At 43.8% G+C, this 144,179-nt stretch overlaps 1 protein-coding gene and 3 long non-coding RNA genes across 5 annotated transcripts; 2 read left to right on the top strand and 2 right to left on the bottom strand.

Annotated features, from left to right (window-relative positions):
- Positions 1-23,768: 23,768 nt before the first annotated feature.
- On the bottom strand, positions 23,769-134,331 carry HS3ST2 (heparan sulfate-glucosamine 3-sulfotransferase 2). The gene is made up of 2 exons (XM_070461032.1): positions 133,847-134,331; positions 23,769-25,180 (listed from the first exon to the last, which is right to left on the bottom strand). The coding sequence occupies exons 1-2, from the start codon at positions 134,329-134,331 to the stop codon at positions 24,562-24,564; spliced, it is 1,104 nt and encodes a 367-aa protein (XP_070317133.1). The 3' UTR covers positions 23,769-24,561.
- On the top strand, positions 102,144-104,880 carry LOC110142370 (uncharacterized). 2 transcript variants are annotated; one of them, XR_011485460.1, is made up of 3 exons: positions 102,144-102,340; positions 104,090-104,166; positions 104,674-104,880. It is a non-coding gene; the product is annotated as an uncharacterized lncRNA (long non-coding RNA). The 2 variants fall into 2 exon arrangements; XR_002315303.2 differs by having other exon boundaries at positions 104,090-104,880.
- On the bottom strand, positions 104,457-109,408 carry LOC110142369 (uncharacterized). The gene is made up of 2 exons (XR_002315299.2): positions 109,166-109,408; positions 104,457-104,717 (listed from the first exon to the last, which is right to left on the bottom strand). It is a non-coding gene; the product is annotated as an uncharacterized lncRNA (long non-coding RNA).
- Positions 119,826-123,414, top strand: LOC110142371 (uncharacterized). The gene is made up of 3 exons (XR_002315304.2): positions 119,826-120,299; positions 120,957-121,064; positions 122,957-123,414. It is a non-coding gene; the product is annotated as an uncharacterized lncRNA (long non-coding RNA).
- Positions 134,332-144,179: the final 9,848 nt, after the last annotated feature.

Below are 144,179 nucleotides of genomic sequence, written 5' to 3'. Positions count from 1 at the left end.
AGCCCGAAGGTGTGTTTGCCTATAATTAGGTGCTGCTACATAAACAGAAACTACTCTGCCTGATGCCATGCCCACACTCAAACCCTTCCCTTCCCAGGCCCACATTCCTACCTCCCACAGGGTGCTTCTGAGAGCGTCACTGGTAAATGACTTTCATGTGAATCCTTGTTTCAAGGTCTGCTTCTAAGACACCCAGTCTAGGGCAACCACCATCACTGGCAAATCCTGGAACCAGTCAGACTCCAAGTCAGTTCAACCTCAGAACTCAGCAGTGCCCTTCTCCCTGCTGGGCACACACTCATCCATAATAGCTAACACTTGTGCCAGACACTACACCAGCTACTTGATGTATATTAACTCAGTGCTCACGTAACTCTATAAGGTAGATACTCTTGCATTTCCAGATGAAGAAACAGAACCAGAGAGGTCAAGCAACTTGCCCAAGGTCCCACATACAGTACATAGCACAGTGAATTCAAACCTAGGCAATTTGACCCTCGTGTGTGTATATGCTTAGTCGCTCGGTCATGTCTGACTCTTTGCAACCCCATGGACTGTAGCCCGCCCAGCTCCTCTGTCCATGAGGATTCTCCAGGCAAGAATACTGGAGTGGGATCCCATGTCCTCCTCTAGGGGATCTTCCCAACTCAGGGATCAAACCCAGGTCTCCTGCATAGCAGGTGGATAGTTTGGCTTTGAACAGTACACTCTGTAGCCTGTCGCTACAAAGCACCTGGGAGAATTCAGCAACTAAAAGGTAGGAGTTATTTATTAAACAACAGATCAGTTGGAAAGTGAATTATCCATGGCTTATAAAATAATTTGTTTGGAAATCAACCAAAATATCCTTAAGAAGAAATTTTGAATAAGATCAGGCAAAAAATAAAATACAATGAAACTGGGGGGTTTTGAACAGTGAGTTTATGTATAATGTTTTTCTGGGGTCTTGCTGGCCCTTGATTGGGGTCATCTCTGACCTCTGGACATCCTGGCTCTGGGATCATGTAACCTAAATGAGAAATAATTCCTTTTAGGGCCTCCTGCCTAAAGATCTAGGTGACAGGTGAGAGAGCAAAGATGTGTATGTGTAGCATCATCATCATCATATCACACACACATACACACACACACTTGGGGGTGTCATCTTTAGAAAACTAAAGGGGCCTGAGCTGTTTCCATGAGGCCTCTGTTGTCTGCATGTCTCCTCACAGTAGCTGGGGTCATCTCATCTAGGTGGTGGTCAAGAAAGATGGTGTTGTGGAGGTCACTCGAAGCTTGAGCTAAGGTGAGGGAGACAGGCATAGGATGCAAGGCAGTGGACTGGAATGTTCATGATGGCATCTTCATTCACATTTTGATGCTGAGGTGGCTGAAACGTCTGGGTGGTGGGCAGCACCCGCCTCTCTCTGACTCTCTGTCTTTCTTTTCATGTGACATCTCTTCATGCCAGTTTTGGCTTCCTCACAGCATGGCAAATTCAGAGAAATCTGACTCCTTACATGATATCAGGCCTCCACACAAAAGTACAAGCAGAGACTGTAAAACCTCTTTAAAGGCTGCACCTTGAACTGGCATAGCCTCACTTCTGCCAAATTCCACTGGTCAAATCAATCATAAAGCCCAGTTCAGATTTGAATTAAGGAGAAAATTCCCCAGCTTTCAACTGGAGGAGTGGCAAAGAATTTGCCCTGCCACAATTACAATGTTGAAAAGACATAAAGTTTTATCATTAAGCTACTGGACTGTCCGGGTTGTTTATTACAGCAGCAGGCTTATACTGACTAATACACTCTGCCATAAATCAGGTGTAGGAGCTCACTTACTTATTCCCTAAAAAAGGAGTCCCTTCTCCAAAGATCATCTAGTAAATGAAGCAAAAATGAGAGAAAAGGGAAGATACTGCACAAGGAATCATCTCTGATTCTTGTTAAGACATTTATTTTCTAAATTTCCAACTCTTTTTGCATTAAAGGAAAATACATTCGAGCAAGAGATATATGGATTTTTCTGTTTGGTTTAAAGATAGCTTTTCTTAGGGAAAAAAGCTAGTAGTCAAAATGATCTATATCTATGATCGAATAGACTGTCTTGGAAGTAATGTTTCCCGTTACCTAAAGGCAATTGAGCAGAAGCTGGTATCACTGGGATGGTGGGTGGGGAATGCAGTCAACACTTCCACCTCCTAGACTAGCTTTACTCAGATCCAGTGAGAACCCAGTTTGGTGGAATCTTTGCCCTCCCAAGAGACCTGTTAAAAATCTAAGCTCTAACTCACCCCGAGAAGACAGCTAAGGAGTGTGGACATTCATCTTTCTAGAAAGTTCCTACACCAGGCAATAGAAATTGGTCCTTGGCATTTGATAGGAATAATGCTGGTCTACAGTGTGGTGGCTTTATTCTTTGGAGGAGTCTCTGTAATGCAAGAGAGAATGATGTGGGAAACAAGCTGCAGGATGAGGTCAGCCTGTGGTCCTGCCCAACTCTGTTTGAGCTTCCGAAGAATCTACCACCTGCCTCCTCCCTGGACCACCTCACACACTCCAGCACCGACAACCTGATCCAGTAGCGGGTGGGCGAGTGACTATCTTCAAGTCTTAGTTAAAACAAGCTGTCAACACTCAGAGTGTCTAGGTGTGTTCCCAAAAGGACAGATTGCCCAAGAGGATAGAACATGTAGTCAGAGATTCTTAAATGGCTTTGGATGTCTTTGGATGACTTCCCAAGAGGCACTAGTGGTAAAAAAAAAACCCACCTGCCAATGCAGGAGACATAAGAGACGTGGGTTTGATCCCTGGGTTGGGAAGATCCTCTAGAGAAGGGCATGACAAGCCACTCCAGTATTGGAGAATCCCATGGACAGGAGCCTGGCGGATTATGGTCCAGAAGGTTGCAGAGTCAAACATGACTAAAGTGACTTCATACAATGTTTGCATAATACTGTGGACAAGTATTTGCATTTTCTCCCTTTTCTTTCCTCCCATGCAGGCAGGTGGCAGGTTTGGTATTTGGTTGCCTCGAGGGAGGAATGTGTCAGGGCTGAAGGCCAAGTATCCCGAGATTTCTGCCATTGTTCTGAAAACCTAAACAAGTTAAGGATGGGTTTGTGGGAGGAGGTAGAGTGGCTTGAGAGGCTCAGGAAAGACAGGGAATTTTCCTTAGATTAAGAAAAAAAGATATCCCCCAGGCTGGAGTATGAGAATGGCCAGTGGGCCTGTGGAGCAGTGGGAAGACAGAATGACCCCAGGGAGAAATGGTTACATAGTATGTCCAAGGAAATAAGACAAAAGGGACCTGGGCTCCAAGCCTTGCCAGAGGCCCCTGTGTCCCACTCCTGGGGAGAAAGCAGCAAGGAAAACTCCCTGCTGAAGGCACCATATAGATGGAAAGAGAGGGCTCTCAGGGGTGACTGGTGATGGAAGATCCTGTACCCCCAGCCTTGGCACTGTGTCCGACATCAGATCCTTGACAGCATAGCCTGGCGTGAGCTGGGGGAGGGCTGAGGATCAGAGATGACGGTCCCTTCCTGAACCATGAAGCTCAGAATGGGGGATATATCTGAGCCTTATTAAGGCTTATTAAACCTTACTAAGGTTTTTTTTAATAGGAGAAAATTAAACTAAAATTTAATAACATGTATACATAGGAGAGATCCAGGAAAATGAATAACTCACCCAAACAGCTGAAACTCTCACCCTAAATTACTGTCTTCAGCTAAAGACAAAAGAGGATGTTGGGAGTAGTAGTTTGGGATTTTAAAGGGGAGGAAGGCAAGTCACATGAAGATGGAAAAGCAAAAGTCTGGTAAACAAATGTTTACTGGGATATACAGAGATAATGGAACACCGAGAACTTCTCTGTCTATCCCACCTAGTTCACACTATGGTTATCTATGGTGACAGGATCCTTCCTGGAACAGCTCCTTCATCTAAATTCTTTTAGGCAGTTAAGGAAAGGTCAAAGTTTCTTCCTGAATCGTCTTTTGGGATAAAACAATCAAATGACCTGCATGCCAAAGAGACTTTGGGGATGGCAAAATTTGCTCCCCCTACAGCTTTTTCATGCCCTCCTCATTAAGGGATGTTAGTGAGCCTGCAGCCTTCGCACAAGAAGCAAACACTATCTAAATTCAGGTGCTCTAAACTCTAAGAGATGTCTAGTGCCCAGAGAGTTAGTGCAAAATGAAAATGCAGGACGTCTTGTTAAAAAAATTATGAAGAACATCCACAGCTACAGCTGAGTATTAAACCAAGTTTCTTCTGAGCACTGGGCACTGTTGGGACTATACAGGTAACAAATTGACTACACTAGCCGTGCCAGTAAGGATGATTATTAAAAATAGAAAGGTGTGACCCTTCTTGCACTCCCAACTTTTGATTTAGAGATCTGTATACAACTCTATTGTTATTGGAGAGTGAAGAACTTAGTGGTGGTGGGGGTTGGGGGGAGAGGAATGATTAAGGGGGTGATGAGGGCATTTCCTGTTGACTTGGGGGCTACAAAGTCTATGCCTGGCTTCCCTGGTGTCCTTGAGGACTTCTAGAGTGGTTGCCTCCCCTGGGCTTCTGTATTCACAGTTAAGGAAGTAATCCATGCCTAATGATGCCATAAGCACCATCACACCTTCTTTTGTGTAAATAATGTCTGATAAAATGAGGTGTGAGCCTGCTGTTGCAAAGCACACTTAGCTGTTAAATGCTTTTCTTTCCACTCCATTGACTTTCCCTATTTATAGCTATTCCAGCAGAGCGTTTGTGTCATATTCATTTCCTGCCAGCTGCTGGTTTCCTCATCTTAGTTCTGAAGGGAAACCCACAGAGACCACCCTAGGACCACCCACTCCCCACAGCACCGATCTCTGCTTGGGTCAGGAGTCAAGAGAGGAAATGTTGGGTGAGGTCTCTTCTCTCTCCTTCTCTGGACTTGGCCCTGGAGCTCCTTTGCCAAGTGAGACAGAAACAGTTCCTTGACCTGGGTTGACCTGAAAGGAGGGTATTAAAGAGCCTGGGGTGGGAGGAAGTTTTTGTCTTGCAGAGAAGACAAAGGGTGAGGGAGTAACGACTGATGTAAAGACTGATGTAAAGACGTGGGTGACTTCTAAGGAGGATGGTGACAGACTAATACTGATGCTAATATTAACAGTTATAGTAACACTGTCCATTAATCTTTATTGAGTTGTTTGCTATGTACTGAGTACCATAGTGAGCACCTAAATGCATTATCCATTTAACCCCAACCCCATGAGGCAGGTCTTGAGTAGGCAGTATTGATCAGAGGGGAATCTGCTTATAGGAGGAGATAAGATATTGTGGCTGTTGAGTAGAAGTAAAATGAATTATATTTTGTGCATTTCGGAGAAACCATAGAGGTCAGCTAAGTTCTGTCTGGACAGAGACAAAATCAAGGAATAAGACATGTGAAACTGGGATGTTTTTTGTTCTTTGACCTCAAGAGTGATTTTAATCAAGTAGAGTTTAGGTTTCAGTCAAGACTGAATCCACACAGGCAACACTTCTGGTTGCCCAGGTAATAAGACTCACACATTAGGATATTAACATTATAATGGGGAAAGTGCAAAAGAAATAAGCAGTAATTTGGGAAGGAGCTGTGTGTGGCCCAGTTAAGACCACCTGGGTGGGGGGGGAATAGACAGTAGTTGAGGGCAGCAGGGAAACATTTGTGTGTGTACCAAAGTTACCTTGAGAGAACGAGACTTGGAGCACACTTCTGGTTTCTCCCCCAGACCTTGGTGAAAATGGACTGGATGGTAAATCATGCACTTGCTTGTCCACATTGACTTCCTTTTTGATCATTGGCATAGCTTCCTGGAGAACCATTTTCTTGGGAAATAGTGAAAGGCCACCCTCTTGATGACTGTGGCTCTATATTTGGCTCTGGACACGGAAGCCATGGCTGACCTGGGATCTGAGAAGGACAGCATAGAGTCAATGCTTGCCCCTGTAGGGCAGGCAGGCTCAGGGCCACAACCACAAGTGATTTTGACAATCTGCTACTTAGATTTTTCTTCCTGTTCTTAGTAACGGAGGGTTGGGGATGCCCGCAAAGAGTCAGGGGAATAGACTAAGGGTCAACAGTTCTTGCTGTTGACATCATTGTGTAGATGAGGAAACAGAGGTTTAGAAAGGCTAATACAAGATGTAGAACCCAAATGTTTCTCCCTAGTCCAAGCATATCATTCTTTCTAGTCTCTTATCCACCTTCTCAAAAGCAAAGAGACTGAAGAAGGGCCAAAAGGTATAGTGGATTTATTACCAAAAGTGGTCCCAGTCCTTCTCTTCTCTGGATTCTTTCCCCTTACAAGATGACTCTGAAGTTCTTCCTATCAAGAGGCAGAATTTATGTCCCTGCTCTGGAAACTGGGCTGGCCTTGTTACTCACTATGGAAGTGATCATGTGTCAGGTCTGAGCCCAGGGCTCAGGGGCTCCTGTGGGCTTCCATTCATCTCTTGCAAGCCTGCCACGGCCATGTGAAGTAGCCCAGGCTAGCCTTCTAGAGGGTGAGAAGCCTCACAGAGTAGAACTGAGGATCCCAGCCGACTGCAGACACATCAGATCATGTGTTATCTGATGACCCAGATGAACGGATGGGCTCAGCCAAGTCAGGGACTCATGAGCAACAATAAACTCTTATTGCTGTACACCCCTGAAGCTTTATGGTTGTGTGTTATGCAGCCCTGCTGTGGCATTAGATGTCTAATACAGGAAGCTATGGAGCCTCCACCCTGAAATGATGCACAATAGAAAGCTAGGCAGCAGGATGGTGAAGCAGATTCGGTGAGTCACAAGGACTCTAGGAATCTGAAACCCTCTGAGGATTCTGCACTCTGTGATGGATAGAATGGAAAGATATTGTCTAGTGCTGGCCTCAGAGACATTGCCCTTGGAGAAAGAAAAAGGAAACCGACATTCTGTGCCAGGTAGTTTTTAGAGTGGCTTTTTTTCATTTTTTCCTCACGCTATTTCACAGCAGAGTGAGGGCAGGGGGCCTGTCCGCGGTCACACAGCTGAGATGTGGCAGAGCAGGATTCTCATCCAGGTCTGATGGACTCAAAGACCACCTTCTTTTTAATTGACTTCATGTTCCACCTAGTCATTGAGCAAACACATATGACGCTGGACCCTCTGCTGAAGTTGGGATTTCCTAGTTGAATGGTAGACAACCTCTGTCCCCAGAGAATTATGGTGTTGGGGATCTCTGAGACAAATCTATTCAGAGTACAATTCCCTCTCAGTAGAGAATTGCTAGATCAGAGAGCTCTAGATTCAGGAATGTTTAATGGATGATGGTTTCCAATAATGTGATGTCTTTGACTCCCCGTCTTATTCCTCATCCAGCCATGTACTTGGAATTTGGGCTTCCCTGGTGGCTCAGAGGGTAAAGCGTCTGCCTGCAAGGCGGGAGACCTCGGTTCAATCCCTGGGTGGGGAAGATCCCCTGGAGAAGGAAATGGCAACCCACTCCAGTACTCTTGCCTGGAGAATCCTGTGGACTGAGGAGTCTGGTAGACTAAAGCCCACGGGGTCGCAAAGAGTAGGACATGACTGAGCGATTTCATACTTTCACACTATGGACTTTCAGCAGGACTGAATTCAGGGCTACTGTTCCAGAGGGTTTGGCAGTGCTCAGGAATGGATTATGGAGAGGGCTCTAGGGTTATCCTTGGATTAGACCTCGGTTGTGTCTGAATTGCCCTGGAAATTGTTGGGTCCTCACCTGGCTATCCAAGCCAGGTGAGGCTAGCCTTGGAACTAAATTTGTGCTCCGTGAAGCTCTATATACTTGGCTTTGAACATGGGGTTCTTGACTGAGCTGAATCTGAGATGGACAAGGCAGGTGGGCTCAGGGTCACGCCACATAGTGACATCCTGGCCTGCCCCACTGTGGTTGTCCTTTCCTTCTCTTGCTCAAGCAGCCCCTAACATCTCATCTCTAGGGTGGTCTTCCTCACACTGACTAGAAGGTGGCCACACTTCCCCCTCACCCAGGAGCAGATAGAGAAAAGCCTGTTTTGCATTCCTCAATCAATTTGCCACTGCCCCAAACAACTATACCACTTCCCTGACACTTGCTATTGGTGACTCCGGATTAATCTGTGTCCTCGAATCTGGAGCGGAGAACTCTAAGGACAGATTCTGATGGCAAAATGCCAAGGCGGTCCATTCCAAGAGCCTGTGCCCCTGGGTTGAAGGAGCCAGGTACTGCCCATGGCTTTCTTCTGGATGGCTAGGGCTGCCAGGCCAAGTACTGTGGGCTTCAGTGTGTACAAAGCAAGATGAGCAAACCTGAGGACTTGGGATACTTTCTTAGATGGGTTTGCGTTTGTGGGAAGGTTCCCAATCAGAAAAGTTGGCAGTTGACCTATTTCTGTAGGGTCCAGGCTTTCTACCCACGCTCAGTATAAAGAGACAGATCCACAAACAGGTTTAGCTTGAAGGAAGTGTCAAGACTCTGGGCTGGAGAAGACAGCACGGGTAAAGACAGGGCCACAGCTGGAAGCCACATTGAGAGAAGATAGAAGAGCAAGGAGATGGGAAATTTAATAATCACATTAAAAAATTAAACACCAGGCCCCAGTGGTTGTCGCTTTCCATCCGCTGAGATTCACAACACTTGACATCCAATTATAATTGTGGGTTCCTATAAAACAGCCCATTAACTGCAACTATAAATTACTACAGCTTGTGTGAAGTAGGCTGCTGGCTTAGTAGCTGATACTGAGGATTATGGAAATTATTAACAATCAACAGTATCTCTCGGAGTCCTCCTGCTCTGGGGAAGATGTACAGACCCTGGAGGAAGGAAGACAGCTGCTGAGGAATCTGGAATGACACGTTCTGGCACAAAGGACAGCTGCCGTTGTCTTTGATGGAGAGAGGGCATCTCTCTCTACTGCTCCTCAAGTTGCCATCTTATTCCCTCCTGAGGACCAGGGATGCAAAGACAGGGATGTACACCCCCATACTCACATTCACATCCCCTTCCCACGCGCACACACACACACACACACACACACACACATTGTGAAACTCCTGCCAACAGCTCCTCCCGCTAAAGGAGAAATCAACATACACCGTGGATCCAAAGTACTTTAAAATTCTTCAAGAGCTTATTTCATTCTTTATTAGAGTGGGCAATCCTCCCCCGCTTTTCCATTCTTCCCTGTCCTCTCAGGCAGCACTACTTTCTGTGAGGAGCGGGCCAGCCAAGGCGCCTTGGGTGAGCTGTCTGGCCTCGTCCGCAAAGTGGACAGGACATGCTCAGCCCTGATGGAGTTTTCTGTCAGTCTATCTGCATCCACTTACTATCTTGCAGGGACTCCCCAGAACTTCTTGCCTATTCTTTCTTTTCTAAGGTTACTACTGTGATTCTTACTATTTACCACTTCAGTGAAATTTGGTGAAGGAATAGAGAGATAAACATGTAGCTTAAATCCACCCTCTGGAAACTAGAAGTTGTTCATTGCATTTTAAAATTAGATAAGTTTTTTTTTTTTAAAGAATATGTAATATGAGTGACTGTTTTGCCAAATGTTTGACATATATTAATCTTTGACATTAATCTTCCTGAGAATTCTGTGAGGTGAGGACTACCATTAACAGCCCTTTCTATAGATGAGGAAACTAAGTCTTTTGGCTAAAACCAGTGTTTCTTTATTACCTTTTTTTTTTCTAAATAAAATGTAGTGCCTTTTACATACAACCTTTGTTGTATGTAATTCAATACAAAGATTGAAGGTGGGAGGAGAAGAGGACGAGAGAGGATGAGATGTTTGGATGGCATCACTGACTCAATGGACATGAGTTTGAGTAAACCCTGGGAGTTGATGATGGACAGGGAGGCCTGGCGTGCTGCAGTCCATGAGGTCGCAGAGTCAGACACGATTGAGCAACTGAACTGAACTGACTGAATGCCTTTTAAAATCACAAGAAAATATGAAATAAGAATAATTCTTTATTCTTGGCTTACATCTCAGCACAATCTTGATTTAAAGTCCTGAATCTTAGTTTTTTTCTTCCCCCCCCCTGTAATTTTGTTCTCCTTACGCATCTTTAGAGAGAGAAAGATCTTGTCCATTCCTGGGTTTTAAACAAAATAGATTCTGGCAGTGAGCCCACAAGATCCTTGTTTGATCTGTTTGTCTGAGACAAACGGGAGATGGGGAAGCTTGTATTTCTGTAGTTTTCCTTTGCTAGTTTGGGGCTTTGGTTGCCTGTGGTGAGTAGGAAGTGAATTTCTGGGAGTCAGCATTGCAGGAGAGAAGTTTCCTGCTGGGCAAAGCAGTTTCCTTTCTGAGTTTATTTTGGCAGCAGAAGTCAGTGGGGCACCGCCCTCTCCTCTAAGTGCCCTCATTAGGAGCTCAGGCTTGGCCTGCTCCCCGGGCCTGCGTCCTGCCCTGCCCCCATCACCCTGAGCTGGGGTTCTATGTAGAAATCCCACATTATGCTTGCTGCTTGGCAAGATTCCTCTTTCCTGGGACTGACCACCACCACCACCCCCAACCCACACATTTTTATTTATTTGCCTGTGATCATTTCAGTTGAAATTTCTGAAGGAGTTAAAAGCATGTGCTTAACTAATTATAATAAAAAATGCAAATCTTAAATTTTCTTTTGAACAAGAAAGGGAACCGAAAGGATACAACCCCAAATGTATATCTGGGCGGTGGAGTTTTGGATGATTTTTAGTTTTTTCCTTGGCAATTTTTCTGATCTCAGCTGGGAATCTATTATTTTCACTTAATATATTTTTAATCTTTCAATTTGAAAATTTCAAACATATAAAAAATAGCATAACAGATATTCATGCACCTGCCGTAGAAATTTAACAAATGTTAACATTTGCCCTATTTGCTGTAGATCTTTCTTTTTTACATTTCTTTCTTTTATAATCAAAGGCTTCACTTTAACAATCCAAGAAAGCTAACTCAGGCACTCTCTAAAGTTTTTTTGGAAATAACTTTTTTCTTGAAAGTGGAGCGGCAGCAAACACCATCAATGGGAGACCTGGTACCTGGCTGTCCAGGGACCCACATAAGATTCTGGCGTACTGCTGCTATTGCCGGAGGTCCCAAGAGGGCAGCTGGGGGAGCAGACACAACTTTGATGCCTGGAAAGTTTTCTCCCAGTTCCAGAGTCTAGGGACCTCCATGCCTGCCTTACAGAGAGCCTGACCACTCAGGTGGGTTCTGCAGACTAATATCCCCTGGTGGTGCTTTTGCTTTCGTTGTTGTTGTTGTTTGGGGGAGGTAGAAAATCCTTAGTACTGTCTCTCTTTTTTAAAATTGTTTTTATTGAGATACAACTGTATTACAAAACCTGCACGTGTTTAATTTACACAGTTTGATGAGTTTGGACATACGCATGTACCTGTGACACCAGTCCCACCATCAAGGTGATAAACATATTCATCATCACCTCCAAAAGTTTCTTTGTGTCCCTTTGTGATCTACTATTATATTATTGTGGTATGAACACTTACCATGAGATTTATCCATATAACAAAATTTAAAGTGCACAGTACCAGAGTGTTTACCAAATGCACTGTTATAGAGCACATCTCTAGACTTGTTCATCTTGCATAACTGAAACTTCATACCTGATGAGCAGTAACACCTTATTTCTCCCTTCCCCACTGGCAGAGTTTTAGAAGTGAAGAAATGCACTGTACTTCTCATATGTTCATGTACATAGGAGTCACCTGAAGATCGTGTTAACTGTGGATTCTGACCCAGCAGGTCTGAAGTGGGGCCTGAGAGCCTGCATTTCTGAGAGTTCCCAGGGAATGCTGATGGTTCTGGTCTGCAGAACTCACTCTGGGTAGCAGACCCTCCAAGAACTTGGGGTAGTCCCCAGACTGAAGGAGGCCATCCTGGTTATACACAGCTGGAATCTGTTCTCGTTGGTCACAGCCAACGTTGTGCAGGTCTTTTTAACCATTTGACTATCACCCTGCTCCTGAAGAAAATATCTGACCACAAGAATACCTTAGGTTTTGCTCTCAGTTTTGAGAGTCCCAAGTATTACAAATGATTATCATTAACTTTTTGAATAGAATCTGTCAAGGTAAATGCAAAGTGTAATCTATTCTAGCTGGAAAACCAAGATAAATTTCTCTGTCTCAAATCATTGTCCATTATTAGCATATCCCAAAGTGAGACGAATGCCTCATTGTTGGTATGTGAGAGAATTGTAGGTAGCACAGTGATAATTTTTCTTAATTTAAAATATTTGTTAGGATTTGAGGGAGCTAATAAAGTACAACCCTACTCTTTCCACCTGAATTCTTTTTCATTTTTTAGTTGAAGTATAGTTGGTTTATAATGTTTTGTTAGTCTCAGGTGTATAGCAAAGTGATTCAGTGTATGTATGTATTCAAAGTGTGTATATGTATATATATATATACACACATACATATTATTGTCCAGATTCTTTTCCCTTAGAGGTCATTATAAAATATTTAGTATAGTTTCCTTCACTATACAGTAGGTCCTTGTTGGTTGTCTGTTTTATATATTGTAATGTATATATATGTAATGTATATATAATGTAATTATATATTGTAATATATCGAAATTTATCCCTCTCCTCCTTTCCTCTCTGGTAACCATAAGCTTGTTTTCTATGTCTGCAGGTCTATTTCTATTTTGTAAATAGGTTCATTTGTATCACTTTTATAGATTCCACATATAAGTGATATCCTATGATATTTGTCTTTCTCTGTCTGGCTTACTTCACTTAGTATAATAATGGATCCATCCATTCACTTGAATTCTGAGCCAACTGAGAAAAAAGATAAAGCACAAGGCAGATGAGAGATTACAATGACATTTTATTATGACAAAGGCTAAGCTGAAACCTGGTTTTGTTAGCTTCAAGCATCCTTAATAATGCCCTCCCCACCTCGCTGGCATTGTGGGAAGCCTACCTCAGAGAAAGTGAGTCTACCCAGATCACTGCCTGACTCCTGTTTGGGTGGAGAGGGGAGGAGAAAGAGACAAAAACTAGGATTTTTGATAAATTAGCTCCACTTACCCAACCAAGAAATGTGGACTGTACTCACCCGCCAGGTAAATTCTCACCCCTCTGGGGAGAGGAGAAAGGATAGACAAGAATCTAGGAGTGTTTTGTATAAATTCCTTCTCTTTGAAATCAGAGAAATGGGGAAAAGACAATCGCTCATAGTAATGATTGTGCTTTTGTATTTTAATTAGAATTAGTGGAGCTGATTCTCCATGTATGATAAAAACATAAGATTTCCTTTGAAAATAAATTTAAATGAACAAAAAGAAGATGATTAAAAGAGAAAGATTAAGATAATAATAGTACAGGTAATATGCAGCTATAGAAAAAACTGTATGGATGATGCTCAAATGTCTAAAATTTGGGAAACATTGGTCCAATTAATATTCCCTGAAATCTCAGTGCCACATTTCATCTTCAAAAACTGCAGATCAGGGTCTCCCATTCTAATGTTCTCCTAAGGCAGCTTTAACTCAGTTATTTGATCATTGATCACAGTTTGACTCTGTTTCACTCAATAGAGAGTAGTTAGAACAAATAAACTAAGACCCTTGATATATTATTGACTTTGATTTCATATATATAAATCATTTATGGGTCAAGTCATATGATCTTAATAGTATTGATCCAAGGCTTTTAATTCTCTCTCCTCCTTCCTCCCTCCTTGTCTTCTCCTCTTTCATTTTTTCCCCCTAAATTCACTGTGAGATAGAATAGCAAATTCTTATTTTTTTAATGGCATAAAATAAGACTGTGTCCTTCCATAATTTGATGCAGTTTCTAGGTGAATTAGAAACATGGCCTATGGCCATAGGAAATAAGACCAGTATACTTTCGTCCCCCTAGATGTCCAGGTTATAGTCACAGGTCCCAGGAGACAAGAGGAAACAGTCAAACCTGTAGGCTAAATGGTAACAGGTAGAATGAGCTAAATGTGAATTATGCCAAAAACAAAACCTGCATTTGGCAAAAAAAAAAAAAAAAGAAAAGAAAAAAAAATCTTGGCATCCAAATGGGAAATATTAAATTATCCTACTCAAAATGTTTATTCACTGAGTTACCTGGGGGCCATTCTGCTGCTGAATTTTCCCAAAAGATTAATTGCTATACACTTGTACTCAAAATTGAAAGTAGTCTACAAATATGTTTATATGAGGGGTGACAGCTCCTCCCACTAAAAAGTCTCTCTGCGAAGATGGGTCATCTTATATTTGAGTCCTTATTATGTATCCAATTTAAAGGACGTTCTCTAACAGGATACCTGAAGTGAGCTGATTCAATGCTAATTTAGGATATCGTATAGACCATTGGGTGGCCTTGGTAACAGAAAAGATAAAGAAATTTAACACTGATTCAATCATTATTTCTTGAGATGTGAACTCACAGTGCAAGTGTTAGATGCAAACAAGATTATCTTAAATGAAATGTTGAGTGATCATGATGACAGGCTCATGACTCCATGTGTCCTGGGAATGGGTGCATGGGACTGGGAGACCACCATGGCAGAGAAGTGTTAGATTAATTCAAGTGAGGTCTTGATGCCAAAAATTAATGAGAAGAACTTAAATAATATCATTTCATGAAGATACGAGAAGGGGAACAAAGCAGTATTTTGAATCCTTATAACTGTCCAGATAATGTGATTTTAAATACATCTGAGGAAGTAAAATAATTGAGACATTACAAGTAGCTGGCTCACTATTTCCTCTAAATTTCTACAAATCTCTATTAGGTCGAACCATGTAAGACTGCCATTTTTGCTGGTGAATGTTGGCATTTTCACATGGTTCAACTTCACAAACTGAAGTTGGTAATACATATGAAAACACATTATTGGGAACATGATGGGCCACCCAAACTGTGGGATCACTTTATATGCAGGTATGTACCCTTCAAGGTGGAAGAGGGACTTTGGAATTTTTTTAACTGTGGAATCTTTAAGGTTAGGGCCATGACAATATTTTGGAGATTTACTGAATTTTTAATTAACCGAGGACCATTTAGGAAGACAAACTGTTGGCTTTGTCAGTAGTTATTTCAATAACACTTCATTTTTTAGAATAATACAAATTTTAGTTGTTTTTGTTATAAATGATCACTGTTGTTCACCATTTGCCCAGTTTTTTTAATAGGAGTCTACTTTCACTTGAAGTCATAGAATACTTGTCTTGCGTAGGCTCACTGGTGACATCAGTGGTGCATCATTTGCCTGCAGCCAATGCCACAAGCAGGTGACGGTTGCTCTAGGAAGAATAAAGTCATAATTTTTCCCTCTCAGGATTCGCCAGGCTTTATCCGTCTATTCATTGACACTAGCTATCATTTGCATCAATGGAACCTTGATCCCCCACAGACTCCCCTTAATAGACTTGTCATTCTTACTGTTTTGTGTTTACATCACTTTATGTAAGAAAGTGGCTTCCCTGGTGGCTCAGAGGGTAAAGAATATGCCTGCAATGTGGGAGACCTGGGTTCGATCCCTTGGTCAGGAAGATGCCCTAGAGAATGAAATGGCAATCCACTCCAATATTCTTGCCTGGAGAATTCCATGGACAAAGGAGCTTGGTGGACTACAGTCCATGGAGCAGCAAAGAGTCAGATATGACTGAGTGACTAACACATACTATCTAAGACAAATATGGGGATATTCCAGGAGTTACTGTAAAAACAGTTATCAAGAATATGTTCTGTTGACCACTAGCTCTCCCCCAGGAAATTGATTCTTTCTCCCTTGAGCTCACAACATTAGCTCATACAAAGTACATCACCCATCCGTTGTTCTCTTTGCCTTGACTGTTCAGAAACTCAGAGCCATGTTTGAGCTCAATCATCATGGAACATTTATCACAAACATTTCTTGATATGATTCTATCTTTCTCATGATAATTTAACTTCTGACCTGGAATTTTATGTTGATCCTTGCAGCAACTTGACTCTCCAAAGTTAGTTTAATTTCCAAGGGAAGGCTTGGGTCAAATCCCAAGCCTTTGTTGCCACAGACAAAACACCCAGACTTAACGCCAATCTTATCTTCATTTCTCAGATATTATTTTCCTGCACTTAAAGAATGTTAGCTAAAAGCCACCACATGTCTTTTCTTCATCCCCAGGTCCAACAGCCTTTGTTGATGTCAAGTTCTTCCTAAAAGACGATTTAAATTTTCATACTGCAGCATAAGTCTCTTCCTCACAAAGAGGGAATTGGAGTGAGAATTATAGATTTGAGTCCTGGCTGTAAGACCCTCGACAACTAGCTTAAAAAAATCTTTGGGTGTCAATTTCTTCCCTCTGCAAAGCAGGAATACAAATCTTAGTTATTATAAAGAGAAAATTATATAAAGTATATGAAAGGACTTTGTGCCCTTAAACAAGTTTATAAGTCAGGTTAATATCATTCAAAGGCAGGAGAAAGATGAAGTCCTGTATAAATATCTTTGTCTCCCTGGATATTTTGCCTCTGCCATTTTATCTTCGTGTCTCCATGTTGCCTAGAGTCCCTTGCTGGACCTTTGCCCAAGGGCTCCAAGTGGCTACAGCCTCTGGAAAGAGGGTTCAAGACTCTGAAGGTGGCGTAAGGTGCCTTGAAAAGCCCTTTGAGGAGCCTAGAATGGACCCCACTGGGACCAGGTTCATCTGGGTAGCGTGAACTACAGGGCTTATACTGGGCCCTGATAGAGCCAGATGCCCAGCATGGGAGGCCGGCCAGGTCAGGGGCTGAGGAGCTGCTGCAGCCACGCTGCAAATGCATCCTTTGTTTCAGGCTTAGCGGGGAAAACAGCCCCTATCCAGAAGCCCAAGGGCAGGACTGCAGGCAAGAAGCCAGCTCCACTGCAGGGCTAAGCTTGCGTCAATCAGACTGGTGCTCCGCAGACAAGCTCCGGGCTGAGGTGTGCTGGGCGGGCCATGCCCACAAAGCATGTGTCAGTCAGCTGTGATCCAATTAGCCATGTGTCATCAATCATGTTGTGGTTAGACGTGGATCAGCCTGACACGTGTCAGTCACACAGACTCGTCTCCTATCCTTCAAGGGACATAGGAGTGCAATAAGTGTCAGTCACACACATGCCCACTGGGTGTGCTTCTGCCAAACCCTCTGCAGAGTGAGGGAGGGGCCCAACCATGTGGCCCTAGCAGGAGGAAGGTGGATGCAGGAATGGAATAACTGCCGGCAACTCTCCCATCCTCACCTGCTTTTCTTTTGCCACCTTTCACTCATGGTCTTGTCCCTTCTCAGGCAGCCTGAGTGTGTGTGTGTGTGTGTGTGTGTGTGTGTGTGTGTGTGTGTGTAGTGTGTATGCGTAGCATGCAGGGGTTGGATGCCAAGTGGGAAAGGCAACTAAAAGGAGTTGCCTCTTACTCAGAGAGTGGGTTCTAAAGTTAACAAAGGCAAGGAAGCCAAATTGCCTGCAGAAATTTCCCCAGTCTAACACTACCACTTTTATCTTCCATCATTGCTCTGGATTTGTTTATTTATCCACTTGGGCAATTAAGACAGTAGTTGACTTGTTTTTAGGGACCATGGAGGGTGAGGAATAAATAATAATATACATTAGCATCACAATCAGAGAGGCAAAATGCTCACACGTGGTGATGGGCATGGAGGGGGATGGAGGGGACGGAAAATCCCAGCATCCTCTCATGGTCACTGTCATGAAGCAAGATGACAGATAGAATTGCTCACACTGTTTAAATCGCCCTTCCTCATCTCTCTCTGACAAAATATAATTGAATTTAGGTCAATTAAATATTTGTATGACGTGACTGCCTCACATCATCAGATAAAGTGCAATCTGACTTGTTTTAGAGGTGTTGAAAATATCACAGTCCAGTGTCCCAAGCTCAGGTTTCATCCAGGCAGTGGTGCATAACAAGAATCCAGGGCCCCTCATTTATTTTCTCAAGTGCTTCCTGGTTGGGAAGGCAGGGAATTAGAGATTTTATGGTGGTGGCATGCCAGAGCTAAGTGGGCAACCCCTGGAGAGACGGTTCAGGACTGCATTGAATGATGCCACATCAGTAGCTTATAATTGCCTCTGGTGGGTGCATTTACACCAGGGAAATTGGCAAATTCTACAAAGCAGATACTCTCCTCACTGCCTACCATGCTCCCTTCAGAGAACTGATCTCCTAGCTGGAGATGCAGGCTGGGAGAAGTTGGTTCTGGAGACATTTGCCTTGAGAGGTCAAGTGCAAGAGATAGGGAGACAAACAGAAGGTCTCAAAGTGGGAGGTACTGGAAGATGGTTGTGGGAGATTTTCAAGACTTGTTGGAATATATCAGTAATCTAAGAGCAGATTTTTCAAATTATTGGAGTCTATTGTTACAAAGACTGTTAATTGCCTTCTCAGTATCCATTCTCTTATTTTTCCTTAGTGTCAAAATCCTGGGTTGTCAGGGAGGCAATATGTTTAGCTAACAGACTACATTTTCTAGGCTATTTTTCAGCTAACAGTAGTCCATGAGATGTAAGTATAAGTTCAGTTCAGTTCAGTCACTCAGTCGTGTCCAACTCTTTGTGACCCCATGAATTGCAGCACGCCAGGCCTCCCTGACCATCACTAACTCCCGGAGTTTACTCAAACGCATGTCGATCGAGTCAGTGATGGGTAGAATATTTAGGAAATCTCCTGCTGCTGCTGCTGCTAAGTCACTTCAGTTGTGTCCGACTCTGTGCGACCCCATCCCTGGGATTCTCCAGGCAAGAACACTGGAGTGGGTTGCCATTTCCTTCTCCAATGCATGAAAGTGAAAAGTGAAAGGGAAGTTGCTCAGTCGTGTCCAACTCTTAGCGACCCCATGGACTGCAGCCTACCAGGCTCCTCTGTCCATGGGATTTTGCAGGCAAGAGTACTGGAGTGGGGTGCCATTGCCTTCTCCGAGGAAATCTCCTCAGATGGGGTTGAATTGATTAGCAGGAGTGTTTTTCTAACTTTCTTTTCCCCTTCTTTCTGATTGAAACAGAGATGCGGTGGCTGGAGCACCAGCATCCCTCTTGGACTATGAGGATGCAGGCCAATGGACTAAGGGTGATGTATTAGACAGAAGCCATCTGAATCCCTGTTAACAGAGATGCTGTACCAGGACCGGACTGTCCAACTCCAGACTTCTTTAATTTGAGAAAATAAATCCCTAATTTATTTAAGCTACTGTTGTCAATAAAAAGCAGTCAGGCATATAGTTCCTAAATGGCATGGTCGTATTTCCATTTCATTCTAAGCTGTTTTGGAGGCTGAGGTATATGTCTTCTTCCTTCCCTCCTTCCTCCCTCTCCCTTTCTTTCCTTCCTTCTTTTCTTGTTTCTCCCAAATGATAAAAGCAGTATGCTCTCCTTATTTATCAGGAAGCCAATTTTATCAAGAACCAAATTCATTGCTCAACTGTGAGAGGCCCCTTGGGGCATCTATTTATCCACCTGAATTGGTTCTTTGGCTCTCCAGGGCTGGGCAATGGGAGGTGGAGTGAGAGGAAGAGAGGACGTTTTGTCTCCCATAGAAGGCATCCAAGAAGACGAGTGGCTCATCTTATTCTGGAAAAAGAGTGGCTTTTCACTTGTGCCCTTAGTATTGGGTAGGGAGGTGTGAGGTCCACTCTGAATTTGTGGAAAAACTGAGACTAGCCCTTGAACTGGGATGTGCTGTGGATAGGCCTAGGGTCCAATCCAGTGACTGGAATTTAGCCCAGTGCCCTTAATCCTTGTTTTTGGTTGTCCTGACCTAGAAAAACAGGTTCCCACAGCATTTCAGACTGGCATATAACATTCTTCTCCAAAGGATGACTTCCTCAGCATTCTTTAAGACATGGCTCCACTGCTACTTCCTCCAGGGAAGTCCTCATCCGTTTCCCTGTGCCCTCATCACATAGCTTCAGTTTATTATATTATAGAGTTTATAATATAATAGAGCTTATAATATAATAATATAATTATATATTATTATAGTTTATGTGACTCTCATCCTCATTAGTCTGGGAGCTCTGAGGAGGAAACGGGAACAAAAGTTCACACAATTGTGTATCCTCCGTGTCTGCCTAAATTGTTCAGTAAATATCTGCAGAACAAAAGAAATCCCATTGATTCCTGTTTTTGTTTTTTTTGTATTTCATCCAGTAGGTAATTTGAGGACCAGACCCCATAATGTCCTTCTTGTTCCTGGGAGATATAATGTCATTACAGATGTGGAGTCTAATAAACGAGCTGAGCTTTATTCAGGAGGTGGTGAGATTTTATAATTGGAGATGGAGCAGGAAGGGGATCCAGGTTCTTTCTCATGAAGTCCTTGCTGACTGTGTTAACGCCACCTTCCTTAACGCCACCCTCCATTTTGCATTCTTTCCAATTACCGCACCGGACTCACTCACTCACCCATCTCTCTTGAGAGGAATACCTGGGTTGACTCCTATCTCTACACTTGTGTGAACTTGACTTTCTTCACTTTGTTCAGCCTCAGTTTCCTCACCTCAAAGATAGGAATAATGTCAATATCAGTTACCACTTTTGAATGTGATTCTCAAACTTCACATGAATTGACATGTCTAATCCTCATAAAACCACTATAATGTTGGTACTATTATTAGCACTTCTGTTTCACAGATGGGCAAACTGGCACAGTGAGCATCAAATAACTTGCCCAAGATCCCAGAGTAAGGGAGTAGTGAGTTAGAGTCAGAACTCAGACAATCCCTGCTCTTAACCATCACATCCATCTGTCCAGTATTTGCTACACTTTGAAACAAGATTTGCTTTGTAGGGTTGATAAGACATGGAAGGCACTGCAGTCACATGAGATGTTCACTTCTAGTTAGCCTGCCACCAGCTTCCCTGAACCAACAGGGAAATTCGTCTTCCCAACGAAGACTCCTTGCTATGGCAGTTAAACATTAAAAAATTTTTTCTAATTGAAGGATAATTGCTTTATAGAATGTTGTGGTTTTCTGTCATATACCAATAAGAATAGGTACACCCATGTCCCCTCCCTCCCGGACCTCCCTCCCATCTCCCTCCCCACCCCACCCTTCAGCCCCCATTTGAGTTCCAGTGCAAATTCCCACTGGCTACCTATTTTACATATGGTCTTGTAAATTTCTGTGTTACTCTCTCCATTCATCTCCCCTTCCCCCTACTCCCCTCCCCCATGTCCATAGGTTTGTTCTCTATGTCTGTTTCTCCATTGCTGCCCTAAAAACAAATTCGCTATGGTGGTTTTGTGTCAGGAGGTTCTCTTTTGGGTGATTTCCAATGACTTCCACACTCCTGTCATGCTAGTGGAATGAGCCATTGTGAATTGTGGGCTCTAAGATGGAAGGAACCTGATTCTCTGGTATTTTGGAATTACCATGCACCCTGTACTGTTAGTGAGAGAGAAACATGCTTCACACACACACACACACACACACACGCACGCACAGGCCTGGAGGAGCCTTCTTTGTTTCAGATTTGAATAGCCAGACTTCATCTATTTAAACCGCACTAATTTGGAGCTTGTGCAAGTTTGCCCTCAGGCAGCCTGGGTGAAAGGATATATTTGCACTGGATTAAAAATCAGAGTTTGCTGAACAGACCCATGTATACACCTGATTTCACTTGTTTAAAATAGGATTTTTAAGGTACTTAAAAATCTTTTATTTGGATATGATGATTGATACATTAATTACAATAGATTCTGACCTATTCATTAATACTTAGAGGCTACTTGGTCTGGGAGGTCTGAGAATGCTTGTAATGCAAAGGAATAAAGCTGCATTTGTGCATACAAAATTCAGAAATTTCATTAATTCTAATTCCTGATCAGGATAAACAAGTAAATTTCACAGTTTCTTGGGTGTTTCCTCTGGGTCCCAGTGTGATTTTGTCTCCTTCTGGCTACAACCTTGGCCAGGATCACAGGACACCAGATACTTTTGTAGGGGAATGTACAAGGGCAATTCATTAACGTCCATATACAACTCATTCTTCTTCTGGTCCCCAGAGGTTCAGCGCCCAGTTTCTGGGTGGTGGTAGCCCCCACTGACCTCTGTCCCCCTTCTCCATGCCCATGGGGGATGCTTGGAACCATGGATTATTGGTACCGTATTCTCAGTCATTTGATTTTCCTAAGTCATTTCCTAAGACGCTTGGGGTAGAAAAACAGAGCTAATATCTCAGGCTTTTGTAAGTCTTGTAAGTCAGACTCATTTTCAGGAGACTTCCATGATGTCTGACAGAGCAGACAAAGGGCAAAGTGGCCCCTGGAGGTTCAGCAATCCTTCCCAGCCACCCGTGGGTCCTATGGAGCTATCTGGCAAGTGTCACAGAAGTCCAGTTCCATGGGACATTCCTGTCCATGTCACCAGACTCTCAACATCCATCCAGCCACTTACACATTCATCCCTCAAGCATTTGCTGTGTGCCTACTGCATATCAGCAAGATGCAGTCTTGACTCTCAGGGAGTTCAGGGTCTATGGTCAAGATAGCCATTTATACAAGTAATGATACTCTAGTGTGATAAAAGCTAGAACTGAGATGTATACAAACTACCAAGTGCAGAAGAGCAAGCAGATAATTCAGCTTGGTTGGGGAGGAAGGCTGCACAAATATCAAGCCAGAGACACTTGAGTGAAGTCTTATGGGAGCAGGGGTTTCCATTAGCCGGAGATGCCTGGGGGCAAGCAAGGCACGGGTACAGAAAATGTCAAGAAAAGCCACAGTTCTGTAAGATTGGAGAAGAGGGTGAGGAGGGAGAAGAAGGTAATCCCAAAGCTGCCATTGGCGTTGTCCCAAGCACCATGCTGGAGGATTCAGACTTTATTCTGAGGCCATGGTACATACTCAAAGCAGGCCTGTGAACTCAAATGCCTTACATGATGATGAGGGGGTCCAGTTGGGGACTGAAAAATCGAGGAGTGCAGGTCCCATCCGAGGTGGCAGTCTTGAAGCACAGGCTTAGCTGGCCAAGTCTCCACATCACACTGAGTCAAGTAAGTTGGACAGAGAAAGACAAATATCATGTGATATTGCTTATATGTGGAATCTAAAAACTGGTACAGATGAACTTATTTACACAACAGAAATAGAGTCACAGATGTAGAAAATGATCTTATGGTTACTGGGGGAAACGACAGGGAGAGAGATAAATTGTGAGATTGGGATTGACATATATATTGACATATATACACTACTATATGTAAAATAAAGGACCTACTGTATAGTACAGGGGGCTCTATTCAAATACCCCGTAATGACCTATTTGGGGAAAAAATCTAAAAAAGAGTGGGCATATATATATATATATATATATATATATACACCCACATACATATATGATTCATTTTGCTGTAGAGTAGAAATGAACACAACACTGTAAATCAACTACACTCCAATAAAAAAATTTTTTTAAAGAAGCTGGAAATCCATATTTTATATGAACACTCCCAAGATCGTAATGTGGGAAATTATTTCCAAATGTCAAGCTGGCCAAGCAAAAACATGTCTGATGTCCCTTCAGCCTCTAGTTTCACTTCACTTCAGATGTAAAACTTACGCGGAGAGCTGACACCATCAGACTATGTTTCAGGAAGAGGATGCCCCCACAGGTCCCCCCAGCCTTTGTCAGCAAGACCCTCTTCTCCTTCTCCCACCCCCTTGCTTCTCCTCTCACTGCCCTCCCACACCATCCCCAGCACAGCCCCACCTTGCTGGGAGGAACTGGAAGAATGAGCCATGCCCCAGGCCTGACTCACACAGAAAGCCCAGCCATAAGGACACGAGAGAGCCGTATTTATTTCACATGGACAAGCATGATTCCATTGCATGCTGAACATGAAAGCTCGCGTGAGGAAGTACCCGTAACAGCAGAATTATGTGCTTTTGTCCACAGGGAGCAGGGAGGATCACAGGGTGTTTTTCAAAGACAGTTCCCCTTCAAGCAGAGTTGAAACCACAGGTTTTGAAATCACTGGTTTATTTCATCAGCAAAGGGTCTGTCTCCTAAGGGTGGCCAGGGGGAACACTTCCAGCTCCACAATCTCTGCACGAGCTGCTGAGGTCAGGAGGACGAGGCTGGTCCCCATCCATCACCCAGGGCGGCTCGAGAGTTAAGCTCAGAAGGAGGTACATGCCACTCGGAATTAACAAGCCTGCTCCAGGGTGGATGGTGATGGGACAGACTGCTGTGTTCATAGCAACAGAACCATCACCACTTATAATATGTATCTATAATCAGAAGATCTGTGCTTCCTAAAACAATTTCCCAAGGCCTCTTATGGGCTGAAAGGAAACTATTAGGAACTGACTGGACATGCCAGAAATAGATCAGCTTTGCCTGGACAGACTGGGGAGAACTAGTGGCAGGGACCCCCACCCCGCCCCCTCCCCCCCCACACACACACACTGGTCTCTTGGCCTTTAGCTGGGCTTCCCCATTCCAAGAGGATGGAACGCAAGAGGGGAAGAGGGGCTGGAGCCTGGATTTGCTGAGGGAAGAGGGTCAGAGGCTTTCAGGGCAAACCTCATGGAAGAGACTAGCGGAAGAGCCCTGAATCTCCTTGGCTCATTCCCACCTGAAGTCCTGCCCAACAGTTTCATAAAATTTAATATTATATGGTCTATAAAATTCCCGGAGTTGGTCTATCACTTCAGGGTCGATCTGTACATGAGTTCTGCCTTTTGATTTGCCCAGGCATCGAGGCAGGAGGCTCGACTCTGTTTTTTTCAAGCAAGGGAATCCTTTGGTCTTGTTGAAATAGAAGTGCTTGTCCGTGATGAGCCTTTTGATGCCCAGGAAGTCCTGGACGCGCCCCATCTCGCCGGCCGGGTCGGTGATGAGCCGCTCACCGCTGACGAAGTGGATCTGAGCCAACGGGAAGTAACGCAGCCAGCTCTCCAGATGCAGCGCGTACATGCCGATGCGGATGGCGTTCCAGGACACGTCCACCAGGCCCAGCGTGCGGTTGCGGAACGAGAGACCCTCGAACGTAGGGATGTCCGGCTTCTTGGAGAGCGTCTGGGTGTAATCCGAGATGGCGCGGGTCACGGGGTTCCGTACGACCACGATCAGCTTGGTGTCTCGGGACATGTTGAAGATCCGGCGAGGGGCCTCTTGAGTGACAAAATAGCTGGGAGTCTTCTCCAGTGTGATCTGACTCTCGAGGGTCCGAGGCATGAGGCTCCTGTGGGGCAGAAATGCACATGATCAGCCAAGGCTATTCTGAGGGCCCCCGGGAGATCACTTCCCTCCACCCAGCTCCCCTGGGGAACCCCGCCTTCTCCTCTGTGACATTTGAGCCTCGCCTGTTCTCATCTGATGAAGCACCTGTTTTAACTCTTGTTGGCCCTTTTTTCAAAGTCTTTAACAGTTTAAGACAAGAACCAATCTAAATGTCCATCAGTATGGGTTAGATACATGATGGAATAGCCAATTAATACAGTTGGGTAGATCTGTGTGTACTGTTACGGAATGATTTCCAAGATTTAGTGCTTAAATGAAAAAAGGCAAGACACAGCTTGTTTATCTGGGGAAAGATACCAAGAAACCAATAAAAGTAATTGCTTCTGGGGAGGGGCCTTGAGTGGGAGCAGAGCAGGGAGGTCAGGGATAAATGAGAATTACTTTTTATTGTGTAATCTTTTACACTGCTTGAAATTTTTATTGTGTTTATTACATATTCAACAAAATACAAAGGAAGCCACTGAATATTGTTCTGGCATAAGATACCTCTCCAAATAAGAAAGTCTTTTGGGGAGAGGAAAGGCATGTTTTGCAGGAATAGCATGTGTTTTTGGAACTGAGTTCTGATGTCTTTTCCTGCTGAAATACATCTGAAATATATCCGTGGTAAAAGACTGAAGAAGCACAGAATTTCAGGTGCGGGGAAGGGCTCAATCGGAAGCCCAGTAATGCAACCTCTTGCTGCCTTCTTAATTTCCTGGTTCTGCTTAAGGTTTAAGGGAGGATGGCAGGACAAGCTGATGTCTCCTTCTCAAGGGTATCTCTTTCAGGTCCTTGTGAAAGGGAACACCTCTGGCTCCCAGTTGCTACTTCTTTTGGGAAGGTTGTGTTTTATCCTTAACTAGTTTTTCTTATATAGTGAAGAATAGAGGTCCCTGGCATGCTGCAGTTCATGGGGCTGCAAAGAGTCGGACACATGACTTAGTGACTGAACAATGACAGCAAAGTTTTTCTTAATCCTGGCTGCACATTAGATCACCCAATTAAAGAAAAAAAGAAAAAAGGAAGGTGGTTCTTTTGAGGCGCTAGCCTGCCATCTTCTTGATCAGTTGGCCCCCGAATAAAGTCTCTTTCTTGCATCAGCCCCTCATCTTTCAGATTCATTGGCCTGTGGTGCAGTGAGCAGAGCAAGCTTGGACTCAGTATCAATTTGGTTTAGCCAGCCAGAAGACTTGCTGCTCGTGGCTAGCTGATCCTGATCAAGGAATATTGGGGCAAGACCCTAGCAGTGGCTGGGACCATTTGTCCTGAGGTTCTTTCCTTCAAGATTCCCTGCAGTGGCCTGGCTGCCCCCAGCACTTGGCAGCTGAGAAAAGGAACAGGCAAACTTCTACCAGTTGACAGACTCGGATTTGGTTTGTAGAGATTCATTCACAACAAACCCAGCCCTGCTGAGATAGGTGTTCTGTAATGTCTTCAGAAACTTGATAGCTTCCAACTCAGTTCAAAACTGAGTAAGCATCCAGGCAGAGAAGAAGATGGCAGAGGAGCAGGTGGACGTGGAGTACATCTCTCTCCACAGGTACATCAGGAATACACCTTCAGACACAGAAGTGCATGCAGAATACCCACTGAGAGCAGACAGGGGTACCTGGCCAGCAGAAAATAATAATATGGACCCCCAAAAAACTCAAGCTCAAGCCCTGACCTTTGGAGTGGGAGCACTGACTCCAAGACCCGAGACTACGAGAGAACTAACCCTAGGGGGTATCAGATAGTGAGGACTCACACAAAGGAAACCACTGGAATACAGGACCTGGCATCACCCAGCCACCATCCAAGACCCTAGACTACGAGAGAACTAACCCTGGGGGGTATCAGATAGTGAGGACTCACACAAAGGAAACCACTGGAATACAGGACCTGGCATCACCCAGCCACCATCCAAGACCCTAGACTACGAGAGAACTAACCCTGGGGGTATCAGATAGTGAGAACTCACACAAAGGAAACCACTGGAATACAGGACCTGGCATCACCCAGCCACCATCCAAGACCCGAGACTACGAGAGAACTAACCCTGGGGGTATCAGATAGTGAGAACTCACACAAAGGAAACCAGTGGAATACAGGACCTGGCATCACCCAGCCACCATCCAAGACCCTAGACTACGAGAGAACTAACCCTGGGGGTATCAGATAGTGAGAACTCACACAAAGGAAACCACTGGAATACAGGACCTGGCATCACCCAGCCACCATCCAAGACCCTAGACTACGAGAGAACTAACCCTGGGGGTATCAGATAGTGAGGACTCACACAAAGGAAACCACTGGAATACAGGACCTGGCATCACCCAGCCACCATCCAAGACCCTAGACTAGGAGAGAACTAACCCTGGGGGTATCAGATAGTGAGGACTCACACAAAGGAAACCACTGGAATACAGGACCTGGCATCACCCAGCCACCATCCAAGACCCTAGACTAGGAGAGAACTAACCCTCGGGGTATCAGATAGTGAGGACTCACACAAAGGAAACCAGTGGAATACAGGACCTGGCATCACCCAGCCACCATCCAAGACCCTAGACTAGGAGAGAACTAACCCTAGGGGGTATCAGATAGTGAGGACTCACACAAAGGAAACCACTGGAATACAGGACCTGGCATCACCCAGCCACCATCCAAGACCCTAGACTAGGAGAGAACTAACCCTCGGGGTATCAGATAGTGAGGACTCACACAAAGGAAACCACTGGAATACAGGACCTGGCATCACCCAGCCACCATCCAAGACCCGAGACTACGAGAGAACTAACCCTGGGGGGTATCAGATAGTGAGGACTCACACAAAGGAAACCACTGGAATACAGGACCTGGCATCACCCAGCCACCATCCAAGACCCTAGACTAGGAGAGAACTAACCCTGGGGGTATCAGATAGTGAGGACTCACACAAAGGAAACCACTGGAATACAGGACCTGGCATCACCCAGCCACCATCCAAGACCCGAGACTAGGAGAGAACTAACCCTGGGGGGTATCAGATAGTGAGGACTCACACAAAGGAAACCACTGGAATACAGGACCTGGCATCACCCAGCCACCATCCAAGACCCTAGACTACGAGAGAACTAACCCTGGGGGTATCAGATAGTGAGGACTCACACAAAGGAAACCACTGGAATACAGGACCTGGCATCACCCAGCCACCATCCAAGACCCTAGACTACGAGAGAACTAACCCTGGGGGTATCAGATAGTGAGGACTCACACAAAGGAAACCACTGGAATACAGGACCTGGCATCACCCAGCCACCATCCAAGACCCGAGACTAGGAGAGAACTAACCCTAGGGGGTATCAGATAGTGAGGACTCACACAAAGGAAACCACTGGAATACAGGACCTGGCATCACCCAGCCACCATCCAAGACCCTAGACTACGAGAGAACTAACCCTGGGGGTATCAGATAGTGAGGACTCACACAAAGGAAACCACTGGAATACAGGACCTGGCATCACCCAGCCACCATCCAAGACCCGAGACTACGAGAGAACTAACCCTGGGGGTATCAGATAGTGAGAACTCACACAAAGGAAACCACTGGAATACAGGACCTGGCATCACCCAGCCACCATCCAAGACCCGAGACTACGAGAGAACTAACCCTGGGGGTATCAGATAGTGAGAACTCACACAAAGGAAACCACTGGAATACAGGACCTGGCATCACCCAGCCACCATCCAAGACCCGAGACTACGAGAGAACTAACCCTGGGGGGTATCAGATAGTGAGGACTCACACAAAGGAAACCACTGGAATACAGGACCTGGCATCACCCAGCCACCATCCAAGACCCGAGACTACGAGAGAACTAACCCTGGGGGTATCAGATAGTGAGAACTCACACAAAGGAAACCACTGGAATACAGGACCTGGCATCACCCAGCCACCATCCAAGACCCTAGACTACGAGAGAACTAACCCTGGGGGTATCAGATAGTGAGAACTCACACAAAGGAAACCACTGGAATACAGGACCTGGCATCACACAGCCACCATCCAAGACCCTAGACTAGGAGAGAACTAACCCTAGGGGGTATCAGATAGTGAGAACTCACACAAAGGAAACCACTGGAATACAGGACCTGGCATCACCCAGCCACCATCCAAGACCCTAGACTACGAGAGAACTAACCCTAGGGGGTATCAGATAGTGAGAACTCACACAAAGGAAACCACTGGAATACAGGACCTGGCATCACCCAGCCACCAGGAGCACCCTATGCAGGATGCTGCATCTAAACAACAAACAAAACAAAAATACAAACCAAATCATCAGCCGACAGAATTACCACCTCACTCACCCTTGCCCATCAGAGGAAAAACAAATAAACAAACAAGCAAAAACTCAGCACAAATCTCACCCTATCCAGAGCTTACACAAACCACTGGACCAAACTTAGGAGGGCAGAAACAAAAAAGAAGAAAGAATTCAACCTTGAAGCCTGGGAAAAGGAGACCTCAAACACAATAAGTTAAAAAAAAAAAAAGAGAAAGCAGAGAAATGCTACACAAATGAAGGAACAAACTAGTCCAAATAAATGAAGAGGAAATAGGCAAACTACCTGAAAAAGAATTCAGAATAATGATAGTAAAGATGATCAAAAACCTTGACAACAAAATGGAGAAAATGCAAGAATCAATTAACAAAGACCTAGAAGAACTAAAGAATAAACATGCAGAGACAAACAACACAATTACTGAAATTAAAAATACTCTAGAAAGAATCAATAGCACAATATCTGAGGCAGAAGAGTGAATTAGTGAGCTGGAAGATAAAATGGTGGAAATAACTTCTGAAGAGCAGAATAAAGTAAAAAGAATGAAAAGAACTGAACCTCTGGGACAATATCAAATGCACCAACATTTGAAATATAGGGGTCCCAGAAGAAGAAGAGAAAAAGAGAGGGTATGAGAAAATTTTTGAAGTGATTATAGTTGAAAATTTCCCAAATATGGAAAAGGAAATAGTCAATCAGTCCAAGAGGCACAAAGAGTCCCATACAGGATAAAACCAAGGAGAAACATACCAAGGCACGTACTAAACAAATTAACAAAGACTAAACACAAAGAAAGAATATTAAAAGCAGCAAGGGAGAAGCAATAAGTAACATACAAGGGAAACCCCATAGGCTTAACAGCTGATCTTTCAGCAGAAGCTCTGTAGGCCAGAAGGGAATGGCAGGATATATTTAAAGTACTGAAAGGGAAAAATCTACAACCAAGCTTACTGTGCCCAGAAAGGATCTCATTCAAAACTGATGGAGTTTTTCAGACAAGCAAAAGTTAAGCAAATTCAGTATTATCAGACCAGCTTTACAACAAATGTTAAAGGGACTTCTATGGTCAAGAAATACAAGAGAAGGAAAAAGATCTACAAATCAACCCCAAACAATTAAGAAAATGGCAATAGGAACATATGTATCAATAATTACTTTAAATGTAAATGGATTAAATGCTCCAACCAAAAGACATAGACTGGCTGAATGGATATAAAAACAAAACCCATATATATACTGTCTACCAGAAACCCACTTCAGATCTCAAGACACATATAGACTGAAAGTGAGAGGATGGAAAAAGATATTCTGTGCAAATGAGAAGCAAAGGAAAGCTAGAGTAGCAATCATCATATCAGACAAAACAGACCTTAAAATAAAGAAGATTACAAGAGATAAGGAAAGACACTACATAATGATCAAGGGATCAATCCAAGAGGAAGACATAACAATTGTAAATATTTATGCACCCAACATAGGAGCACCTCAATACATAAGACAAACACTAAAAGACATAAAAGGAGAAATTGACAGTAACACAATAATAGTAGGAGACTTTAACACCACACTCACAGCAATGGACAGATCATCAAAACCGAAAATTAATAAGGAAACACAAGTCTTAAATGATACATTAGATGAGATGGATCTCACTGACATCTTCAGGACATTCCATCCAAATGCAGAAGAATACACCTTCTTCTCAAGTGCACATGGAACATTCTCCAGGATAGACCACATGGGTCACAAATCAAATCTCAGTAAACTTAAGAAAATTGAAATAGTATCAAGCATTTTCTCCAACCACAATGCTATGAGAATAGATATCAATTTCAAGAAAAAACTGTAAGAAACACAAATGCATGGAGATTAAACAACACGTTTCTAAATAACCAACAGGTTACTGAAGAAATCAAAAGGGAAATCAAAAAATTTCTAAAAACAAATGACAATGAAAACATGACAACTCAAAACCTACGGGATACAGCAAAAACAGTCCTATGAGGGAAGTTTATAGCAATACAATCCTACCTCAAGAAACAAGAAAAACATTGACTAGACAACCTAACTTTACACCTAAAACAATTGGAAAAAGAAGAACAAAAAACCCCCAAAATTAGTACAAAAGAAAGAAATCATAAAGATCTGAGCAGAAATAAATGAAAAAGAAATGAAAGAAACAAAAGTAAAGATTAATAAAACTAAAAGCTGGTTCTTTGAGAAGATAAACAAAATTGACAAACCTTTAGCTAGATTCATCAAGAAAGAAAAAGAATCAAATCAACACAATTAGAAATGAAAAAGGAGAGATTACGACAGACAAGGCAGAAACACAAAGGATTAAAAGAGACTACTATAAACAACTATATGGCGATAAAATGGATAACCTGAAATAAATAGACAGATTCTTAGAAAAGTTCAATCTTTCTAGACTGAACTGAGAAGAAATAGAAATTATGAACAACACAATTACAAGCACTGAAATTGAAGCTGTGATCAAAAACTCCCAAAACACAAAAGCCAAGGAACAGATGGTTTCACCGGAGAATTCTATCAAACGTTTAGAGAAGAGCTAATGCCTATCCTTCTAAAACTCTTCCAAAAAAATGCAGAGGAAGGAACACTTCCAAGCTCATTCTGAAGGCCACTATCACCCTGATACCAAAACCAGACAAAGACAACACACAAAAAGAAAACTGCAGGCCAATATCACTGATGAACATAGATGTAAAAATCCTCAACAAGATTCTAGCAAACAGAATTCAGCAACACATCCAAAAGCTCATACACCATGATCAAGTTGGGTTTATTTCAGGAATGCAAGGATTCTTCAATATATGCAAATCAATTAATGTGATCCACTACATTAACAAACTGAAAGATAAAAACCATAGGATAATCTCAATAGATGCAGAAAAAGCCTTTGACAAAATTCAGCACCCATTTATGATTAAAACTCTTCAAAAAATGGGCATAGAAGGAACCTACCTCAACATAGTAAAGGCCATATATGATAAGCCTACAGCAAACATTATTCTCAATGGTGAAAAACTGAAAGCATTCCCCTAAGATCAGGAACAAGACAAGGATGTCCACTTTCACCACTATTATTCAACATAGTTCTGGAAGTCCTAGCTACAGCAATCAGAGAAGAAAAAGAAATAAAAGGAACTCAGATTGGAAAAAAAGAAGTAAAACTCTCACTGTTTGCAGATGACATGATACTGTACATAGAAAACCCTAAAGATAGTATCAGAAAATTGCTAGAGCTAATCAGTGGATTTAGTAAAGTTGCAGGATACAAAATCAATACACAGAAATCACTTGTATTTCTATATACAAACAATGAAAAATCAGAACGAGAAATTAAGGAATTAATCCCATTTACAATTGCAACGAAAAGAAGTTAAATATCTAGGAATAATCTTACCTAAGGAGACAAAAGAACTGTACACAGAAAATTATAAGACATTGATGAAAGAAATCAAAGATGACATAAAAAGATGGAGAGATATTCCATGTTCCTGGATAGGAAGAATCAATATTGTGAAAATGACTACACTATCAAATGCAACCTACAGATTCAATGTGATCCCTATCAAATTACAATTGGCGTTTTTCACAGAACCAGAACAAAAAATTTCACAATTCATATGGAAATACAAAAGACCCCAAATATCCAAAGCAGTTTGAGAAAGAAGAATGAAGCTGGAGGAATCAACCTTCCTGACTTCAGATTATACTACAAAACTACAGTCATGAAGACAGTATGGTGCTGGCACAAAAACAGAAACATAGACTAATGGAACAAGATAGAAAGCCCAGAAATAAATCCATGCACCCAAGGGTACCTTATTTCTGACAAAGGAGGCAAGAATATACAATGGGGCAAAGACAGCCTCTTCAATAAATGGTGCTGGGAAAACTGGACAGTTATGTGTAGAAGAATGAAATTAGAACACTTCCTAATACCATACACAAAGAGAAACTCAAAATGGATTAAAGACCTAAATGTAAGACCAGAAACTATAAAACTCTTAGAGGAAAACATAGGCAGAATACTTGATGACATAAAGCAAGAACCTCTATGACACACCTCCTAGAGTAATGTAAATAAAAACAAAAGTAAACAAGTGGGACCTGATTAAACTCAAAACATTTTGCACAGGAAAGGAAACTATAAGCAAGGTGAAAAGACAACCCTCAGAAAGGGAGAAAATAATAGCAAATGAAACTGACAAAGGATTAATTTCCAAAATATACAAGCAGGTCATACAACTGAATGCTAGAAAAACAAACAACGCAATCAAAAAGTGGGAGAAAGACCTAAACAGACATTTCTCCAAAGAAGACATACAGATGGCTGACAAACACATGAATAGATGCTCAACATCTTTCATTAATAGAGAAATGCAAATCAAAACCACAATGAGATATCACTTCACACCTGTTTGAACGGCCATCATCAAAAAGTCTGCAAACAATAAATGCTGGAAAGGGTGTGGAGAAAAGGGAATGCTCTTGCACTGTAGGTGGGAATGTAAATTGATACAGCCACTACAGAAGACGGTATGACGATTTCTTAAAAAACTAGGAATAAAACCACCATATGACCCAGCAATCTCACTCCTAGGCTTATACCTGAGGAAACCAAAATTGAAAAAGACACATGTATCCCATTATTCAGTGGAGCACTATTTACAATAACTAGAACATGGAAGCAACCTATATGTCCATTGATAGATGAATGGGTAAAGAAGCTGTGGTACATATATACAACGGAATATTCAGTTCAGTTCAGTTCAGTAGCTCAGTCATGTCCGACTCTTTGTGACCCCATAAACCACAGCACGTCAGGCCTCCCTGTCCATCACCAACTCCCGTAGTTCACCTAAACCCATGTCCATTGAGTCGGTGATGCCATCCAACCATCTCATCCTCTGTCGTCTCCTTCTCCTCCTCCCCTCAATCTTTCCCAGCATCAGGGTCTTTTCAAATGAGTAAGTTCTTTGCATCAGGTGGCCTCAGCCATAAAAAGGAACACATTTGAGTCAGTTCTGATGAGGTGGATGAACCTAGAACCTATTATACAGAGTGAAGTGAGTAGAAAGAGGAAGATAAATATCATATTCTCATGCACATATATGGAATCTAGAAAAATGGTACTGAAGACTTTATTTACAGGGCAGCAACAGAGAAACAGGCATAGAAAACAGACTTATGGATATGAGGAGAGGGGAGGAGAGGGTGAGATGTATGGAAAGAGTAACATGGATATTATCATATGTAAAATAGATAGCCAATGGTAATTTGCTGTCTGGCTCAGGAAACTCAAACAGGGGCTCTGTATCAACCTAGAGGGGTGGGATGGGGAGGGAGATGGGAGGGAGGTTCAGAAGGGAGGAGATATATGTATACCTGTGGCTGATTCATGTTGAGGTTTGACAGAAAATGACAAAATTCTGTAAAGCAATTTTTCTTCAATAAAAAAATTAAAAAAAATACACAGATATCTGAGCCCCATTCTAGACTAACTGATTAAAAATATTTTGGGGTGGGTTCTTTTCTGAAGCTCCTCATATTATTTCAATGTGAAAATAAAGGTGAGAACCACTAATATACAACCACCCTTCCCCCACTCCCTATTTATTTGCTTAAAACTGTTTATTTTATTTATTTATCTATTTTTGGTTGTGCTGCACAGCATGTGGGATCTTAGTTCCTTGACCAGGCATCAAACCCGTGCCCCCTGCATTGGAAGTGTAGAGCCTTAACCACTGGACCATCAAGGAACTCCCACCCTTCACCTATTCCTAACACTATGGCTTCCCAGACCCCACAGCAGGCAGCTTCACAGTCCTATGGAATAGAGGCACCCGGTATCTAGTCTTCTTTGTCCCAGCCCCATAGTCATCTCTTCAATAACCTGGCCTCACAGGTCATTGGCCAAATATCTCCATTTTCTCTTTCCTTTTAGCAAACTATTCCTCATGCCCATATGTTAGGTTTTGTCCTTGGAATTGCCCTAATTCTGAAAAGGTTCACTCTGAAATTCTACTCTAGGGCTATGTCGTGGATTGAATGATGATCTTCCAAAAGATACATTCATCCAGAACCTATGAATGGGACCTTATTTGAAAATAGAGTTTGTGCAAAAGGAAGTAAATTAAGGATCTCGAGATGAGATCATCTTGGATTAGGGTTCCTTGTAAGAAATATCCTCAGAAGAGAAGAGAAGGAGAGAAGAGACACAGAGGAGAGGAGATGTGAGGATGAAGGCAGAGCATGCAGTGATACGTCTACAAGCCAAGAAATGACAAGCATTGTTGGCAGCCGGCAGAAGCCAGGAGAGAAGCATAGAGTAGATTCTTCCTCAGAGCTTCCAGGATGAACCAACCCTGCTGACAATTTGCTTTTAAGGATTCTGGCTTCCAAACCTGAAAGAATAAATCTCCATTGTTTTAAGACACCTCCTTTCAGGGTGTTTGTCATGGTGGCCACAGGAAATAAACACAGACCATAATCTTCTTTCTTTCTGTCTTTACCATAGTCTCAGATTCATTTTACCTGATCTTCAAATTCATCTGATTTCACTTTCTTTTTTATTCCACTTTCTTCTAAACCTTCTCTGGACCCAGGAAGCAATCATTTCCATAGCATCATCTTCACATCACCACCATCACCACCACCATTAGTCTCAGAGGACAAGTTATACAGGGGCTCACCTGCCCACCTATGCTCTCAGATCCCTCCCCCCACCCCCCGACTCCTGCCTTTCGTACAAACCTCCCATTTCCCCCTTGAATCTTCAAGTTCTTTTTGCAGCTGAGAAGCTAATACAACCAATATTTTGCTGCTAGGCCCAAAGTCTGTAACAGACCTTGATGGGTTGAAAATTTTAATAGTATTTATTAATACTGAGGATATCATTCTTAGCAAATAATCACAGGTGCACCTGAATAGAATTCTTTGGATTTTCTTAGAAATCTGCCTGTATTATTTTATGATCTTGGAACACATTGTAATGAGGTGTTGGCCTTAATGACAGAGTAGATGAAATTACATATCTGTGACAGTGCAATTTAAAATAAGGGACTTTCCAAGCCTTATGGGGGTATAAGGCCTTCAACACACAAAAGTTGACCTGATAAGCCATTAAACATATTTCTTTGCAATATCCTTCTATACGTCAATGAATATCCAACAGAAGAAAACAGGTTGCAGCATTTCCCAAGCTTATCTGGCTAAGGAGCTATGAACTTTTGCCAGGAGTTCCAATTAACACCTCTCTCTGCTACCAGTTTGGAAAATTCTGACCTATTCCAGTGATCTTCAGGGTGTCACATCACTCCCCGAGCTGTGCGTTAAAGTGAAGTTCCACCCTTCCTAATTGGCATATCAGCTACAAAACCAAGTTACAGTTACTAAGGAAGACATAAACACCACACTGTAAACAATATCATGAACAGATCATAACACCATGAGTCAAACGTGTACTTCAAATTTTCTCTGTTCCACCAAAGGACACCTTACATATTTATTTCTCATTAGGTCACTGGAACAGAGGCCTGTGTGATGGTAACATACAAGGAGACCCTATGGATACACACCTCTCTGATATGTGGTGGGAAGGGGGCATTAGTCTTTTCCTTAAGGCTCATTTTTCCTCCTCACGCCATTGTTCAAATTTTGCTGATGTGTTTCCAGCTGCTAACAAACAGCTGAAATTTTCTCTCACCCCCATAACCCTTTTAAGCTTCAGTCTCCTTTTGTTTCTGTGTGGCTCTGCAAAAATTACAGAAAGAGTGGCCTAACACTCACCATTTGGACTTACTGCCCATCTGTTATTTTAACCTGCTATGGAAAACAGTGTGGAGATTTCTTAAAAAGCTGGAAATAGAACTGCCATATGACCCAGCAATCCCACTTCTGGGCATACACACTGAGGAAACCAGATCTGAAAGAGACACGTGCACCCCAATGTTCATCGCAGCACTGTTTATAATAGCCAGGACATGGAAGCAACCTAGATGCCCATCAGCAGACGAATGGATAAGGAAGCTGTGGTACATATACACCATGGAATATTACTCAGCCATTAAAGAGAATTCATTTGAAATCAGTTCTAATGAGATGGATGAACCTGGAGCCCATTATACAGAGTGAAGTAAGCCAGAAAGATAAAGACCATTACAGTATACTAACACATATATATGGAATTTAGAAAGATGATAACGATAACCCTATATGCAAAACAGAAAAAGAGACACAGATGTATAGAACAGACTTTTGGACTCTGTGGGAGAAGGCGTGGGTGGGATGTTTCAAGAGAACAGCATCGAAACATGTATATTATCTAGGGTGAAACAGATCACGAGCCCAGGTTGGATGCATGAGACAAGTGCTCGGACCTGGTGCACTGGGAAGACCCAGAGGGATCGGGTGGAGAGGGAGGTGGGAGGAGGGATCGGGATGGGGAATACATGTATATCCATGGCTGATTCATGTCAATGTATGACAAAAACCACTACAATAATGTAAAGTAATTAGCCTCCAACTAATAAAAAAAATAAAAATTAAAAAAAAATTAAGTGAATGAATGCAGTCACAGACAGTGATAAAATATTTAGATGAGTCAATACTGAGAGTTGTAAACCTCTTTCTCCATAAGAAGATAGGCAAGCATCTGCCAAAAATGTTGGGCTCCACGTTTTTCGTGTTTGCATCTTGATTCATAAAATATCTACTGAGAATACAAAAAAAATAAAGCAAATCCGATCTTGTCAACCTTCAGCCATTCTTCTGAATAAAGCCCATATTCCTTGACTTGGTACTCAGGGCTGCTGTCTACCTTTCCAGAATTAATCTCTTGCTGCCTCCTGGAAATCTGATGCTTACAACTATATTGAATACAAAATTCACTCGCCAAACACATGCTGTCCTTTCATGTTTTTTTTTTAAGACTCTGGACCATCTTTCTGGTCTCTTTCACCCTGGCAACCATCTACTCACCTTTCCAAATCCAAAGGAAAATTCACACCCTCTGTGAAGGCTTTTTAAAAAATAATTTCATACAAAAAACCTCAAATAGCCAAAACTATCTTGAGAAAGAAGAATGAAACTGGAGGAATCAACCTGCCCGACTTTAGTCTCTACTACAAAGCCACAGTCATCAAGACAGCGTGGTACTGGCACAAAGACAGAAATACAGATCAATGGAACAAAATAGAAAGCCCAGAGATAAATCCACACACCTATGGACACCTTATCTTTGACAAAGGAGGCAAGAATATACAATGGAGAAAAGACAATCTCTTTAACAAGTGGTGCTGGGAAAACTGGTCAAAAGAATGACCACTTACCACTTGTAAAAGAATGAAACTAGAACACTTTCTAACACCATACACAAAAATAAACTCAAAATGGATTAAAGATCTAAATGTAAGACCAGAAACTATAAAACTCTTAGAGGAAAACATAGGCAAAACACTCTCCAACATAAACCACAGCAGGATCCTCTATGACCCACCTCCCAGAATATTGGAAATAAAAGCAGAAGTAAACAAATGGGCCCTAATTAAAATTAAAAGCTTCTGCACAACAAAGGAAACTATAAGCAAGGTGCAAAGGCAGCCTTCAGAATGGGAGAAAATAATAGCAAATGAAGCAACGGACAAAGAATTAATCTCAAAAATATACAAGCAACTCCTGCAGCTCAACTCCAGAAAAATAGAAGACCCAATCAAAAAGTGGGCCAAAGAACTAAACAGACATTTCTCCAAAGAAGACATACAGATGGCTAACAAACACATGAAAAGATGCTCAACATCACTCATTATCAGAGAAATGCAAATCAAAACCACAATGAGGTACCATTACACGCCAGTCATAATGGCTGCTATCCAAAAGTCTACAAGCAATAAATGCTGGAGAGGGTGTGGAGAAAAGAGAACCCTCTTACACTGTTGGTGGGAATGCAAACTAGTACAGCCACTATGGAGAACAGTGTGGAGATTCCTTAAAAAACTGCAAATAGAACTGCCATATGACCCAGCAATCCTGCTGCTGAGGATTCACACTGAGGAAATAAGGATTGAAAGAGACACGTGGACCCCAGTGCTCATCACGGCACTATTTATAGTAGCCAGGACATGGAAGCAACCTAGATGTCCATCAGCAGATGAATGGATAAGAAAGCTGTGGTACATATACCCAATGGAATATTATTCAGCCATTAAAAAGAATACATTTGAATCAGTTCTAATGAGGTGGATGAAACTGGAGTCTATTATACAGAGTGAAGTAAGCCAGAAAGAAAAACACCGATACAGTATAGTAATGCATATATATGGAATTTAGAAAGATGGTATGCTCAAACTACCGCACAATTGCACTCATCTCACATGCTAGTAAAGTAATGCTCAAAATTCTCCAAGCCAGGCTTCAGCAATACGTGAACTGAGAACTTCCAGATGTTCAAGCTGGTTTTAGAAAAGGCAGAGGAACCAGAGATCAAATTGCCAATATCCAATGGATCATCGAAAAAGCAAGAGAGTTCCAGAAAGACATCTATTTCTGCTTTATTGACTACGCCAAAACCTTCGACTGTGTGGATCACAATAAACTGTGGAAAATTCTGAAGGAGATGGGAATACCAGACCACCTGACCTGCCTCTTGAGAAACCTGTATGCAGGTCAGGAAGCAACAGTTAGAACTGGACATGGAACAACAGACTGGGTCCAAATAGGAAAAGGAGTACGTCAAGGCTGTATATTGTCACTCTGCTTACTTAACTTATATGCAGAGTACATCATGAGAAACGCTGGTCTGGAAGAAGTACCAGCTGGAATCAAGATTGCCGGGAGAAATATCAATAACCTCAGATATGCAGATGACACCACCCTTATGGCAGAAAGTGAAGAAGAACTAAATAGCCTCCTGATGAAAGTGAAAGAGGAGAGTGAAAAAGTTGGCTTAAAGCTTAACATTCAGAAAACTAAGATCATGGCATCTGGTCCCATCACCTCATGGGAAATAGATGGGGAGACAGTGGAAACAGTGTCAGACTTTATTTTTGGGGGCTCCAAAATCACTGCAGATGGTGACTGCAGCCATGAAATTAAAAGATGCTTACTCCTTGGAAGGAAAGTTATGACCAACCTAGATAGCATATTAAAAAGCAGAGACGTTACTTTGCCAACAAAGGTCCGTCTGGTCAAGGCGATGGTTTTTCCAATGGTCATGTATGGATGTGAGAGTTGGACTGTGAAGAAAGCTGAGCGCTGAAAAATTGATGCTTTTGAACTGTGGTGTTGGGGAAGACTCTTGAGAGTCCCTTGGACTGCAAGGAGATCCAACCAGTCCATCCTAAAGGAGATCAGTCCTGGGTGTTCATTGGAAGGACTGATGCTGAAGCTGAAACTCCAATACTTTGACCACCTCATGCGAAGAGTTGACTCATTGGAAAAGACCCTGATGCTGGGAGGGACTGGGGGCAGGAGGAGAAGGGGATGACAGAGGATGAGATGGCTGGATGTCATCACCGATTCAATGGGCATGAGTTTGAGTAAACTCCGGGAGTTGGTGATGGACAGGGAGGCCTGGCGTGCTGCGGTTCATGGGGTCACAGAGTCGGACACGACTGAGCGACTGAACTGAACTGAATGATAACCCTGTATGCGAGACAGCAAGAGAGACACAGATGTATTGAATAGTTTTTTGGCCTCTGGGGGAGAGGGCGAGGGTAGGATGATATGGGAGAAGGGCATTGAAACATGTAAATTATCTTATGTGAAATGAATTGTCAGTCCACTTTCGATGCATCATACAGGATGCTTGGGGCTGGTGCACTGGGATGACCCAGAGGGATGGGATGGGAAGGGAGGTGGGAGGGGGTTCAGGATGGGGAACACATGTATACTCATGGTGGATTCAAGTCAATGTATGGCAAAACCAATACAATGTTTTAAAGTAAAATAAATAAACTAATTAATTTTTAAAAATTTAAAAAATGAAAAAATGAAAAAAAAAATTTCATGACACTTCCTGAATCCAGCTATTAAGACCTCATCCTATTGTGTAGTACTTACTAAGTACACATCCATTTTTATCAAGAGATCATCAGCATCTTGGGCATGTTTCTTATTCATTTTTGCCTTCTTAGCACAAATCTGGCACAAGATAGGCGCTCAATAAATTGATCAAAGAGCTAGTGTCAAAGGTAGGTTGCCTATTGAGGGGTTATCTCGAGTTCTCAGAAGTTACCAGAAATTATGACATTTCTTTTTTTTTTGTCATTCTGGACCTGGGCAGAGGAAGGTTCCAGCAGACACTCCTGGGGTGAGGGGATCACTGTGTCATTTAAAAAACTTCATCATGACCACATGTACTCAGGTTCATGAGCTGAGGAAGAATTCAAGCTTTGCTTCAGCCAAAACTTCCCAATATAAGAAGGTAAAATGAGACTGAAAGGAACAGATCGTGTGCCATTTCTGTTTTGCCATCTGCAATGTCCTTTGCCCAAGTTCCCTCTGATGTTGAAAGAGGACAGGGCTGTGGTCATCTGTAGTGTGGCTGAGAGGGAGGAGGTGGGGAAGTCAAACTGGACGTGATAAATACCCCCACATGTGCTAATGTGGGCTAGTCACTTCAGTTGTGTCTGACTCTATGTGATCCTATGGACTGTAGCCTGCCAGCCTCTTTTGTCCATTGGATTCTCCAGGCAAGAATACTAGAGTAGGTTGTCATGCCGTCTTCGAGGGGATCTTCCTGATCCAGGGATCAAACCCTCATCTCTTATGTCTTCTGCATTGGCAGGCAGGTTCTTTACCACTAGTGCCACTTGGGAAGTCCCATACCACCAAACCAGAGTAATTAAATCAGAATCTCTGGGTGGGTGCAGAGGCCTGGGCACCTGCGACTTTAAAGCTCCCCAGCTGATCCCAGGGCCCCCCAGGGCTAAGAACCATGGTTGAGGACTGCATATTCCTTTAGATGCAGCGCTTTCAATCCAGTAGCTCAGAAGTGATTTCTCCTTAGAGGAAAAGAGTCTCAGTATATTCAGCTTCAGTAGGTTTAGGGTGCAGCCCAGGAGCCTGCATTTTTAACGAGCCCCTTGCTTCATGACTCATGATCAGAAAAGCTTGGGAAGTGCAGTCTTAATAAAATGCACCCTTGTAAGTAATGTGATCATACGCATTGCTACCTAAGACATTAAATATTTATTTGAAGGATATCTCTGCCCTCCCCCAGCCCAATCATAGACTGGAAGTTTCAAGAGGAAAGCACTGGTGTCTGTCTTTTTCTTGGTTGTTCTGGCACTTGTAGGGGCATAGTCAGCATTTGCTGAAGAGAAAAAAAATTTTAAATAAAGGCAAGGCTTTAGTCTGGAACAATGAGAAAGTAGCACATTTGTGTGTGCTGGTGGAGATCTGTGCCCCAAAGTCCATTTTAGGTCTTCTCCCTGAGGGAAAAAAATCACAGACTTCTGTGTCCCTTACCAAAAGAAGAAAGAAAAAAAAAAAATCCAAATACTGTCTTGCCAGTTTGAGACTCTCCAGAAATGGCATTTTCTGACCTACTCAGTAGAAGAGAGGCAGGTCTTGTGGCCCCACTGTCCACACGGGGATGTGGAGTTGGGGGCTAGCTTACCCCGATTATCACCAGAAGGGTTCACTGGAAGATTTCCTTTTCTGCTAAATCTGTGCACCCCATGAGTGTGCTCTAAAAGGCCTGACTGCCTGGGGGACTTTGGTGATTTATTAGCTCCTGGCTGGGCAACCAGACTCCTTGGAAAAAAAAAAAAAATCATTGCTGTCTCCAGAGGGATAATTAGGAGCAGAAGGGGAGGGGAAAGGCTTTCCTGCAAGAAACAGGTTCTTCTAAAACTAAACCTGCTAAACCCGCTCACCCTCCATGTGCTGGCCAGCGTAGGCACAGCACCTGTGAGCATACACCTGCGTCCCCTCTGGCATCTCAGAACCCCCTCCTTCCAAGTCCTCAGCTCCAATCCTTACACTGATGTGACCTGGGAGGAAAACGCCGAGTCCCAGCTTGAACTCCATCAGTAGTTCTTCACTGCTCACAGGATAAAGGCCTTAACAGGATTTAGATGGCTCTACTTAACCCAGCCCATGGCCATCTTGGGCTCTGGCCAGACTGGACTATTCAGAGTTCTCCCCTGAAACTGCATTTTTCATGCCAAGGGACCTCTGACGTGTCATGGCCTCTGGGGGAAGCCTCTGTAGCTGGTCAGGCAGAACCTCATGCCTTAGCCCTTAGCTCATCATCAGCTCCAGCAGAGAGCCTTCTCTGACTGTGCCTTTATTATCTCCCTCTTCCCAGAAGTTAGGTATTTGTTATCCCTGTGACTCCATGGGACTCACTACAGACATAACTCATTTTTTACACATTATCTGTCATCACCCTAGAGTGTTAGGTCACAAAAGGCAGGGCTCACCACCATCAAGTCTCTGTCGACAATGCCTCTCCTGGGCCTGGTATGCAGCCATGTGCTCATTCATTGGATACACATGTATTGAGCACCTGCTGTATGCCAGGATACAAAGACAGGCATGATCCTCAAGGAGTTGACAGCCTTGTAAACTCGAGGGGTGAGGGGGGCTACCATTTTCCCAGTGTTAGGGGCTGATGGAACTTGGCTTCCCACTAGGGCTGGTGGCTTCCTCTTCTGCTAGGAGGGGCCATGCTTGAATCCTGTCTCTGACAGTCATCAAGGTCCTCATGGCCGGGGCAGTTGGCTTTCCCCGATAACTCATGCAAACATCTGGCACCTCAGTCCAGCCTGCCTGGTGACCTAGTAGTTTGACTGTCTCCCAGCTGACAAGGCTGTTCTCACCTCTGCTCTATAAGAAGGGCAGCTGATATAAGTGTCTGAGCACAGTCTCTTCCCTGGAGCATTAACCTCCAAGTGGTTCAGGCTCTGGCGTGTTCCCCAGGGTGATGGCGAGAAGACAGGGTAACCCTGCCTGCCTCTTCTACTGCAGGTTTCCCCAGTGGTTGCTATTCTTTCATCTCTACTTTGTGAAATGTTGAACTTGTCTTGAGTCCCACCAGGTGCCAGATGGAAACCAGAACAGAATCCTCCTTGCCTGATACATCCACATGGAGATGTTCAGAGGGCAGTGGGCTACTTTAGCGGCTGGTTGTGAGTGTGGGATTTGAAATCAGACAGCTGAGTGTGAGTTTTTCCATTTGTTAACCGGAAGAAATGGGCATGTAGCTTCACCTCCCAAAATGTCCTATAGGTTCACCCATGTCATCCCAAACGGCAGGTCTTCATTCATTTTTTATGACTGAGTAAAATCTGCCAAGCACAGAAAGACAGATACTATATGATTTATATGATTTCAGTTACAGATGGGATCTCTGTGTTGAACTCACAGAACCAGAGTAGAATGGTGGTTGCTGGGGGCTGGAGGTGGGGAGAGGGAAATGGGGAGATAAAGGTCAAAGGGTACAAACTTTCAGTTGAAGATGAATAAGATCTGGGGATCTAATGTACAGCCTGGTGACAAGAGTCCACATTCTGGTGTTACATACTTGAAATTTTCTGAGAGAGTAGGTCTTAAGTGATCTCACTGCTACTGCTGCTAAGTCACTTCAGTCGTGTCCGACTCTGTGAGACCCCATAGACGGCAGTCCACCAGTCTCCCCCATCCCTGGGATTCTCCAGGCAAGAACACTGGAGTGGGTTGCCATTTCCTTCTCCAATGCATGAAAGTGAAAAGTGAAAGTGGAGTCGCTCAGTTGTGTCCGACTCTTAGTAACCCATGGACTGCAGCCCACCAGGCTTCTCCGTCCATGGGATTTTCCAGGCAGGAGTACTGGAGTGGGGTGCCATTGCCTTCTCCGAAGTGGTCTCACTACACACACACACAAACGGTGCCTCTGCGAGGTGATGGATTTGTTCATTAACCCAGTTGTGATAATCACTTCACAATCACTTAGCGTGCATGTGTGCTAAGTTGCTTCAGTCGTGTCTGACTCTTTGCAACCCTACAGACCGTAGCCCACCAGGCTGCTCTGTCCATGGGATCTCCCAGGCAAGAATACTGGAGAGGGTTGCCATTTCCTCCTCCAGAGGATCTTCCCGACCCAGGGATCAAACCTCCACCTTTTATGTCTCCTGCATTGGCAGGTGGGTTCTTTACCACCAGTGCCATCTGTGTCTACCATGATGATTTATGCCAAAATCATTATGTTGTACACCTTGAAAAAGAAGGGCACCCAGCCTACCTCAGCCAATACACACGGTCTGCTATGGACTGGATGCCTGTGTCCCCTGCCATCCTCATCTCAAATTTATATGTCGATGCCCTAACTCCCAATGTGATGGTATTTGGAGGCAGGGCCTATGGAAGTAATTAGTTCACAAGAGAGGAGGCCTTAATGCTCTTATAAGAAGCGACGACCTACTGTATTGCGCAGGGAACTCTGCTCAATATTCTGTAACAACCTAATCGGGAAAAGAATGGATACATGTATATGTATAAATGAATCACTTTGTTGTATACATGAAACTAACACAATATTGTCACTCCACTATGAAAGTGAAAGTCGCTCAGTCGTGTCCGACTCTTTGTGACCCCAGGGACTGCAGAGTCCATGGGATTCTCCAGGCCAGAATACTGGAGTGGGTAGCCTTTCCCCTCTCCAGGGGATCTTCCCAACCCAGGGTTCAAACCCAAGTCTCCCGCATTGCAGGCAGATTCTTTACCAGTTGAGCCACAAGTGAAGCCCAAGAATACTCGTGTGGGTAGCCTATCCCTTCTCCAGTGGATCTTCCCAACCCAAGAATCGAACTGGGGTCTCCTTCATTATAAGTAGATTCTTTACCAGCTGAGCTACTCAACTATATTCCAATGCAAAATAAAAAGCTAAATTAATTTTTTTTTAAGGGAGAGATGATCTCTCCCTCTCTGCCATGTGAGGACACAGTAAGAAGATGTCTTTCTGTAAACCAGAAGGAGAGTCCTCACCAGGAACCAAATTGGCTGGCACCTTGATCTTGGACTTTCAGCCTCCAGGCTGTGAGAAATAGCTTTCTTTTATGGAAGCTTCCCAGCCTATGGCATTTTGTGATAGCAGCCCAAGCTGATAGAGATGGGGTCACTGAAGCCCTGGACATCATGAACAAGCTAATAGCTAAGATTTCTCATTCAGGGACCAGTGGTCAGATGCGCTGCTCTGTGTATGAGCCACCTCCCTTGGTCCTCACATTAACTCCACGAGCCCAGCACTCTCACTATTCCTGTTTATGAGCTGAGGAATCTGGGACGTGGAGAACTGAAGTCAGTCACCAAATCAACGCAGCAAGTTGCAAAATCCGGATTCAAGCAAGTGTGACTCTAGCACTAGAAGAAAACGTGAGAATATAAAATTAATCTTGGCATGAGGATAGCCTTTCTAAGCACGAGACAAAACCCATGGAGGAAAAGCTTGCAAAGTTAGATACATAAAAAATGTAAGTCTCTGGGATGGAAAAATACCATAAATAAAATAATGGGAAAAATGACTCACTGGAAAAACATTTGCATCATACGAGATAGGGAAACAAAGGATGATTTCATATATTTTTAATATCTATATATGCATTTATATTGCAGAAGGAAATGGCAAACCACCCCAGTATTCTTGCCTAGAGAATCCCGTGGACAGAGGAGCCTGGTGGGCTGCTGTCCAGAGGGTCACACAGAGTCAGACACAACTGAAGCAACTTAGCAGCAGCAGCAGCAGCATGTTTTTATGTTTTATATATAAGCATTATATGTTTTATATATTTTTCAAAGTCCTTGCAAATTAATAAGAAAAAGAACCAGCTGGTGGAGTAAAGGAACATGGGCTGTGAGAAGTTAATATCTAAAGAGCTACCAATGGGAAATAAAGTTAAGAAAAGATACTCCATCTCTGTTAAAATAAAAGACATGCATATTAAAACTAAGATGAGATCATATTATTCAGCTGTATGACTGGAAAATATACTTTTTAAAATTATAACAGTTGTTAGGACTTTCCTGGTGGTCCAGTGATTAAAAATCTGCCTTGCAATAAAGGGGATGTGGGTTTGATCCTTGGTCAGGGAACTAAGATCCCACGTGCTGTGGAGCAGCTCAGCCTGCATGCCACAACTACTGTGGCACAGTGAAAGATCCCGTTTGTCCCAATGAAGACCTGACACAGCCAAATAAATCAATAAATTATAACAAGTATTGCTGGCAAGAGTGTGTAGAACAAAGCACTTGCCGATACTTTGAGGGAGTGTAAATCAATGCATCTTTAGAAGGATAATTAGATATTATCTGTGTATGCGTGCATGCTAAGTCGCTTCAGTCATGTCCAACTTTTTGCGGCCCCATGACTGTAGCCCGCAAGCCTCCTCTGTCCATGGGATTTTCCAGGCAAGAATACCGGAGTGGGTTGTCGTGCCCTCCTCCAGGGGATCTTCCTGACCCACGGATCAAACCTACGTCTCTTCTGTCTCCTGCATTGGCAGGCGGGCTCTTTACTACTAGCACCACTTGGGAAGCCCTAGATATTATCTACCCAAATGTAAAACATACATACCCTTTTACCCAGCAATTCCACTTCTGGAAATTTAATTGTACAAGTGTGTGAAGACCTGTGTGCAAGAATGTTTGTCACCGTACATGTGGCAGAGATGGGGAGGCATCCACCAAATGTTCCTGCCTCTCACTCCATTGTATAGCTCTGTCTCTAGAGGGTGGTGGCCCAGCCAAGGACTACATCTCCCAGCACCCCCTGTGGTGGGGCCCTGTGGGTGGTTCTAACTCTGTGACCTCCAGGCCCAGGTGTTTACAAAGTAGGTGTGTCCTCTTCATTTTCTTTTACATCTACAAGCTAAATGCCCAGAACTCTGAGGCCTTGGGAAGTTTAAAAGGGAGAAGGGGCAGGAAGACCTCTTATAATTAGGGAAACAATGCCTTTGGACTATCGTGAGCAAGACACACACTCTTCTCTTGGGGTTTGTTTGTTATAGAAGCTGCCATTGACCTAATAACTGAAGCGCTGTTTGTAACAGAAAGAGACCAGAAACAACCTACATGTCCATTGGTAGGAGACTGGTTAAATAAACTCCAGTGAAGTCAGACAATAGCTTATTTTATGGCTGTGGAAAAATAAAGTGAATCTATAGCTATTGACACAGAAAGGAGTCCAAGATGTATTATTAAGTGAAAAAGAAGCAAGACACAGAACAGTGAGTTCAGTGTGTGCCTATTTACTTATAAAATGTACACACAGATTCCACCATTGACATGCACACACCATCTCTAAAAAGATACACTGTCAACTGTTAGCCGTGATAACCTTGGGGGCCCCGGATGGCCTGTGGTGTAGAATGGACTTAATTTTCACCTCCATCTCTCTGTACTCATTGGATTTTTTCCCCCTTTGTAGTTTAAAAAACTAGCTAATAAATGGTTATGTTAAAAAGTCTCCCTTGATCTTATTTAGGGAGAAGATAGCCGGCATGGAAGCAGTTTTGAGAAGTGAGGGGGAGGAAACTTGTCTGGAGAAGCCGTGTCTGGAGGAGCCTGGGTGTGGGTCGAAAGCACAGATCTGTCGGGCTGGGAATGCACAGCTCTGCTCTCCAGAGTATCTGGGCTTGGAAAGGAGGAAGGGTGACCGTGGGTGTTGAATGAATGGATTTTGCTGCTGCACCTACAGCTCCAATAAGTTTCCAGGCAACTGGACTTCAATTTCTCAGGTGCCCTCTGTGGGCTAGCCTGGCCTGACCATGGGGACACTTTCAGGGCACCCGCTAGGGTTAACTCTGAAACTCTCACCTTCTCTCTCGGTCTGGTCTTAGCTCCTTTTCCACATCTAAGCCTACTTTCCTTTTGCCCTGGGAGGGGATCCCTAGGTCAGCCCTTCCCACACTCGAATGTGCATTTGTATTGCCTTGGGGTCTTGTTGAAATGCAGATTCTGATTCTACCAGTCTAGGGAGGGGGCCGAGATTCCGCATTTCCAAAATGCTCTGCAGTGAGGCTGATAGGCTGGTCCATGACCCACAGTTTGAGTAGCCAGGTGCTGGCCATCCTGGCACAAATTACATAGTGAATGCTTATGCATTAAATGGGACTGGCTAATGGATGTTGGGGGACTTCCCAGGTGGCGCTAGTGACAAAGAACCTGCCTGTGCCAATGCAGGAGATGTCAGAGGTGCAGGTTTGATCCCTGGGTCCGGGAGATCCCCTGGAGGAGGGTACAGAACCCACTCCAGTATTCTTGCCTGGAGAATCCCATGGACTGAGGAGCCTGGCAGACTATAGTCCATAGGGTTGCCAAGAGTCAGACACGACTGAAGCGACTTAGCACACAGGCAATGAATATTGGATCATGAACTGTAGATGATGTGAATTCAGAAAACCCAGACTGGAGGCCCAGCTTTCCCATCTCCTGGCCTTGTGACTTTCATAGCAGTTTCCTCAGCTCAATGTGCAGATGATAATAAGGTGGACTTCCCTTGGCTGCTGTGAGGGCTAAGCTGGATGAACATGGAAGGGGCCCATGTAAATTGTAAAGTGCTGTTCCCATCCATCAAAAGTTTCTCTTTCTCTAATTTCTCCCCTTTAGTTTAAGTCTTTTTTTTTTGTTCTTTTATTTATTTAGCTATTTCTAAAGTTGAGATATAATTGACATATAATAGTATATTAGTTCCAAGTGTGCAACATAATGATTCAACATATGAATGGATATTTTGTGAAATCACCATAAGTCTCGTGAACATCCATCACCAATGCATAATTTTTTTTCTTCTGATGAGAACTTGTTAGAGCTATTCTCTTGTGCCTTGTGAGTGCTCAGTTCCTCAGTCATGTCCAACTCTTTACAACCCCATGGACTGTAGTTCACCAAGCTCCTCTGTCCATTGGATTCTCTAGGCAAGAATATTGGAGTGGGTTGCCATTTCCTCCTCCAGGGAATCTTTCCAACGACCACGTGGGATGGAACCCACATCTCCTGTGTCTCCTGCATTGGGCGGATTCTTTACCACTGAGCCACCCGGGAACTCTCTTAGCAACTTTCAAATATGCAATACAGTGTTATTAACTATAGTTACTGTGCTGTAAGATTTGTCTTTCTGATTTTCAAAAAGCCAATCATCTGTTTCCTCGTGAGCTCCCACTACAGCCCTATAGGGCTCCTTTTCTTCCCAAAATTCTTGAGAGAAATCTCAACAGCTCCGCTTCCTCCCTTCGTATTCATCCCCCACTGTCACATCTGCCTTCTGCCTCTTCACTCTCTGAAACAGCTCTCTCTGAGCAGTCCCATTTTGTCCCGGCCTTGTTTTGCCCTCTGCGGTGTCTGAGGCATTAGCCCAATCCCTACTTCTTGAGGAACATGTTCTTTCTTGGCTTTGAGAACACAATGCCTTGGTTTCCCCTTTACCCCTCTTACCAGTCCTTTTCCTGACATATTTCAGTTACGTTTCTCTCCTTACCACTTCTCTCTTTATGTCTCACTTACTGGTCCCAACAGCCACTAGTTACCCAGACACACTCACATCTAATCTATGGTGGTGGTTCAGTTGCTCAGTCGCGTCCAACTCTTGCGACCCCATGGACTGTAGCCCGGCAGGCTCCTCTGTCCATGGGATTCTCCAGGCAGGAATACTGGAGTGGGTTGCCATTTCCTTCTCCAGGGGATCTCCCTGACGCAGGAATTGAACCAGGGTCTCCTGCATTGCAGGCGGATTCTTTACCAACTGAGCTATCAGGGAAGCCCCATCTAATCTATGACTGAATCCAACTTGTAATCTCCCACCCAATCTCTCCTGACATTGGTCCCTGCCATCTTAGGACCCATCACAGCTTCCTTTTTCATGGTCGGAGCTGCAAGGAGCAGCTCAGCATCTTTCTTTCCGTAGACCCTGCTTGCCAGCATCCATTCTGAGCCAGTTTGCTTCACCGAGGGGCAGGGATGGTTCCCAGGGGTGGCTTAGGGGAACTTCATCCTCCTTGCCTCTCTGGAAGTCAATCTAAGTGAACACAGATGGAGGGGAAGAAGGGAAAGTGCTGCTGGAGAACGTTTGAAACCGGCAGGATGGCTCCATTACAAATACCTGATTCCTGACACTGGGGGTCTCAGCACAGCCAGCAATTCTGCCGTGTTCTTCTGGCCAACTCACTCTCCCATTCTGCAAACAGCTTTTTCAGACCTTTTCCACACTCTGCCAATGATCAAAGCCTGCCCTTTTCTGCCCTTCTCAGCAGATGAGTCCGCACCATACAGAATATAGAAACTGTTAGAATCAAACATCTTCACTATCCTGCTGCCAAAAACATAAGTTTCTCTACACTGACCAGCCCCAGGTGGAGGATGGAGCTAGTCAACCCAGTGGCCTTCTGATGCCAACTTCACCACCCTTCCTGCCCCCAGCCTGTGCATCTTCACCTCCACCTTCACCTCCCAGAACTGCTAAGGACCTATCCATGCTAAGGACCTATCTGCTGTCCCCAGCAGATCTGAATGCATTCCAGGCATCTACAAATGTCCCAGCCAAAGACTGGATGAGTCAGTGAGTTTATCTTCTTTTTAAACACCAAGCCTTCCAATCTCACACTCCAGAGCCCCCTGGGTACTAAATTTTTCAGGGCTGAGTTCTGCAAGCCTGCCCCCACTTCCTGCAGCATAGCAGTGCCCCCTAGTGGGAGGTGATCCAACTGCAGCTGTTGGAAGCAACACCTCCTGCCTGGCCTCAGTTCCCTGCTGTCTCCCTGGGAGAAGTTAGCCACCATCAGGAGTCCTTTTCATATTGTCTCCCAAAGAGGCAGAATACACGAAGCCCTGCGGTTCCAAGGGTGAGCAGGGGCTGGCTTTCTGATTATTCAGGGAGTAAGGAGAGCAGTGTTGCTGTGGTCATTCAGCTGTGTCCAACTCTTTGCAATCCCAAGGACTGCAGCGTGCCAGACCTCCTTGTGCCTTACTATCTCCCAGAGTTTGCCCAAGTTCATGTCCATGGAACTGGTGATGCTATCCAACCATCTCATCCTCTGCTGCCCTCTTCTCCTCCTGCCCTCAATCTTTCCCAGCATCAGGGTCTTTTCCAATGAGTCTGCTCTTTGCATTAGGTGGCCAAAGTACTGGAGCTTCAGCTTCAGCATCAGTCCTTCTAATGAGTATTCAGGGTTGATTTCCTTTAGGATTGACTGGTTTGATCTCTTTGTTGTTCAAGGAACACTCAAGAGTCTTCTCTGGCACCACAATTCAAAAGTATCAATTCTTCAGAGCTTGGCCTTTTTTATGGTCCACCTGAAAAGGGTTTTAATAGCCTGGATAACCATGATGGTGTGGTCACTCACCTAGAGCCAGACATCCTGGAGTGTGACCTCAAGTGTGCCTTAGGAAACATTACTACCAACAAAGCTAGTGGAAGTGATGGAATTCCTTCTTCTTCTTTCTTCTTCTTCTATTCACTTAGTTGTGTCCGACTCTTTGTGATCCCATGGATTGTACAGTCCATGGAATTCTCCAGGCCAGAATACTGGAGTGGGTAGCCTTTCCCTTCCCTTCTCCAGGGGATCTTCCCGACCCAGGAATCACTTGAGCTATTTAAAATCATGAAAGATGAAGCTCTTAAAGTGCTGCATTCAATATGGCAGCAAATTTGGAAAACCCAGCAGTGGCCACAGGACTGGAAAAGTCAGTTTTCATCCCAATTCCAAAGGAGAGCAATGCTCTTGGACAAAGCCCTGGGGAGTTTTATAACTAATGCTTAGATATCATTAGATGCACTTGTATGGTTACTGAGTCAACAATATTTCTACAGGGTCCAGGCCTTTCCAAACTGTGCAAATCTGGATTCCTGTCTAGGCAGTGATTTAGAATGATCCAGCTCTACATTTCAGTTCTGGAAGATATTCAGGATGAGCTAAATGACATTCTCAAATCCATCAGTCCTATCCTCACCTGGCTCCAGGCCTTTTCTGCTTTTTCTGCCTAGCACACTTTCCCCTGACTCTTCCATGGCTCAGTCCTTCTCATCCTCTGGTCTCTGTTCAAATGGCTCCAATCTCAAATGTCACTCTATAAACCCATGGTTCATTTCCCTTATCGCACTGAGCATGATCTGTAATTCTCTTGCATATCTGCTTATCTATTGCCTTGCATATCTGCTTATCTTCCTGGTTAGCCTGCACACCACATCAGGAAGGGATGCTGTTTTCAGCTGAGTGTGGAGTCTCAGTTCTTGTCACTGGGACACACCACCACAGGCAGCCAAAAAGCATATGACGCATGCTTGTAAAATGAATAACAGGGGAAGAAGCAAAGCCTAAAGCAAGAAGACGTGGGCACCGTGAAGAAATGGAGCAGCCCAAGCTCTTTAGAAAGGATTTCCCAAAGTTCCATCACACATCATTTCTGATGTGCAAGTAATTCGTGGATGAAAACTGTATTTTTTAAAAACACTTTTGTGTTTGTTTTAATGCATTTTAGAAAATTAGAACTAGAACATCTAGAACTTTTAAACATCTAGTTTAAACTAGAACTAAAACTTTAATTTTATTACTAGGATGGGGCTTAAATATGCAGTGAACATAGAAAAGTGACTTGATCTGAAGACAAATACTAAGTAAATAATAGTACAAATGGTATATGAATATTGGAGGGAAAGGTGATACTAACAGTGACAGAAGTTTGGGGACCTCTGGCTCAGACAATGTTATTTTGGCCAAAGGGTGTCCAAGTCAGTGTAATGTAGACATAGACTCATTCAACAAATAATTATTAAGTACCCATGTTTGCCAGCCATTGTGCCAGGCTCTGAGGCCATGGCTCTAAATAAGATAGATATATCCCTTGCCCTCATGGAGACTCTGGTCTGGTGGAGGATATAAGGAACAAATGGGCAAATATATAATTACAATCCAGGGAGGGGGAAGAGAACAGCAAGCATAACAAGGGACTGAGAGGTCAGAGAAACCCCAGAGTGGACATTTGAGCAGAAGATCAACAGATGAGCATTGGCTTCGATGGAAAGACCATAGGATGAAATGAAAAGACAATAGGATAAGACAGAAACAGGTGTAGATGAGGTCAGATGGTACCGTAGAGAATCTAAGACTGCATTAGCAAACCACCCTGACAACAGTCAAGAGGAGGCCTAACGACATAGAAAACAAAAATCAGAACAAACTTGAGCGTGATCTTAAGCGTCTCAAGTAAAGATCCACAAGACTAAATTGATGAGAGCGGTGACATGGAAAAGGAGAGGGGACAGAATAGTCATTAGCAAAGAATAGTTTGGGATGTTATTGAAGAGGAAACCAGAAACAAATTGAATACAGCTACAGGCAAAAGACTTCACTAAAGAGGCATTTCTCGAGGTAAAAGAATGGGCGAGGTGAACATATCAAAAGGTCAGCTTTGTCCAAACAAAATAAAACTTACATCCGTGAAGTCCATCCATCCATTCATCTATCCATCAATCCACCCTTCATCTATCTGTACAAACATGCATCAGGGCAAGCATTTAAAATTATATGGAAAATGCAGAAGTTCTAGAAGTATTATTGATATCCAAGCTAGATAAAGCAAATGAAACAGCTTTTCTACAAATTTAAGCCAGAGAAGGACTTTAAAGCAGCATTAAATGCTAGAAAACACAGATCATCATTCATAGTTTTATAAAATATTTATTCACTAATTTATTTATTTGACTGCACCAGGTCTTAGCTGTGGCATGTAGGGTTTTTCTTTTTCCATTGTGGTATGCAAGCTCGTAGTTGAGGCATGTTGGATCCAGCTCCCTGGTAGGGACTGAATCCAGGCATCCTGCATTGGAAGCATGGAATCTTAGCCACTGCACCATTAAGGCAGTTCCATCTATAGAGTTTTGTGGGAAAAAATGTGACTCCAAATATTTAATATTTAGACAATTCACTTGTGAAGGCAAAAGAAAAGCACTATAAGTTTGAAAAGCATTCCACCTCATTCTCCAAAAAGTTTTCTTAAAAATAAAATCAGTGATCTGAGAGATGGTGTGCAGGAACAGGGGATGTTGTACATAAAAGGACAGAACAAACTATGGAGTTCAAAGAACTCATACATTTAGCACTCTTTCTATCTTTCTTTTTTGGCCGTCCTACAGGGCATGTGGGATCTTAGATCCCCAGCCAGGTATCAAACCTGTGCTCTCTGAAATGGAAATGTGGACTCTTAACCAGTGAACCGCCAGGGAAGTCCCTATTTAGCTCTTAACATCAATATTTTTCTTTAAAAATTAGATGTAAAAAGTAATCATCTATACCTCGATAGAGTTGAAAAAATTAATAAATAATTTGATCAATCAAATTCAAAATCCAGGGTTAAATCACTGCAGACTAAGAAATTGGCAACAGAAGAAGAGGGGGAGGGAAGGAGCAGAGAGTCCCCCCTACTGATTTGCTCTATTAGAGAAACATACAATGAAGAATTAAAAACAGGACATGTATCTTTCAAGACACTGGAAAAAAAAAAAGCAAATTAAGTGCAGCTCATATAAGAAAAGAGACAGGAAAGGAAAGCAAGGAGAAAACAGTCAAAATTGCATAGCAGTTGACAGAAGTGCAGAAGTAGGACTGATTGTGTTAATATTAAAAATCACTGGAAACAGTCTAAACCCCATCATTTTAAAAAATGACAACAATAAAGATTTCTCACTTCAACATAAAACCTAGTCAGTCATATTTGTGTTTACAAGACCACCCCAGAACACAAGGATGGAAACATTTTGTATGAAAGTGGAGACGTTCAGATACAGCAGGAGAATGCCAGTCTAAAGAAAGCGAAGTCACATTATTAACATCAGAAAAAGTAGCATCCAAGACAGAAGACTTTAAATGAGACAAAGGGCATCATTTAATATTGAGAAAGGTCCCCACACGCAGTAGTACTTCCATATGACATGGGAGTTCAAACAGTGTCATCTCTCCTCTCTCACTGCTGAATCGATCACGAAGATAGACTGTATAAAGTCAAAATATCAAGAGAATGGGTGAAGAGTTGGTGGCAGGCAATGAAGAGAGGCTCGCTTGTGGAAGAAGGGAGGCTGACTGGCAAGGGGTGCTGGTTTTGGCAGAGAACGCTGAAACTTCAGCGGCTGCAGGGAGAAGGAGGCACCACTAATAAGAGAGTGGAATCCTCCCATAGCTCTGGAGTTGGAGGCACCAGGGACCCAGGTGGGGTGAGAGGTGTGGGCAGAAGCACCGCCAATGTTAGAGCTCTCTAGAAACGGCAACTGGGCTTGCAGAGCTCCTCTCCCCCAGCCCGACAGCCAGGTTGGAGCCACTTCCCCAGCAGGGCAGAGATGGAGAGATGATCCTTCTTCTGAAACAGGCAGCCCCCCAAACACTGTCAAGGTGAAGTGGGGAGGGGGTGAGACACCCGCCAGAATGCTGACGGGCAGCTTATCTACCTCAAGCTGACAAGTGGAAGCTCCCCCTTGAGAGAAACTGACCAGTCAAGATTCCAAGGAATATCTACCAAAGCACAATTTATTAAGAGTAAAGCTGCCATATCCCGCCGAGATCCATATCATTACATGTAATACAGAGTCATAACTCAGTGTAGAAATAGGTCATAAGAAAAAAAAATGATCCTCTCAACAGATTCTGAAAAGGAACTTGGTAAATTCAACATCCATCACTAATTAAGAAAAAAATAACCGTAAGAAACCAGGAAGGCTGCATCTTCAACATGAAAAAGAATATACATCTTAAACCCACAGGGACTTGAAGGATTAAATAGTATCAATAGCTAGCTTTTTAAAAGAAGTTTTACTGATGTACAGTTGATTTACAATGTTGTGATTTCTGCTGAAGAGCAAAGTGACTCGGTTATACATATATTCTTTTTTCATATTCTTTTTCCATTATCGTTTATTGTAGGACTTTGAATATAGTTCCCTGTTCTGTACGGTGTGTGCGCTAAGTCGCTTCAGTCTTGTCCAACTCTTTGAAACCCTATGGACTACAGTAGCCAGGTTCCTCTCTCCATGGAATTCTCCAGGCAAGAATACTGGAGAGGGTTGCCGTGCCCTCCTCCAGGGGATCTTACTGACCCAGGGATTGAACCCTCATCTCTTACATCTACCTGCATTGGCAGGTGAGTTCTTTACCACTAGCACCAACCTAGGAAGCCCACTCATTCTACTCAGTAGGATCAGGACCTTGCTGTTTATTCACCCTTTATGTAATAATTTGCATTCGGTACCCAAACCCGATGTTTCCCTGTCCTCCCCTTCTCCTTGGCAACCACAAGTGTGTCCTCTTCAATAGCTAACTTTTATTGAGAGCCATGTGGCAGGCATAGTTCTAACTATTTTCATATCTGTTATCTCATTTAAACCTCATCACAGTATCACTAGGTAGGTATTTGTATTAACCTTACAAGGAAAGGAAATTTGAGGAAATTTGGCACAAAAGAATAATCTGCCAAAGACCCAAAGTACTGATCAGTGAAGCCAGGATATAAACCCAAGTGTTTTGACTCTAGTGCCTGTGCTGTAACCTCCAGGCTATGAATCTCATTAAAGTCAGGCAAGACAAAGATGCCTGCTAACACAATTAATATTTAATATTGTTCCATAATTTATAGACAGTTCAATTAAAAGTTTAATAAATGGAGAGATGGGAAATCGTAATATTAGAAAGACATCCATACTTCTCAAATTAATCTATAAGTCAACTGTAATACCAATCCAAATCTCAAGAGGATTTTAAAAATTGAACTTGACATTACAATTATAAAGTTTCTTTTGGATGAATAAATTAAAGATAAGAGCCAATGCATTGTGTCAGAGGAAGAATCAGGGGGGGGAAGCTACAGTGTCATACAATATATATTATAAAGCCACAGTAATTAAAACGGTGTGGTTCTAGCTCAGAAACAGGCAAATGGATTTATAGAACAGAATACAAAATCAGAAATAAGCACAGCTATACAAGAAACACATGATAAAGGTGGAATTTCAAATCGGTTGGGAAATAATGCATTACTGGGACTTTGTTAGGGCAGAATATCTGGAAACAAAGTTTAATTGATTAAGCTGGAAAAACTGTAGTCAGATTTCCTCATTTACATCTACACCAATATTAATTCAAGATAAATGAAACATTTCAATGTTGAAAAGAAAACAATGGAGTAAGAGATTAAGATTTAAGTAAGAATGTACATATTCTTGAGACTTGGAAAGACTACTACCATGATATCAAAGAAAGCAGAAGTTAAAGTTTTGGGGAATTCCCTGGTGGTACAGTGGTTAGCACTCAGTACTCTCACTGCTGGGGTGCTGGGTTTGATCCTTGTTGGGAAATTAAGATCCCACAGGCTTTGAGATGTGACCAAAAAAGAGTTAAAGTTTTGGAAGACAAAAAAAGTAAACACAAGTGGAAATAAAATGCAAAAAAAAAAAAAAGAAAAAAGAAAGAGAAAGTGGTAGGATAGACAAATATTTAATATCTTTACTAAATATAGTTTTTATAAATCAACAAGGAAGACACCCCAACAGAAAACTGAGGAAAAGACAAAGGATTCCTGAAAGAAGGAATAAAACTGGTAAAATAATAAAATACTAGTGGTAAAGAACCTGCCTACTAATGCAGGAGACATAAGAGACGTGGGTTTGATCTCTGCATCTGGAAGATCCCCTGGAGGAGGAAATGGCAACCCAGTCCAGTATTCTTGCCTGGAGAATCCCATGGACAGAGGAGCCTGGCAGGCTACAATCCATGGGGTCACAGAGTTGACGTGACTGAAGCGACTCAGCACGCAAAATAATAAAATTCATTAGATAGCAAAGAAACTCAAATTCAATTTAAATAAGATAGCATTTTGAACCTACCACAAAGATAAGAATTATTTAAAGTTATCCATGGTGCACAGAAATATGCACCCTCATACAATTCTAGGATTTCAAATAACTTTAAATTTGATGGAATACGCTTGTTAGAACTCAGCCTGTTGAAATGTTAAGATATTTGCTGAAAGATTTATATTATAAGCATGTTCAGCACATTCTTCTTTAGTTAAAGTGGTGAAATAATGGAAAGAACTTAAATGTACTCAATACTATATTGATTAAAAAGTGATGGTATATGTTGTGAAGTAATTAGCCTCCAACTAATAAAAATAAATGAAAAAAAAAGTGATGGTATATGCATTTTATGAAATGTTATGCTGCAATTATGAGTAAAGTTTCAGAAAATGTTTAAGATAATGGGAAAATACTGGTGTTAAACTGGTAGGAAAAAAAAAAAAAGAAGTTAGAAAATATCATATTACACATGATAACTGGTCTTTGTGTGTGGGTGTGTGGATATCAAAAGGGAGGACATAGTTAGTTACCCCTGGATAGTCTGGTGTTCTCGAAGTCTCCCAACTATGTAAAAAAATACGATTTGCTGTTCTTAATGATCTTTCCTGAAAGATGTATAGATAGAATAGCCTGCTCTTCATTTGATATTCATACAAGTAAAGTTCAGTCACTTAGCAGTGTCCAACTCTTTGCGACCCCATGGATCATAGCACACCCGGCTTCCCTGTCCACCACCAACTCCTGAAGCCTGCTCAAATTCATGTCCATTGAGTTGGTGATGCCATCCAACCATCTTATCCTCCGCTGCCCACTTCTCCTCTTGCCCTCAATCTTTCCCAGCACTAAGCTCTTTTCTAAGGAGTCAGTTCTTCACATCAGGTGGCCAAAGTATTGGAGCTTCAGCTTCAGCATCAGTTCTTCCAGTGAAGATTCAGGACTGATTTCCCTTAGGATTGACTGGTTTGATTTCTTTGCAGTCCAAGGGGCTCTCAAGAATCTTCTCCAACATCACAGTTCAAAAGCATCAGTTCTTTGGTGCTCAGCTTTCTTTATAGTCCAACTCTCACATCTATATATGACTACTGGAAAAACTATAGCTTTGACTAGGTGGACCTTTGTCAGTAAAGTAATGTCTCTGCTTTTTAATATGCTGTCTAGGTTTGTCACAGTTTTTCTTCCAAGGAGTAAGTGTCCTTTAACTTCATGGCTGCAGTCACCATCTGCAGTGATTTTGGAACCCAAGAAAATCAAGTCTGTCAGTGTTTCCATTGTTTCCCCATCTATTTTCCATGATGGGACCAGATGCCATAATCTTTATTCTCTGAATGTTGAGTTTTAAGCCAGCTTTTTCACTCTCCTCTTTCACTTTCATCAAGAGGCTCTTTAGTTCTTTGCTTTCTGCCATTAGGGTGGTGTCATCTGCATATCTGAGGTTGTTGATATTTCTCCCAGCAATCTTGATTCCAGCTTGTGCTTCATCCAGCCTGGCATTTTGCATGATGTACTCTGCATATAAGTTAAATAAGCAAGGTGACAATATACAGCCTTGACATACTCCTTTCCCAATTTGAAACTAGTCTGTTGTTACATGTCTGGTTCTAAGTGTTGCTTCTTGACCTGCATACAGATTTCTCGGGAGGCAAGTGAGGTGATCTGGCATTCCTATCTCTAAGAATTTTCCAGTTTGTGGTGATCCACAGAGTCAAAGGCTTTAGAGTAGTCAATGAAATTTTTCTGGAATTCTCTTGCTTTTTCCATGATCCAATGGATGTTGGCAATTTGATCTCTGGTTCCTCTGCCTTTTTTAAATCCCGCTTGAACATCTGGAAATTATCGGTTCACATACTGTTGAAGCCTAGCTTGGAGAATGCTAGGCATTATTTTCCTAGTGTGTGAGATGAGTGCAATTGTGCGGTAGTTTGAATATTCTTTGGCATTGTCTTTCTTTGGGACTGAAATGAAAACTGACCTTTTCTAGTCCCATAGCCACTGCTGAGTTTTCCAAATTTGCTGGTATATTGAATACAGTACTTTCACAGCATCACCTTTTAGGATTTGAAACAGCTCAGCTGGAATTCTATCACCTCTATAGCTTTGTTCGTAGTGATGCTTCCTAAGACCCCCTTGACTTCACACTCCAGGATGTCTGGCTCCAGGTTAGTGATCACACCATCATGGTTATCTGGGTCATTAAGACCTTTTTTTGTACAGTCCTTCTGTGTATGCTTGCCACCTCTTCTTAATATCATCTGCTTCTGTTAGGTCTGTACCATTTCTGTCCTTTATTATGCCCATTTTTGCGTGAAATGTTTCCTCGGTATCTCTAATTTTCTTGAAGAGATCTCTAGTCTTTCCCATTCTATTGTTTTCCTCTTTCTTTGCATTGCTCATTTAGGAAGGCTTTCTTATCTCTCCTTACTATTCTTTGCAACTCTGCATTCAGACAGAGATAATTTTCCTTTTCTTCTTTGCCTTTCGCTTCTCTTGTTTTCTCAGCTATTTGTAAGGCCTCCTCAGACAACCATTTTGCCTTTTTGCATTTCTTCTTCTTGGGGATGGTTTTGATCACCACCTCCTGTACAATGTTACAAACTTTCGTCCATAGTTCATCAAGCACTCTGTCTGTCAGATCTAATCCCTTGAATCTATTTCTCACTTCCACTGTATATTCATAAGGTATTTGATTTAGGTCATACCTAAATGGTCTAGTGGTTTTCCCTACTTTCTTCAATTTAAGTCTGCATTTGGCAATAAGGAGTTCATGATTGGAGCCAGTCAACTCCCAGTCTTGTTTTGCTGACTGTGTAGAGCTTCTCCATCTTTGGCTGCAAAGAATATAATCAATCTGATTTCAGTGTTGACCATCTGGTGACGTCCATGGGTAGAGTTGTCCCTTGTGTTATTGGAAGAGGGTATGTGCTATGACCTGTGTCTTCTCTTGGCAAAACTCTGTTAGACTTTGCCCTGCTTCGTTTTATATTCCAAGGTCAAACTTGCCTGTTGCTCTAGGTATCTCTTGACTTCCTACTTTTGCATCTCAGTCCCCTATGATGAAAAGGGTATCTTTTTTCGGTGTTAATACAAAATGCTTCCCAATTTTGCTCCCAAAGCATTTATAAATTCTAAATAGGAAACTTTAGTACAGACATATGGTCCATTTCAGTGAAACAACTTATAACAGCAATTTCAAAGAAAAAAAAATGTATACATGCATAGGTATATGAGATGATGTGGAAGAGGCTAGGAGGGGGACCTCTGAGAAGGGAAACCCGAGGGTGAAGGGCTGGGAGGAAACTCCATTTTAATTACGTATCCTTTGTGTATCCTATGACTTTTTGTCAAGTGTATTTTTTTGTTTTGTTTTCAATGGAGAGTGCAGAAGGGGAAAAAACAGGCATTGGAACCAGACATATTTGAGTCTCTGTTTTCCCACTTACTTGTGTACAGCCTTGAGCAAGTCACTGACCTCTCTCTGAGCCTCAGTTTCCCTATTAAAGGGTAGAAAATAAACCTTACTCTGCAAAATTGTGGAAGGGATTGATGGTTATGCATGGAAATTTCCCTGTGTGTTGGCTGGTGCATAGTAGGTGCTTGTTAGCCATGGTTATTATGATTAATCTTGTATCTGCCTGAGACTGTAGGCAGAGCTGAAGCAGAATGCAATTATCCAGGTTGGAACAAAGCCAGGATACCTGAGTCTTGCAAAACATGCTGTTGAATGTTCAATCAAGATATGTAAGTACATACAGCCGCAGAACATACCCAGTGCTTTCCCCCAGGGTTTGGGAAGTAAAATGCATTTTACCATGGCACATCTGCTTGTTTTTTAAAATTCCACAACTAATTAACCAGAATCCTCATCAGCCATCTCCATGTGGATTAACTAAACATGTCAGCAAACCCTGGCCCTTTCCTGTTAAATACAGGCGATTTCTTCTTCCCACCAGTGCCTCCAGCAAGATGCTGAGTGCCTGGAGAGTTGGACAGTAAATTCTAATGTTCATTTAACCCACTATAAGGCATTTCTCAGGTGGTGCTAGTGGTAAAGAACCTGCCTGCCAATGCAGGAGATCTAAGAGACACGGGTTCGATCCATGGGTCAGGAAGATCCCCTGGAGGAGGGCATGGCAACCCACTTCAGTATTCCTGCCTGGAGAATCTCATGGACAGAGGAGCCTGGCAGGCTACAGTCCATAGTGTCCCAAAGAGTCAGACGTGGCTGAAACGACCTAGCATGCATGCAGGCACTTCTCACACAGTAGGTCAGTTTGATAGTTCTTCAACAGTAGGAAGGCACCATATCTTAGTGGTTAAACCCACACAGTCTCTGGAGTTGGTCTGACATGGCTTCTAATTCTGCTTGATCACCTCTTAATTGAGAAATCATGAGTAAGTTATTTAACCTCTGTAAACCTCAGTTTTTTCATCTGTTAAGTGGGGCTAATTATGGTGTCTACCTCTTAGGATTATGGTAATAAATAAGGGTGAGGATAGATGAGCATTAAAGGTATTTTGCACAATGTCTGGCACAGCCCCCCAAAAAATTTCAAAAAGGACAAACAAAGATGTATGTGCTTTTGCATTATGAGATTCCAAGGGAGAATCTTGTCCTCACACAAGCAACAGGGAAGTCACCCACTGAAGGAAGATGTATGAAGCTGAGATCTCAGTAAGGAGCCCTGTAAGGACCAGAAAAAGCAATCACAAAGAACATGCATATTGTCCACTGTGTTGTTTATAAGTAATTTGCTTATCAAGTATCCTCAAAGGAAATTGTGAGAAAAACTGTTTAAAAATATGATCGCATTATGGTTGAAAACATTTTCTTGGTTTTCAATGAAAAAGAAATAAAGCAATGTTCCTTTAAGAAGGAAATCTTTTTAGAAAATCCCTAAGTCTGGTTATTACTACGATCATCTAATGTTGTGGTTATTGAGTTGCTAGGTCATGTCCATCTCTTTGCGACCCCATGGACTGTAGCCCACCAGGATCCTCTCTCCATGGGAATTCCCAGACATACTGGAGTGGGTTGCCATTTCCTTCTCCAGGAATCTTCTCCACCCAGGGATTGAACCCACGTCTCCTGCATGGGAGGCAGATTCTTTACCACTGAGCCATAAGAGATCTCTCATATGTCAACGTTTTTTTTAAGGGGTGGGCTGTCACATAAATGTAACTAATTATTATTTAATTCCAAGCACTTAGGTGAAAAGTAATTTTCTGATTAGCAAGGTGGTAAAAGGAGGGATGTCAGAAGTTTGGTTGTTTTTTTTTTTTTTCCTTTCTGATGGTATAATATTGTTATGGAGAAGACATGGATTTTTCCTTTTTATGTCAAGATTCTTGACATGGAGTCAGGCCGTCATTATTTAACTGCTATCAAACCTAAGAATCAGGGCTTCTCAGGTGGTGCTAGTGGTAAAGAACTAGTGGAGACATAAGAGACTCAGGTTTGATCCCTGGGTGGGGAAGATGCCCTAGAGGAGGAAATGGCAACCACTCCAGTATTCTTGTCCAGAGAATCCCATGGAGAGAGGAGCCTGGCAGGCTACAGTCCATGGGGTCACACAGACTTGGACACAACTGAAGTTACTTAACAGAATCTTGACATGGGAGAAGGCAGTCACTATGTAACTGCTATCAAACCTAAGAATCAAAAGAATCAAACCTAAGAAAAGCCAGCTCTTTAGTCTGTTTTATTTTTAAAGAAATATTTTTTGTCAGAAGTCCATTATTTCCCAGAAAAATTTGACAAGTTATTCCCCGAATCCCAGGTCTCATCCCACCTCCTAACTATTTAAAAAACTGCAGAATGTGTCAAGCATGACCCCACAGGAAACAATTTCAGTGCAATGAAAGTTCAGGCCTGAGTTCTGATCCAGTCTCCATCACCCACAGTCAGGGCTCACTGAACAAGGCACTCCAACTCTGAGTCACTTTCTACACATAAGGAAGGGAAAAGTAATATATTTGTACAACGGATAATTTAAAATGTAACATTAATGTTAAGTGTCAGCTTGACTGGGCTAAGAGATGCTGAGATAGCTGGTAAAATGTGATATCTGGGTGTGTCTGTGAGGGTGTTTCTGGAGGAGATTAGCATTTGAATCCATGGACTCAGCAAAGACAGCAAATTGCTCTTTACCGCCAAGGTGCTAGGGCATCATTCCAGCATTGAGAATGCAGATGAACAAAACGATGAGGAAGGGCAAATTCATTCTCTTCTTGAGCTGGGACATCCATCTTTTCCTGCCCCTGGAAGTCAGGGCTTCTGGTTCTCAGATCTTCGGGCTCAGACTGGGATTCACACCATCAGCTCCCCTGATTCTCAGGCCTTCAGACGTGGACTGGATTCCACCACCTCTCCCAGACCTCCAGCTTGCAGACAGCAGATGGTGGGACTTTTGAGCCTCTGCAACCACGTGAGACAATTCCTATAATAAAACTCCTTTTATATATAATCTATATATATCCTATTGGTTCTGTTTCTCTGGAGAAGCCTGGCTGATACAGTCTCTCATGGGGCTTCTATGAGGGTTAAATAAAGTGTATTATAACATGGCTGCACAGTACCCTACATGTGATCATTGAAGGATTGGAGGGAGCAAGGTCACCAGCTGCAGGGCTGGGCAGGGCGGGCAGAAGGCTGAAGGTAGAATGAAAAGTTTGAGGTCACCACTAGGGGACAGAGAGAGGGGATCACAAGGCTCATAAACCGCTCAGAAGTGCTCAGGGCTGATGCACTGGCATCAGCACCATAGGAAGATATTTCAAAAGTGAAGAATAAACCAGCAAAGGAGAGAGGAGCAAATATCTACTTGCCTTCTCGCATGCATGCTCAGTTGCTCGGTCATGTTCGGCTCCTTGCAAACCTCTGGACTGTAGCCCACCAGGTTCCTCTATCCATGGGATTCTTCAGGCAAGAATACTGGAGTGGGTTGCCATTTCCTCCTCCAGGGAATCTTCCCGATCCAGGGATCAAACCCACATCTTCTGTGGCTCCTGCATTGGCAGGGGGATTCTTTACCACTGAGCCACCTGGGAAGTTCTTGAATTCCTGAGTGTTGTTTTGGTTTTTTTTTTCTCTTAAATTTTATGAAGCAGAGATCACACTCTGGGCATAACAGTGCCTGCCTGCATCAGGCCCACGACCCAAAGCTGTGCAAAGTGTCTCTTTCCCCACGGGTTCCAGTCAAGGGAGAAACAGGGTGGAATCCAGCTGCCACCAGGTGTGCTGTCTCCTGCGCAGCTGGTTTACCGGGAGTGATGCCTGTTTTGCAGAAGGTGAGTGGTGACCCTCGGCTTCATACAGGGGGTCCCCTTGACCATGGTTTGGGCCAAATGGGCTCCTCAAAGGCAGGCTATCCAGGCCCCATGTCCAAGGGAGTGATATGAACCCCCTTACCTGATAGCTCCCTTTCCCTGTATTTTCCCAGAAAGGTTTTCGCCTATTAGTATTGGGGGGGGGGGGGGCGCGGTGGGGAGAGAGAGAAGCTCTATTTCAGTTTGTTTATTGCTCTAAAGCATCTGTTACTTTGCTATGTTGTGCAGGGAAACTTGGCATCTCATATTCATAAACCGGGCTGTTTTGGGTTTAATTGTGTAGCTAACTTGAGCTATAAAATGGGATCTGGGGTAGCCTGGGAAGATTTTCAAGGGAGAAGCAAATGAACCTCCGGAGCTACTGATGAGAAAATAATCATGTGTTAACTCCACCCCTGTAAGGGACGCATATGTAGCTCTCGGTCTTGGGTGTGAGGGAGCCTGGGTTCCCACAGGAGCCACGAGAGAACAGCTGATTTCTGATGACCTGACCCTGGGAGTCAGCTAGGCTGGACCAGAGGTGGTCTATTGAAATCTCTGAGCCCCCGTTTTTGGCAACCAGACAGGGTTGATCCAGTGACTGTGGGCCAGAACGTCTTTTTAAAAAATTCCATTTACTTTTGGCTGTGCCGGTCTTCGCTGATGCGCAGGCTTTCCCTAGTTGTGGTGAGCGGGGTCTACTCTCTTACTGTGGAGCATGGGCTCTAGGCACTCAGGCTTCAGGAGTTGCAGCTCTCAGGCTCTAGGGCACAGGCTTAGTAGTTGTGGCACACAGGCATAGTTGTTCTGCAGCATGTGTGATCTTCCTGGACTAGGGATCAATCGTGGCCCAGACCTTCTGCTTGGTCTTGTACCCAAGACCTCATTTCTTCCTGACATCATGACTAGGTTGTTGTTCAGTTGCTCAGTCGTGTCTGATTCTTTGCAACTCCATGGACTGCAGCTTGCCAGGCTTCCCTGTCCTTCACTATCTCCCAGAGTTTGCTCAAACTCATGTCCACTGAATCAGTGATGCCATCCAACTATCTTATCCTCTGTCGCCCCCTTCTCCTCCTGCCCTCAATCTTTCCCAGCATCAGGGTATTTTCCAGTGAGTCAGTTCTTTGCATCAGGTGGTCAAACTATTGAAGCTTCAGGTTCGGCATCAGTCCTTCTAATGAACACTGAGGGTTGATTTCCTTTAGGACTGACTGGTTTATCTCCTCATGGCTAGGTGGGTGCCATGCTTTAGGGAAGGGTCCCCATTTTATCCACAGTAGAGGAGCATCTCTGGTAAAAATCTAGAACAAAGTGGAATCTATTGGGACACACAATGAGGCCACTCTGGTAAAAAGTGAAATTTGAAGGTAAGAGCCCCAAGTTCAAATGTTCTGTTCTTTGTAGCGTTTTCTTAGCTTCTCTAAGTTGCCTCTTCAGACTGTGGACTGAGTTAGCCTCTGAAAAATTTTCTTATATTTGAGGCTTAGAGGAATAAAGGTAGGCAGGCTTTCTTCAAGCTATTTCTCACAGACTCTTAAATTAAAGAGGCAAAAAATGGAGAAGCGATTGGTACTGTGTGCTACAAGAGTGAAAAAAAAACACTATTGTCTACGTCTGAAGGTGAATCTAGCAATAAAGAATGACAATCAAGGCAGATGTCGAGATGGATCAAATCCTGCCTAATTTCTCACAAGGGATAAAACTGATAGTAGATACTTTCCCCTCCATTTTACAGATGGAAAAACTGAGGTAAGGGAAGTTACCTGAGGTCATCCAGCTTAAAAGTGGCAGAGGTTTGACCTCAGCTCTGTCTGACCCAGTGCCTGCCTTGGAGGGTAAAGCTGCAGGACCTGGGATCCAGGGAGGAGACATGAGATGTGAAGCCCCTTCTATTACAGAGTCCTGGCCGATGGACCAGGGAGACCTCTTGTGTCCTCTTGGAGAAGCATCGTGAATAAAGCCTCTACGTTTCCTTCCGTCTTGGCAGGAGCTCTAATTTAGAGTCAGAGGAACTTGGATTTGAATCTCAGCTCAACATTTTACTAGTATGTTCTTAGGCAAGTTATTGAACTTCTCTGTTCCTCAGGTTTCTTATCTCTAAAATGGAGATGATAGTAGTAATAGCTCAGAGGGTGGTTGTTGCAAGGATTAAATGAGATAATATAATGAGATAGATCACATGAAGCCCTTAAGATGGTCCCTGACATGTAATAAGCACTTTGTGTTAGATGTCAAGATTAGTTAATTACGTGGTGACATTTGGGCCAAACATGGCTCAGCTTCCTTCCTGACCCCGTTTCTTCCTCTCCCTCTGTCTCTGTGATTTGCCCAGAATTGGAGCCCTTATCCCATCTGGTGCAGGTCCCACCTGTTGCTTCAGGAAACAAGTCTGGAAACTACTCTCTGGCTTTTCTCAAAATAGGGCGAGGCAGATCCAGAACCTCTCTGTGGGTTGCCCCAACTTTGCCTGCAGGTTCAAGGACTGGTGGGAACTTTTGGAATGCCTGCTTTTGGTCTTGTGTTCAAGATGCATTTTTCAAACTAGCTTCATCAGGAATATAAGTAGAAATTATATTTTCAGTTTTACCTACATCTATTTTTAAAATTCAGTTTAGAATCAGGAAGTAAAGAGGGGTGTGATGAAATGCTAACCTCTAATCTCAACAAAAGGGAAGCATACAATTCAACTATCATCTAATGTTTAATCCTTAAGCCAAAAAAAGAAAAAAAAGGAAAGGAAAAACCCAGTTAAGTGGTTATTCCAGCCATTCCAGTGACTTCCTGAGATAGCTCACTTCATTATTATTATTATTATTTTTGACGGTGTCAATTGTGATGCCTTGAACTTCCCATCTATCATCTATGACACAGGCAGGCCTTCCAGGAACAGCTCTTATGGAATAGCTTTTCAATTACTTCCTAGACCTCCAGAGAACTCCTGAACCCAGGGAATATTAATCAGTGAGAACTCCCACGAAGGCCCTTGTCTGAATCCAACACCCGGCCCCACACACCCAGTGCTGGATGCTGCACCCAAACAACAAGCAAGACAGGAACACAAACCCATCAGCAGACAGGCTACCCACAGATACTCCAAAATGCACCAACTCACATAGCCTGCCCATCAGAGAGAAAAAAATTCACCTCCACCCATCAGAATGCAGGCACAAGTCCTTTCCAACATGAAGCCTACACAAGCCTCTGGACCAGCTTCACCCACCCAGGGCAGAAACCAGAAGCAAGAAGAACTATGTCCCCACAGCCTGGGAAAAGGAGACCTCAAACACAGTAAGTTAGATAAAATGAAAAGACAGAGAAATACCGTGCAGATGAAGAAACAAGCTTAAAAACCCACAAGACCAAATAAACGAAAAGGAAATAGGCAAACTACCTGAAAAAGAATTCAGAGTAATGACAGTAAAAATGATCCAAACACTTCTGTCTTAGAACTCTCGGGTCCAGGTAAAACTGTTCTTTTCCCTCAACCTTTGTCCACTAAACCAGCTTTTTTTTAAAGTTTCCTCTGGCCTCTCTGACATATCTGACTCTCCCTTAGAGGGCATGAAACCCTCTGCCTTGCTGGGCTGATGTTCTGGGCAGCAGCTGCCTGATGCAGGAAGGCTAGGGAGCATCCACTGAGTGTATTCTGTCACTTTCTCTCAGCCTGTGACTCTCAGAGAAGGAAGCATGAATGGTCAATGTGTTTGGGAATTGGCATCTTTTTGCAGCTTATGATATTCTGCAAATGCTATAAAGTGATCTGAATTTGCCCGAAATGGAGCATATGGTTAGCAGGATTGTTGCTATGGTCTGGGAATCTTAATGCAGCTGAGTTCACCTCCCTCGCTGATCCCTAAGACTCTCTTTGGAAATCCCACATATGCTATTTTTTAAGTGAAGTCAGAAATAAAGATTTTCGTGTAAACGTTCTCAATTATAAAATTTTGGCACGTGTTTTTAAACAACATCAACAGCTACTGAAAACACAAGAAAAACCAAACCAAATGTGTTCCTTGACACTGCAGCCTACTGACGGCCAGTTTACAACCTGTGTACCTTAGGCCTCTGGCACGTTCTTGATTTTACCAGATGTTTATGAAAGACCAACTACGTGCCAAAAACTTGAGAAGACGTTTCAAGAAAAGAAGCGTACGTAAGACCCACAGTTCTTGCTACTGCAGATCCCGCCAATAAGTAAATTAAGGCAAGAACCTAGGCATCTCTTTCTGAGATGCTATGAAGAGTCTTCAGCTTCACAAGGTCACTGGGAACTTTCTGTCCTCATTTTGCAGAGTGGTTACGGTTTTACCACGGAAGTCCGCTGCCCCGATGTAAATGTTTGTTCCTATTCCTGTGGGCTTCCTGCGAGCTCTGCTTTCTGTTCACTTGGTTTGATTTGATACTTTCCACTCCGGCATGGGTAGACATGCATTCTGGTAGCCTCTCTGGAGCACAGACAGGACTAGGAACTGAGGGACACAGAGGAAGGGGGTAGAGATAGTGCAAGGGCAGAACCTGAGAGCAGGCCTTAGAGCTTGCAGTGTTCATGTGGATCCTGACGTCTGCCCTCCTGACGGCACCGACGTCTGCACTGCCCTCCAAGGGGAGAGCACCAGCGAGGGGAGGGACCCAGAATGGCGCTGAGCACCCAGTAAGGTCACACAATCCTCAGGAGCCCTCGTGTCTGCTCCCCCCAACAGCCCTACAGAGCACGCGCTTTGTTATTTGTACTTTGCAGATGAGCGCATGGAGCGTAGATGAGGTAACCGACTCTTTGCAACCCCAGGGACTGTATAGTACATGGAACTCTCCAGGCCAGAATACTGGAGAGGGTAAGCCATTCCTTTCTTCAGCAGATCTTCCTAACCCAGGGATCAAACCGGGGTCTCCTGAATTGTAGTCAGATTCTTTACCAACTGAGCTATTGGGAAAGCCCAAACTCTTTCCCAAGATCATAGAATTAGCAGATGGCAGAGCTAGGATTGAACCGAGGTCTGTCCCTTGGTTGCAAGTTATAGAAGCTCAGCTCAAACAATAAGGGAACTTATGGCCACACACACTTTGGAAGTCCAGTGACTCATCAGGTTTCAGGCACATCCAGATCTAGGGATTCAAATGTGTTGGGATTCTGTCTCCATCACTTGGCTCTGTTGTCCTTGGTACGCTGGCCTCGCGTTGCAGACTGGCACAGATGTCCATTGGCACAGCCTGAGATCCCAGAGGAAGAGAGACTGATTTCTACTGGAGTCCATATATCCTATCTTAGGGATGTTCTGATTGGCTCAGTTTGAGTCACATGCCATCCCTGAACAAACCACGATGGCCAAGGGATAGAGTTGTCTGATTGGCCAGCCGAAGTCATGTGCCCAATCAGCTGACAGGGTCTGATCTACTCCTCATCAGTATCACATGGCACAAGGTGAAGTCAAGGTCTCCTACCAGCCAAAGAGGGGAGTGGATGCTGGGTGAGCAAAACCAACAGAGGTTGTCTATACTTCTCATCACTTCATGGCAAATAGATGGGGAAACAGTGGAAACAGTGACAGACTTGATTTTCTTGGGCTCCAAAATCACTGCAGATGGTGACTGCAGCCATGAAATTAAGAGATGCTTGCTCCTTGAAAGAAAAGTTATGACCAACCTAGACAGCATATTAAAAAGCAGAGACATTACTGACAAAGGTCCGTCTAGTCAAAGCTATGGTTTTTCCAGTAGTTGTGTATGGATGTGAGAGTTGGACTATAAAGAAAGCTGAGTGCTGAGGAATTGATGCTTTTGAACTGTGGTGTTGGAGAAGACTCTTGAGAGTCCCTTGGGCTGCAAAGAGATTCAACTAGTCCATCCTAAAGGAAATCAGTCCTGAATATTCATGGGAAGGACTGATCCTGAAGATGAAACTCCAGTATTTTGGCCACCTGATGAGAAGAATCGACTCATTTGAAAAGACCCTGTCTGGGATGCTTGGCCCTGGAAGATTCCCCGACCTTGATGGCGGAAGATGAAAATGGTTACCTTACCCGCTCTGGGAGCCCAGGGAAAGATTTCAGACTCAGACATATTTGGAGGAAGGATTCAGCACTGGAGCTGCTACCTCCAGATTAATTTACACTCTACCGGCCCCCAGAGAGGCTGACAGACTGATGGATGGTGATGCCTGCTGGGTGTGCAGCCGCATTAATGCTGCCACAAACTCAGCTCATTAGCTCCGAGTTCTTCTCCTTCCTCACCACACCTTAGACATAGTTAATCTCATGTAAAATGGGGCCGGCGCCTAGGGGCCATGTGCACTCAACAGCAGATCCCTGGGGTGGATGCCCAGCTCGGCTACCAACACCGCAGAGGGTGCTCAGTGCCCTGCCTCCATCCACCATCTGCCTTCATCCTTCCCAGGGTATGGTGCAGGTCACACAGGACGCCTGGCAAGAACACAGTCCACACAAGGAACTCAATTACCTCAGTAACAGTTCTGAGGACAGAAGTCAACATCACAGTCCTGCCCTGCAGGGGTTTAGGCACATAATGGCTCCTAAGTCTACCAGACGCTAAAACTCTTGCTAGATTCTGTTGGAATCCAAAGAAATAATCAGTCAAACTGGTCATTTGCTCAGAAAGCAGAGCCCAAGAGTGTAGGCAGAGCCCAGGCAATCTGCGTCAATGATGCCAGGACTGTCTACATGGATAGCCTTGGCTCTGGCTGAGGAAGGCTGGTGCTCAGCTTGCGAAAACAGAGCACCAAGTGGCCAACTGGATTTTTCACCTGTTCTCCCCAAAGACTGTGGCAGGAATACATAGATAGGGCTTTGGGCAAATGCCAGGAGACCTTCTGCACCCTTCCCCCTCCCTTCTCTGACTTTCTCTCTCACCATTTCTCCTCTCCTCACTCTGCTCCAGGTTCACTGACCATTTTGCAGAGGAACATGCCAGGCACACTCCCACTCAGAGCCTTTGCATGTGCCGTTCTCTGCACGGAAAGCTCTTTCCTCAGAGCTCTACACCTCCCTCACCTTCTTCAAGTGTGTGCTCCATGCACCTTCTCAGGGAAGACCACCCTAAGAACAGTTGCATTACCTTCCCCCAGCACTCCTTACCTGCATGTATTTATTTTTCTCTGCCTCGCCACTCTCTAACATACTCTATAATCTACTTACTTCTGTTGTTTGGATCATGCTATGCCCCTACTTGATATCCTCCAGCAGTTCTCCATGGCTCACGGGTCCCCCACAAGGTGGGGTGATGCAGGTGGTCCTTGGGCTCAGCATTAATTAACATCAAATTGTAGACCACAAAGTTTAACTCCTGCCACTCTCCCCTGCTCAGTCAATGCCAGCATGTCTCCAACGTATTCTCCATCTTTAGCAAAGAGAGTGCAAGTCTTGGGCCCTGAGCTTTCAGCAGACGACAGTGTCTAATCAGAATTAAAGAATATCACTTTGTTTTTATTTATTTATTTGACAAATGATATCAGTTTTCCATGCACCAGTGATAAAAAGTTTACTTTCCAAATAAATTTAAGTAGAAAACCCAAGTACCTGATACAAAGAAAATCATGAAGGGGCTACATGGCAGAGGTTTAAGAAACTGTAATGCATACAACAGACTCGAAATATCCTTCAACAGTATGCTCAGTCGTCCATGATCTGGCACTTGGTTCATTTTCAGTCTCTTAGATACTTTCCTCATGGAAAGTCAAAAGTATCTTGACTCTGGAAATTCAGGAGTATTCCCCTGACATTCTGTGCAGTTTCACACATCTGGATGCTGAATGGGCCTCCCAGCACTGTCTCCTGGGTGAACTCTAAGCATTCAGAAGTCAGCACCAGCATCACCACCTCTGAGAAGCCCCTTGCTATCCCTCTTTGCAAGACAGAAGGTATCCTTCGCTCCACTCTGTTGCCTGCCTAACTTGTATACCTGTACTGTTGCATGAATTACATGGCACTTGTTTAGACAACAGTTCTTCTGAGACAGCAGACCGCCCTCTTCATATCTACTATGTACAGTGGCCAGTACACATTGGATGTCAAATAAATGTTGAGTGAAATACCATCTCATGGATACTCTACAGGATAACCTGATTGCCTGGCACTTGGGGTTAGGGATAAGTCTGGAAGGCAATCCAACCTGATCCTGGCTTGCACCCACCTTAGGACTTCCCCAGATTCCACTCCTCTGTCCAGGTGAGACTCTCCCAGCCCAGCACATCCTCCTTGGTATGCTGAGTCACGTGGCAAGATGACTATGTCAGAGGGACCTCCATTTTCCTGCCCACTGATAACCACATGCAAAGTCTTCACTCTTGATCTCTCTCGCCACCCTGTAGTCATTCCTCATGTTGATTTAATTAACTGGCAAATTTGGAAGAAATAACCAGCCATGCTGTGGTCAGCAACCCTCCCCGAGTCCTGCCAGAACCAGTTATCCCCCTTAAGGGCACTGCCACTCCTCTGGGCCATCAACACCAAGGGATAGTCTCTAGGCGATGCCCAGAGCTACAGTCCCAGCCCAGCAGTGACCAGGTATGAGTCTAAGTCACCAGGGCCAGCGGCACACTCTCGTGACCACACTCTCAGTCACCTTCATCAGTGACACAGCTGATCTTCTGATCACCATCTGTCTGCCTCTTGACTCAGCGGGTTCTGAACTTGGGAAGGAAAGAGAAGAATGCAATATTGTTCTCCCCATCAGTTCAGTTCAGTTGCTCAGTCGTGTCTGAGTCTTTGTGACCCCATGGACTGCAGCACGTCAGGCTTCCCTGTCCACCACCAACTCCCAGAGCTTGCTCAAACTCATGTCCATCAAGTACCAATGGTCAGTGGGGTAATAAGTAACTCTACAGAAGCTAGAAGTCACTGGCTTAAGCAGAGGACCTGGGCTTGAGTTGTCAGGGAATCTGGAGCCAGGACCCAACTGGGGGCACTGTTGGAAGACTTAAGTGTTTACCTAAACACTCATGCCAAAGCCCCAGAATCCCAGCCCCTTGGAAGAGATCTGATTCACATGAGAATCCTGCCATGGCAAGAACCCACCCTTCTGGGTTCACTTGTCTCCCTTTTCTGCTTTCATCCTTCTGAGCCCCAGTTCCAGCCAGTCATGGCCACCTCATCCTCCCTGTCTTGGCATCCAGGGATAGCAATTAAGGGCATGGGTCCCAGGATCAGACAGACAGGCCAGGGTTTCATCAGCACCCCTTCCACTTAACACTGGCTGGACCAGCAGTGTGACACCATCTCCTGGGGTCTCAGTATCCCTGTCTTTAGAACAGCGATAACAATGATACTGACCTGCAGAGTACATGCTCAGCAAGGTGCCTGGCACACAGCAAATGCTCTGTCATTTATGATGGTCCCACTAGGGCATGTTTCTGTGGCCTTGGGCCTCCCTCATCGTTTCTTGTTCATGTTTGGTATTGAGCCTCCTACTGCAGCCATAGAGTCCTGCCCACTGCCTCCACCAGCCCGGGGGGGGCCACCCCACATGGTACAAGGATCAGGCAGGTCCCAGATTGTCCAGATACTGGGAAAGTTCTGGGTGAGGTGAGTATCTTTGGAAGACCTGAGGGACTCAGGACACAGCCCCTTTGGCACCAGTGGCCTGGGGATATAGGACCTTGAGATCTGAGGAGAACCAGGAGAGCTGTCATCAGTCCCACTGGTTCAGCTTTCTGGGACCTGTGGGTACAGCAGGTTCCAGTACTTGTCCTGACTGTGACAGCTTCCAGCCCCAGCAGCTGCCTCTGCCATTTCTCAGCAGTGATGTTCACAGTGAATAATGCCCTTTCCCAGACAGCATATGGCCTTGGCAGAGCCTGGGATTCAAGAGGCACCGACTCACAGCTCACTGTTTGGGCTCACTGCCCAAACTACTCTGGCCAAGTTAGGTCACCCAGGGCAGCATGTGTTGGGGGACTTGAATGAGTGAACCAGTCTTGAGGGGAGCAGAGCATGGGCCCCACTGGAAGGCTGGCTGGTGCAGTCATCAATGAATAAACTCCCCCAAGTCCAAGAACATAGAGACTGGGAGTGAGAAAAGAACACTCCCCTTCCAGACTTTTCCACCTACTAGAAGTCAAGGGAGTAGCTTTCCAGGTTGGCTTACAGTCACTGTGAGCCTGACTGTTCACAAAAATGGCTACAGTAACTCCTCTTCCCGTTTGAACCCCTATGGTAGAGCCCGCCCACAGTGACTCTAAACTTAGCCACGTGACTTCCTCTGGCCAATGGGAGAGCAGCAAATGTGAAATGCAGATACTTGAAAATCACTGGTACACGGAGGCTTTCCCTCTTGCTGCTTCCTGTGGCCACCATTCAGTTCCAGGCTCGTCTGCTGGAGGATGGAAGACCATGTGGAGATGGGACACCCATCATCTCAGTGGTCCTGGACCAAGACACCAGGCAGCCTGGTCAACCCACTAGTTGACCACAGATGCACGAGTGAGTCCAACCAAGTTCAGGTGAGTCTGTCCCAGACCAGAAGGACTGCTCAGGTGAGCTCAGGCCAAATCGCCAACCTGCAGAGTCACTGAGCTTAATAAATGGCAGTTGTATAAGTCATGATGTTTTGGAGTGGTTTGTTACACAACAAATACAGACATATGGATTTTGTGTTGTCAGAGATAGCTAGATCGCTGTGACTTCTTCATCCAGCTAGACTCTGGCATTTCTGTTCGGAACACTCCAGAATGACTGTTTAAAACATTCAAAGAACAAAGGAGCGATTATGAATTAAAAATGACCTGTACCAGATAGTAAAAACCATCTCCCATCGCTCCATCACTTCCAGTCTAGTTTATCTGTCTCCCAAAAGTTTTAGTTGAATGTAAGTTGCAATAAGTAAAAACGGTCCAAGAAACTTGCCATTAAAGGAACATAGGATTTAATGGACACTGGCATGCCTACCATGTGCCAGGCTTTGAACTTGGTGTTTTAAACATTCTCAGTTTCGTTTGCTACCCTCCTTCCCTGCCCACTTAATAACCTATGAGACGGATTCTGCTTCTGCAAGTTATGAAGCCCAGGCTCAGAGAAGGGGAATGTTTTCCCTGGGAGGGGAGGAGCCAGGGTTTGAAATCTGCTCTGCCACTTCAAACTTTGAGGGTTTTTCTGATACCACAGAATCCCCATTCCAGCGAACTTTTGTTGACCATGACTTAGGTGCCAGGTCCTTTTCTGGGTGCTTTACCTAAAAAATTTAATCCTCAACTCTAACCCAGTGGGGTAGGAACTACTGTCATCATCACAGTATAGATGACAAAACCGAGGCATGGAGAGCTTAAGAAACATGAACACAGTTACAAATCTCCTGAGTGGTCGACTTGGCATCAGGTCTTCGGCCTCAAGGGCTCATTGTAGCCAGGTTGTTCAGTGTTAGTGACTGCAAGTCTGAAGTCATTATATAAATAATGCCTTCTAATTTTGCCACTTAGAAACGAACCAACACCAGACAGGGAAGCAGATTGCCTTGCAAGTCCATGTAGATTCTCTGGGATGAAGCCTGAGAGAATTTTATACTCCGGGGTCCAGAGCTGCCCCCTCCTCCATCCTCAGGCCCCTGCCTGGTGCGGGGTGCTAGAGTTGCCAGTTCAGGCACTTCCATGGATCAGGCCAGTAACTGGTGAGTCACTGGGCTGGGTAGGCTGGTGGGGAACCCTTGGCTGCACATCTCATGTAAAAAGGAAATCATTTTTCCCAGCTGATGTTAGCAAGCAGGAATATAGGTCCACTGTTCCTTAACTTTCCCATTTTTCAAGACAAGCCAGAGATTTAATTTTCTTTTCATGTGTTTTCATTTTTTAAGCTGGAACCCAATAAACATTTTTTTTTCCTCCCAAAACATGTGAGCCAAACAAAATTTCTTTGAGCCAAATATTGCCCAAGAGTAGCATTTGCTATATTTGGTAGAGGAGATAAAACTCAGGGTAAATGACAATAAAAACCAGAATGAGTTTAAGGGGGAACTTATCTCCTGGAAAATAAGTCTGGAATAATCATTTTTAGGGTCGATAAGTGAAGTGAAGGGTGGATTATTAAATAGTCTTTCACTGGGGTTTATCTCCAGGGCTGCCACTTGACATGCTAATACTCAGTTGACAAATCACAAGACTGTCCCATTTGTGTGCAGAGAGCAGATTTACAAGCCAAATTCTGAAATTTTCATCTCAGAGAGTCTGGTGTGCTCTTTGGGTATCTACAATACTCTACAGATTGCGTTTCCATCAACAGTAAACACACTGTCTGGAGAAGTACAGGCACTATCTGCAATCATTCCACTGGTGCCCAACAAAATGTCTATATGCCTGGTCAATTCCCTGCAGGGCTATTCCAGGTCTGTCTGCACCTTCCAGGTGAGCCTAGTCTGAATCTGGAAGTGAATCCTTGTCCCTGCCAGCATCAGAGTCTGAGCCACACAGGTTTCTAGCCCACGAGTATTGCTGATAGCGGCTGCTCTCAATGTAAGAGTCTTGCTGGCTTCCTTGGGGGACTTTGCCTCCAAAACCCAGCCCCCTATGGGTGGAAGGATATTGGACTGGGTTCATTTAGTCATCAAGTGTTTAGTGAGCACCTACTATGTGCAGAGCACCATTCCAGAGTCTGAAGGTAGACTGAACAAAAGAGACACAAATCCCTGCCTTCACAGAGATTGTATCATGGTGGGGAGGTGGACAATACACAAGATGAATAAGCAAAACAGCATGTTAGAGAAGGTAAGTGCGAAGGAGCAAAAATAAAGCAGAGACATGGATGATGAAGGGTCAGAGGGGTTAAAATTTTACAAAGAGTGTCTGGGGATGGCTTCACTCAAAAGAGGAGAGTTTTATAGCAAGTGAGGGAGGGGGCATGAGGCTCTTGGAGGAGAAAGCATTCCAGGTGGGGCAAACACAGGTGCGTGATCCCTGAGGTGGCACTGCACCTGGTGGGTGCTAGGAACAGTGAGGAAGCCAGGCTGCTGGAACAGAATAGCAGGGGAGGAGGCCAGAGGGACAAAGCAGAAAAGGCTGGATGTAGGACATGGGAGCTCATAGCAGGACTTTGAGAAGCAGAGCAGGAACCTAACCTGACTTATATTTGAGCAGATCTCACAGGCTACAGTGCTAGAAAGAGAAGAGATCAAAGGGCAATAGCATGAATCAGTTGAGGCTACTGACAGTCATTCACAAAAGAGATGATGGTGGCTTGGCAAGAGACAGGTGAGAAGTGGTCAGACTGGATACATCCAAATCCCCAAATTCTCGATTATTACTGCCATTGCAAATTTATTGGGCATTCCTGGTGGGCTTTGCTGGACCCCATGGATCCCCTGAAACTGTTTACAGAATGCTGTTCTGTGTATTGTATATATCTGGGAGGGTTAGCACAGGACAGTACATTCCAGGGATTGCAAACTGCAGTCAGATGGCCTGAACTCAAATTCTACATGAGCTCCTTACTCTCTCTGCAACTCCACACAAGCTTTTAACCCTTAGTATCCTCACCTGTGGGCTTCCATTGTGGCTCAGCTGGTAAAGAATCTGCCTGCAATGTGGGAGACCTGGGTTTGATCCCTGGGTTGGGAAGATCCCCTGGAGGAGGGAAAGGCTACCCACTCCAGTATTCTGGCCTGGAGAATTCCATGGACTATAGTCCATGGGGTCTCAAAGAGTCAGACACGACTGAGCGACTTTCACTTTCCTTTCACTTTCCTCACCTGTAAACTCAGGGATATTAACAACCATGCCTACCTTGGCTTTAAGAATTGAAGGCTACATTTATAAACCACTTCATAGTAAGTATTCCATATACATTAGCTAATTTTATCCAATTTTTTTTTTCAAATGTCAGTAACCCAAATAAGGTTGAGACTAAGGCTTTGCCTTCAACCTGATCCAGACCACATGTATAAAAGGCCTCCTTTTGTTCCTCTGGCTTCAATTTTTAAAAGGTTGAAGATCTTTGGGTTTTAGCTTAGGCATGCCCTATAATCTTGTATCAGGAAACTGAGTCTTGGGTAGGCTAAAGTAATTTGCAATAACCTCCCAAGATTATAGAGCTAGAAAGTGGCAGAGCTGGGTTTGAATCCACAGCTCTCTAATGCTAACCTTTCTTTATAATACCATGCTGCTTCCCGAATGTGATGAAGACTTTCTCCTCAAAGATTTGTCCAGCAAGGCTAATGAGGGAGGTCTCTAACAGAAGACAAAGTCAGAATCAGCCCTGCCTTAGAGGGCTAGTTCTACAGAGACCCCCTTCTCCAGCTTCACTGGGCTTCTCTCTGCTCTTACAACATAAATCCCAGCTACAGGTCTTGCTGTGTAATACCTGTCAGGAAAATGCTAATTTCACTGTGAATCCCACTACTGTTCAGATGATCACAAACAGGTCCATCAAAAATCCTCAGGGGACAGCATTTATAAGTGATTCCCCCTGTAGACTATACCAATGGAGCCTCCTAAAACTGCTGTTTCATTAATGGGCCATCTTCATACTTGTTAATGTCTAATTACTGACACTAATGGGCTCATGTATTTTAAAAATGAAATTATGGGTTTTATTCAATTAGGAAAAGCACCAGATAAACTGCTGAATAAATCTAGCAAGGGACACAAAGGACTGCTAGTTAAATAGGCACCCCCAGCTCATGAGACCTCAGAATGCTGCAGCAGCAAAATTAACTCCAAAAAGAAACAAATCAATGCCCGGGATTGTAAAACAGAGCACAGTTGTGGATGAATACATCTTTAGATTAACAACAGTTCTGGGTATGGCCCAGGCTCAGAAATGGATCTGAAAGTTAACTGCTGCTGACTGTAAAATATATCTTGACTTTGCATTGTCTGGCTGATTTACATGGAAATAACACATCAGATAAGTAAGAAGGAAAAAACAAAGATCCTGTAAAATCCCACCATCCAGAAATAAACATTATATTCTTCAGACTTTCTACCTTTCTATTTGTATGATTTTGTGTGTATATTTTCAAAAAATAAACAGAATTACACTAAATCAATGTGATGTTCTATAACTTTCTAGAACTTGTTAATATATGAAGGACAGGGAAGCCTGGCGTGCTGCCATCCATGGCGTCATAAAGAGTCAGACACAACTTAGCAACTGAACAACAATACAATGGATTATATTCCATGATAACAGCTTACATTTATATACTTCATTTCTTTAAACAGTTGTATAGTATTCCATACCCATCTCCAATATTGGATATTTGTTTGTTTGCATTTTAAAATATTCAAACAAAACTATATTAAATATCTTTGAAGTTAAATACGCATCTACCCTTTTATTTCCTTGAATTTGTTTTCTAAAAAGCAGTGTCTGAATGTGACTGAATCTAAGACTTTTCAGCAAATAGCCGAGTTTTCTTCCAGAACAATTAGACCAATTAACAGTCATAATACTACCTAAGGAGGATATTTTCACATTTCCTAATTTCATCAGTGAAAAAGTACTATCACTATTTTACTTCATTTTTTTTTCACAAAGTGCTACTGAGTTGAACACTTCTTTCATTTGTAGATTGTCCATTCGAATTTCTGCTTTGCACATTGCTTTTTCATGCTCACTGCCCAATTTGTTATCAGAGTGTCTGTCTCTTCATTATTTACATCTTATAGATCTTTACAAATTAAGGATAGTTAATGTTTGACTATTTGTGTTGCACATATCATAATCTACTTTAACTTCTGCTTCACTATTATAATTTTTTTAGTGTACAAATGCTCTTACATTTTTATATAGTCCAGTTTCTTAATACTTTCCTTTATGTTTTCTGTCTTGGTGTCATGCCAAGAAAATTCTGACCATTCTATAGCCATAAAGTGGTTTTATTTTTAGCATTTAACTCTGTAAGCATGTTGAGACATTTTGATATACATGAGGGAAGAACTATCTTCCAAATGGCTACCCAGTTATCCCAATACTGCTTCTTAAATAAGAAATGTGACATGGATTCAAGTGTCATATTATTATATAACAAGCTCAAATATTTTATCAGAGAAGGCAATGGCACCCACTCTAGTACCCTTGCCTGGAAAATCCCATGGATGGAGGAGCCTGGTGGGCTGCAATCCATGGGGTCGCTAAGAGTCAGACACGACTTCACTTTCACTTTCACTTTCCTGCATTGAAGGAAATGGCAACCCACTCCAGTGTTCTTGCCTGGAGAATCCCAGGGATGGGAGAGCCTGATGGGCTGCCATCTATGGGGTCGCACAGAGTCGGACACGACTGAAGTGACAGCAGCAGCAGCAAAATTTTATGGATTTTTTATTCTACTCCACTGATCTTTCTTATAGCAGTACTATACTTTTAATTATTATAAACTTACGTTACATTTTAATACAATCTTATTCTCCAATTCAAAATTTTCTCCAGTATTCTCATCAATCTCCAGATGAACCTTAAAAGTCAAGATTTTTCTTTTTATTAGTGTTTCCATTTAATTGAATGAAAGGAACAGATTAATTTGAGGAGAGTTGACAACCAGGTATATGTCATGCCCTCCATCATTCAGGCCTTTGTTTACATAATCTAGTAAAGTTTGACACTTCATACACATTCTTTCTGGGTGTTTATTTAGGTGCTTAGCATTTTATTTTTGTCATAAACAACCTTCTTCCATGTGTAATATTTGTAACAATACACAATATTCTTAACTGGTTATTGTGTGTGTGTGTGTGTGTGTGTGTGTGTGTGTGTGTGTAGGTATCTTCCCCTCAGCCAAACTCTTTGAAACCTTCTCATTAGTTCCTAGACTGTTGATTGATTCTCTGGTTTTGTGGGCAGACAATACCATCATCTGCTAATCATGAAAAAAAGGTAACTTCTTTTCAGAATCTGTGTCTAGTTTCACTTTTCTCTTGTCTTATTGCATTGGCTGTGCCTGCCAGAACAATACTAATAACTGCAGTGGGCTTTAAATGCTGCTTAAACATAATGTAGAAATCTAGTCAGATAAATAAAAAACACTATCCACTAGTCCTAATTTAGTGTTTTGTTTTCAGAAATGACACTGATTTCCATCAAAGCTTAATTTAAAAGTCATCCAGCTGATTGTGAATTTTTCTTTCTTTTTACCCACTAGAGTGCTTTAATTGTATTATGAAGCATCCTAATAAACCATTCCTGGAATTCTTGGAAGAAATTCTATTTGGCTACAATAAGTACCCCCTGACAAATTCTCTAGGTATATATTTCTTTGTGTTAATTTAGCTGGATATTATTTGTTCCTTTATCATTCAGGTTTTCTGCATTTGTGCTCAGAATTTGGTATCAGGGAAATCCAGTTGCTTGTTAGTAAAATAAACATTATATTTTTATACATCTAAAATAGCATAAATTTTCAAGTTCCTTGAAGATTTTATTTAATTCATACATGGAATCTCTTTGGTCTAGCAGCTATTGGGGAGACATTATTTTCAAATACATTCCATGGCTGTTAGTATGTTTTCAGTTTTTCTCCATCTTCCTGAGTCAATTTTCTTTCCTAGAAAACCATGTGCTCAAACTAGGTTTTTACCTTTTAATAAGTAAAAAATATATATTTTAAATACAATATTTTAAAATCTGCTGTTTTGTCTTTCTGATATTGTGCCTTCAAGTTTTCTCCCCCTACCCCCAACTTACCTATCCAGAGATCTATTTTGCATTTCTTTAAAAAGCAGCACTTGGGTTTACTTATTATACATAGTGTCTTGAGGGCCACGCTCCTAGAAGAAGTAGTAAATGTGTTATCTGTATGTATTCAGTCACTAGAATGGATATACCCAGGGCTGGCTGTCTTGTCCCTTTCTGCAAGCCACCCCTTCACTTACAGGAGTGTCCCCTGCAGCCTTGTTTGTACTGAGTAGCCTGACCTCCTAGTCTGGACCAGACCAGGTACAGAGACACTTGGCTCAAACTACAGCAGGTAAGCAATCCTGGGAACTTCAAACTGAGAATCACACATACTAGTTCATGTCTGCCATTTGCTCAAGTAGGTCATTACTGCCTTCATTTCTGGCTACAGTTCTTCTTGAGGTCCTGTCATCTTGCCTATATTTGGTTCTATGAAATATCCCTATAACTTTATAATAAATCACCCTTTTCTGCTTTACCTATTTTAAATGTTTCTGCTCTTTTCAGCCAGATGATACTTGATTCAGACGACCACTGAGTCCAACATCCATCACATCACCACCTCCAAAAGTAGAGAAATTGTATGTTGGGCATGTTGGTGTGGCCTTGACTGAAGGGACGGTGTGAATCAGAAGATGTTCAGTCCCTCTATATTCTTACTTTGGGGGGGTAATATTTATTTATTTATTTATCTGGCTGCACAAAGTCAGTTTCAGCATGCAGGATCTTCGATCTTTGTTGAGGTGTGTGGTATCTCTAGTTGTGGCAGGCAAATTCTTAGTTGTAGCATGTGGGATCTAGTTCCTTGAACAGGGATCAAACCTGGGCCCCCTGCATTGGAAGCATGGATTCTTAGCCACTGAACAACCAGGAAGCCCCTTTTCTTACTTTTTAAGTCTATGGGTTATCTTGAGACTTCAACTTCCACCGTGATTTACTAAAAGAAGATTTGTGCTATATATTTACAGCACTCTGGTATTGAGAGTTTAGTTAAGCTACTCTATGGCATTGCTGCCTTGGTTGACATCCATTTTGTTTGGCCAAGTGGCCAGTGGGGGCCTTAATCTGACACTAGACTCCACATGCAAGCACGTGTCCTAGATAAAAGCTCATAGAGTCATAAGCAAATGTAAGCTCCTTGTATGACTTCACCAACAGCCCCTCACCCTTGCCAAGGCCTTTCATTTGTATGCCCCTTAGATAAGACACATGTGGAGCTTTTCAAAATCTCACTCTTTCTACTTCACACTGACCATCCGGCCTTAGCCTAGGAACCCCAAATTACTCCACACATGGCCCCTAAAAAAGGTGTATTTCGCAGGTCCTCTGTCTCTCTCTGCCTGAACCCTACCTTGACTTCCCCGTGTGGCCCTAGGAGGTGTGTCTCGTACTTCCTCCAGGACTGGTGAGCAATTAACTTCTGTTTCCATTTCTCTTGTGGCCTTCTGTTGACCCTCCTCGCTGTCCAGCACCCTGTGCTCCAGGTAACAAATGTGCATTTGTAACAAAGTCTTAAAACCTGGTCACAGGAGCTCTGATGAGGGGGGCTTTCTGATGAGTAAGGAACCCTGCCAAGCTCAACAGAAACCAAAACCAAAAGGGTTTAAATGGAGAGAGAATTTTTTGCCACAGAATGGAAGCACACAGACCCTGCTGGATCTGAGGGTTTGGATGAAGTCCTGAATTTGGCCCCTCTCTGCTCCTCCCAGTCACAACTCCCTCCCAGTCTTATCCAAGTGCCAGAGCCAAGCATCTTATCAGCCCAGCAAGTTCAGTAGAAAAATGAAGTTGTCCTGATGACTCTGGCAGGAAAGTCCTGCCACACACACTAATGGTTCAGCTGGTACCCTGAACTAATTACCACGGGGAAGGGGGCTGGACATGCAAGGATGTGTGAGTCCTGGAAGTGGATGTGGGGACAGAGATGCAAACAGCATACTTGTGACTGACAAAGCCGGATGGTAGCACAGAGATCTTGGGATTCCTGTGGTGGGGATGCGTGGTGAACACATTGCAGAAGGCTTGACAACACACCTTCATCTTGAGGGCCCAAAGGCCTTCTGCCCCAAGTGAGTTGTCAGCTGTCAACTTCACATTGATTAGAGTAGGAAGCTTGCACCAGGAAATCCTTAGGATACACTGGTATTGGCAGGTATGTTGAATTTTTTATTGGGCCACCCACATACACTGTTCTTTTTGTCCCACTGCATCTTTAAAGGCATCCCAGGACACAGAAGTCAGCATCATCTGCTTTCTCTGCTTTTCTTACCAAGCTGATGGGGGAAAGTAATAAAACCTAGCTAAATGGGGATACTGTAAATTCAAAAGGAAGCACTGTCATTTTAGCCAGGGCCATTTAAAAAATTGTACTTGACTATTTCCTCAGCATCCACTGTTTTCCAAGCTGTGCTAGGTGCAGAAGATATTAGTATGGAACAAAACAGACCCATTTCCTGCTCTCATGAGCTGCCTCTTGCATCCCCATAGGAGATGTTCCAAACCTTTACTCTCTTTTCTTCTCAGCTGTCAGCCTTGCTTAACTCCTTCAAAGACGAAAGCCGGCAGCTATACCTTGCTATCCCCCGAACCCCAAGCCCGGGAACATCAGAGGCACGTGAGAAGACTGGTTCCCCAGCCAGCTTCCTGAGAACAGACTCGGATCCAAGAGGACAGCTGTAAAAGCCAGAAAAGGTGTCTTGAGTTCTGAGTCCAAAATGATCCAACAGTCTAGGGTAGGTAAGCTCGAATGCTTCAGGAGCCAGGCAGGTAACAGAGATGTGTGAGATGGGAAGAGTGTAAGACAATTGACGCTGAACAGCTGGGATTTCAAGAATAACAGGTGCCTGGGTAGTCTGCCTTTTAAACACTGCAGGAGGCCAATCAACCCCCTTCAACAAACCCACAGGCTGCATCTAGCTCCACATCCTACCAGTCTGCAACTGTTGCTGCCAACTCTTTTCAAAGAAACTAAGGAGAATCCTGCCTCATGAGTGAGAAACATAGCCACACCAGTTACCTTTAGATCCTAAGACAAGAATGCCTAGTAGGCCTGCTGGTGCATTCATTCATTTATTCATTTGATGAATGTTTCAGTTCAGTCCAGTCACTCAGCCATGTCCAATTCTTTGCGACCCCATGAACCACAGCACGCCAGGCCTCCCTGTCCATCTCCAACGCTCGGAGTCCACCCAAACCCATGTCCATTGAGTCAGTGATGCCATCCAACCATCTCATCCTCTGTCGTCCCCTTCTCCTCCTGCCCTTAATCTTTCCCAGCATCAGGGTCTTTTCAAATGAATCAGCTCTTCGCATCAGGTGGCCAAAGTACTGGTGTTTCAGCTTCAATATCAGTCCTTCCAATCAACATCCAGGACTGATCTCCTTTAGGATGGACTGGTTGTTTACTGAGGACCAATTAAGTGCAGGGTGCTGTGGCAGGTATTGAAGCTATAGTCATAAATGAACTGCCCCCATCCCCCAGCCCACTCCATAGAGCTCACATTTCCAAGGTAGGGATGGAGAGACAAGTCATGGAAATTAAACAAGTAAGTGAAATATGTCATGAAGAAAACACACAGAGAGGAGAGGCTACTTTAGAAAGTTCTCTCCAATAGATACACTGGGCTCTGGTCTGAATGATGGGAGAGAATCAGGACTGGGGGGCAGAGAGCTCACTCTAGGAATCAAGTGCAAAGGCCCTGAGGCAGGAAAGGAGCTCGGGGGTTCAGGAAGCAGAGGGGACCCCTGTGGCTCTAGTGAGGAGGGTGTGAGCCAGGGGCCACAGAAGTCAACAATAGCCAAGATCTTGGAGGCCATGGTAGGAGTTTTGTATTTTATTAAGTTCCATTGACCCACAACTCCTGGAAGGAGGCTCCCTCCCCAGCTCTGGACTAAAAACAAACTCGTATTCGGATGATGGTGCAGATGCCTATCCACTAAGAAGACAGAGGACCGAGGCTGCTCTGAGGATCCCAGTTTTCCTGTCACCTCACCTCCCAGACATCCCAGGGCACAACCCTGTACCCAGGCCCCTCTGAAACAAAAACCACCTGCCCAGGTGTCAACACGTTCAGCAGCAGCCGCCAACAGGATTCAGCCATAAGCTGAGACAAGGGTGAGGAGAAGGTTGCCTGCAAGCCTCGTGTCACTGATGGGGACCCAGAGTGGGCTGGGCTTCTGGGGGCCAGAAATGCAACATGCACATCCAAAGCCCAGGACAAAACTAGGGCTGTTTCATCCATTCCATCCACAAATATTTACTGGGAGCCTAAAATATAGCAGGGGTGGTTCTAGGTGCTGAGGACAGCAGTGAACAAAACTGATGGTAATTCCTGCCTAAAGGGAGAGAGACTTCCCCAGACTAAATTATATAGTATAAAGTCATAATTGCGATAAAGAAAATAATGTACGGAAGCAGGATGGGGAGTTCTGATGTGCATGGGGTGGGGGAGGCTGTAATTTTAAATAATGTTCAGGGGGAGTCTCACTCACAGTGAAACAGGGATTTGAGCGAAAGAGGGAAGCAAGTCACGTGGCTAATCGGGCAGGGCATTCCAGTACAAACAGCCAGTGGGAAGGTCTTGAGGCAGGTGTATGCTGGATGTTTAAGGATGAGCCCTGTGGCAGGCTGTCAGGGTGGGAAGGAGGCTGGAAGGATCTGGGGCACATCATCAAAACTCTTCGGGTCTGCAACCACCTGGAGGCTCACTCTCCACCTGCCCACCCTACCTACCATGGGGTCTTAGGTCAACCACCCCTCCCCCAAGAAACCTTCCGACCAGTGGAAAGTAAGTCTCCTTCCTTGGAAATAAAGCCTTTGGTTCCTGCCATTTCACTTGGGACTGCTCAGTTTCTGCCAGAGATGAATGTTTGTAGGTTTAATGCAGCCATAAATCACAGGCTACAGATTGCCAGAGTTTTCCATCTAGACTGGCAGTGGGAATTTTGAAGGGAAGTAGAGACTTCCTCTAAGTTGGACTAAGCCAATTCTGCAGTTGTAGGGAGGTGGATGATCCTAGAGCCTGTTATACAGACTGAAGTAAGTCAGAAAGAGAAAACAAATATCGTATATGAACGCATATTTACAGAGTCTAGAAAGATGGTGCTGCAAGGTATTTGCAAGGCAGGAATAGAGATGCAGATGTAGGCAATAGACCTGCAGACACAACAGAGGCAGGAGAGAGTGGGATGAATTAAGGGAGTAACATTGAAACATACACATTACCATATGTAAATGGTAAGCTGATGGGAAGCTGCTATATGACATGGGGAGCTCAACGGGGAGCTCAGCCCGGTGCTCTGGGATGACCTAGAGGGGTTGCGGGGGATGGGGGAAAGCTTCAGGAGGGAGGGGCCATACCTGTACCTATGGCTGATTCACGTTGTTGTATTGCAGAAACCAACACAACATTGTAAAACAATTATCCTCCAATTGAAAAAAAAAAAAAAGGAAGTCAGCTTTGACAGGAGAAGACCACTTTGGCCCCAACAAGGAAGTCTTTGAAACAAGAGGGCAGGCAGCCCGGAAAGGCTGTCAGGAGATCTGGCAGCTGGAATACCCGACCATGAGAATGAGCAGTAAATTACTGATTCAATTACATTTTCAGTAAAGAATCACAGAACATGTACTAAATTCAGTTATCTAGCCTTCTGCAAATTTACGAGTTCTCAATGTCTTTCCCCACAGATCCCCTTTGTGCTAAGAATTATTAGAGGCAGCCTGCATTGTTTGCAAACAAGAACGTGTAACCGTGAATGTTACCAAACACTCCATGCTAGGGAGTGTGAAGGGTCAGGAAGGGTCTTCCCGGAGTGTGGGTAATATTTGACTGGGATCATTAGGTGAAGAGACAAAATCAGAAACCAAGAACAGAGTGGTTTTATCATATTTCTGATCAGCAAGATTTGGGGTTTTCTTTATTACACTGAAGGAGCCCTTTACAATCCAGCCAACGAATTCAGTACATCATCGCAGAGAAGCCCAGCAAGGAGGGCATTTCCTTCATTGTGCAATGCAGAAACAGGCTCAGAGAGGGAAAGGAACTTGTCTAAGGTCACACAGTAGAAAGCAGGGACTTGAACCCCAGCTGTCTGAGGGTGACTTTAAAGTTCTTTAAAGCAACTCTAGCCTCCTCACTAAATTGACTGCCTCCCCAGAACACCTCCCTCCCCCTGAAACAGAAAAAACTGATTCAAAAATAGGCCTTCTTAGAATTATATTTATAATAATATAGTAATCTAATTATCCTATACTTCATAATTTGAGAACAAAGAATTTTGTTGTCTCAGCAGCTGAATTTTCTGGTGGAAAAGCAAGCACAGTCCACACCACGAATGTAGGTGCTTACACACCCTCCTTGACAGCCCACACGTGCTTGAGGGGGCCCAGCGCATTTTATTCTTCTAACTTTGGTGTCTAGCCCCGCGCCCAGCATGCCAATGTCAGGAAAGGTTTGTAAAATGAATGAATGAACGACAATGGAAAAAGCTATCCTACCTACTTACGAATCGCTCACATCTCTCCTTCAGCTCCCCTCCGATGCACCGAGTGGCTTATTAATTATGGATGGAAATGGAAGCTCTGAAACAGAAACCGACGTGGGTATAATCACACCCTGTGTTTGCATGATCATAAGTAGATTATTAAAAATGGATAAGGCAGCCATAATTGGGCTTCAGCCCACCAGAAATCTTAGAGAAAGCAGATGGAACAGTTGGGCATTTTCTGTGCTTTAATCTAAACCAGCAGAAAAAAAAAATTGATTAGAAGATTGTCTTTCACATTCCATTATCGATGTCCGGGCTATCATTAGCAAATGGGTCGCTGTAAGAGCTTTCCCCAGTGCAGAATCAGAGACATGGGGATTTTATTTAGAGAGAGTTAAACTTTGCTGTTTGTCAGGCCCTTCTGAGAGTTTGGGCATCTGGCCAAAGTTGTAAGTGAATTTTTCCCCAAACGCATTTTCCTTTCATTTGAAATGGGGCTGGAAAGGAAATGATATTAATGCATTTTCCACTGTTTATGCTTTAAAATCATCTCAAATACTCATCTAGAGGCTCCAGTGGAAATAACAAGAAGGCTTTCTTAAAGGGAAATCATGCAAAGGCTGGGATAAAGAAAATGGTGGCTGGATAGCACACATGCAGAAAGATGCCAGAAATGTGGAACAAGTAGAGTTCATATTCATTTATGTGAAAAATTACAACTGCGGAAACCCAAGTTAAAAGTAAATAACATGTAAATAATCAAGGAGGAACATTTCTTGAGAGCTTATATCATGGCCAAGTGGTCATATCGACTCATTTTATCCTCCTGACCGTGAGGCAAGTGTTACCATCTCCACTTTACAGAAGAAAACATAAGAGCTGGGGGTTAGAGGAATTAAGGAACAAAGGCCAATCTGAACGCAGCCCTGTCTGATCCATGTCTCATGCTCACCCACTTTTGCTGTACAGATGTCGGTCATTAAAATCAATATTATTTTTATCACTATACTCAGGAAATCTCACGTAAAGTCACAGGTATGAGGGCAAACTGAATTTTTATTATACAAACAGGTGTCATTCAATCTCTCTACCTTTCCTCACTTATGAAATGGGGGTGAGGGATTTCCCTTGTGATCTGGTGGTTAAGAATCTGTCTTGCAATACAGGGGACATGGGTTCGATCCCTGGTCAGGGAACTAGGGTCCCAAATGCTGTGGAGCAGCCAAGCCCATGCACCACAACTAGGGAGTCCATGTGCTGCAATGAAAGATCCTGCATGTGGCAGCTAAGACCCGAGGCAGCCACATAAATAAGTATAAAGTGGAAGTAATTGTAATATACACCTGCAGAGTTGTAAGGATTTAACTGATGTAGTTAATACTAGGGTATAAAATACCTACTGTATACCTCATATACAGTATCATTGAATAAAGGGTTGTTATTGAGACTATGTAGCATCTGTTGAAATGTTTCTGCTCTTCCATTGGAATGACATCCGGAGGCATCAGCTGAAAACTGCAAAACACCTTCAGAAATGACCCAGCGCTGCTCCCTCATTTAAAGGCCCAGAGGAGAGACACGACATGCCCAAGGCAGAGAACAATCAGGAATACTGCTTTCTGGGGCACTTTAAGGTCACTACTGACTTGATGACACGTCAGCTATCAGATGCAAGTGGATATGAACCTCTCCTTTTCTTCCAGAGCCTAATCCACCTACCCCAGAATGGACTTCCCACCACTCTTTACCACCAGAAGTGGTCAACAACTAAGCAGTAAGAGAAGCTTCCCTGGCGGCTCAGAGAGTAAAGAATCTGCTGGCAGTGCAGGAGAGCTGGGTTCAATCCCTGAATCAGGAAGATCCCCTGGAGAAGGGAATGGCAACCTACTCTAGTATTCTTGCCTCAAGAATCCCATGGACAGAGGAGCCTGGCAGGCTACAGTCCATGGGCATTGCAAAGAGTAGGGCATGACTGAGCAACTAATATATATATATATATATATATTTTTTTTTTTTTTTAAGGGATGGGAAAAGCTTTGGTTTCTTAGGGAAGGTATATGTTTCAGGGCCAGGCGACAAGAATAATCCTTTATCAGCAATGGGATTTCTATTTCTGGAAGTGACACAGGATTGAGGATTTACATACTGAAACATGCAAAAATAAGCTAACGAAACTGCACCAGGACTAGTAGATTAAGGAAAGCAATTACAGCTTGTAGAAAGAACCTCTGAGTAAACTATACCTCTCGATGCCTACCATTTGATGTCAGCCTGTAAGGCTTTGGGCTTCCCAGGTGGCACAGAGGTAAAGAGTCTGCCTGCCATCGCAGAAGATGCAGGAGATGTGGGTTCGATCCCTGGGTCAGGAAGCTCCCTTGGAGTGGGAAATGGCAACCTACTTTAGTATTCTTGCCCCAAGAATCTCATGGGCAGAGGGCTACAATCCATGGGGTTGCAAAGAGACACAACTGAGCATGCACACCTAACCAATCTTTATGCAACAATACCTCTATCTGTTGGGAAGCCATAAAATAATGTCTACGATATGACTTGGGATCCTTTAAAGGTGAGATGGTTGTACAGTACACGATCTACCCAATTGTACATCATCTTCTTGCCGGGCCAGTTCACTACTTAGCACTCTGAGGAAGGAGAGTGGTTTCACAGAATTAAGTGGAAAAGCCTTCTACAGTGGGCATCTATTGTTTGTGCCACTATCATTCACTGTTTTTTATACTAACCTAACCCAACGTTTCTTTTGTAGGATTTGCATGGGGCAGATTCCAAACCCTGCTTGAGAAATGGGAATATCCCACCTCTTAGATGTGATGAGTGGTTCAAAGGTGAGCATGTGATCCAACTGAAGCCAATGAATCTACAACCAGACATTTCCTGGGAATGCCGGGAGAGAAGAAAATATTCTCTTTGGTGTATTCAGAATCGCAAGGATATGAGGGCTGACACTGCGGCAGGCATCATGCCCCTGCAGGGAGCCTGAGAATGAAGTCAGCACACAAGGCAGAGGAACGACAGAGGCTTGATGCGTTGTTAATCCCTGTATCAGCCAGATCTGAAGCCCAAATGACCCCTGAACTTTTCGGTGATATGAGATAAAAAGTTCTCTTTTGCTCAAGCCAGCCTGAGTTTGTTTTAATGTCACTTGCGCACAAAAAAGTCCTGAGTCTTATAACCCTCACTGGTTTTGAGAGGTCTGGACATCTGGAGTGTTTGAAGCCTATGCTGACGGCCTGATTAATTGTGGAGAAGTCACAGCACAGTGCTAGGACCATCCATGGCCTCACCTTCCTTCTCTGCCCCTCAGGGAACTCAATCCAGGAACCTGCAAAATCTTCCAGCTCAGGATCCATGTGGAGGAAAATCATAAGGAGAAATCACTGCTTTCTACTGGGGAAGAAATGCCAGACCTGGACTGGAACTCTCATGAATTAAAAATGATAAAAAGATAAAAGTATGAAGCCTATGAAAACTGCATCATAAATGGACAGAGCACAATTATGCTTTTGAAAGTGATTTACCAAAGGAAATAGAAGTCAATTCCAATAGCATTTGCTTTGTACTTTCAACAAAATTGAAGAAAAAGGCAGACATCATGAAACAAAAACATAGACAAGATGAAAATAAAAAGATATGAAAATGATTCTGGTGTAGAGGCAGAAAGAAATCAAACCATTTAAAAATGCATTTGATAAATGTCCATTGACAAATGAATGGATAAAGAAGACATGATACAGACACATGATGGAATATTGCTCAGCCATTAAAAAGGATGAAATAATACCATTTGCAGCAACATAGATGGACCTAGAGATTATCATATTAAGTGAAGTCAGACAAAGACAAATTACATACGATATTACTTATATGTGGAATCCAATAAAATGATGCAGGCGAACTTGTTTACAGGAGAGAAAAAGACTCAGAGAGTTAGAGGTGGGCTTGTGGTTGTCAAGGGGGGAAGGTGGGGAGGAGGAATGTATTGGGAGTTGCAATTGGTATAGCCACACTGCTATATATAAAACAGATAATCAACAAGGACCTACTGTATAACACAGATAACTATCCTTAATATTCTGTAATAATCTATATGGGAAAAGAACCTGAAAAAGAATAGATATATGAATACATAGATACTTTAAATCACTTTCCTATACACCTGAAACTGGCTTCCCAGGTGGCACAATGGTAAAGAATCTGCCTGCCAATGCAGGAGATGTAGGTTTAATCCCTGGGTCAGGAAGATCCCCCAGAGAAGGAAATGCCAACCCACTCCAGTATTCTAGCTTGGAAAATTCCATGGATGGAGGAGCCTGGTGGGCTACAGTCCATGGGGTCACGGAATCAGACATGACTGAGTAACTGAGCATGTAAGCACACGTGAAACTAACACAACATCGTGAATCAACTATTTTCCAACATAAAAAAGTTCAAGTGCATTTGATACAGTAATAGCTAAACGAACAATGCAGAAAAGCAACTTAGCAACCACAGGGCAAGTGTGCACAAGTTCCCAAGGATTCAGAGGAAGAGGATCGAGATGAAAATTGTGAAAGGTGGCAGATATTAAAGACAGGCACCATGATACAGCACCAGGAAAACTCGTATCTGTGAGTGAAGCGAAAGTCGCTCGGTCATGTCCGACTCTTTGCAACCCCATGGACTATACAATCCATGGAATTCTCCAGGCCAGAATACTGGAGTGGGTAGCCTTTCCCTTCTCCAGGGGAATCTTCCCAACCCAGGGATCAAACAAGATGCCAAAACAAATGTAACAGAAGCAATGTTCAATATGAGAAAACAACATTTCTTGCGTTTAAAAAAAAAAAAAAACAAATCTGTATTTCAAAAGAATGCAAAAGTCATATCAGGAAAAAAAAAATCATAAAACACAGCAAAACTCTGATGTGTATTCCGGTAAAGTTCTAACTTTAAGGAAAATGACTCCACAAATTATCAGGGGAAAAGCTTATTTATAAAGGACAAGTCAGCCTGGCCTCAGACTTCACCTCTGCAGCATCAGACAGAAGGCAGAGTCGAGTTTTGGGGGTTTGGAAAGCCTGCAACCCCAGGTTTCTATAAACACAGCCAAGCTGCTGTCCCCATGTGTGGCAAAAAGGAAGCTATTTTCAGCTATTTAAGGCTCTGAGGGTTCAATGGCCACATTCTATTGAAATAATACTCCAGTCAACCATTGGCGAACTTAAAATACAATTGTGAGACGATGCACATCTGTGCTTATAAACTGAAAGATTGAATGCAATGGAAGTTTTTCTAGGAAAAGATAAATTACCAAAATTGACTCAAGAACAGTCAACCTGCTTAGATCAATTAGGGTGCCAGGCTTCTTGCTCGACCAGACAGAAGGCCTTGGAGGTTGTCCTGTCTCCGTGGATTTTTATCCGTGTTGGTTGCCAGTAGCAGGGAGATGCCCTCTATAGAACTTTTCTGTGCATGGCAGCCTTCCAGTCTTGGAGGAAAGTCAACCACCACATGGGCTCTGGCTTTAGGGATCTCTGCCTGCCCATGGCGTCTTCCCTCCTCTCAAGATGGGGAAAGTGAGGCTGCCTTCCAAGGCACCTTCAGACCAGCTTTATCAGTAACTGATCTGGCAGGAAACCCATGAAGTTTCTACAAATAGGTGAAGCTATTATTAATATTCCAAAGAATAGCAAGGAGAGACAAGAAGGTCTTCTTCAATTAACAGTGCATAAAACTAGAAGAAAACAACAGAAAGGGAAAGACTAGCGATCTCTTCAGGAAAATCAGAAATATCCAAGGGAATATTTCACCCAAAGATGGGCACAATAAAGGACAGGACAGTAGAGACCTACTAGATGCTGAAGAGATCAAGAAGACATGGAAAGGACACATGGAAGAACTGTACAAAAAAGCTCTTAACGAACAGGATTATGATGATGGTGTGCTCAGTAAACCAGAGCCAGTAAACCACTCCAGAATTGGAGTATGAAGTCAAGTGGGCCTCAGGAAGCACTGCTGTTAATAAAGCTGTGGCTGCAATGGATTTCCAGAAGAGTATTCAAAACTCTAAAGGACGATGCTATCAAAGTGTTGCACTCAATATGTCAGCTAATCTGAAAGACCCAGCAGTGGCCACAGGACCGGAAAAGGTCAATCCTCATTCCAGTTCCCAAGAAGGGTAGTACTAAAGAATATTCTAACCATTGAACAATTCACTCATCTCCCATGCTTAAAATCTTGCATGCTAGGCTTCAGCATTATGTGAACCAAGAACTTCCAGATGTTCAAGCTGAGTTTAAAAAAGACAGAGGAATCAGAGATCAGATTGCCAACATTTGCTGGATCATAGAGAAAGCAAGAGAATTCCAGAAAAACACCTACCTCTGTTTCATTGACTATGCTAAAGGCGTTGACTGTGTGGATCATAAAAAACTGTGGAAAGCTCTTAGAGAGACGGGAATACCTGACCATCTTACCGGTCTCCTAAGAAACCTGTATGCGAGTCAAGAAGAACCAGTTAGAATCCCATATGGAACAATAGATTGGTTCAAGATTGAGAAAGGAGTCCAACAAGGCTGTCTGCTGTCTCCCTGTTTGTTTAACCTATATGCTGAGCACATCATGAGAAATCAGGCTAGATGAATTACAAGGTGGAATCAAGATAGGCGGGAGAAACATCAACAGCCTCAGATATGTGAATGATACCACTCTAATGGCAGAAAGCAAAGAGGAATTAAAGAGCCTCTTGATGAGGGTGAAGGAAGAGGGTGAAAAAGCCAGCTTAAAACTCAGTATTAAAAATAAAACTAAGATCATAGCATCCAGCCCCATTATTCATGGCAAACATAAGGGGAAAAGGTGGAAGTAGTGACAGATTTCCTCTTCTTGGGCTCTAAAATCACTGTGGATGGTGACTGCAGCCATGAAATCAGAAGACAATTGCTTCTTGGCAGGAAAGCTATGACAAACCTAGACAGTGTGTTGAAAAGCAGAGACATTACTCTGCCAGCAAAGGTCCCTATAGTCAAGGCTATGATCTTCCCAGTGGTCATGTATGGTTGTGAGAACTGGACCATAAAGAAGGCAGAATGCTAAAGAATTGATGCCTCCAAACTGTGGTGCTGGAGAAGACTCCTGAAAGTCCCTTGGACAGCAAGGAGACCAAACCAGTCAATCTTAAGGGAAATCAACCCTGAATACTCATTGGAAGGACTGATGCTGATGCTGAAGCTCCAGTATTTTGGTCATCCAATGCAAATAGCCAGCTCACTGAAAAAGTCCCTGATGCTTGGAAAGAGTGAGGGCAGAAAGAGAAGAGGGCATCAGAGGATGAGATGGCTGGATGGCATCACCGATGCAACGGACATGTACTTGGGCTTCAGGGAATAGTGAGGGACAAGGAGGCCTGGAGTGTTGCAGTCCACAGGGTCACAAAGAGTTGGACATGACTGGGTGACTGAACAACAAAATTCTTAATATCTAAAACCAATGCCTTGGCATTAACAGACACACACTACCATATATAAAATAGATTAAAAGGACCTACTATATAGTACAGGGAACTGTACTTAATATTCTACAACCTATAATGGAAAAAAATTTAGAAAAGAATAAATATAAATGTGTGTGTATATATACACACACACACACACACAACTGGATTACTTTGTTGCACACCTGAAACATTATAAATCAACTATACTTCAATACAAAATAAAAATTATAAAGAGATAAAACCAATGCAGATTTTCCTCCTATTGTGTTGATCGTCCTAACAGGCACGGAGGGAAAGAGGAGGACTTAGATGTCCATCTTCTTCAGAAGCCCTTAATCTTCTCTTTTACACATTCAAGGACTCCTGAAATAACAGTGGTAGAAATGCTACCAAATCTTTCCTCTTCCCTGTGAATGAAGCTATTTAAAATCCTCTAAGTAATACACTCAACCACATGTATGAGTATAAGAATATTATGAACGGAAAGAGGCCAGACACCAGTGAATAAATCCTGCAAGTCACACTGTATGATTCCACCTCTATGAAGCTCGAGAACAGGTAAAATTAACCTTTGATGATAGAAGGCAGAATAGCCATGACCTCTGTGGGGTAGTGATTGACTGGAATGGGGCACAAGGGTACTAATTTTTTTGTTTTCTCTTTCTCTCTCTTTTTGCCGCACAGCGTGGCATGCAGGATCTTAGTTCCCTGACCAGGGATTGAACCCTCATCCCCTGCAGTGGAAGCTCAGAGTACTAACCACTGGACTTCCAGGGAAGACCATAGGAGACATTCTGAGGTGACAGAATGTTCTAGATCTTGATCAGGGTAGTGGTTACACTGGGGTATATAGATATAAAAACTGATCGAGCTGTACCCTTCAGATATGTGCATCTTACTGCATGCAAATTATACATTAATTAAAAAAAACCCTTCCAAGTAGATGAGGAAGGTGAACTGGTATAAAACAGAACTGAATGTTCAATGGGTTAAAATGCTTCTATGATTCCTTTTTTTAAATTTTATTTATTATTGTACTAGCTCTTCTGTGCATGGGCCTCCTGGGCATGGGCTTTCTCTAGTTGCAGCCAACAGTGGCTCCTCTCGTTGCAGAGCACAGGCTCTAGGCCCGCGGGCTCAGTAGTTGTGGAGCAGAGGGCTAGTTGCTCTGAGGCACGTGGAATCTCCCTGCGCCAGGGATTGAACCCATGTCCCTTGCATTGGCAGGGAGATTCTTATCCGCTTAACCACCAGGGAAGTCCATCTCTATAATTTATTTTGTGCACATTAGTCAGAAGCTGATTCTTTTCTCAGTCTGAAAACCAAGATTACATAAAAAGATCCTGAAGGACATAGGGACCAAAAGGAACACTTTTTTGTGTTTTCTGAAAAAGTACAGAATGTATTAAGTTCCTTGGGGATACGAGTCACCATCAAATGAACATATTCATCAGGACTGGAGAGTCTAGCCTGGACTGATGAGAGAAAAGGCAAAGTTTTTCTGCAAGAGAAAACAAGCATTAATAACCGGCTGGAGAAAATTCTTCAGACAAATTGAATGTGACAGAGAGGGGAAGGGGCAGGCCTTGTGAGGCAGAGAGTCTTTAAGGGCTTCAGGAGGCAAGAAAGAGGATGATATGCAGCTTGAGGGAGGCATCTTAGGGGCCCGAGGTGGTGCCTTCCTCCCCAGGAGGTAAAATTCCAGGCTGATCTGCTGCACTGCCCTTCGTCAGGGCAAATGCCTGGGGATCAGACCCAGCAAGGAGATTACAAAGCCTAGCTGGGAGGAGCCATCCATGAGCTTGCCCCGTAAAACACGGGTTTCTCATTTGTCATCGTATCTGTCATTTATTACCTATAATAGAGTAATAGTGTTGCTCAGTTGTGTCCAACTCTTAACTGCCCTCTGGACTATAGCCCGCCAGACTCCACTGTCCATGGAATTTTCCAGGCAAGAATACCTGAGTGGGTTGCCATTTCCTACTCCAGGGGATCTTCCTGACCCAGGGATCGAACCTGCATCTCCTGTGGCTCCTTCATTGGCAGGCAGATTTTTTATCACCACACCACCCAGGAAGCCCTGTAATGCTGTATTAAAAATCTCCTCCTAAACTCAGAGGTTTCAAATAGCAATCACTTATTTTTGCTCACATGTCTACAGATAGGCTAGGAGTCAAGGTTTCTCGATCTCAGCACCGCTGACATTTTGGGCCACATGATTCTTTGTCATGGGAGGCTGTCCTAGGCTTTTGTGGGACATTTAGCAGCATCCCTGTCCCCTAGCCAGTAAATACCCACAGCACCTTCCTCTTAGCTGTGTCTCCAGTCATTGCCAAATGTTACCTGAAGGGCAAAATCACTTTCAGTTGAAAACCACTGGTTCAGGTTGAGCTTGGGCTGGACTCACCTGGGCAGGAGTCTAAGTCCAGGTGTCTCCCCTCCTTCAAGGACTGTTGGTTATAGAAGCACAAGGGAGCAAGCCCAATGACACAAGCACATTCAAACCTCTGATCATGTTATTGGGTTAGCCATAAAGTTCATTTGGACTTTTCTATAACATCTTATGGCAAAACCTGAACAAACTTTTTGGCCAATTCAGTACCTCCACTAACATCCTTTTGAGCAAAGCAAGTCAGAGGCCACCCAACACTGATGGAGAGGACACAGGAGTGAGGATTTAGGGAATAATAATCCAAACTAATCCAGCCATCAACACCACCATTGTCTGATAATTGTTAGTCTATTAAGTCCTCTGGGCTTTCCTAGTGGTTCCATGGTAAAGAATCTGTCTGCCAAGGAGACTCGGGTTCAGTCCCTAGGTCGGAAAGATTCCCTGGAGAAGAAAATGGATACCCACTCCAGTGTTCTTACCTGGGAAATCTCATGGACAGAGGAGCCTGGCAGGCTACAGTCCATGGGGTTGCGAAGAGTTGAATATGACTTAGTGACTCAACAATAACAACAAATAAGTTCTTTACCTTTTATCTTAAGTTATCTTAGGGGACACCCAGGGAATGTGATACAATAAGCAGGGAGTGGAAAATTCTCATGAATCAGGGGAATATGATTACATCCTCCTTCAGGATGGGTTTTCATTTTTATTCTTCAATCTATGTACAAAGGTTATCTCACTCCAAATAAGAGAGAGCTGGGCGGCAATGGCAAAGAAACTCACTTTGACTTGGAATTGGAAGACCTGAGTTCTAGTCCTTGTTTTGCACTTACTGTTTGATTCAGATAAGGCAATGGCACCCCACTCCAGTACTCTTGCCTGGAAAATCCCATGGATGGAGGAGCCTGGTAGGCTGTAGTCCATGGGGTCGCTAAGAGTCAGACACGACTGAGCGACTTCCCTTTCACTTTTCACTTTCATGCATTGGAGAAGGAAATGGCAACCCACTCCAGTGTTCTTGCCTGGAGAATCCCAGGGATGGGGGAGCCTAGTGGGCTTCCATCTATGGGGTCGCACAGAGTCGGACACGACTGAAGTGACTTAGCAGAAGCTGTTTGATTTGGGGCAAGTGTTTTGACTCAGTGAGACTTTAGTTTGCTCAACTATAAAATGAGGCTATATCAGTTTTTACCCAATAGGGTCAATATAAGGGTTAAGTTACATAATGTACGTAAAATGCACATGGTTGATGGCCTCCAAGATGACTCCATCAATTCCTTCCTCCTATGCACATGCTGCTCCTCTAGAGTGAGATGAGGTCTAATTCCTTTTTGCCCTCACTTCGAGACCAGCTTCAGTGCCATGCTCAACTACCAGAAGCCAGCAAAAGTGAAATTCTAAAATAGCTGAAGCTAAGTTACAGGAAGTCCTGCAGCTTCTGCCTGGACCTCTCGGAACACTTGCTTTTGTGATGCTTCTTCTCAGAACCCGCTGTCATGCTGCTAGAAGCCCTAGCCTGGTGGAGGGGTCACACATCATCCCTCTGGTTGACGAACCCAGCTAAGCTCATGGTCAACAGCCAGTATCACCCGCCAGCATTGTGAGTGACCCCTCTTGGACATGCATCCCAGGAGAACCCTCAAGATGGTAATGGCCCAGCTGACATCTGACCACAACTGCATGATAAATGCTGTGTAAGAGCTGCTTGGCTGAGCCCAGTCATTGAATGGAACCATGAGGGACAGTAATACATTATTGGTTGAAGTGACTAAGGGGTTGTTTGTTACCCAGTGTCATGCCATTGTAAGGTATTATTTCAGAGCTATATCACACTACACACCTAGGGGAAACACCACACCCATTCAGCTCAAGCATAGTTATTATGGTGAACAAGAGCTTATGACACTCAGAAGCCTCTTAGTCTGATAATACAGCATCCACTCATTGCTTTGAAGGAACCACTGGTTTGGGAAGAGGGTTCCCATATGGGGGTGCCAGTTTTAGAAAACAAATACAGGATATACAGTTAAATTTGAATTTCAGATAAATAATGACTCTTTTTTTTTTTTTAAGTTTAAGTATGTCTCGAAATTGTTGGGATTTACTTATACCAAAAACAAAATTCTGTGTTTACCTGAAATCTAAATGTAACTGAGTATCCTATATTTTATTTTATGTGAGCAAAACACTACTCCCAAACCTGGTCCTAAAAGGGGGGATGACTACATTAAGCTAATAACGTATTGTATTGCCCTCGCCATGGTTATCACGTTAGGATGGCTGTATTATTCAATCCAGGACAATCAGAAAGGAACTCTTTAGAGGGTTTGTGGGAACTATCTGAGGGGACCCTGTTTCTTTTGTTGAAATGGGATCTGTATTGACGTGAAGCCCTGAACTGTCACAGTCTGAGGATAGATATAACCCAGAGGAAGCAAGTCCAAAAGACAGAGCATAATGGCCTTGTTTGTGCCCTGGATCAAGCCTTTCCTGAAGCTGCCACCAGGTAGAAACGTTAAGGGCCAGTGCACATTTTCCCCCACATTCCCTTTCCACTTCTGTGGTGACCCTGGAAGCCCATGTTAAGATGAAGTCTCCATGAGCTGGGTCCCTCAGTGACACTAGGCGATGCTGTCCTCTGTGACACTTGAAGGATATGTAGCATGAGCAAGAAACAAACCTTTGTTGTGCAAAGTTTAATGATTATGTTGGGGTTGTTTGTTATGCAGCATAGCGCCTAGCCTATTTAGTCTGTCTAAGTCAGGTTAGAATGAGAACTAGACAAAAAAATGGTTGGTATTCCCACATACTGAAGTTGAGCTGTAACATTTCCATATGGTAAACATTTTAGTAAAAGGTTTTTTTTTTCCCCCTCCCTCTTAATTTATGGTCTTAGTATCTGAGTGGGCTGGCTTATTTTAAAGAGACAGAGGATTCAATTATTTCAAAGAGGTAAGTATATGTCTGTGAGCTCCTGCTGACTGGTGGTGATGAAATAACACAAATCGGGGAATGATAACTGCCAGAAAGTGAGTATCTCTGCTCAGCCTGCTATTTAGGGCATGGTGCATGGTTCACGTCCCTCTGTGTGCCATGCTGAAGATCATTCCCGTTTTCTAGATGAGAAAAGCAAGGCATAGAACAGTTAAAAAAAGAAACCCACCCAAATCACAGTGAGTCAGTTGCATTGTTCAAAAATCTGCTGGATTTAAAAATGTTCAAAATGTGAAAGCTTTTAAAGACTTTCAGGTTGAATGCAAGATTTTAGAAAGCAGCTGGATAATTTTATAGTGTGTGAAACCTGCTGCTAAGATGAATGCAATCAATCTTAAAGGCCTCGGAAAATCACCACAGTCCACAGTAGAGTGTCAGGGTTTTTCGACGCTGTGGCAGGCGTGGGGATAATCATCCGGCCTCACATTAAGTTATGGTCTCTCTAACAGACAGCAGAGAACAAAAGGGAGAGAGAAATCAACTTGAACACACAGAGGACTTCTCCCCAAGACCAGCGGGGAGGAAGGTGAGTGAGAAGTCACACAGTCCTCAAGCCTGAAACAGAGCCGGGAAGTGGGATGGCGGAGGCATGTGTGAAAGTGGAGACTTCCTTTCTAAAGGTGCTCAAAGGAGAATATTGCACAACCACACTCAGGAGCAATCCGGATGCTTTAAAACAATGCTGTGCAGAAACTCTGTTTTAGCTACACCAAAAGCCACTATCTTTTGCTCCAGTCTATGCGAACATCAGTCCATTTCTATTCCAAAAATCTTGCTTGAACCCCTAGGATGTGTTGGAGACTATAGCAAATGTAATCAAGGAGAGGAGGCTAGGATTTACTGAATACCACAGGTTCTGTACTGGGACAATGGTTCAAATTTCCTCATTTAGTCCTGGTAATAATCCTCAAAGGTCTTTTTGCCCCTGTTTGCCAAATGAGGAGACTGGGGCTCAGAAAGAAGACATGACCTTGCCCAAGGTCACACAGTCAGTGGCAGAGGCTCATCTGACCCCCAGTCCATCCTCTTGCAGCTACATCTTGCAGCAGCCGTGTAACCACAAATGAGACACACCTCCTGCAATGAAAGACCTTTTCAGTGATTTGGAAGGAAAGGACACATATTAAGATAATAATTACAAGATTCCAGAAAACACACAAGGCTGGCCTGAGCGGGCAAGAATTCAAGGAGAAAATGAGATTCCCAACTGAATAAATGTTTCCTTATTTATTCTTCCGAACATCATGTGTTGAGAGTTAATCACACCCCTGCTCTGTGGCTTGTCACCATCATGGGTCTGTGACAGCCTCTTTCTTATGTATTTATTAATTAATGTACTCGCTTTTCTCCTCGTTCCCTTCTCCCAGAAGCAATCCATCCTCATATATTTCTTGGGCATCTTTTTGCTTGAGTATGTTCTTGCAAAATGTATTGTTTGGCATGCGGGTTTAAAAGATTTACATAAATGATATTATGCAGAATACCTCATTCCTTTTCCTCACTCCGGGCTCGACTGCTAGGGTGTATCTGCGGAGCTTCGTGTCTATCTAATCTGCTGATGCCGAGAGCTGCGGCAGACTCCGGCTGCATGTCCCCACGCCTGCCCACCCGCTTCCACAGCGATGGACACTGAGACAGTGCCCAGCTCCCCACCTCTAGGACCCCACTGCAGTATCTTTCCTTGTACATGTCTTTTTACAGAGCTCTGTGAGGCTGTCTTTGGGCTATCTGCCCAGGAGTGGAACTCTGGAGTTTGATATGTTTAATTTGACAGTCATGTCAGATTGCTGTTCAGAATTACACCAGTCTGCCTTTCCTATCAGCCTTCCCTGAGAGTTCTTATAACCTCTTATCCTCTCTGACACATGGCATGTATCTAATTTTTCCTAGTTTAATAGGTGTGAAATGACATTTCAAATTGCTTTAATTTTAATATCTCTAATTACAAATGAGTTTATGTAAAGCATACAGTCTTTTTTTAACTGCCTACTGTGTGCTGTGGGTGATCTGGAACCAGCAGGTGATGTGGTCCGGGATCTCACTAAGATTTCACGAGGGTACAAAGCAAGACTGAGCTTATAACAAGAGAGGCATTAAAGGTGAGAAGACAGAATGGTTTGCAATGAAATTGAGAACATCACTGTCCAACACTGATAATACATTGGCAAGCGCTGATTGAACCTCTTGGCCCAATGCACCAACACATCTGAAGGACCAATTTACGTCTGACCATCCTGGAGTGAAATCAGACAATTAGAATCTTTTGTTAAAGAGAGGAAAACTCAATTTGAAAAGACTGGAACTTTACCAAAAGGTGAATTTGCTTTATCAAAAAGCCTTATCTTCAGCATCCTACTAAGTTGCTAATTGTGTTGCTAAAGAAATACAGCCATAATTAAAGAGACATCATAAGGCCCCACTGAAAAGTAGCCTGAGTTAACACAGACTCTCCTATCAATAGAAATTGTAGATAAAATATTACAGTAATAATACATAGTTGAGTTCACAAAAAAGAAAGGGAAATCTCTGAATGTCAGACATGAAGAGAACATGGATGGAATGGTGCCACAGTGGCCCATAGAGATAACAAACCACATACAGGCCTTGGTCGATCGAGTTGTTATGCCCCAGAAGACTGAAGTTGTGACCCTAAGCTCATGGGAGGTGGTTGCCTGGAATCAAGACCCAAGTATAGAGCTGTGAAACTTGCATGGGTTGTCATCGTTGGGAAGGAAGACAAGAAATTCTTTCCAATGGCTCAGGGGAACTGTAAGGAATTTTGTCTTTATTCAGGGTCTGGGAAGAAAAACTGAAACCCTGAGCTTGTGTCAAGCATGGGGCAGGAGTCCCAAGGCAAGAAATTAACACCAAACTCTGTCCCAGTGCAGCAGCAGTAAATGTAAAACCACTCAGTAGAAACAGTTCCAACCCGGGATACATGGTCCTCATACTGCAGAAATGATCCCCACTAAGATGAGCTCAAAACTTTAAAATGAAAAAAACCACATCAAGAAATAATCCATCATAAATAATGGAGAGTAAGATGATATGACAAAAAGAGATGATTAAAATGCATTGAGATGATTGAAATGCATCTCTTTGAGAGATGAGAGAAATGCATTACAAGGTGTAACATGTGTCTAACAGGAGGACCTAGCAGGAAGAAGAGTGAACAGAGGAATGAAAAGAAAATACTGAGAGATGTTGGCTTGAGAATCTCTCAGAATTGATGGAAAGCATTAATCTTCAGATTTAGGAAACAAAGTATGTTCTGATCAAAAGAAAGCAAATCCATACTTCAGATACATTGTAGTGAAATTACAGAATATCAAAGAGATAGTGAAAAGCAACCAGAGATGAAAGACATATTTGCCTGTAAAGGAATCACAGCTAGATTCAGAGAAGATTTCTCAACAATGCCATGAAAGTTCAGAAGATGCTGGAATTATATCTTACAAGATCTGAGGGAGAATAACTGCCAATCTAGAATTCTGTAGTGAATTAACTATTAATCAAGGGTGAAGGCAAATAAAGTCATTTTTAGAAAAAAGATATTTTCCCCCTCTATCTCAATTCTTTAATAAGACCTACTATTGGTAACATAAGCAAGAACAACATTTTAATTAAATACACACTAATTACACTAGCATAATGCATGTCTGTTACAGAAAGAAGAATAATAGGGGATATTATGAGATTCAATCAATCACCACTGTAAAGAATTCAAATAGAAAAGTTCCAAGCAGAAGAAACCAATAACTAGTAGGTTACTACCACAGTATAATTTTCAAGGAAATATTTTTAGAAAAATAGTTATTGACAAAATTTACTAGTGAAAACTACCGAAGGGCAAGCATACTTCAGTAAATAGCTAGAAAACACAGGAGGAAGAGGATCCTATGGATAGATCTACAGAGAAGTTTCCTGTTTTTTTTTAAAAAGGAGGTAATAATGGTAACAGGATGTAGGCTGGTAAAATATTAATAGGTTCTAGACTGTGAAATTAAAATTGTAAGTGTTAGTCACTCAGTCGTGTCTGCCTCTGCGACTCCGTGGACTGTATCCTGCCAGGCTCCTCTGTCCGTGGAATTCTCCAGGCAAGAATAACTGGAGTGGGTTGCCATTCCCTTCTCCAGGGGACCTTCCCGACACAGGGATTGTACCCGGATCTCCTGCACTGCAGGCAGATTCTTTACTGTCTCAGCCACCAGTGGAAGGATAACCTCTAAAGGAATATGTGTTACAGATAACGTCCAAAGTAGTTGAAGGAGAGTCAGCGTGGCCGTGAGCTGGCTGACGGCCTGGAGCCAAGGAAGAAATGTAAGACGTGCCCCCCGTAGGGCATCCTCATCCACTCCAGAACCACAGACGTTTCTCCTAACAGCACCGAGGCAGGTTATGAGGGGACTGATAACTGCCCCATTCTTTCTGGCCTGGCAGCTGGACAAACTCACTGCTCTTTTCCCTGGGGAGCCAGAAGCCCGTTTTCACCTCTAATATGCACTCTGACACCATCAAAGAATTCCTATTTTGTGAGCTCCTTTGGGTAATTGCAAAAGCAGGCCACATCTCTGAAATAATAAAGTTTCTTTGCCAAGCAAAGAATATGTAGACCAGGCTAGAGGTGACCTCCCTGACATGAGTACAAAGGATATGGTGCGGACTGAATGCAACTTAAGGAGCCTTGGGGAAATCTCGTGCTCCTAGACATCAGGCCACTCTCACTGGGCAAAGTGACCCGCAGAATCTCTGATTCCACACGCTTCCACTTACCTTTGTAATCCGGTGTCCATCGCCATCAAAACCAAACCCCGGAATTGATTTGGTGTCAAAGATGGCATGCACACTGGCCCACAATCTCAGCTGCTTATACCAGCTGGCAGCAACAGCATTGAAATTTCCTTTTGAGTAAGTGAAAGGCTACTCTTCCATCTTATTTTGCACAACTCTGAGCATTTTGCTTCTAGAAAATGATCATTTATTTTACATTAAAAAGCTGAGGCAAAAAGACATAACCTTCTGTAAGGATCACATTCATAAGTGCATTGAGTTGAAGGCAGTCACTTTCCACTGCAATAAGATGAATTCCACAAAACGTTGTGCGTACATATTTATAAATTTGAGGGAAATGGAAATATAGTTTTCATCATGCTCTTAGAGACATTTATAAGCCAAAATGAAGTTAGAAGCACCTAAGATATGAATTCTAACAGGAGGGGCAGGTGGGGGGCATATTGGGATCTTTGGGTGAAAGGGGGCAAAACTGCATATCACCTTTAAAAAGCATATTAATATGCTACCTTGAGTTGGAGAAAAGAGTGGAATGGCTTCCACCCTGGAAAGAAAATTTCCCATAACTCATAAAAGTTACCTATGTAAGAGCTTTTGTGCAGAGAAGAAAACAACATTGAGAAATACTGCTCTAAGGTGTGATTTAACTTCTCAAATGTGATTGACAGGTCATTCACAATTACAACTCTTCGAAAGCTATAGGCAGAAAGAAATATTGTTCCTCTCCTCCTTACACTTTTGTTCTTTTCAAGAGCTCCTTCCAGGTTTCCTGAGAAGCTTTTCATTCCCTCATGTGTCAATAGTGCAGTGTGGTTTCAGTGGGCGCCCTGTGAGCGAGGCTGAGTCCTGCCCTGCTCAGGTGGTAGAAACACTCATTGATCCATTCAGCAAACAGGTATCCACGCGAATGGTGCCAGGCCCCATTCCAGGCACAGAGGAGATGGCCAAGGACAAGGTGTGCAGTAGCACACAGGTGTTTAAGGACATTCAACGCAGTGAGGGAGTGTGTCACACAGGGTTACTAAGGGATGCATGGTGACATCACAGTTCAGTGCTGCTCACAGATGGGGCGGCAGGGCTGCCTGGTGTTGTGCGGGGATGTGTGGGGCTGGGAGTTCCTGGTTGGACAGTGAAGAGCAGCGTCACGTGGGGCTGGGCAGTGCTGGGACCGTGTGTGGTGGAAACGGTAGATCAGCATCATCGTGCCTGAGTCCCAGGGTATGAGGCCAAGGCAGGTTCTTATAGGAAGAAAAAGCACTTCTTGGGCTCTTTCCGAGGCTGCAAAGGGCAGTCGGGCACACACCCCAGCAGACCCTGTACCACCCACCCCTCCACCTGGCACAAGGAAGAGCTGGATCTGCAGTGGCCGCCTCCCACACACGCCATGGTCCTTTCAACAAATTGTCTCCTCTCTCAATCCTGCTCTTACTCTTCTCGATGACCCTTGCCCTTTCATAAATGCAGCTCCAGGAGCCTCCGCTGCTGGGTTTCAGCAGCCGTGGACACCTAGTCGATAGCTTTTCATAATGATTTTTCTCCCCAGCAAGCCCAAAACTCTTCCACTACAACACACCTGGACTGAACTAAACAAGGATGTCAAAGCAACCAAAGAGGCAATTTATCGTTTATGATTTTTAAGGATTCATCCCACAGCTGCCATAAGAGATAGGAGCCTCCGCCAACTGTCAAAAAAGCCTCTTTGATCCAACATTGCAGGGGATATTGAATATGAAGGTTGGTGCTTGTTAGGTCTGCTGGGAACACATTCCAGTGGAATCCAACATGGCCCATTCAAAAATCCCAGGTCATGGGATGTTGCATCCTGAGTCCCAACTGCATGATGGATTTTTGCTCAGAGAGATTCCAGAGCAAGACAAAGGAGTTTTAAGTCCATTTTCTCCAAATTCAGTCATTACAAACAACTCCCACAATCCTGGCCATATTCTTGCACTATTGTTTATTTTCTATTTCTCCTTATAATCCACTCAATGTTTTTGCTTACATAAATAAATTTTTTTAGGTTAAAAAAACTTTGTTAGGACCATAAATGGAAAAATAGTATCTCTTGCCACAAATGGTAGGTAACTGTAAAAATAAGTACAGACAAGAAAAAAAGAATAAACTAACTATGTAGTGTTACAATGTTAGAAAGGTGTTAAAGACCTATCAACACCAAGCAGATCTTTTCCTTGACTCAACTGGAATGAGAAATGGGTGTTGAAAATGGAATGTTTTTACCATGTGTTTAGATGTGTGTAACAAGAGTACATATCATCTCAAATCACCTCAATGATCACTCCAAACTACCTGGTTATGACTTGTTCTCCATTCAGGTTATACAAACCTAGTCTAACTCTCCGATTCAACAAATGAAAATATGGACCCTAAGGGCACACAAGTCATCCACCCAAGATCAAAGGCAAGTTGATGAACTCAGGGGAACTAGAACATGGGTTTCCTAACCCCAGATCTCAACTCTTCAGATAACAATACTGGACTAAGCTTTCCTTCCTTCAAGGCTCAGGACCTCCGGGCGTCACACACTTCCCCTTGGAGAACCAAACAGGTGTCATCAGTCTAGGAAGGCTCAGCTATCCCCTGGCCGCCTGAGGTCAGCACTGCCTGGACACGGTGGAGCACAGAGTCCTAGGAACAGCTAGCTGACCTGGCACTGAGCCTCAGGGATCCTTCTGGAAGAGAAAGACTGGTCTGAAGGATTCCAAGCAAACAGAGAGACCAAGATGGGGCTGACAGCTGAAACTTCCATCTAGACCAAGCTCAACATGAAAAACTGGGGGGATTTGAAGCTCATGACTGAGGTGTCAATATAGTGCAGCAAAGTAGATCCCTGGTCCTTGGGGGTTCTCCGTGTCTGCTGCCAGAGAAAGGAGTTTGGAACAGAAAGTGGCCGGAGAGCTTGACTCCTTTTTGAGCTCACAGGCGAGAGTGCACACGGGTATGTAACAGATACATTCTGAGCCCCGCTTCACTTCCCTTCGCCCACCTTGAATTTCAGCAGCAGCTAAGATGGACAGTTTCTCTGAGTCCTGACATTACCCCTGCTCACTTGCCTCTCACCCAGGGTAGTCCAGAAAAAAAGCAGAGAGGGAAACACCTCTTGGAGAAACTCTTAGCCAATGGCTCTCATCTGGAGAGACGATTCTGAGGCACTTTCTAGATAATTCCTTAGAATTCCTCGGATTCCCCAGTAGGCCTGAGTTCAGGTCACCACCATGCCAACCAGCTATTTGCAATTGACTCTCCCTGCTTGCATCTGTGCCTCTGTCCACTGTCGTTCCTGCTTTCAGGAGTCATCTCCAAAATAGGTCACCTGTCTACTACTGTAGTGAAAAGAGAAAGGTCACCAGATGCATGGAAGGATAAAGTAGCTCACAAATCAGTGTGAGAAATAAGAGTAGACATTAAGAAAGAAAGACAGTTGCTACAAGGAACAAAAGCAATATTAGAAGACCACTGGCTGCATTCTCAAAAAGACTCAAAACACCCTACATCTGTTCAACTGTGGAGAGGGAATAATCTAAAGTCAAAAAGGAAAAGAACGGAAAAAATGAAGCAATTGGTAAAATAAAAGCCAAAAAAGGAGATGGGACTCCAGATTCCACATTTCAAGCTACATAGCAATGACTAAAACAACTCAAGAGACATCACAGAATTCAGAGACAAAGGGAAAGTGATAGAGAAAAGTGCTATAGAGGACAAATCTGTAAAGTTTATTAAGAATTTAATGGGAAATCCAGATGAAAGGTATTGATCAGAAAAGAAGTGCTAGTAAGTAGTGAGTTAAAACTCAGATAAATCACACCTAAATATATCCTGATTCAATGTTTTAACTTAAACAACAGAGAAAAATCACAAAGCATCGAGATAGGGAAAAACACCAACCTACCAAAGGGCTCAAATTAATACACTAACTGAAAAAAATTATTGATAAAAGTTTTCCAACTAGTTGAGAGATAAATAAAAACAAACAACTAAAGGAAGGTATAAAGTCATGGAGAAAGGAAGGTGAAGACAAGGAACCAGTAAACAGAGACTTACGCTATGAATGGTAATGAAGCTTATGGACACTGTCAAATGTAATATTTGAAATACAAGGTACATTATATGAGATGATTTAGTAATAATTAGAAGTAAAGTCCTCAGTAACAGTAGTTGCCACATCATTCTGCTCTCACCCTCCACGGCCCCTGGGGATGTTCCTTTCTATAGTTTACAGGGAAGCTTTTTATTTTTAGCCTTTACACTTTAACTCTTTTATCAATTATCTGTGCTGAACCTCGAACTTCTGTGATTCATCAGCAGAGTTTGGGGGAAATGATACTCACGTGAGTTCAAGACATCATGGTGAAAATTATTTTTAAAGTAATGCTAAAGAGTATCTTTAAGATGTATTAAGTGCTTTATGGGGCTTCCCAGGTGGATCAGCGGTAAAGAATCTGCCTGCCAATGCAAGAGACATGGGTTTGATCCCTGGGCTGGGAAAATCCCCTGCAGGAGGAAATGACAACCCACTCCAACATTCCTGTTGGGATAAACCCATGGACAGAGAAGCCTGGCAGGCTACAAGCTGATGGGGTTGCAAAGAGTCAGACGTGACCGAGCACACAGGTACGCAAGTGTTTTGTGAGAATTAAATACAAATTCACTTTTATCTAGTTCTTTTTCAGCATTATAAAGGTGCTTGAGCCCTGTAAAGATTTTCTTAAACCTTCTAGGTCTACTCTTTTTTTCATTTCTAGTTTTGCCTATTTGTGCTCTTTTTTGTTCTTGATTAAATACCATAGATGTTTGTCTATTTTATTGATTTTTTTTAGAGACAAAGTTCTTGGGTTTTTTTTTTTATTTGTTTAAACCAATGTTACTGTTTTCCTAGATTCATTTTCTGTTTTTATCATTCCAAAAGATTTCTTCCTTATTTCCTTACATTTGTTTTGTCATTTTTCTAACCTTAGAAGTGGAATCCTTAGTCAATTCATCTTCTTCATTTAATAAAGCATTTATATACAGGGAAGAAAGAGAGATGCAAATATGGAGAACAGACTTGTGGATACAGCGGGGGAAGAAGAGGGTGGGACAAATTGAGAAAGCAGCATTGACACATATGAACTATCGTGTGTAAAATAGATAGTTTGTTGGAAATGACTATATACAGCACAGAGAACCCAGCCTGGTGCCCACTGTGATGACCCAGTGGTGGGATGGGTGGGGGTCGGCAGAAGGAGGCTCAAGACATATATATATATGATTCGCGATGTTGTGTGCCAGAAGCCAACACAATATTGTAAAGCAATTTTCCTGCAATTAAAAAATAAATTTTTAAAAAAGAAGCTTGGTTGCTGTGGAGTAGGGCTTTGGCTATATCTGACTGATTTCTGAGTGTCCACATTGTCATTATTTTCTACATATGGCACAATTATAGTCTTGAAATTCTTCATTTACCTGAGTAATTTAGAGGTGCAGTTGTAACTCCCAAGGTTATCCTTTTGTGATGTACAAGACACAGTGATAGAAATATAGTGTTTATTAACAAAGAGGGACAAAGAGAGGGGCTCAAAGGAATCAACATCAGGAGCCTCCAGGAAGTGGAGATCAGAATGTGGGGAGTTAGGCAGTGGGCTGCTGTTTTGTGAGGAGCCTTGTGAGATCATTTAACTGTTTAGATGAGGCCGACCTATGACTTTGACAAACATTAAAACCACAAAATAAGTGCAGTAAAATACAAGGGAATCGTAACATGACCAGTCGGGACAGGGAAGGTGGGAGTCATGGTGTTGTAAATTATTCTTTGTTAAGGCTTTGTTTGGTCAGATACAAAGCTAACTATTAAATATAGAATTAGCTTGTATAACTTTCAGCCCAGTGGAGGGAAGAAAAGGAGGAATAAAGAAAGCTCCAGTAGTTCAAATAGAGAGAGTCGAGAGAGGAAGGAAAAAAGAAACAGAAAATTAACAAAATAAATGACAGTAAAATCCAGATAGATCAATAATCAGAACACATGTAAAAATGTAAACTTTCTTACTGAGAGATGATTTTAAAAAGGGAGTTCTCCTTCATTGTTGGTGGGAATGTAAATTAGTGCAGCCACTATGGAAAATAGTACAGAGTTTCCTCAAAAAACTAAAAACAGAGTTGCCACATAATCTAGCAATTCCACTTCTGGGTATGTATCTCAAGAAAACAATAATTCAAAAACCTACATGCACCACTGTGTTCATAGCAGCACTATTCACAATAGCCAAGGCAAGGAAACAGCCTAAATGTTCAGCAACAGAGGAACGGATAAAGACGTGGTACATACATATAATGGAATACTACGCAGCCATAAAAAAGAAAGAAATAACGCCATCTGCAGCAACATGGATGGGCCTAGAGATGATCATACGAAGTGAAGTCAGTCAGTCAGAGAAAGACAAACACCACATGATACCACTTATATGTGGAATCTAAAACACGACACAAATGAACTTACTTTCAAAACAGAAAGAGATGCACAGGCATAGAGGGCAGACTTGCAGATGCCAAGCAGGGAGCAGGAGGAGGCAGGAATGGATCACATATTTGGGATGAGCAGATGCAAACTATTATACATAGAAGGGATAAACAACAAAGTCCTCCTGTGGAGCACAGGGAGCCTGTGATATAGATCCTGCGATAAACCATAATGGAAAAGAGTATGAAAAAGAATGTATACACGTGTAACCGAGGGGCTTCCCTGGTACCTCAGTGGTAAAAGAATCTGCCTGCAATGCAGGAGCTGCAGGAGACATGGGTTTAAACCCTGGGTCGGGAAGCTCCCCTGGAGGAGGGCATGGCAGTCCACCCCAGTATCCTTGTCTGGAGAATCCTAGAATCCCATGGACAGAGGAGCCTGGCGGGCTACAGCCTATAACTGAGCGACTAAGCACAGAGCAGCAGCCCATTGGATAAATAAACCTCTTTGCTATACCACAGAAATTAACAGAACATTGTAAATCAACTACACCTCAATGAAATAAAATTTTTTTAAAAAGACAATTATCTGACTAGATGACAATATAGCAGCTGGCCAGATTCTATTCCCCCACCAGAAACATGTCTGAAATAATATGACACAACAAGAATGATCAACCCAGGGTAAGCATCATCAGTCACTTGCATCCTCTTTTAAAAAGAAAAAGAAAAAAAAAATCCAACAGAAAAAACAATGAACAAAACAATTGAGCAAGTAAATACAAATCTATAGAAAGCATTTTAAAATAGATATCAAAGTTTTCAAATTAAAAGGAGATTGTTTTCATCTGACAAAGATCAAATAGATTGTTAACAGGGTTGACAAGATTGTGGAGAAAAGCCCTTTTAGTCTCTGCTAATGGGAGTATAAATGCCTCACCTATACTGTAATAAGGGTAGAGCAAAGTTGCCAACTTGTATGAAAAACTCTCCCTTTATTAAGCAAGTTTATTTTCAAACCCCAAATTCCTCTGCAACAGGTTTATCCTGAGGGGGGAAAGATTAACAAATTTTTGCTCCTACCTTTTTTTATTAGTAAATACTAAAGTGTGGGGACAATCTAAATTTCCATCAATAGATTTGGTTAATAAACAATGGCATATCTATACAGCTAAATGCTATATAAGCATTTAATTTATTTTTATTCATATAAGCATTTTAAATGATTCTATGAATCCACACTTATTGGCATGGGAAGATACTCATGTCGAATTGTTAAAGCAATTGGTAAATGTGGTAAAAGGCAGGATTCTAATAGTAGCTATAACCAGCAGTACAATTTTGGGTGACTTCTTAATTATTTTACCAGTTTCCTTGCTTTTCCACAATGCACAACGTTTATCTTAATTTTTCAAAGAATGTATTAACATAGCTCAGAAAATAAAAAACAAAAGATGTGTAGTGAAAAGTCTCTCCCCTACCTCTGTCCCCATCTACCTAATTTCACCCCCAGGAAACTCCTGTTATTAGTTTCAGTGTATTCTTTTAGAATTTATTTACATATAAATAATAAACTTTGAATATATATTCAAATACATATTATTCCTCTCTTCCTCTTACACAAAAGATAATATATGGTTTTCACCTTGCTATTTTTTAACTGAATAATAATATAGCTTGAGAACTTTGCTTATTAGTTTCATTTTTCTTTATCTACTATGCTGAATTCTATGATGGGGCTATATCTTTGTTTGCTTACTTATTTACTTACAGATGAATTAAAATCAGGAAAAATAAAAGCGTTTATATGTGTGGACAATGAAAACAGCAGCAGATGTCAGATATCTTTATGTGTGCTATGATCATCATCATATTCGAAACTGGTTAATATGAATATCCACAGCTGACCATGGAAACATCCAAACAGGCTAATAACCATGGGAAATGGTAAGGTTAGGAAACACAAATCATCTTTTCCTCAGGGGCCAGCACAAAGAGATGTCAGAGGGGTGGATGCCTCAGACACGTCTGGTGCACAAGCCCCCTGCTCCACCGTGATTCATGTACAGACCACCCATCTCTATCGCTGCCCCCACGCCCATCACTGCATCAGTTCACTTCCTGGCCACGCCCCACCTTGCGACCCCCATCTCCAGCTGCACACGTCCCTGAGTTATTGCAGCTACTTCCATGAAATCAATTCACACTTTCTAGAATTCACAGGCTGGCAACCTCACCTAATGAAAAGACCCCCATTCAAACTAACGAGGGAAAACTGGGGTTTGTGAGAGGATGCTGGGGCGGGCTCAGCCAGGATTTAAGGGCTTCTCTCTTTTCTACACATGATCTCGGTGTACACTTTGAGATGCCATGTTAAGAGAGAACTCGACTGGAGGCCCATCTGTGGCTGAAAGTGAAGTCTTGCGGGGCTCTGGGAAGCATGGGTTCTACCCCAGGTACCGAGAAGAGGGAGCCGTGGACACCTTCAGGCCAGGGCAGGCGCTTTTCCAGTTCTGGGGGTGCTCTGGTGGGAGAAGGTGCATTGGGAGCTTTTTGTCCCTGCCGTCACGGCTCAGGGTGGAGGGAGTGGGGAGCAGGGGTTGCTTCTGGCTCCATCCTCAGGCTGTCTGGTGCTCAGGTCAGACCTGCTGTTGGCAGACTGTGAACTGTTCTGTTTTGGATGCCTCTTCCTTTGTGGCGTGTGATCCATTTTTCTCCATCCTATATGTCCCTCCCACTCTTCCCAGCCAGACCTTCCGGGCACTCTAATTATGAGATGCATTTGCCACTGCTACCTTCTCCATGTCCTGACCTCAGACCTTCAGGCAGAAGCCTGGCTGCACCTCTGTGTTGGCCACCAAGGCTCCAGACCACAGTGGAAACTTCCAAACCTTTGTGTCAGCCTCCAGCATCATTCAGAAGTGTGGCATGAGGAAGATTTAAAGGCTACCCACTTTCTCGATTCTAACTCATAACAAAGATGGAAGTTAGGGAAGTTAGGCTCCCAAACACACGTGAGCAGGCTCTCTTTGATAATAAGGAACCAGGGCTAAAGGATGTCCTCCAGTAGCTAAGTTCTACAATCATGAATATTTTAAAAATAAAGTTTTATTTTTAAATTAGCGGGCATGGGTTCAGTCCATAGACAGATGAATGAATAAAGCAGCTCTGGGACACATAGACAATGGAATATTACTCAGCTATAAAAAAGGAACAAATGTGAAACAGTTGAACTGAGGTGGATAAACCTAGAACAAAGTAAGTCAGAAAGAGAAAAGAAATATCATATATTAACATATATGTAAAGAATCTAGAAAAAGGGTACTGATGAACCTATTTGCAAGGCAGGAATAGAGAGGAAGACATATAGAGAATGGACTCGTGGACACAGTGAGGAAAGGAGATGGTGGGATAAACTAAGAAAGTAGCACTGACATATATACATTATCATGTGTTTAATAGATAGCTAGTGGTAAAATTCTGTATAACACAAGGAGCCCAGCTTGGCACTCTGTGGTGACCTAGGGGGTGGGATACAGGGGTGGGTGTGGGAGGGAGGCTCAAGAGTGAGAGGATATACATATAATTATGACTGATTCATAATTGTTTCAACAGAAACAACATTGTAAAGCAATTATCCTCCAACTTAAAAAATTAATTAATAGAAAATAACATCACACAAAAATAAATTTTATCTTTAAATGTACTACAGTAAAGTATACCTTCTATCACTGTTAAGCTCTATGGATTTCAACACATGTGTGGATTCATGTGACAACCACCAGTCAGGACACAAAAGGGTTCCATTCCCCAGCCCTGTGCAATTCTGTTTTCTTCCCCTTCATATAGTGACACTCTCTCCCTGCCCTAAACCCTGGCAAATGCTGATTTGTTCTCCAGCATTTTAGTTTCATCTGTTTAAAAGAGTCATATAACTGAAATCATACAGTATGTAACCTTTCTTTCAATTGGCATAATGCCTTTGGGCTTCATTCAAGTCACAGCTTTTAAAAAAAAAAAGAATAAATAAAGGATTTACATAGGTGATTTAGATTGGAATTGTAAAGAAACTTTGGGTAGCCCCTCAAGTAATTGGTCTTATTAAACCCAGAGTCCAGAAAAAAAAAAGAAAATGATACAAAATTGGTCCAGAGGAAAAGGATCTAAAAATACTGTATAGCTGGATCTTTTCCTTCAGTTCTTCACGTCTGCATTTGCTTTTCCCATGATGCCCCATCAATTTGCAATTTAAATTGAAATCACAGCTTTTTCAACCACCCAGACTTTGTAATGTCAGCCAGCCCCTCCCAAGCTGTTGATGGACCAGGACGACCAAGCATGATAAAGTAATACAGTGACATCAAAGCAAGAGGGGTCCAGGTGGGCAGGGCGGCATTTCCCAAAGTGTGAGGTGTGTAGCACTAGTGGTTACAAAATTATTTTGGTGGCACACAGACATGACTTTAAACGCCACCTAAACACCTCATTACCAAATAATCATCTTTCCTTTTTCATTCTGTTCAAATCTTCTGATTACAACATGGAAAAAGTCTTAGGTGCTAGGATGTTGTTAACACCTCCCGGATAGGTTTTGATCTCTCTCTTTAACAGAAAAAAAAAAGAGGCTGCCACAGGCAGAACGTGGCACAGGCGACAGAATCCGGCTGGAATCTATTTGCATTGTTTGGCTTTTATTGCACTGGTTTTTATGACCACTTTCTAGTTCTGCCAAGTGATGATTCTCATTTAAGATAGAGATATAAAGTTTCATATTTAGGTAAATGGTTAAAGCAAGAATTATGAGTGGACTTTAACACCATGTAAAGGATATAGAAGTATTTGTATATGGCACCTACATGACTGAAGATCGGGAAATGACATGTCAGGTTTTAGACAGAACTTTGCTGACTCTATGATTGGAGAGGCTTGTTGACAGATCACTCCAGAGGCAGGACAAACCTGGATGATTGATTACACAGCTATTCCTTCAATGGTTCATGTGCACAGGCTGTCAATACTGATCATGCAACCAATTCCAATGGAGTTCCCGCCACATCAAAGCTCTGCTTGGCTTTAAAGGGAATTGTGTCAGAGATGATGCAATTCATCCTTCTGAAGGGTGGCTACACTCTCTTCTCCATCATACTCATCTCCTTCCAGCCTCCTCTGCACCAGCGTCCCAATGTTCTCCTGTTATTCTACAGGTGCCAGTGACTGATCAAGGCTGGGGAGCAGTTCTTCTAGGCTGATCTTTATGGTCCACCGCTGCGCATCCATTAGCCTCTCCCCATAACCAAGACCTCACTCTCCAGGTTGGGCTTCTACCTGGACCAAACCACCCAATCTTAGAGGCACTCACCTCCTGTGCAAGCTAGCTCATCTCTAAAACATGAATCTCAGCATCTCCATCCTATCCAGGTAACTAAAAGCCAAAAGAAGTGTGCAGAGGAATAGAGAGGTCTGAGCTGTTCTGAGTATGGCACTGTGAGCTGGGGACAGTGACCCAGCTGCAGAAAATGTCTATCCCCTGAAGAAACAGTATGGAGCAGGGACAACATCAAAGACTCAAAATCCTCAGGGGCTCTCTGGGCATGTACAAGAATGACAATAAGAAGCAGTGGGGGGACTTCCCTGGTGGTTCAGCAGATGGGAAACCAACTGTCAAGGCAGGGGTCATGGTTCAATTCCTGGTCCGGGAAGATCCCACATGCTTTGGAGCAACTAAGCCCATGCTCCGCAACAAGAGAAGCTACCACAATGAGAAACCCTTGCACCACATCTAGAGAGCATAGCCCCCGCTTGCCACAACTAGAGAAAGACTGTGTGCAGTAATGACGATCAACCAAGATAAATAAATTTTAAAAATACTTAACTTGCAACTTTAAAAAATATTTAAAGAAAAGAAAAGCAGTGGGGGTTGCTGGCTCCCTCCCTGGGGATTAGTTCTACAACCAAATGGGTTTCTCCAACCTTGGGTAATCCTGGCTCCAGACTCTTCTCCCCACTGGCCCAACAGGTAAGACCCCAGCTTTCCTCACCTTGACAAAGGTCCACATGATGTGTTTTGTCTTCCAGTCATGCCCATCGGCTTAGTGATGATCATACCTCCTCCAAGCACAGTCCAGGAAGGGGGACCCTCAACAGTATGACACGTGACAGTGAATCGTGGCAACAACACAGCAGGTAGGAATGCTTGACATCCTCATCTTTTAGGGGAGAAACCAAAGCTCAAGAAGGTAGCAGCTAACCCCACAGCTCATCCGTGGCAGAAGAAGGATTGCAAAGTGGTAGAGCCTGCCTCTAAGGCCCACCCTGCCAGGATGGCGAGAGGACAGCTTATGGGTAGCATCCAGCCCACAAATGTGTTCTGTTTGTTCCTCAAGGGTTCAGTGAAAGTTCTGAATCAGTAAGACACAATTATAAATTGAGAGTTCACATTTTAAAAAAACAAATATCACTTTTCATAATAGGTGAGAGATTTTTAAAAAATATTTATTGATTTGCCTGTATCAGATCTTCATTGCATCATGTGGGATCTTTTGTTTGGGGCACAGACTCTCTAGCGGTGGCGTGAAGGCTCCAGTAGTTGTGGCACATGGGCTGAGTTGCTCCTCAGCATGTGGGATCCCAGTGCTTCAGCCAGGGATTGAACCCATGTCCCCCACACCACAAGGTGGATTCTTAACCACTGGACCACAGAGAAGTCCCTCACATTTTAAAAAAATGCTATATTTCAAGTTTTGTGTTTTTTTTTTTTTTTCTTCCAAAAAGGAATAAACCTTGAAGATCTGGCAATACAGGGATGGGAAAAAGTCTTGTGGGATGGATTAATTGGACAAATGTCCCCCCCACTGTTTCACACACATGCTCAGCTGTGTCTGACTCTTTGTGATCCCATGGATTGTAGCATGTCAGGCTCCTCTGTCCATGGGATTTCCCAGGCAAGAATACTGGAGTAGGTTGCCATTTCCTACTCCAGAAGATCTTCCCCGCCCATGGATAGAACCTGGATCTCTTGCACTGGGAGGCAGATTCTTTACCACTGAGCCACCTGGGAAGCCCATTACCCTTGGTAGCAAAGAACAACTGAATTAAGTCAAGTCCTTTACCTCCTGGAAAAATGACTGCCAAACAGAGATTTGGCCAAGATGACCAAGAATTTCTGGTTAATGGAAATCTTCTTGCTAGAGAAAATAGCCTTAAAGAGACCTTAAAGTGGGAATTTTGCCACCACAGAGCTTTGCAATGACTTAACTCATTTTTCACAGAATTAATAATTCAGATCCCACACTGTTTCAAGCAGAAGTGGCCATAAACTGCAAAGAGTTTAACCAACCACTTCTAAAAATGGGGATTGATCCTGGGAAATGCTACCTCCACTTTAAGCCATCTCACTTGAGGCAAATGAAAGCTGTTAGATGATTTCATATCTTCATTAAAACCATCAAAGCAGAAACACACTGCATAGAGGTTGCCAAGACAGAGAACATTTCCCCATGCTCCAGCAGCTTTGGGGAAGTTGGGGAGATACAGATCCCGATTACCTTGCAAGAAGGCATCACGGTGTTCTGTTCTGTTTGAAAGAAACCACACAGAAGCCCCCTAAATCAAGCGACGCCATCAAGGCAGCTCCCTTGCCAGGCATGTTGATGAGGCTGGAACAAGAATGAGAAGCTGGGTGATACCCACACTAAGCAGCACGTGCCTTTTCTGGGTTGGAGCAAAGCTAGTTCAATCTTCAAAAATCTCAAGAGGTTACCTAAGAACACTGCATTTATAAATAGGGCTTCCAAGACCTCTAGAAAGAGGGACTGCCATTTCTCACCAATTTGAGGGTGACCCTGCAGCCTCCAAGCTACAGTAGAATGTGGCATTACTTTCTTTGCTTAGTTGAAGGTCACCTACAGGTAGATATTTGACTTATCAAGCCAGGAGCTGTACTGGGAAGTACGTTAGGCTCAGACCTCAGCCTACGGTCAATTGCAAGGGTCTGAAAGACAGCAAACTCTTGAGAGGTGTCATCATCACCACCATCATGACACTACCATCTTCCCTGACTCCTCTCTCATGCCTAGCCTCCATGAATCCATCAGCAAAACCTGCAGCTGCACCTTCAGAAGGTATCCAGCACCTGTCCACATCGCACAGCTCCACCGTTAACCACAGCAAAAGCCTCTGCTAAACAGCCTAAGAGATCTTTTCAAAACGTAAGTCAGATCATAAGACTCCTTCACTCCAAACCCTCCAATATATCTCCCCATTTGCTCGGAGCAGAAGCCAAAATTCTTGCAATGTTTTGGAGAGCATTTTGGCAGTACATATCTCCAGCCTTTAAAAAAGTTCTTCTCTTTGACCTAGTAATTTCACTTCTAGGACTCTGTGCTAAAGAAAGAATTTGAGACCTAGGCCATGGAGAATTACTTATTAAAAAATAGGGGAAAAAATTGGGGATCAGCAACTAAAAATCCAACAAGAGGGGAATGTGTGAACCCTCCATGGGACCACATGACAGAATGAGACCCAGATGCTGAAATCAAGGTTTGGAAACATTTAACGACAGAGGAGGAGATGGCTGGATGGCATCACTGACTCGATGGGCATGAGTTTGAATAAACTCCAGGAGTTTGTGACGGACAGGGGAGCCTGGCATGCTGCGATTCATGGGGTCGCAAAGAGTCGTACACGACTGAGTGACTGAACTGAACTGAACTGAACTGAATGGTGTGGGAACATCTTAATGATGTTAGATCTTAATGAGTGATCTTAATGAATGTTAGGCAAAGAATGCAGGATTGAAAAATTGTGTTTTATATATCTATGTGTGTTTGTGTGCTAAGTCACTTCAGTCACGTCTGACTCTCTGTGGTCTTTCAGACTGTAGCCCGCCAGGCTCCTCTGTCCATGGGATTCTCCAGGCAAGAATACTGGAGTGGGTTGCCATTTTCTCCTCCAGCGGACTTTTCCGACCCAGGGATCGAACCCACATCTCTTACGGTTCTTGCATTAGCAAGTGGGTTCTTGACCACTGCGCCACCTGGGAAGCCCTTCATGTATCTGTATAATGTCTCAGTTTTGTTTGAAACAAACAAAAGTCCCAGTTCTGCTGCTCCTTGGCCAGGCAGCTGGAGTCAAATCTTTGAGTCTCTGAGAATACCAGTTCATTCAGCTCTCAAAGTGAGAGGGGGAACATTTGGACCCACATGTGAAAAGCCTAATGAAGGGCTGGGACCAGTCTGTGGCCTTGGAATAGGCTCATCCATTCCTAGGCATAGTCATCAACAACTATTTATTGAGCACCTACTGTGTGCCAGGCACTCTGGAGACACAGCCGTGCACAAGACAGACAAGATTCCTGCTGTCCTAGAGTTTTGGGTCTGGTGGGGGAGATAGCTAGTAAAAAGGAAAAGGAACAAGATAATTTCAGATTGCAATACAAAGTAAGAGGTAAATAAAACAAAGTGGGGAAAAGAGATAAAGGGTGATGGGGAAGGTAAGTCAGCTAAGGCTGGGTAACAAAGGAAGGCGTTACTGTCTTATAAGTGACATTTGAGCTGGAACCTACACAATGAGAAGCAGCCAGATCTAGGATGCTCTGGAGGGAGAGTGATTCAGGTGGAGGAAAACCAAAGCAAATGTCCTAAGCTTAGGCCTCAGCTCCCCAGAAAGTCTCTGACCCACCCTGAGTGATACCACATGCCAAGAACCTTTTCTCTCCCAGCACATCTTGCTATTGGATTTGTCTGCCCCTTGAACTCTTTAAAGGACAGTTCTTTCTTCCTTTTTTCTAGGATTTATCACAGTGCCTGGTGTGTGTGTGTGTGGCTCAGTCATGTCCAACTCTTTGTGACCCCATGGACTGCAGCCAGCCAGGCCCCTCCATCTGGGCACGAATACTGGAGTGGGTTGCCATTTCCGTCTTCAGGACATCTTCTGGACCCAGATATCGAACCTGCCTCTCATTCATCTCCTGCATTGGCAGGTGGATTCTTTAACACAAGCGCCACCTGGGAAGCCTGGTATTAGTAGGCAGTCAATAAATGCACATAGAACTAAAATAATTTGAAAAAAAACTTTATTTTTTTATTTGACTGTAATCAGAGGTGAAATTGTGGGATGAATGTATTTAGAAACAGCATCTCTATAGGGCCAGCCCCTTTACCTGCCCCCTGCAAAAATCCCATCTGCCCATTGAGACCCAAATAACATACTACGTCCTTCAGAAATCCTTCCAAAATTCCCCCAATTGGATCTTATCTCCTTCCCATGCTATAATAGCTCTGCTTGCATCTCTCTTATGGCTCCTATCATCAGCTGACTTGTGTAAAAATTTTCCATGAACGTTTCATAATCCATCAAACTGGGAGGAGCCCAGTCTTGTCCACCTCTGGGTCCTTAGCACTCAGCTCATTGAAGGAATGATGAGAAAACCAATAACCAATAATGAGAGCCAACACTTGGACCCCTTCCACATGCCAGAAAATTTCTGAGCACGTTTTTACATGATATCACTCATTCAGACCTCACTGTAACCCTATGTGTAGACGAGAGGATTGGTTCCTACATGGAGATAGACCTGAGGCCCAGAGGACCCCCACTCAATGGTAGAACCGAGATTCCAATTCAGTCATTCTGATTCAAGAGCTCGAGTTTTTAATCACTGTGATGAAAATGTCTTCTGATTTCCATTTTAAGTTCTTCTCATCCATGTACTCAGAGCTGCCCTCCCTCCCTCTTTTCTGAGTGCCACGAGGCACCGCTTCAATGCCAGCTCATTTGTCCACCAGCTTTAGGATGGATCTGGAATTCCTTCACCGGGCAGTGAGCGCCAGGACCTGGAAGCCCTGAGTGAGCAGGAAGCCCTCTCTTTGTCAGAGTTGATGACTATCTGCCCATCTGAAGGGAAGCTTGGGAAGCCCTGCTATCACAGACACCATCTAAATGGCCTCTGTTGAAAACATATGGCAAGTCCTAGGGACAATTGTCCCCAGTGGAGCTCCTTTTATGCAGCTAAAAAAGTATGCAGAAAGACACGCCATCATCTTCCCCTCTTTATTCAGTGAGATCAAACTATCTGAGAAAGGAAGAGTGACACCCTGCCCGACCATTATTTTTAAGTCTCACATCAAGCGTCACAGGGGGAGAGAAAAGGAACTTTGCATCCTGAGATTTCAAACAGACATCCTGTTCCACATGAGCCTCTAAATTGAAGAAACAAAAAAAAGCTCTGAACCCCTTTCACACACATTGCCAAGTCCCTAGTGGAAACAACTTTATCTTTGACTTTTGCAACACTGATGCCTGCAGGTATGTAATCACCATGAAGATATGGTATTCACGGGGGAGACCACTGATTTTCCACCAGCGAGGGCAGTGATGAAACCAATAGTAAACTGGTGGGATACTGTTTTTTCCTTTTTAATACATGCTACACCCTTTATTCAGGGAATCCTGTTCTTCTGAAGGCTAGACTACTTTGTAAATACTGCAAGCCACAATACTTTTCTGAACGCTCATATTTGTTCTGAGTTTTCCTTTGGCTTGTCTCTTTCAATCATTAACACATCAAAGGAATCTGAAAGCTAGAAACATCTCTGGATTTACTTACACTGGATTTTCTGCAAACTCTGGCAGTGTTTCCTATGATGTTGGGGCATACCCCATCTCAGTAATTTTAGATACTACATAGACTGACTGTCACTTAATCGCATAGTGAGAAAACTTATGATCTTGTTCACTTCACTTTCATTCATTCTGATTACATCAAGGAGAAATGTTTCACATTGATATTAGCATTTCTTTAACTGCTCTTTTTAGTATCCCCATTCTCTTTTGAACAAAGATAAAGCATGCTGCAGGCTTGGAACATTTTAGCCACTTTCACTAGCAAAAATTCAATTAAAAATAAATAAGTTTTTTAAAATATGAAAAAAAATTCAATAGCATTGTTATGTTTTCAATCTATTTATTTTCATAATTACTTCCTAACTATGGCAAGTGATGCTGGCTTTCCGTTTAAGGTGGTTTTCAAATAAAGTTGTGTTTTAAAAAGATGTGTTTCAATTACATTTGCATAATGGATGTTAGGTTTACAAATGCAAGCACCTCTCTTGAAGGATACACAAAAACCGATCTCGTGACTGTTTCTGGGATGAGGAACTGCGTGGAAGGGGAGATGGGGTATGAAGGAGGAGAATGGTTTTCAGGGAAAATCCTCTGTCACTTTTGAAGTCTGTATTATGGGAAGATATTATCTATTCTACAATGTACACGCTGGTGGAAAATAAACCCAGTTCTTTATGAAAAATCCAAAATTTTTAAAGTGCTAACTTTAAAGTATGAAGAAAATAATAGAGGTCACGCCAGGTTTGGGCAACCATGAGGCAGTACAAAATGTCTGAAGCCTGGAAAATGCTACCCTAAGAGGGCATGGACTTGATGCTGCCCCTCCAAGGATGTCAATGAGAGGTCCTCGGGCCTTTGCCCAGAGTGGACACTTTGGTTTTTTTTCACTTGTGGGAGCTAGTGACCACAGACCCTGAAAAGGAACCATGATTGGTGCCGTTGATTTCAAAGCTTGGGAAGTCCCAGTCCCAGTGGACTTGTGTCCAGGAGATCCTGTGATCCTCAAGCCTCAGGTAACCCAACCAGGCTATCTAGCCCACGATCCTTGGAAGCACACACTCAACAGTAATCCCTTGCCCCCATCTCTGCACCATTATCCTCTGAGGAAGATGGGTGAGTATAGCACTGGACCAACAGCCCAGCTGTGTAGCTTGACAGGCAGCAATTACCTCTGAAATGCTAAGTTATTTCCATCACTGGTGGCACCTCTGAAATGCTAAGTTATTTCCATCACTGGTGGCACCTCATCAAGCTGCCCATGGACTACAACGCACCCCAGCCCATCAGTGCAGCCCATTAAGAGAATAAAGTAGCAGCAGAGCCGGCCTACAGCAGCGTGGCACTGATTCCGGCGAATGGTAGGCATCTGACAAATAAATGGATTAACCCGCCCTGGGGTTAGCTCACAGGGCAGAGAGTCTCACAGGTTTAGGTAAACTGCATGACCCTGCAGATCCCTCCACCCTGACTCACTGCCAGCAAGACTATCTACCTCCCCAACTTCCCAGCCCCACTGCTGAGCCCCCACTCATAGAGACAGCCCCCAGTCCAAGCCCGCAGAGGATTCTGATCAATGGGGAGCTGTGTGCTTCCGGCCCCGCCCCACCCGCTCGGTCACCCAATCATTCAAGAGCAAGGCAGTGGAGGTCTAACCGATGAGAAGAAAATTATTCTACTGTCCTCCACACCAGATGCAATGGAACATAGGCAAGCACACCTGTTGAGCACCAACCCTGTCCTGACTCTTTAGGGACTCTTGGGAAGTGACTCCAAATATCTGGGCAGAACAGCAGCCAGTGAAGAACATGCCTGCCAAAGCATCTTGTTGTCTCCTGGTGGCCATCAACTTGCACTTTTCCTCATTTCAGGATAGGCAGAAGAGAGCATAGGTAGCAATCAAAAATCAAAAATGAGCACAGCTCAGGCATTCCCTGGTGGTCCAGTGGTTAGGACTCCATGTTTTCACTGCAAAGGGCATGGGTTCAATTCCTGGTCGGGTAACTAGATCCCACATGCCACAATTAAGAGTTCGCATGCTGCGAAAAAGATCAATGATCGAGCACGCCCCAACTAAGACCCAGCACAGCCAAATAAAGAAATATTTTAAAAATGAAAAAATCAAGTGGGTAGAGCTACTTCACCAATCAGAAGGCACCCTGCTGGCTGCAAAGACAAGCAGGGTCTCAGGCGCTCCCTGCTGGGTCAGGCATTTGTCACCTAGTTGCTGGTCCTTTGTAAAGTCCAATGGATACCAGAGCAGAGGGCACCTCTGGGAGAGTGAGTTTCCATCCAATGTGGAAGCACCATATCTCCTGGAACCTAGACCCCATCAATCATTAGACACATCCTAATTTCAGAGGCGTGAAAAGGTGAAAAAGAAAATGTGTTTCTTAGGCTCTACGTAGTATTTTAATATCCAAAATAGGCTTAACAAAGTGTGGTAGTTGAATAGCACTAGGACCTATCGGGGTCTTCCCCCTTTAGCCACATACCAAAGGCCATGGGGAAAGCCCAGTCTTCATTCCAAGGTCTTCCACTGTCCCTCCAAGCTCCAGGGGGATGCAAAGTCAGCTCTTCAAAAAGCCTCCTTGAGCGATGACAGTTCTGTTTGCTCAACCTGGATGTTCCTCGGTGCCTGACAAGAACTGTACATGTGCTGGAACTAACTACTATATCTCCGGCTGCAGCGAGGCTGACAGAAAGCTACAAGGCGGACGAAGGATTTATGAACTCAGCGGGTTCATTTAATCAGCGTGTGTGACATCCTCCTGGACCCAGCCAGGAAAACTCCTTATGAAGACGTGTCTGCACAGACACTGGAGTTGTGCGGTGTGGGTGCCCACGTGAGAACTGTGCATACACACACATCTGCACACACTGGAAAAACACAGGTCATCTGTGCCCAGTTGTCCATCAGTCTCTTTAAGGTGGTAAAGCCTCCCGCGTTCACTACTTACCCTGCCTTCTGCCTTTGGTTTTATTTCTTCTTAAAGTTTGCCTTTCTAGAGTTTGGCTTTGCTACTGAAATTTGATTCCTTGATTAAAATCAGCTAGATAAGGTGATAGACCTTACTCTGGGCTTTTAATTCTCTGTCTCACTTAAACTGTTGCCTCCAGGGCAAATGCCTTGTCTTCTTTTCCTCACGCCGTCCCCAGAACACCACTGCTGTTGAACAAATAAATAACCAGACTTGTGGAGTCTAAAATTTACAGAACAGGCTCATCTATCACAATTTTGACACCAGAGCACAGAGTCAATTATCACATATTAACTTGCTCTTGTTGGCATTTCAATGCATTTAGAGAAGACTCACTTCCTTCCCCCACCCCTATCACTGAAAACCAGCAAAATGAACACTCTACACAAAACTCAGCTTCCCCTAAGACCGAAAAAACTACTGGACAATGCACAGCTGATGTCTCTTTATGAAAGATGAAGGCTTTGAATATTGTGTCTCACACTCAACTTCTGATGCATTCCCAAATAGAATCTTAGATTGAGAGACGCATTTTCACATACATTGTCAGACATCACTCTCTTTTTAAAGGTGAGCAAACTGACACCCTGAAATAAGGAGTGACTTTTTACCAATGCAGAAGGAAGGAGAGAAAGAAGAGAGGGAGGAGAAAAAGGCAAAGCAGAGCTGAAAGTCAAACCTAGGGCCAGGACCCTTCCTAGTCTTTCATGGAACTACTTCTCCAGCAATTAATTCCTCAGTCCCAGGTAGTAATAACAGTAGGGAAAGAAGCTGATAGTTTTAATACTCAGTACTGATGGTGGTAAAAGGAGTGTTGGTAATGAAACAGTCATAGTAATAGTGGTGATAGTGATCACATTACTGCCTTATCTTTATATACCAGGGAATTTCCCAGGACACTTTCATATACGTTTCATTCATTCTTTAAAACCACCTTCTATGATAATAGTTACAATAGGCATCATCCTATGACGAGGAAGCCAAGATTCAGGAAGATGACTCTGCTTCCAATGACCCAGCTTAGGGGACCATCTCCTGCCTTCTGACAGCAGGTCCTATCCTGGGTCCGTTGTCACTGTGGCCTCACGCTGCCTCCCTGTCCAAGAAGCTGGTCGAGCCCACACAGCACACCCAGCCGCTACCTGGAGGAGCAAATTGGGAGGGGGAAGCCGGCCAGGTGCAGAGAGGAGGGATGCTTCAGGGATGGGATCTCAGAAAATATCTCAGGGGAGGGATCCCACCACAGAAGTCTGGCCTCTCCTAGGGTGGCTGGAACCCAGCTAGTTCCAAGAGGGGGTTCAGGCTGGGGGTCAGGAAGACGCAGATTATGTCTCCTGGTCTCTGGCTGATGGTGTCTCTCTGGCTGTATCATTCTGTCTTCAGGCACTGTTTGTCAGCTCCTGGTTTATCTCCACTTAGCCACAGAGAGAAGTCTTTCCTTTGATTTTTCCATTGTCTGTCTGATTGGGGCCTCCAGACCCCAGAAATTATCCCCAGGGGCTTTGAGGAGATCCACTGCCTGCCACTCTGCGACTCCACCTTTGGAAAACACGGTCCCCCACAAACAGGCACAAGGGATCTTTGGCCATGTCTACCCAGGGGATGCTGGCTTTATGGTGACAAGCTGTGCAGAACAGTGGTTAGAGTACTTGGCTGGAAGTGCACATACACACACAGTGTACATGTATAAATCTTTGTGAGACAGTGCATGCCAATGACTTTTGGTCCCAAATTTCATCCGCTTGCTTTGGATCCCATTCTATGATGCTCTCTTTTCGGGTTGCAGTTTTCCCATCCGTGAAATGATAAAGGCAATGGGCAGAGAGAGAAGCATCTTATCACCTGCCATCCTAACTCATGGACTTCAGGAATAAAGTGAGAACGTGAGTTTTAAAAGAAACCAAGTATTTCCATCATTTCCGCAATTAATGCATATTACTTGAGTGATAATAAAGAATAAGACACATACAGAAAAAATTTCTGGAAATTACAGAAATAGCATCCAAATGGGGCAGTATGACTTTATATACAGAAATGACAATCCATACCCGAAACCCTGGACTCTGGAGGTATGGATTTGCCGCCCCAAGAAGCACAAATCACACGGCCCCTCCTGAAGCTGTAGGCTCCCAGCCTTCCTGGGGAGGTGACGGGGATGAGGCAGTTAGTACCAGACAGGCGGGCTAAATGCTCTTTTAGAAATATAAAGGGGGAAAAGGATGGTAAGACAGACCCTGGGAAGTGGGGGGAGCCGAGAGAAGTGGGGCTGTCAGCATGCTTGATGTTAAATAAAACCTACCAAGACTCAGCTGAGAATTTTAGCAGAATCCAAATGTGCTATATAAAAAAAAAAAAAAAAAAGGCACGGCTCCCATCTCTAAGGTTCACAGCTAAGCTGGCTTAGAATCACACATGCCAAGGTTAAAAATAAAAAGCAACCATCCCTGAATGACACGGGCTTGGAGAAGGAAGGTATGGTGTTTGGTGGGGGAGCACAAGAGCGGGAGTGCAGAGGCTGGGTGCAGGGAATAGGTGTACACTGGAGGGCTCAACAAAAGCCAGAACTGTGCACTTAAGAGGCACTTCACTTTGGCAAAGGGTTTCATAATGATCCTTAGATTTTCCATCGAGGAAACCCTGCCGAGCAAGAGCGTGTGGCCATGGCTGACCCACGTCACGCTCTGCTGTTTGATGCATTGCCTCTCTGACTCTGGAGTCTGGCTCTGACGCTGTCCTCATGGACTTCATACCTCCAGGTGGGATGCCTGGGTGGGGGGGGCGGCAGCGGGGTCACAGCTTGGAAAGCCCGACATGCCATTCTGTGCCACTCTCTCTATTCCAATGAGCCAACATAACAGGGCTGGGGCCACCCACAGGCCAGCCACCCCCTGCTGCGTGCCACTGGAGATGGGCTATATGTCTGCCTCCTGAGGACTGGGCATGTCCCATCCCCGGCCCCTTAAACCATGACCAGGGCTCCCAGGCAAAGGGGACAAGCTGGCCCTGTTGCCCTGATTCTTACAAATCCAGGGTTCCATAAGTGAGACCACTGGGGTCCTCCTTCTAATGAAGCTGTCCTTTATCCAATATGGTTATGACTTTCTACCCCCTAAAGGGTTTAACTTTAACAAAATTACCTTAAAGAACAGCCTCAGCTACTGTGTCAGCTACCATGTTACCCACCCCCCACCCAGTTCCATTACTAGGCAGACATTTCTAGCAAGTCTTCAAGGGGTCAGGTGAATGGTGAGAATTCTGTAACCCAGGTGTTATGGGGAGCCCATACATTACACCACCCCCAGGGACGCCCTGCTCAGCTCACACGTGGGCCAGCCCTACACCTCAACACCATACAGGGCTTGGGAAGTAGACAGCCATTTAAGAGTGGAGGTTGCTACCTTCCAGAAGCTTCAGGCTATCCCCAGATATCACCAGCCTGGGTGACTGTCATCCCTGACAGTGCAGTGGGGGAGTGGACAGTCTGCTATGACTGGCTGCCCGCTGTGAACCTAGACAGCTTCCATCTGAGGAGCCCACCGGTATTCCAAATTCTATATTCTGGCTGCTGGCTTAGAAACACCGCCCAGTGCAAAGTGTCCCTGTTACACCTTTCAAGTACTTAGAAAGCCCTTGCGAGGCCGAAAGGTCAGGGACCTTTCCTGCTAGTTGCGATGGACCAGAAAATCAAGGCTCAGTGAGTTTTTAGGAATTTGCTCAAGCTAAGTGGCAGAGCCAAGACTCACATCCAGGGTCGTGTGCACTATTTGAAAACATGAATTCAGGGTCAGAGCGCCTGAGAGTCTCAGACCAGATCCGGCAGCAAATACCTGGAGCTGAGAACGAGGCTCCAGAAGGGACCTTTCTCCCGCAGACACCTCAGGGGCCTCCCTGTCATTCGGCCCGAACTTGGGGACCTCACCCCAGCACAGGGCCCTGCCGCGAGGGGGCGCTGTTCGGACTGTCCCTTCCCTGGGTCGGTCAGATGCCTGGAAAGATGCGGCCAGGCTCAGGAGAGGGCTGAGTTCAGGCAGCTCCTGTCCTGGCTGCCCCTTCCCCTGGCACCCAGCTTTACCCCCAGCGTCTAGACACCGAGCCAGCCCTCCAAACTGGCCCGGAGGTCAGGCCAGCGATCTCCCTTCCCTTCTGGCGATTCCAGAGTCAATTGCCCTTTGCGGTTCAGGAAGCCGGAGCCGGTCTACACCATCACTGGGGAGTTCCGGGTAAATCCTTCTGTTAGAGTTCCCCCACGTGTCAGTCGGAACCCACATAGCCAGCCGAGTTCAGCGGATGCGAGGGCGCAGGAGGTGGCCCTGAGGACGGGGCCGGATGGAGCCCGGGCGCGCGCTGTGGGGCTCCGCTCCTTACCTGTACCAGTCCAGCCCGCGGCCGTAGTTCCTGTCGAAGAAGTGGGGCTCGGTGCCCAAGGCCCGCACGTCCGGGTGCACGCGGATAAACTCCAGCACGGCGCGGGTGCCCCCCTTCTTCACGCCCACGATCAGGGCTTGGGGCAGCCGCTTGGTACCCAGCTTCGGAGAGCCGGAGTGGTTGGACCCAGAGAGGCGAGGGGAGGGCGCGCCGGCGGCGGGCGCGCTGGGAGCGCCGGGCTCGCCGGGCGTCGGGCCCGAGGGATCGCAGGGGCGGGACTCCTGGAGAAGTTTCTGGCCGCCCGCGCCGGGGCCGCGGAGGCAGCGAGGCGCGCCGAGGAGGCGGCTCTGGCCGAGGTCGTCGCAGCAACACAGGAGGCTGTAACACAGGTAAGTGCAGGAGAGCGACAGCGTGAAAGCGAAGAGCAGCCTGCGCGCCCTCCGCGGCTGAGGTGGCCCCGCGCGGCCCAGGACCCTATAGGCCATGGCTCCATGGGCCCGCACCGGGGGTCATGGTTTCCGAGGGGGCGCCGGCGGCGGAGCGGCTGGGGCCCTGCGGCCGCCTAGAGGGCTCGCGCGGCGCGGCCCGGGCCACGCGGGTCGGGCGTAGGGGGCGCCGTCTTCTCCAGGCGCTGCCGGCCCGGGCGCGCACCGTGCCCCGGGATCCCGGGGGCGGTGGCTCCTCGGGGAACCGGCGGCGGCGCCTCCGACATCCCCGCGTCCTGGGCGACGGGACTCCGGGCAGCTGGGCGGCTCCCGGCGCTCCTTGGCTCTCACGTGCGCCGGGCTCGGAGCGCGCCCAGCGCCGGAAGCCCCATCCCGGATCCTCCCGGCTCGGCGCCCCGAACGCTCGGCGGCGGTGCGGGCCGGCGCGCGGGCCGGACGGTGGCGCTGGCGCCGGCCGCGTTCTGGCTCCTCGAGAAATGCCGAGCCGAGCGCGCTGCCGGCTCTATTTAAGGAGTCGCCTGACGTCAGCCGCGCGGGTCCCCCGAGCCCGCGCCCCGCCCGGGGACCCGGCCCGCCCCCTGCGCCCCTACTCTTTACCCCTTCCAGGGACACACCACCCCGGGGCTTCCCCACGCAGGCTGCTCCCTAAGGAGCCCAGGCCAGCTGGGGTGGTGAGGGTGTTGAGGCTTTTTTGCTCCTCCGGGAGGCTGGACACCCCGGCCACGCGGGCTTCCCGACACCCGGGGGTGGGAGCCCAGGTCGAGATTGCGCCAACATCCATGCCCAAACAGAGACCCTGGCGCACACGGAGGCACCCCGAGCTGATAAAAGGTCCCACCACACTGACACACGCATGCACGCACGAACACAGGTACATACGTACCTGAGCGGGACACACCCCCCTACACCCTTCATGGGGCAGGGCGGGAGAAATCTAACCTGGGCAGAGAAACACCCACAGGGACACTCCTTCTTCAGCCCACCCCCTTTTCCCCCAACGGACACCCAGAACCCCGAATCGGACATCGTATCGTGTGCGCACGCAGGCGCGGGACTGGACACACGCTCTAGACGGGATGGTGGAGGAGCCGAGCGTGAGTGAGATTCCGTGACTATTCGGGGAGCTCCTTAGCCCCCCGCGCGCTGACTCACACCAGGCGGCTCGCTCTGTCTCACACCCATGAAGCGTGCGCCCCCACCCACTGTCACTCCACCTCTGTCTGGGCCTGACTGGAGAGCGAGTCCCAAAGAAGCAGACTCCGCGCTGGCGGCGGGCATCGCAGCAGCCGCCCCCTAGCGGCGGGCCGCTCCCCGGGAAACTGACCAGGGTTCCAGAGCATCCCTGAGATCCAGAACATCCCCCAGTGGGCCAAGGAGGACTTTATCCAGGAGCGGTTCCTCTTCCAGTGAGTCCTACGTGACTGCCCACAGGACAGTTCTCATGGACTGTGCCCAGAACAGGCCTGAGTGACCAACCCCATTACTGCCCTGAATGCCCACACTAGTTGGAACAGAACTGTTCATCAGACAGACAGTCCTCAATGACCATACCCAAGAATGAAGCTAGGCTGTCACTCCACAACAGTGCATGTCATCCTGTCCAGGTGTTCACCAAGTGAGTACCCCATGAAATGCATGAGTGATGGCCATCATCCCCACTGCACCCCTCTGAACTTTTTTCAAGGTTCATTCTTCAGAAAATAATCTAGTCAAGCTCTGTGGACCTTAGCCCAAGCCAGGGAATATTTTGACCCCAAGCCAGTCCCATCCCTAAAAACCTTAGGCCAATCCCTCCACTGTTACCAAGTTTTCTTCAGGCACTGAGCATGTGTTAGCTCATTTAATATTCACCACAAGGTAGGAGATTGTTACCATTATCCTCACAACATGTCAGTTCCTTAATCCTAACATTTACTGAGTGCTTTTTTTGTGCCGGTAACATACAAATCACTTGGCATGCACTACCTTATCTATCTTCAGAGATAGGTACTGTTATAATTCCTAACTTACAGACAGTGAGATTAAGGCTTAATGAACACATATTCAGTAATTGACAGAGCTGGGATGAAACCCAGGCAGTCAGATTCCAAGATTCAAGCACTTAGTTACAGTGCTTTGCAGCTTCCTAACTTCCTTTGACCCATTCCCCACAAATTCCATCCTAGATCTTAACTAATTTGTCTGTATCACTTCTGAAGTCTGACACCCAGGACTGAATTCCAGGTGTAGATTGAAAAGCTCAACAGACTGAAAAGTTCAACAGGACACCCCCTCCCTTTTGTAAACTCTGTTTCTAGGAATGCCACCCATGGCTCCATTATCTTTTTCTTGTAGCCACATCACACTGCTGACAGCTCAAGCTTGCAGCCAAGTAACATCTCTAAGTGTTTCTTACAAGTGCTGCTGATTAAGGCACATCTGCCCCATACTGTGCTTGTACACTGGACTTTTTTGGACTTAGGTCCTTACACATTTGACCTGATTAAATAGTATCCTGATCTCATCATCTCACTCCTCCATTTTTTAAAAAATGTCCACTTGAATCTTGAATCATGACATAGCTTTCATTTATTCAAAAAGAAAAAGTAGAAAGAATGTAAGCCAACAGCTTTACCCTTGATTCCAGGTATACCTTGGGCAAGTGAGTTGACAGCTCTGAGCCTCAGTTTTCTCAGCTGTAAAATGGGGAAAACTTCTTGGGGTTCTGATGCTGTATAATTCTATTCCATTATTCAAGGCATGAACTGTTCTATTGACATCATGTTGTCTCTGTGTTTGATTACAATTTAATTAATTCCTCACTCAAATTCTTAATAAAAATGTCAAAACAAATATGCTGAAAGAAGTTCTAAGATGTACTTTCAGCAATTTTGCACATTGCAAACCTGCTATTTCAACACTTCATTGTTAAAGTTACAAGGTTAAATGTGGCTTAATCCACTCTGACAAGTATTTCCCCCTGCCCTCCCCCCCGGGTGGAAAAAAAACATGGAAATAGCCATTTCTGATAATTCTGTGCTTGACTCAACTTTCAGATTAATTTTGTCTTTAAATTAATAAACTCAGAAATTTCTGGATATTCAGATTCAACAGAGCCAGACAGATTGCCCTCTTTAGACTTCCAACCAGAGTAATGACCATGACCGAGACAACATTTTTCAGGGAGTGAGACAGGGGACATACCTGTGCTTCATCCCTACCCCTGTCTTTCTGCAGAAGTGCCAAGATTTTCCTCTGGGGAATTCTGGTAGGATTATGTTGGGTTGTGTGGTTTGTCAAATAGCACTCAGCTAAACAAGATATAAGTTTACTTTTCTATCACAGAAAGAAGATGATTCAGGTTTGACTCGTCTCCACAGTGTTGGGGACCTAGGCTCCACCATGAGCTTCCTCCATCCCCAAATCACTATGTATTCAAAGATGACTTATTCGTCTCCAGCCATTCTGTCCACATTCTGGGCATAGGAAAAGAAGAAAGGACAGATAATCCTGACATGTCCCTTTGAGGATATTTCCTGGAAGTGATCTCATCACTTCTACTTGTATTCAGTGGACTTGAACATTGTTGTCCAGCTTTTTAGCTTTTTAGATCCTTTGAAATGTAATCTCGATTCTGGATGGTTATATTCCTGGCTAATACATGAGTGTTTCATGACCCAGGAAGAACCTGAAGAAAACTTATGGAAGGCAACTCATAATCTCTACTGATCTTGTAAAGTTTTCCCTCATTCTGTTCCAATGTGATTTGTGTGAGCTGAGCCTAGTTCAAGGGCAGGCCTTATGACCAAGCCCAGTCAATCACAATTTTCTAACCATAGTTCATTGATTGAAAGCAACTCTGTGCTTTCCAATGACCATCAACCACAGAACTTTCGTTGAAACTATTGGAAACAGAAACGTTTTCTTCTGAGATGATTTTGTTGTTGCTGTGTAGTCAGTCAGTTGTATTCGACTCTTTGTGACCCCATGAATTGTAGCCTGCTAGGCTTCTCTGTCCATGGGATTCTCCAGGCAAGAATACTGAAGTGGGTTGCCATTTCCTTCTCCAGGGGATCTTCCCGACCCAGGAGTTGAACCCAGGTCTCTTGCTTGACAGACGGATTCTTTACCACTAAGCCACAATGATAAACTAGTAGAAAATACTCCGAAAGCTTCCAATGGCAATCTCTGCCGTCAAGAATGGAAACCCTGGAGAATGAGGCAAACAGAAAGGAGAGCAGGACCGAAGGAGAATTGGATTCCTGATAGGATGTAATCTAGCCGTGCCTGAAGCATGGTCCCTCAACTTTTTGCTCCAAGTGATTCGTTACCTTTCTGTTACTTGGAATTGAAAGAGTCCTGGTTAATACAAAAATCAGTTGCCACCTCAGTTACAAGGAACGGGGACCATTCTAATCTTTAAAAATTATGGAAGTGGGATGGGGCTTATTTTTAAGGATATGCACAGACTAGGACTAGATCCTCCAAACTGAGCAGTCATAGGATCCAACCACTTTCTCATCTGCTCTAGTCCTCTTTATATCTTGTTTTCTTCTGACTCTTAATTGCTTTTTTGGCTTTATTTTCAAATCAGTAAGGGCTACTGAGTTACAGGCAACAGAAACTGACTCCAGCTAATATAAACAAAAAGCAGAATTTTAAATAGCTCACACAGAAAAAAAAATACTCCAAGGTAATACACAGATTTAACAAGAAGTCTGGAGAACTGGGCTCATAAAAAGAATAACAACCACAGAACCCATTTCTGTCTCATCCTTTTCTTTCTGAGTCTTTGTTTTCTCTTTTGTACCAGCAGTATCTTGAATCTTCCTTCCCACTCTAATACCCTTCATGTAAGACCTTGAATTTGAAATTATAAAATAAGGACATTTTCTTTCCCTTAAGTCTTTGGACCCAATCAAGTCTTATTATTCAGTTTTATTTCAGTGTCATTTAAAAAAATTTTCCCTAGTGCTGAGTTTTGTAGAATGTGAGAAAAATTTTCAGAAGAGGGTGGTTCTGATGAGGCAAAAGACTGTGAAATGAAGTCATATGGTCTGCAGCTTGTGTGAGATGAAAAGTTCACATCTGAGCCAAGAGGATGTGAATGAATATTCTACATTTAAGAACAAAGCTGGGAGTGATGATGAGAGAAGATTTTACTCATGCTTCCTTCTCTGGATAAAATCAGAGGGCAAAAGTTCCAGGGACCAGCTACTGCCTATAGAAGGGAACCGAATCTAGAAGACCAGGAACCGTGATTGATTTAAAGAACTTTGTAAGATTCCAAGCCTTTTGTCACTCTCCATGTTGGTTTACTTCTGCCCTTGGCAACGGTAATCGTAATAATAACAGGCACTCCTTACTGAGCATTTGGGACTTCCCTGCTGGCTCAGATGGTGAAGAATCTGCCTGCAGTGCAGAAGATGTGGGTTTGATCCCTGGGTTGGGAAGATCCCCTGGAAAAGGGAATGGCCATCCACGCCAGGATTCTTGACTGGAGAATTCCATGGATAAAGGAGCCTGGTGGGCTCCATGGGGTCACAAAGACTTGGACTTGACTGAGCGACTATCACACACACACTGGGCATTCACTCAGCAGTAAGCACTGGGCAAAACATTTAGATGCATTACTTAATCTAATCCCCTCAATAAACATGGCACAGATTGTTACCATCCCTATTATAAAAATGAGGAAACCGTGTCAAGTAGATTGAATTTTCCATGTTCTCAAAGATACTGCAGGGAAAGAAGGGGCAAACTAGTGCAAAAAAAGCATAAACGGGAAGATTGACAATCAGCTTTACCCATAATGTTCCCTTGGGTCAGTACTGTTATACACCCCCACCTTCCCTCCTGTATTATTTAACCCACATTGTCTTATATCCACCCCATCTCACCATCTTGCCTTCCTAATAAGACGATGAGTTCCTTGGTGGTGGGGATGAAACAGTTAGTTCCAACTCAGCCTGATACTTGGAATTTGGGCTGCATTTTCACGTTGGGACTCCCTTGGTTTCACTTTTTACAATTGTTATGAATTTTGGTTTTGGGCTGTGCTGGGTCTTCATTGCTATGTATGGGCTTTCTGGGCTTTCTCTAGTTGTGGTGAGTGAGGGCTACTCTCTGCTTGTGCTGTGCAGACTTATTGAAGTGGCCTTTCTTGTTGTGGAGCACAGGCTCCAGTAGTTGCAACACCCAGGCTCTAGCGTGTGGGCTCAGTAGTTGTGGCACACAGGTTTATCTGCCCCAAGGCGTGGGATCTCCCCAGACCAGGGATTGAACCGGTGTCCCCTGCACTTCAAGGCAGATTCTCAACCGCTGGACCACCAGACAAGCCTCTGCCTTGGTTTCTTTATCTCCTTTCTCCTTCTTCATGGACCCCTAAATATTACTGCATTAGGGCTTCCAAAAAAGAACTAATATTTCACTTCAAAATATTTCCAAAGTGAATTATTTATAATGTTAGGGAAGATACTAAGCCTGTTCAGCTGCCCAATAATATGGCAGAGCTGAGCTGTTGATACGCCTTCCTTAACCAAGTGGGAACGGATATGAATGTCCTTACTGGTGTTGTCACCCCCAATTTATCAATTTCCTGTGATGCAGGTTTTAGTGGTGTAGGAGTGAAAGACCTACCTAGGTACAGAGAACAATTTAGGGATATGTATTTTTCTGCTTATATTGAAATTTTTGTTTTCTTTCAACATTTTTATTATATAGATCATGCATTCCCTATATAGAAACAAATGAAAATACTGAGAGGCAAAAGGAAAAAACTCTCCCAAATCATAACATCAGAAATAACTGTCACTGATTTTTTTTTACATCCTCCCAATTATAAATGCATTTGCTTGCTTATTTATGGGCCAGTCCATAACTACTGGTTTATAAACTGTTTTTTTTATTAACAATATTGTGAATCTGTTTCATGTCATTAAGTGCAGGCCTGTGTAGGTCTAGTACTTTCAGAGAAAAAATAACTTTCTTCTGGAAATGCTGGGTGTAAGGATGGTGTAAGCCTGAAGCTACCATGAATGGAGAGAACCTAGCAGACATATGAATTAATTCACCGCTAAAGAGAGCAGAGTGGGAGTGAAAGACGGAGTCCTGGTATAATGTTTGAATCCCTGGATCCAGCTTTGCCTGAAGCTATCTCTTTAAGAGACAGTAAAGCGTCGTGGTTAGGAGTACAGTGTCTGGAAACACACAGCCTGAGTTCAAATCCTGGCTCTGTTAATAAGCTTAAACAAGATTATAATGTAATGCACTTAGAACAGGACCTCCTTAACAATAAGCCCTCAATAAACATTAGCCATTATTAGGCTGCAAACTTTTCAACTACATCCAGCAATAAATTCTTTTTGACTTCAGCTATTTTGATTGATGGGTCTTCCTAGGTAGCTCAGTGGTAAAGAATCTACCTGCCAAGCAGGAGATGTGAGTTTGACCCCTGGGTTGGGAAGATCTTCTGAAGAAGGAAATGGTAACCCACTCCAGTATTCTTGCCTGGAGAATCCCATGGCCGGAAGAGCCTGGCGGGCTCCATGGGGTCACAAAAGAAACAGACTTGACTTAGCAACTAGACTACAACAACAATTTTGATTGCTACAGATATGTACTTTTCAACTAGACATGCATCTTTCAAGCTACTTGAAAGTTTTTTGACAAAAAAGTAAAATCAACCTCTGTTTTCATTAGTCACCTGAGACCCAACCCCTGCTTTGGAAACAACTTACCTCCTTGATATTTTAAACGTTTCTAGGGAAGTAGCCAAATGTTCTCTCTGAACAGTTCATGGCAGGCATTCAATAAATGCTTATTGCATAAGTATTAATAGATAGGTAACACCCTCAAAGACCCCTTTGCCTGAAGAACAATAATTTTAGCCCTGAGGATGTTGGACAACTTAAAGAAGTGAATTCTCTGTTTATTGATCACCTCCTTCGTATTCACTCTTCCCTCTTTATTCAATCTGAGTTCCATGGATAAGCATAATAATAACTTTTTTTTATTATGTCGTCAGCTCCCTTGACCCTCTCTCACTGTGCTGTATATTCTATTTACAATCAACTCTCTGCCTACTCAATGCCCTATGCCTGCACCCAGACAGCTGAACACAGTAAATGCAGAAACGCGATGACTAATCTGAATTAAAATTCATCATTTCTAGCCTCAAGTGGACTCTTAACACTTCCTCTCAATCATACTATATTTCCCCAGCCCATTCATTCTCCCATTCCCCTGTGTAACTGTCTATCTAGTTCCTCCTCCTAAACCTCTTATCACCTCTCCTATCCCTGTCAGCTGATGGCCTTGCTTCCTACTTCACTGGTGAATAGAAGCAATTGAAAGAGAGCATTAACCATCGCCTCTATCCACCTGCCTATAACTGTGTTCATATACTTTATTCACTATTCTGTTAGTATGATGTTATGATCTGTTTTTAGGTAAGACCAACCCCTCCACTTGTGTACTGTATCCAATCCACTCTTGTCTGTTCAAGGACATGACTCTGGCAGTCCTTCCCTTTTTTTTCCTGCATTATCAGTTTTCTCCCTCTCCACTGGGTCCTTCCTATCAGCATACAAATAAATGGATGCTTCTTCCGTCTGAAAAAGCAAAGAGAGAAGTAGCTCTGTCTTGACCTCATCTTGACCATTTATATTCTTCTCTTTCCATCTCAACTCCTCAAGAGAGATCTGTGGTCACTGACTAGATTCTCCCCATTCACTCACCCTGGAGCCCATTCCAATCAGGCTTATGCTCCCACCTGTCTTCTAAAACTATTCTCATCCATAGTGCTAAACTCAAGTCCATTCTTCATTGAACCTGACCTCTAAGCAGCGTTTGATACCACTGACACTCTTTTATTCTTGAAAATTTTTGTTCACCAGGATTTCAAGACACCGCGTTCTTCTGGTGTTTTTTTTTTTTTTTTCACCTCTTTGCTTCTTGTTCTAAGCTTCCTATGATAGTTTTTGTCTCTGCGATCTCTAACTTGAAGTATGCCAGGGATTTGTCCTTGGACACTGCCTCTTTTTTATCTACACTCACTCCCTTAGTGAGATCCTAAGCCTCAAGACTTTACATTCCGCTTATAAACTTACTGTTGTTGTTTAGTGACCAGGTCGTGTCCCACTCTTTGTGACCTCATGGACTGTATCCTGCCAGGCTCCTCTGCCCATGGGATTTCTCAGGCAGGAATACTGGAGTGGATTGCCATTTCCTTCTCCAGGGGATCTTCCTGCCCCAAGATTGAACCCGTGTCTCCTGCTTGGCAGGCCGATTCTTTACCACTGAGCCACTTGGGAACCCCAAACTACTACATCTCAAATTCCTATCTCCTTTCTCCTTACCTGTGTACTCAGACATCTCTACCTGGACATCTAATAGGCATCTCAAACCAAACACATCCCAAACGGAACTGTTGCTAGTTCCCTAAATTTACTTTTATTATATTCTTAGTCATCTAAGTAAACGACAACTCTCATCTTCCATTCGCTCAAGTCAAGAATAATCTTGAGCTAGCCTTGACTCCTCCTTTTCTCTCACCTCCCACATCTGATCTGTGAGCAAATCCTCTTGACTCTCCCCTCAGAATATCTTCTGAATTTGACTCCTCTCCCCACCTCCACTGCCGTCATCTTAGTCCAAGTCATCATTCTTTCTCACCTAAATTCCTGCAGTAGCCAGTCAGTTATTTCTTTTCTCCCCACTCATCCATGCTTTCCTTTGGACTGCAAGATTCTGGAAGCCCGAAAGCCACGTTTCCCAGAATCCCTTGCCAGCTAATTTCCAATTAGGTTTGCCCAATGGGAGTTCTTGGCAGGAGATGTGAAAACAAATGGAAGGGAGAAACCGTGCTTTGCTTCTAGAAGTGTCTTCCATAGCATTAGCAGCAACAG

Source organism: Odocoileus virginianus, chromosome 33 (assembly GCF_023699985.2).
Source record: "Odocoileus virginianus isolate 20LAN1187 ecotype Illinois chromosome 33, Ovbor_1.2, whole genome shotgun sequence".
NCBI lineage: Eukaryota > Metazoa > Chordata > Mammalia > Artiodactyla > Cervidae > Odocoileus > Odocoileus virginianus.
The sequence above is the reverse complement of the archived record's forward strand: the minus strand, read 5'-3'. Positions and strand labels throughout refer to the sequence as shown.

Excerpts from the sequence above, each read along its gene's own strand:
- HS3ST2 (XM_070461032.1), bottom strand. The coding sequence starts at position 134,331 with ATGGCCTATAGGGTCCTGGGCCGCGCGGGGCCACCTCAGCCGCGGAGG. Across the intron at positions 25,181-133,846 it reads CGCGGGCTGGACTGGTACAG|GAGCCTCATGCCTCGGACCC; the intron begins GTAAGGAGCGGA and ends TCTGCCCCACAG.